Source organism: Polypterus senegalus, chromosome 10 (genome assembly GCF_016835505.1).
Source record: "Polypterus senegalus isolate Bchr_013 chromosome 10, ASM1683550v1, whole genome shotgun sequence".
Classification (NCBI taxonomy): domain Eukaryota; kingdom Metazoa; phylum Chordata; class Cladistia; order Polypteriformes; family Polypteridae; genus Polypterus; species Polypterus senegalus.
The window spans coordinates 162,355,180-162,496,042 of NC_053163.1; the positions used below are offsets into that span (position 1 = coordinate 162,355,180).

Consider the following 140,863-nt stretch of genomic DNA (forward strand, 5'->3'; position numbering starts at 1 on the left):
CGATTAGATGGGACGCGCCAGTTGACTGCCATCTCCCGGTCTCTCCACACGTCTTCAATATGCCCTTTGGCAGAGCCACTCCACTAGGACACTTGTCCCCAGGCCACTCATTGCTGTCTTGGCCGTATGCTTTGGGCCATTGAACTGGTGGGGTGCACTCTAGACAAGGTGTGCCCACAGCCTGCTGCTGCCACCACAATGGGGATGACATCAGGTCCTTGGGGTTCTGCTCAAAGACTTCCATTTTTTGTCACATCAGATCAGAGAATCGGTTCCCTGTGCCCTTTAAGTGCCATCATAAGCCTTTCACTCAAGAGCAGCTTCCATCTTTGCCACTTTAGCATACGCACCCGCATGATGGAGTGCAGCTGAGATGGTGGTCCTCATATCTCAGCAGGGGACTTGTGAAGCTCCCTTAGAGTCAGTTACTCCAGGAAGAGCCCTGGTGGTCCCAGACGTCTTCCACTTGACAGTCGTGGAGACCACTTGGGAGGCTCGTCTTCACTGATGTCCCTCACCACAATTTGACAGTGGAGGCCGGGGGTCTACAGAGAGGTTTCTGTGAATTGTGGGACCTTCAAAGCGAGTGTTGGATCGGAAGTAGAATATCGACTTGTGTGTTGATGCCAGGTGTCGGACCCCAGTACCAAGTAGCGCACAACTCTATTGGCCAGCCTCCCTGACGACTCCCGATCGTGTCCGAGGGTCTTCTTTCACTTAGTGACGTCTATGAGGTGAGTGCTGAGGGATCGAGGTGGCGTTTGCTTCCGATCCTGACAACCCTAAAATGCCAGTGCTGTGCCAGTCTGGCAGTGCTGGTCTACACACAGGTACAGACAATTCCATTGACTCCTGTCAAGTTCTAGAAACATCTAAAGGAGAATTCAAGCAGAGGGTGAGGGTCCGAATACGTTTAGGATTTTTCTGTCGTCACTTTGTCATGAAGGGTCCCACCGAGTGTGCAGGGAGTGTTGGGGTCTCGGCGCACTTCTTATCTAGAACTTTCTTTTTTGTTTTCTTTGCTGCTGCTTTCCTCTTTCCACGCCGTTGATCCCCTGCGGAGCCCAGGTGTGTGCGGGGGTCCCACCCTGATGATGATGTTTGTGATGGACACACCTGCACATTTCACTTTTTTAGGCTGCCACCCTCCTCACTGGTCACCTCCATTTAGCACTTTGCCCGCTGGGCACACGCTGGCCGGTTCCTTTTCGTTTTGGACTCCTGGGTTGAGTGTTTCATGTTGAGATCCTGCCCTTCGCTGTCTTGTCACTCGTCCCACGGCTCCACTTGTGTCGACAGGCCGGGCACATGGACACCTGAGGCCACATGTCACACTAGAGGGGCATCAACAAGAACAACATCATTTATTTCTAGAGGACATCTTCATCCAAACAATTCGACTCAAAGTGCTTCACAAGATGAAATAAAATGGAAGTTAATATAAAACAGAAACACTCCAACTTATAAACTGTGTATGGAAATAGAAAACATCATCGTACTCCACTGCAGGAAACAAAGGAAAAAGTGACATCAGGTGACATCACGAGGACAGAAAAAATAAACAAAAGAAAACTCCAGTTAGGCCGGAGAACAAAACCATCGAGGCGCTAAACACGCATGAAGTCTGCCTGGCGATGCCAGCCTCGTGACGCGACAGAAAAACAGAAGGACAGACGCAGACTGAGCCCCTCGGAGTGTCAGGCGCTTGCCATGCGGCGAGGCCTCCTGTGCCGTTTAAAGGCGGCGGTCTCGTCAAGTCGGACCCTCATGCTTCACACTTCCTCCTGGTTTTTTGGGTTGCTGTGCTGCTCCACACTGGGGTGGCACAAACTGGTTTTTGGCCCAGTCAGCCTTGAACGTACCACTGAGTGCTCTACTTTGGTCTGCAGACCCCATAGGGGCCTGGGGGGGTCAGGTCGTCCTGCTTGAAGACAGACTGCTGGCTGAACTTTGGTGCTCTGTGACTGGGGGACCACAGCGGTCAATACGTATAGAATGAGCTAGCTGGGCTCTTAAGGGGGCCCACATGACTCCTCCTCTTCACCCCCCCCCATTTGTACCCCTGGGTCCACTCTGGAGGGCTTTTTATTAACGACTGTGTGGCACCCCCCTCAGAAGTAAAGGTGCCAAAGTGGCTCTGCAGGCCATCCGACCCTTTGTTGGTTTATCTCTGAGAACCAATCTGTGAAGTCCCTCTGGCTTCCTGCTTTTTCAAAGACCCTCGCTGCCCTCGCTGTCGCCTACTGGACTTTAAAGATTCAAAGGCACTTTGGCTCTTCGTCAAGCGGTGGCTCTCCAAGTCCGAGTCAGGAGTTGATAGGGGGTCTGACACATCACGCCTGCCCACCACCAGCTGTCCCTCTCTGCAACGGCGTATGACAGCCAGGGCATCTGAGCCACCTGTCGGCAGGGAAACAACTGGCCCAAGACCTCGGACTTTCCAGGGGTCTCACTTTGCGTGGATTTCAGTGGGAAAACACCGAAGAACAGGAAAACGAGTGCAGGAGTGTGCGGACAGCCCTACACCAATGGGACTTTAGAAACGCCGTACATGGGCTATGCTAATGAGCCTCATGCATATGCAATCACGGCAGATGTGCGCTCAGAGTTGTGACTGCGCGTCACATGTGAGTGCAGCACAAAGTCACCCAGAATTGGGTCTGCTGGGCAGGTGGCACCCGATGGCCGACCGGGACTGGCTAGAAAAGCTTTGATGAGTGACAGTGACAGTTGTCACTTATATAAAAACAAATAAATAAATAATAAATGAAGAAGTAAAGAAATAAACACCCAAAGAAATAAGCAGCAAAAGCACACCCCATGGTCCTCGTAGTTACTGACGTCCTCGTGTCACGTAATGTCACATTTCACAGTCCATCGGATGTTCCTCCGCTTGCATTGTGGCTCATTTTGGAGCAGAGGGTGAGCAGAAATCCTTTTGCCCAAATCTGAGGGGGCAGAGCAGTTCGGCCGAGGGTGGTGGGGGGCACTGGGCAAGCGATTTTGTGTCCCAGGTGACACATGAACTCTGCAAGCCCCCTTCTCTGAAGTGCATTCCTTACTGTGCCCGCCTCTTCTTGTGGCGCTGGGCATGGTTAAAAGTAAACAAGTTCTGAACAGTCGCCAAGCACAAAAGACTCGTGAGCCACAGATGGGTCGTAACGGGGGGGTCCATGTTGGGGGATGTTGGGTGTGTAAAGGGATGCCTGAATGCCACGACTCTACTCCACCAAGTGCTCTGGAATGGCATCAGAACTACAAGTGCTCTGGTACGGCCCGGGTCAGGCCTGGTCACCTGTCATTGAAACTTGTTTTTTTTTTTTTAATATTTTGTAATATTGTCGTCGATTCTTTTTTCATTTCTCGTCTGTCTGTTTAAAACTCTTTTATGTTAATATTGATTCTTAATGGTTATGTGCCCTTAATAAAAGGATAAGTGCCTGCGTGTCCGTCCGCTCTGCAATGTCTCTGTCATTCCAACAGATGGCGCATCACACATCTTAACACCGCTTTAACAAATCCCATACCAAACAGTATAAAAGAGAGACCTGTGCATTGTGATGCTCCACCTGTTGGAATGGCAAACACAAGCACTTTCAGTAATGCCAGCTGTTACTGGGATGCACTACAAACACATCCCAACAGATGGCGCTGCGGCGCCAGTGTTGACGCGGAGGTCCATGTTGGCAGCACATACTGTATAAACACACAGAGACCCGCCCAGGCTGCTGTGACGTCGTCACACTAGAATTAGGACTGGGGGCTGCGGGCCGTCTCGTCTCGTCTCGTCTTGCTTTCGTGTCTTTTTGACTCCATTTTTACTTTTCTCTTTGGTTCTTTTTTTGACTATTTTGTTCTTAATCTTTAAGATGTGAAGACTTGTTGGGGTTTTCCGATGGGTCCTCCCCTCCCTTGCCCGTCTATGCTGGGTCTGAAGATGCCGTTTGGGTGGGAGGTCCGCCACTCTCGGTCCGATAGGTTGGTACTGTAAAGACGCCGCAGGGGATCGTCACTTCTTCGGTGTCATTGAGACGTCACAGGGGACACCCCACACTGAATGCTCCGAGAGGGAAGCCGCGGGTTGGCACAATGCACTTGTTAGCCACGGAGTTGTGCCACACATTAGGGGTTCGGTGTTATCTGGCATTGTGGTGCCAGCGCTGGGCTCCGAGAGCACCAATCCGACACAAGTCTGGGGGCTATTGTGAGAATTAGGGTGACAAAGGCAGGCGAAGCAGGAACTGGAGAATCGGACCAGAAACGAGGACCAGAAGGGTCAACACAGAAGCAGCGAGCCAGCAGTGGTGACGATTTGTGACACCCAGAGGACCACCAGGGGGTAACGCCTGCTGTGACCGATTAACAGCGTCCCCCTCGCGATGTCAAAGCAGGCAGACGGCCCCAGAAATTCAGAGTGAGGATCAGGAGGAAGAACAGAGTCCAGGGGACAAGGAAAAGGACAAAGCCGGGAGAGAAAAGGAGAGAGACGTCCGAGCCGAATCGCTGACCAGAGCTTCAGTTGCAGGTCACGGAGGTTTGGTCCAAAATGGCAGTCGACACGAACTTTCAGCTCTGCACTGATGGACCCCAATGGGCTGACCCTACAGGCCACGCCCCTAGCAACCACACCATGACGTCCGAATCTGCGAGATGGCAGCACCCGTCGTCAATAAAGTGGCATCTGAAAAGGTGCAAAACAGAAGTCATCTGCAGTCAAGGAGAAAGGACCCGTGGAGCTCGAGAAGAAATGAAGACGAGGATCCAACTAACGCCTTCACGTGCCGCGTCTCACCTAACAAAGAAAAACGAGACGGGCACCGAAACCAAACTCCTTCAGAACGGCTCAAACCGCACAAAAGGGCGCCGGGCCCTAGTGAGGCATCAAGGCCGGGCAGACGTATTGGGCACCGGAATGAAAGGCTGCCCGCTGCCTGCCGTCGCTGCCTCTGCCCACAGACTCCACAAGGTGGGCTGAGCAGCCGCCATAAAACACCCAGTGATGGGTCAGGCTTTACACGCCAAGAAGACGCGCGTCACGCCAGGGGCCACTGGTGTTTGCAGAGCGGTGACGCCATTACAGGCAACTAAAGGCTTTGGTAAAGTGCACCTCGGGTTCTGTGGACTCCACGGGTGGGCAGTGCGTGTAGTGGGGGGGCTTTGCTGGTCTCCATGTGTGTTCCTCATTCTGGACGAGAAGAGACCATCGAGCCCAGCACAGCTGGCCAGTCGTCAAGCCCTGCCTGGTCACTCATTCCATCGGTCTGTGGCTCTCTCCCTCATCGGGGGTCCAGCTGTGTCCCCGTGACTCTGGGCTCACCCCCATCTTGTGTCCTCGTCCTGGTCGCCCTTCTCCCCTCTTGATGTGGTCTTTGAGTCTCGGTGTTTCGGAGGTGGCAGTGACAGTTCTGAGATGAGGCCCACTCCTGTCCTGTCCTGTCCTGTCCCTTTTGTCACCACCTGCTGCACGTCCAGTGTCCCTGGAAGGGGGTCAACGCTTTGAACTGCCCTTCCCAAGATGTCTTCCTTTTGGAGAGTCTTTGCCTGTTGTCTTATTAGAGACTCACATAAACAGCCCACTGAGGTATTCTTTGTGTCATTTTGTAATGTTGTTGCGTTGGACTTCGAGCCCTGAGGCTGTGGGTTCAAATCCCACCACTGACCCTGAGCGAGTCACCTCACCTGCCTGTGCCCTCCCGATTGTGTGTCGGTGTGCCGAGTCACCCTGGCTAAAGAGCTCAGTCAGATAATAATACGTTAGGACCATCTGGGCGACGACAGGCCATTCAGCTCACCAGCCCTGTCCACGCAACTCCTCCAAAGTGACATCAAGTCGAGATTTGAAGGACCCCAATATCAGTTAGTAGAAAGTAAAACTCTCCGTCTCACTCCAACACAGAATATTAAAGACCTGCCAGATGGTCCACCACTTGGGCAAAAACACCACAACTGTCCCCTCGGTGATGTATGACACCTAAAAGAAGAAGGCACACAATCTAAAAATGGAGAATGACGTGGCACCCTGGCACAGCACCCTTCTTTCTGGCTTGTGTGCGCAGGCGAGCTCGAGTGACCCGGTCCGACCCGCAGCGAGGCCTAAGTGAAGCTGGAGCGATTAAACATACCAGCCTATAAGGAGACATACATGTCCAGAGCGGAGTATGAAGTGCGCGTGCGCGTGCGCTCACCTACTCTTATTAGTAAGAATCTGACCGTCGACACGTAAACGGCTCTAAGTAAGCATTTCAGATTTTAACTGCGGGTTGAACCCTTCCGCTCATATTATTATTATTATTATTATTATTATTAAATCGGATTTTATTGGTTATTGTAAGCAGCACAAAACGAGGCAGTCGCACGACAATCCGTGAAGTTCGGCGCAGGACCCCCATTCGACTGAGAGACCCCGTGTTAAACGGTCCTACACGGTGCCCGGCCGCCGGTGCCTATCGTGTGGCTCTTTCCCTGCGGCCACCGGGTGGCGCTCGCGCTCCTTCTCGGGACGAGGGCTCCAAGTAAACATGTTTTCGACTTAAGGAACGAGGAAGTGCTCGTCGGCGGAGCTCCGTGTTCTGCTGTTGCCGTCTCTCCTTTTTTTTTTTTGTTGTTTAATCCCCCGAGGCGGCGGTAAGCCGGCTGATAAATGTCCTATTTGCACAAGCCCGGCGCTGCGCCCCACATTCGGAGCGTGCCGAGGCGGGATGGCCACTTCAATTTACCAGGTTACTGCTGTCCCTGTTTATCGTGTGCCGTGTGTGTTGAGTCTTTGTACGTGTGTGCGTGTGTGTGATGTGATGTCCCCGTGTGTCCCTTTCTTCTTATAGTTCCTCGAGTCCAGTCTGACAAGTTTAAGTCACAGTTTGTCCATTGCGCACGCGCACTGGACTTGTTTTGCTCACTTCTCTGCTCATCAACGAGCCCCACCAAGGCAACTCGAGCTTGTCGGCGATTGGCTGTTCAGGCCCCGTGCCATCATTCCGTGGTCTGCGATTGGTCGAGAGTTTTGTTGCCACGCCTACCATTCGAAGGTGTTAAAGGCGCCCGCAGTGGTGGCCACGAGAAGTTTGAGTTGGGATAGCGAAAGGCTAGCGAGCGCTTCCACTGACAAAACAGCATGTTGTTCGAGCAGCTTAAGAAGTTCCGCATCGTCCTAGACAGCTCCGAGGACGGCACCCCGCCGGTGTTCAGCAGCGGAGACGTGCTCTCCGGCCGGGTCTTACTGGAGCTGAGCAGAACTTCCCGGGTGACGTCCCTGAAGCTGCACGCCGTGGGTTACGCGAAGGTCCACTGGACCGAGTCCCGCAGCGCCGGCTCCAGCTCGGCGTACACCCAGAACTACAGCGACGAGGTGGACTTTCTGAACCACCGGGAGACGCTGCTGCAAGCAGGTGAGACCGGGCTGGGCTCGCTTGGGTTCGCCGTGTGCCCCGAGACCCCGACGGCGGGCGGCCGGCTGGCTGGCGAGCCGCGTGAAGTCCGCTCGGGCGCCTTTCGGGAGTCTCGGCGGCTCTTGAGGTGCCTCCCTGGCTTTAGTGCTGACTTGGCGTTTCGTCCGAGCTGAGCGCAGCTTTTTACCTCCTTATCTCTGCCATGTAATTCTCGACCTTCTTCCTTGTGGACTTGGAGCCCGTGCAGCCGTCGAAGTGAAGCTGTGGTCCTGACTCGATCTTGACGGCCCGACTCTCTTCTTTTTGTTTTTCAGAGGACAATAATGAGCCCAAAGTGCTGCAGGCAGGGAGACACGAGTTCCCCTTCAGCTTCCAGCTGCCAGAAGAGTAAGTAACAGGATGTGAGTGAGAGAGAGAGAGAGAAAGAAAGAAAGAGTGACCGTCACCCCCAGTCTGCCTGAATGACCTGCACACTGACTGCTGGGAAATGAAGAAGAGGAGGATGAGGACGATGATTGGATATTGAATTGGTGTGTCAGGGATTTGGGATATGAATGACTGTACTGGGATATGGACTGACTGGTGTTGCCATCTTTGTTTAGCATTGAGGGCACTTTAAGGGGATTTAGTTACACTTTGTTGTGTGATTTGGATTTTTTTTTTTCCTGCAGCACCCTGGTGACTTCCTTTGAAGGCAAACATGGAAGCATCCGGTATGCAGTGAAGGTGAAATTGCATCGGCCCTGGTGTACCGTGAAAAAGATCAAACAAGAATTTACCGTAATTGAGCCAATCGATATCAACACCCGACACTGCTGGTAAGTAAGAGCCCCCCGTGTTCAGCGTCACCCGTCAGTGTTTGCGTTGCCCGCATGTGTCATACATGAGAACAGGCCATTCAGCCCAACAAGGTTGCCAGTCTGAATTCCTCCAAATAACATCTTGTTGATTTTTTTTTGGGGGTGTCCCTAAAGTCCTGCTGTCCCCCACACTACTCAGTCGCTTATTATTCCAGAAGTCTGTAGTTCTCTGCGTGAAGAGAGTCTTCATCCCGAGTGTTTGTCCCTGTGTCCTCATTTTAACACCACGTGCCTTAAAGTGGTCAGACGTGACCAGCATGTGCCCAAGTGGGTGAGACGGGTCTGCTTTTTCAGTTTAAGTGGCCCTCACCCTCCTGGACTTGTCCTTGAACACACGTCCCCATCACCCGTCTTGCCCATTTTCTGGGTTCTCCATTCTATTTAGGTCTAACCCTGTCCCACACTCACTCCTGCCTTGTGCCCCCCGCTCTCCGGGATCATCTCCTGTGGTCCTTGGGGAATGGGTGAACATTTGCATGGAGTCCTCTGTGTGGGACCCCAAACCCCAGGAAGCTGTGCCCACCCTTTGTGTGAATCCCAGAGTCCTCCACAAACGAGTGTGATGTTTTCTTCATTTTTTTAGGCACCCCAGGCTGGCGCCAAAGAGAAGATGGCACGTCTACTGTACCGCAATATTGGACAGGTGTCTCTGACTGCCAAGATTGACAGGAAAGGCTACACTCCAGGTAGGAGGCAGACCCCAGGAAGACGACGCCGGCCCCCCGTTCAGATGTGAACCTAGCATTGACCCCCCGTGTGCCTTTCTTGCACTTTCAGGTGAAGTGATCCCCATCTTTGCTGAATTTTACAACTCCACCTACCGCAGTGTTGTCCCCAAGGCTTTCATTACCCAGACACAGACTTTTATTGCCCGGGGGACAATGAAGCAGAAGAAGTCTGTGGTGGCCACCTTGAACGGCGACGCCATCAGTGCCAAAAAGCGAGATACCTGGCACGGCCGGGCAATCAAAATCCCTCCAGTGGGCCCATCCATCCTGCAGTGCCGCATTATCAGGGTGGAGTACAACCTGCGGGTGAGTAACTGCATCGCTGAGGGTCTCGAGTGGAGCGTGCGGCGGCGGCAGGGCACAGGATGGCATTTGACATTGCATTGTGTTTTTGCAGGTGTGTGTTCATATTCCTGGCACTTCCAAGCTTTCTCTGGAGCTGCCCCTGGTCATTGGCACCATCCCCCTTCACCCCTTCGGGAGCCGGACCTCCAGTGTCAGTAGTCAGTACAGCGTCAACCTGGAGTGGCTCCGCATGGCCATCCCCGAGCAGCCTGAGCGTAAGTTTGCAGCTCAATGTCCAGTAATTAGAAACTTGAGGGTCTTTTGTGCCCCTAATATTTGTGTGGGGTCTTTGCAGCTCCACCAGATTACAGCGCCATTGTGTCTGATGAAGAGGCGGAGCAGCACATGACCCCCCCTCAGATCGAGGAGGACATCACGGGGGTCCTGGAGCGGCCCTACTTCGCTTATGTGCAGGAATTCCGATATCGGCCTCCCCCCGTCTATTCAGAGGTAAGAAGCCAGTCGAGACCCCAAAGTACCCTCACGCGTGGCGAGGCTTGTTTTTGCACTGATGACCAGCTGATTATTTGCCCCCTATGAATATTCACCACTGCTAGGTGCCCCCCTAGTGAAGTTTACAAGGTGGTCTGCTCTCGAGGGAGGGTGACCCACTTGTCACCGTCTGCCGTCACCCATCAGATTGCTGCGGTGCAGGAAGTGAGGTCAGCATATGGCTGCTACAGAATTGCACAAGTGTGCAGCACGCGGGCACAGGATTGATTTCACCCCAGTAAACATGGTGGCTAGAGTGGTGTGGAGCTCATCTCTGTGGCAGTGCCCAACGTTTTTAATGGTTGTCAGACCTGAAGTCACAAGCAGCGCGATGTCACAAAATCAAAGGCTGCGGTGTTTTGGTTGGCCAATGCCAAGTTATTCATCCACTTGTTCCCACTTACTTGGCACTTTGTTTATCGTGCTGCCATGTTGCATGTTGGTTGGACATGCAGGTTAGAAAGTCACTGCGCTCTGAACCCAGAATGGGGGGCTGCTAGTGTCGGAGAGAGTGGGCACTGCAGGGTGTTGGTGCCCCATGTGTAAGAAAGTGGAATGTCAGAGTGGCACGGCGCCTGTTTAACACCATAATAGGGACCCCCGCCCACTGTGGGGCCGCAATTTGCAAGTCCCCAAGATCTCTTGGGTGTGCCCATCCCAGCCAACAGTACTTAGTCCCACTCCAAGTGACCAGCCTGTCGGGGGTTCCTCACCTGCTGTTTTTATGCCCAAGACCCCCTCACCCTTTTGTTTAGCTGGCAGTGCCCTTGTTGTAGCACTTGAATGGCCCACCCTGTGCAGACCCCCAGTGATGTACTCTTCTCTTTTCTTTGTTGGCAGGTTGACCCCAACCCTCAGGGCTCCGCCATCAGACGCCGCTGCATGACCTGCTGAGCGCCCAGTCGGAGGCCGCGGGTAGCGGCGCCAGTCAGAACTTCTTCCTTTGAGGAGAGGTGCAATTGTGCACCCACTTGAACTCGGATGCAGGGGCGGACGTCCTGTGTGGGCACGGGCGGTGCCCCCTGTGCTGTGACTGAAGCAGACTGCTAGACGCTTCTGCGATTCTGTCCTTAAAAAGTTGGTACCTGAACCGACAATTTGCCAAATGAAACCTGGGAGTGGAGGACGAGAGGAGAAAGCCATGCCAGGGCGGGTGCGACGCAGCACTTGGTCTTCACAACTTGCCTTTCCCCCACCCCACCAGGCTACCTGGCATCTTCGACCGAGGGTGGCACAACCCTGGTGTTGTATTCTGTTTCTGCTTGAAGCTCTGGTGCTGTGGGACAGCAGAAATTCTGCCCAGAGGGGACGGGTGGCTGTTCTTGGTGATGGCACCACGTTGGTCTTTACCTCAAGTGCCAATTATAGGGCTACACTTGCTTCAGGGATCCTATGCCAGCTTAATAGTTGTAATTGTTGGCAGTGGCACAATTCACTGGGTTGCCTACACAACGTATGAAGTGCAGCAGGCTTTGGAGAAGAGGGCATTGCCAGGCTGCTGTGCAGGATGTGGGTGCCAGTCTGTTCCTGGCTTCTCCCAGGGGTGATGCCCTAATTTCAGTGCCATGTCGGAGGACTTGTGGATCTTTTGCATTTCTTGAGGTGCCTTTCACTTGACACATTCCAGCTTGTTGGCAGTCAGGCTGCGACTGGGAGCCCCTCAGGGTGGCACGCAGCTCGGACCCCATGCCTTATTTATGTTCTTTACATGAACACCAAAGGACTCGTTGTTGTTGACACTTTGTGGTTTTTGTCTTTTTGTAAACATTTTTAATAAAGCCAAAGATCAGTGTGCCCGCTTCTGTCTGTGTGTTGTGGCGCATGTGCCAGGTGTGATTCACTCCTCCCATTCACCCATGTTCTCAAATGGCAGAAGGGGAACCTGCAGTTGGCATGATGGCAGATGGGTGACCACCCACTGATGGGCTCAGGCAGAGAAGGCCCCTCTGTTGGCTCTCCCTTACCCTTTGAAGATGCTGCAGAGCCTGGCTCGGCCTTTTGGGGGTGCAGTGTTTTAGCTGCAGGTTGGCATTCCTGTTCCATTTACATGGGCTTCTCGTATATGGGTGTGCCATTGATGCACTGGCATTGGTCTGCCTTGTGGCCCATTCTGCCCCAGCTTTGAAAGCACTAAACAAGTACCCGCTGAAAGTTTGGATGGGCACTGGCGACCGAGGGGTCTCTGATGCACTTGGCTGTGCCCTGACCATCTGCCCATGCCAAGCTCTTGAGTTGCAGCATGTGCCATGCCTACTGTCCCAGGTGTCTTGGCCACCTTAGGTGCCCTTGTCCTCCATTAGCCATGTGCACGCCTTGTGACGAGACTTCTGGTGACGTTGGGGACGGCGAGGCCCTGCCCCCGGTGTGAGGCGCTGTGCTGGTCCTTATCGGGCTGTGCCTTGAGGCTAAGAATAGAGTGGCACAAGAAAAACAAGCTGGCGCTGGGCGGCTTCTGAGAACTTGGCTGGCTGGAGGGCCAGGTGTCTGCCTTTCTGGAAGGAGCTGGATGGGGTGCCGTGGTAAACAGTCGGCTAATGAAGGCCGTGCCAGCTGTCGGGGGGGTGTCTGGGCACCATACACTGAGACATCAGAGCGGATATTGGCATGAGGCCACACGCACCAGCCGGGCCCTGACCCTGTCACCTGCCACCATCTCTTGTTTACAAGACTCTGTGCTCCGCTGAGTGGTCCTCTGAACTGCAATGCTTAAGCCCCCTTTATAGACCCCCCAAGATCAAGTGTGGTACACCATGTTACATGGACTGAAGCCTGGCACTTGGGCATCACTCGCCCAGCCCAGCCTTGTGTGTGTCTGTGTGCCCCGTCATAGACTCTGCAAATGTCTGGATGGACCAGGGGGCCGGGGGCAGTGAGAGCAGAGGGGCCTGATGTGGGCATCGGTTGAAACTGGACATACAGCTTTGTGGGGAACCTCTGACCAGTGATGCAGGCCACTTTATGAGGAGTCACATCCACGGCTGGTCATCTTCACGGGTCCCCCCTGCTTTGAGCCGGCGGCCCATCAAGTGTGGTGAAAGGCGCTATACTGCGTATATTAATGGCTCCCCCAAAGCCTTCAGTATAGCGCTTCTCCAGTGGGTGTGGGCGGCTGCCATTTAAAACGAGCCGAGCAGGAATGTGGCACTCTGAGGACACGAGTGGCACGTAGGACTTGGGTGGCACCACCTTCTGCTGCTGTGAGGTGACTGACGAGGTCAGGGCAGGTGACACGCCCAGGTCACTGGTAGCCTTGGGCATGAGGGTCCAGTGCCTGGCGTCACAGAGCCGGAGGTTCTCCTGCCACGTGACTTCCCCAATTTGGAGCAACTGGGCAGCAAGACAGGAAGCCCCCTGATGGGAGGCCCGTCGTCATCCAAAGTGGTCAGTTTAGAGTCGTCCGTTAACCAAAGCGCCTAAAGACACAGGTGGGCCCTCTGCAATTAGAACACGTGACACGGGGGCCACTCCGACCGCGTGCCAGGACAGCGCCGGACCGTCCGCTCCCGCTTTGGCGTTCGTGTTAATTGTGAGGGTGGGAGCTGTGAGAGGTGCCATGTGCTACCTTATCGTCAGGGCTGCCCGACCGATGCCTTCGCCCCTTATGCCGTGCGTGTGACGCGCTCCCTTGTTTGTCGCCTTGTGCCACTCAGCCCCGCCTCCACATCTTTATAGCGCCGTTTCGTGCTCTGAAAGTCAGGAGACAAAAAAACAAAACGCCAGCGAAACCGCCGCGGGGCCCGAGTGCTTTGCTGATGATCGGCTGTTGCGCAACGGCGGCCGTCTGAGTCATCCCGGCGGGGACGGGGCAGCCCGCACGCGCGCGCGCGCTCCCGCCTTGTGTAACTTGTTGACTCGCCTTGCGCGCGTCCCCGCCTTGCGCGCCGCCTCCGCTGGCCTCCGTCCCAGAATTCCGCGAAGCTTCCTGGAAAGGACAGCCGCACTTCTCGTGTGGTCGCCACCCCAGGGTGTTTGGCGACACGTCGGTCCCTTGCGGAGAACTTGCGAAGGAAGAAGAGGAGGAGGAGGAGGCCGAAAATAAAATGGGCGCACCGGACAAACAACAGGTGCGTCCCGCTAAATGTGTGTGCGGCTCAGGACAGACCCCGCGACCCCCATTACTGGACTGAGCCGGACCACCCCCTCATGCCATGGGAAGGATGGCAAAAGTAATGGTTGGGGAAGGGGGCTTGGGGGCGTCATGTTGGCTTTATATGGCGCCCTTCCGGGAAACTTGAAACGACCGCCATTAGTGGATAATGATGGGATTGTATAGCGCCTTTCCGTGGACCACCGTGACAGGCTGGTGGTCCTCAGCCCACTGATACTGGCCTCAAACTCGGTGCCAAATGTGCCTGGCACACCCTGCTCTGGCATGTCTGGGCAAAGGCGGTGGCATTGAAGGGGCTCTTCAGCTTGACAGCAACTACGTGAGGGGGTCTGCGGTTTGAATTCTGTGTGCCTTTGGGGTCTTTGTCACAACTTCTATATAGCGCCTTTTCATTACTGTGCCCACACACATTGGCCTGCTTTGGGCACCCGCTGCTGCTGCTGCTCTGTTTTCCTGAATTTACAGACGACCCTGGGCGGACCGCCTGGCGGATCTTTGAGAAGACACAACAGGCGATAAAGAGCAGCAGACGGGCGGGGAGAGCGAGCGAGACCCCCTCCAGCGGCCATTGGTGGAGGCTTTGGGGCATCTGTAAAATGGGGAGGTGGGCATGAAGTTGGCAGCACAGTCTCCCTGATGGCCTTGATATGGCGCCTTGTGGGCTGCACCACCATGCCGGCTACGCTCTTCTATATAGCGCCTTGTAGGTTACATTATAAGACCCCTCCTCTTCTATTTGGCACCTTATTGGCGCCTTGCCAATCCCTGTTCCTCAGCAGCGTATCCTTTCAAACTGGCAGTGTGGCCACTGGGCCGGGCGTCATGCCCATGCAGGTTCAAACAAGTGGTCATTCTGCCCATGCAGAGGGTGCTGTTTGTCACTAAAGGTGCTTCATAAAAACAGCTTAGACGTGCAGTCGTGTGGCTTGTGACCGGTGACAATCGCTCCGTGAAACAAGCGTCCCCATGTCCACCTCCTCCCACCTGAGTGCCCTGCACAGGAGCCGACAGCCTGATGGGCATCAAGCTCTGCCCCAACAAAACTGTGCCACCCACCCAGGCTGCCCTGAACAACGGACCAGCTTTGTTATGGAGTGAAAGGCGCTGAGACCTGCGAGTCCCTCGTCCTCGGCTAGCATGACAACATGAAGGAGTCCGAGTCATCTGATTGGCCTCGCTGACCCTCGGAGTCGTGAGACCACCAGGTCAACCACTGTGCCAGGCAGCAGTAACCAGAAAGTGCAATGTGGACCCAGGTGACTGCCATGCGGACCCAGGTGACTGCCATGCGATGCGATGGCGTGACAAGTTCAGCGGGTACACAGTCTCCTCGAAGCTCCTTCTGCTCACCACGTCGGTGGTCTGTGTGAGGCCAAGCACAGTGGGACCCCCCCCCAAATACCCCAGGCCCATGCCAGCCCCCCATGTCCTGCTATGGCTCTTGGACTGCAGTTGTTTGAACTGGCATCCCCGGGGTGCCCAGTCCGGTGCCCTGCTCACAAAGCCCCACATGACCGCCGTCTCTTGACTGCACCAAGGGGTCGGTGGGTTTTCTTCGGGAAGCTTCCAGCCCCTTGCTGATGACGTGCCAGGCTGGGCGAGGCGAGCACGCCAGCGCTGATTCAGAGCTGCCGCCGGGTATTTTTAGCTTGTTTTTTAAGGATCACGTAACCTGCCCGGGTTAAAATTGGCAGCCTGACGGCCCTCTAAGGACGCGTGTCGCACCCCCGTAATGCTGACTAATGTGCAGACCCTCTTGCTGAGCAGGACAGGCCAGTCAGGACCGGTCAGGACTGGTGGGGCATGTGCCCGGGGGGCTAGAAGACTGGGGGTCCTTGGAGCAAAGGGGGTCATTCTAGACTGGCAGGACATGGCATGCAGCAGGACACTGGCACATTCATTAAAGCGGGCGGGCGACTGCTGCTTTCATAGGTGGTACAGAGAGAGTCTTTATATAGCGCCTTTCACAGCTGCACCCACATCAGACGGACCCTCCATGCTGACCTTTAGAGACAACCACACCCTGCACTTTCTGTGTGCCAGGGTGGCACATGATGCTGGCATCAATAGTGATGGCACTTGGGGTGAAGAGGGCCACGCAGGACTCAGTCACAAAACAGAGCCCACAGCCTGCAGCCATGGCATGGAGAACAGTGCCAAGGGTACGGGAAGTGCTGACAGTGTGTAGGTGAAAGGTCGAGGTGCCCGCCAACCCAACACAAAAGGATGGCAGACTTGCAGTCACAGACTGAGCTCTAATTCAGTTGGCATGCGGCCAGTGCCCTCTATTAAAGTCACTCAAGGACCTGACGTGCAATGCCAAGTGGTTTGTGGGCATTGAGCCACATGAGGGCCTAAATGGCCAAAACTGAATGGGCAGATGCAGGTGGCACATTAGGGTGGATTTACACCTCTAGGGGGTGCTGCTCACGTTAGGCAGGGACTTGCAGGAGGAAACTCACTGAACACGTAAAGGGATTGGGGGGCATGAAGGGCATCAATGAGGCTTCAGCCGGGCATTTGCCTGCCAGTGGGTTTCAGGATTCACACTGAAAATTGGGGTCCAAACCCCCAGACTGGCAGGGACACAAATTGATGACACAGGCCAACACGGTCAGTCAGACGGGTACACGAGGGGCACAGAGCACTCATGGGAAAGAGGCAAAGATGCCCAGGCAAGAAGTGACCACTGGTTTCATGAGTGGTCCTCCTGGCCATCTCTGCCAGCCTGTGGTGGGCAGTACCTTCAAGACCATCTGAACACGAGGTTAGGCCCAGTGGTGCCCACATGACAAACCTGGAGTGGAAGAGATGGAGGAAGGCCAGGAAAAGCAAAAAGGTTTCAGCAGGGGTCTTCGGTAGAATTGGCACCACCACTGGCACCCAGCACATGTTGACATCGTGCCTGGGGGGTCAGAAGTGTACCGCTGCACACGGTCACTGGAGCCACCAGGTTTAGGACCACTCACTGAGCACTGAGGGTTTCCTGTGCCACTCTCAGCTTGTCTGCCCGCCGCCCACTCTGCCTGGCGCCTCACCCCAGGAAGTCGTGCGGTTTTCACTGAAGCCCTCAAGATCGCTCTGCTCTCATTGGCCAGCTTGTTGCCAGGCTTTGCCGCGAGGATCTGCTAATCACACGCTTGGTTTTTGTTTTGTGATGACATCATTAGCATTGACACCAATTTGACACTTGGTAGAGGAAGTGCGTGCCCAGCTGTGTGCCATTTGTCACGTCGTCCCCAGCTGTCAGTCTTTATTTATATAGCGCCTTTCACTACCATCCACATTGAGACACTCCAGGAAATCCAACATGACAGGACAGCAGAACAGCAGAGGTGAGGTGCCAGTCAGTGCCAGGTGGCGAGCCGAGGGGCTCACCATGTGGGGTCCCAGCATGAGGGTCCGCCCCCTCCAGCTCCTCACTCCTTCCATTTTAAACAGCCCACCCTACAGGGGGCGCCAGTCAGTCACCGTGTGAACAGTCCCACTTAGGCCTCTGGATGTCTGTGCCACACCCCTCCTTGGTGCCCCCATCTGTTCCCAGGGAAACCAGTCCGTGGGCCTTTGAAGCTGCACCATGAAGCACGGGGCACAAACGTGGAGGTTTTATAGCGCCTTTCATAGGCACAGAAGACAACGGGCACAGCCTGAGGGCACCACGGAAGTGGGGGATAGGGGATGAACTTCTCATGCTGGAGGTCCACCATCTTCCCTTTATTGTGGTGTCACCACTGGACTTTGGGGGGCTTTGGGGACTGTCATCATTTCAGCTTCAGGCAGATGTTCTCCACTGTCTACCTTTCACACGACCAGAGGTGGCGCTGTCCCTGCCACTCCTTGTCACAATATGCCTGCTCACCTGTCTTGGATTGCCCACCTGATGATTTAAAGGCAAAATGTGGCGAGACGACATCTCCGTGGGGCACAGCGTAGCAGGCAGGACTCAAGTCAAGCCAAAGGGGGCTTCACTGTCACCACCAGGAGGGGTTACCTGGGAGTCCTAACGATGCTGCCCAGGATGAGGAGCTCTATATAAGGCAATGACTGCTAAAAGGGGTGTGGCGATGAAGGACAAACGGGTGGTCCGCAGAGGGGTCAGCAGAGTGCCCAAGGTTGCTCCAGGGAGAGAATGGATGCATAAAGACTGGCGCTGCTTGTATAGGTTATGAAAGGCGCTATATCCAGAGCGGCATGCCCTCGATTCCGGATTGTGGGCAAGGGCCACTCATCTGCCCAGTGGTCCATCCATCTGGCCACATCATCTTTCATTTTTCAACCACCAGTCCCCCCCACTGAAGCCATTTTATCCTCTTGCCTGACTTTTGTTGACATGAACGCTGGCTGACGACCCTCAAATGTCCCCTCCTCGCCCCCATAACTCATCAGAATCGTGAGCTAACGGTTTTTGGTTTGGATGCTATTAGCTTACAAGGCGCTATATAAAATCAAGATGGCTACTGGATCCGCATGAGCCCCCTAAACGCTTCAGGTCGCACTGTTGTCACCTCTAACAGTAAATGAATGTCCCCGTGCCAGATTTGTGGGACACAAATGTCACTGTCAATTGTCACCGCTCTTCACCTCTCACTTCTTTAGGACACCGTATGCCGACAGGGGGCGCCGTTACATTTTTATACCATTCGAGAGTCGTTGGGAGGACAAAAAGGGGTCTTGCCTTTCAGATTGGGTGTCTAATCTGCGGTGTCGCCATTCACAGGCTCGGGCTGGCGGACTCCATCCTGGGACAGCCGAAGTCAGCGGCTTCTTCTTGGACGTCACGTGTATTCTTCTCAAATGTGTGACGAGAAGACCGTCACGCGTACTAAATATAGCGCCTTCCCGGGGATGACACGCACGGCGCTCCAGGCTGCCGTAAACGTGCACACGGCGGGACTTTCCCGGCCGACAAAGAAAGCGAAAGCAGCCGGCGGAGGGGGAATTCCAGGCCGGCCGGACGCCTCCCGCCCCTCCGGCGCTCCGCAGCGAATCCGGGGACTCAAAGGTGGCCTTCGGTGTTCGTCGTCCCTCCTTTCTTCTCCTTTTCTTGTTTTGTTTCTACCCAAATACATCCACTGCATCCACTGAGCAGGATCATCTCCAGACAGAGGAGCAGCTTCGGCGACAGACTGCTGTCACCGTCCTGCTCCACTGACAGACTGAGGAGACCCCGCACTATGCGACTCTTCAATTCCACCTTAAACGCTAACATTATTCAAAAGTTATTGTTAGCACTCTTTAATTTAATATTGTTTTTTATCAGTATGCTGCTGCTGGATCATGTGAATTTCCCATCGGGATTAAAGAAAGTGTCTGTCTATCTATCTATTATATAGTGCCTTTCACTTTATCTATCTATTATATAGTGCCTTTCACTTTATCTATCTATCTATCTATCTGTCTATCAAATGAATCAACGCGCCTGCGTGGCCATGAGGCAGCGTCATCGGCTAAAGACGCTATATAACAAGGTGTAAGGCACTCAGTCTAAGGAGTGGCTGTTGGGCGACACAGGGGTTGGGTGATGTCGACAAGATGGGCAAGTTGATTCTGGGCACCCAGTGCCACTTAGAGGGCCACCACCTTTGACAGCTCCCCGTAGCCCAACGCGGTCTTTGAATTGCAAGTGGGAACAGCTGATTGATGAGCAAACGCGCTATAAACAGGCAGGGGATTCTTCATTGGGAACTACGAGAACGAAACCGCTCGAGAACGGAAGGGACACGCAGCACTTTGAAAGTGACAAAAGAAACCGGAAGGACTCCATCCTGTGACAGGGCAGCAGGACTCCGAGGGTGACTTGAAAGGGAAAACGCAGGCACGAGAGCGCGCGGGGAGTCACGACGTGAAAGAAGGGGTGCGCGCGCCCGTACAGGCTGGCTCGATGTGGCACGAGGAACGTGTGCGGGCACAGACCTGGGCACAGGCTGGGCTGTGTGTCTGTGTGCGCGCAGTCATTCTGAACGCGGGCACGCGCAGCCCACCAGCTGATTAACGGACGGATGTTTCTGGGTGTCCATTTTCGTCTTTGTCTTCTGTGTCTTTTAATTCGGCGTTTAGTAATTCGTTCAACCTACACGTGCATTTTACCCAAGAACTTATCACGGCGCACAGCTCCCTCACTCACTGAAAGGCGCTATACGAAAAGAATTAAAAAGGTCACCGCGAACGTGTGCGCGCTCAGGCTGGTTTGCGGAGGGTCACTGGGATTGTGTGAACGCGCAGGCCGAGCCCGTGACTGTAATCAATGCGCGCGTACGTGGATTGGGCCAGCATGTCTGTGCCACTCGAAGTGTGTGCACGCGCAAACAGGGTCAGCGAGTGCCACTGCGTGGGCGATTAGATTGTAAGAATGGCCAGGCAGGAGGACCACCGTCTCCTGCACCTCTGAACGAGCCCCTTGGGCCCGCACTCCCGAGCCAGAGTCTGCGACAACAGTAACAGTAATGTCACCGGCGGCCTCGGGCGCCCAGTATGGCGATGACAGAAGAGCAAAAAAAACAAAAAGTGGGCCAAAGGTGAGCGCGCAGCCCGCAGAGCGTCAAGCGAGGTAAAGCGGCAGCGGGAGCGCGCCTCCGCTTCTGCTCTGCCAGCCTTCATTTTGTTGTCCTCCTTCTCCGTCTGGGGTGCCCCAAGTGACCAGTGCGGTGTCCCCATCACGACCGCTAACGTGGAGGAATTAGAGGACTGCTGGTCAAAAGTTAGGGGATTGCTCGAACTTAGTCGAGTGGCTTCGCAAGCAGCCTGGCAAAAGCACCCCTTCCCCTCCCCATGACCCGGGCACACTGGCATTGCCACCTTTGTCCACAGTGAGATTTTCTTGCCGTTTGTTTGGCACCAGGTACGTGCGCCGGTCAGCTCCGCCTTCGTCTCGGTTTTTAAGGGTGGCATCAGGTTCAAGAAGTGAACTGTAAAGCTACTTGAGTCGGTGCTGGGGCAGAAAGGCGCTATATCACCGACCATTGACTCTCCAGCTGTAACAACGGTGACGCGCACTGATGGTGCGCTATATTCACTAGGATGGAGGGGCACCTTCCACCACCTGCCTCGTGGGTCACCTGGCCGAGCCCCTGCACGTCGCTTTCTTGCCGTTGTGGCGTGTCGGTGAGTGGTGCCGTTAAGTTTGTCCACTTGCCCGGGGCGCCCGAGCATTTCTAGCGACTCCCTCAAGAACACGGGTGAGGCGCTATATATCCGTGTCGATTATGGGATTGGCCGTTCTTTGTGACCGAATTCAAACTCCAGGCGACCGCTGCGCTGCGCTGTGCGCGGCACTCCGGTGGAGCTACGGGGCCCTCTAGTGGCCGAGCGCGGCACGACTGTCATGCGGATGACTAGTGCGCGGCTCCTGCGGCTGGGGCGCTCGGAGTGGTCCCGGAAGGCCTCAGGGGTCTGCTCATTTCTTGAGTGATTTGCCAGTGCCCACTCCGCTCCTCACTCTTCCCACTGCCAGCCTCCGTGACTGGGCGACACTGTAGCTTTCATGTGGCAGCAGATGGTGGGCAGCCGTCTCTCCAGCACTCTTCCCCTCTCGGCCCAGACCCTTGTAGCTTCTCTACTCAAGAAGCCCACCCTTGAGCCATGCCATCTCCCTTCCTTCTACACCACAGACTGCTCGGCCCTAAGACGTCAGGCATCAAGAGGGGGCCACCCCACCGAGAGTACCCTCCTCTTCAGTGTCACCTGTGCTCTCACCCTGCCACCCTCTCTGCCATTGGCAGCACTGGCACTGCCCTCAGGTGGTCAGAGCCCTGGCCTGGTGGGCAGATCCTCCCATGGATGCCAAGGGTGCTCCAGACAACCACAGGGGGGCAGCGGCGGTCCTCTCCTCTACTGTTTGTACACCACCTCCAGTTTACGTTATGTGCCACTCTGCCACCCTACGGTACTTCCATGGTTTTTGTTGTCAGTGTTCAGTTGACGAGGGTCTGCTCTACCTGGCCTGACTTCATGGAACACAAACTCTGCTCTGGGTCCTGCCAGTCTCACCCATACTGCAGCCTGGCTGTGGAGACGCTCCCCTAAGACGGACCTCCTGGTGGTGCCAGCTCTGTTCAGCTCGGCCCGCCGGGGCGGTAGACAGGCTTGTGCTGGTGGTCTCTTGTCTTGGTGACACAACACCTGGGCCAGCCTCTGGTCTTGGCACAGCTGAACTGGCATTGTGCCACCAAGCCCCTGCAGCACATCTGGTGCTCATTCTGCCAAGGTGGGCACACGTCCCTCCTCTCTTCAGGTCACTACATTGCAGTGACACTCAAATCCTCAACACTGGCTGGCAGTGCAATCAATGGCTCAGCGCCACTCGGGTCTGCTGATGAATGGCGTCTGGCCAGACTCGTCACCTGTGGCACAAGGCTGAGTGGACAAGCTGCCCACCTCCCTGTGAATGTCAGCGTCCATCTGCTTTGCTAAATAAATGGAAATGCACTGTAAAAATGAATGGCATTTGAGCAAGGTGGCATGGTGGCACATCTGCTCATGCCCATAGATGGGCAGCACAATTTCACATTAACCAGAAATTCTGAACTGGTAGAAGCGGGGGTGGGCCCCAGCACTGCTGGGAGAGGCCGGAGACCTTAAACTGGAATGAATGGGTTTGCAGTGATTCAATGGGCACACCAGTGTGGGCACAGCCGTTACAGATAGTGCCTTTCACTTCAACTGCAGTCTCACTACACTGCCCAAGTCCCACCCCGTGTGGCTCCACCCCCTTTGGCACCAGGACCCTGCGGCAGCATGAAGGGCACATGTACCCCGAAGCTCCTTCGATCATTGGGGGTACAGTCCTCCGTTACTAAAGGCAGGTTCAGATGCCAAGGGTAGCCCGGTGGGCCTTCTCTCTCTGGTCAGTCCCATCCATACGTTTGAAGGACTCTGCCAGTGTGCGACTCACTTTGGATGGGCCCAGGGCACACCTGGTGAGATTGGACTGGCAGTGCCTACTGGGCCATGGTGCCAGCTGCTACCCCTGTTGGAGTCTGGGGTGAAGCAGAGGGTGGTTCTGGTTAGTAGAAAGCATGCAACACCACTAGGGGGCAGTACCGCCACCTTTTACATAGCCCACGAAGGGCTTGTGTACCCCAGCACTCCATACCCGAGGGTTTGTGCCGGTGACCGAGGGGGAGGGGGTCTTCCTCATTTGTTGTAGGCCTTGAGGGGGCCGGCTGGTGCATACACGGGACGCTTTGGCAGGACAAGGCTGGATGGGCAACAGGAATAAAAACAAATAAAACAAACCAGACGACGCAACACAAAACCTCCAGCGGGCATCGGCTCGGGCTCAGGGGACACAGAGACCCTGCAAGGCGCCAAGGGGGCAACCAGCGTCCATAGAAGTCGACGGAGATCCCCAGCGAGACCTGCACTCATCAGGAGGTCACCAGGCGTCACCTGAATCGTCAAACTGCCTGAAGGGGGCGAGTGGGCAGGTGGGGGGCTAGAGAGGGTGAGCGGCGACCCCCAAAGGCGCTATATCAAAGGACGCTCACCCAAAGTCGCTTCATTGCACAGACGCTCCTTTATTCGGGGGACTCAGTTGAAGGGCAGCCGCTCGGCGTCCGTCGATCCCGAGCGGCCCACCGCCGTGGCGGTCTTCTTGCCCTCGGCGAGCGCCTTGAAGTGCTGCGAGTTCTTGAACTCGGCGTAGAGCGTGAAGAGCACGTGCAGCGACTGGACGCGGCTCTTGTACACGGGGACGTCCAGGGCGGCGCACACCACGTCCACGTACTCGGCCAGGCCGCACTTGAGCTCGGCGGTGGGCAGGCCCACCCGGCCCAGCAGCCGCTCCACCTCGGGGGGCCACTCCTGCATCAGCGTGCCCACGTCGGGCATGGGCCGGCTGTAGTGCACGGTGGCGGGGGGCTTGGCGCGGTGCAGTTTGCTCATGTTCTCCACCCAGCTGTCGATGGCCTTGCCGCTCTTCTCGACGTTCTCCAGGCTCTTGACCTTCACCCGCATGACGTTGTGCTGCATCGAGTTCTCCATGAGCCACAGGGACAGCACGGTGGGCTCCGACTGCTTGGTGCACGGCTCGTCCAGCACCAGGAGGCCCAGCTTGTCGGTCTTGGCGTCGGGGCACGGCACCTTCAGGAAGGGGTCGATGTCGCCCACGGCCGGGATGAAGTCGGGGATGAAGGGCCTGAGCTTGAGCTCCAAGTCGACGGCCTGCGGCGCGAAGCGCCCGATGTACTGGAAGAGCTCCTTGATCTCGGCCGACGCCTGCAGCTGGCTGAACTCGGCGGGGTCGTAGGCGCCCTCGGGGGACACGCCGCACTCGTCCGACTCCTCGTCATTGTCCTCATCCTCCTCTTCCTCCTCCTCCTCTGTCTCGCTGGCCACCTCCTCCGAGTCGTTCACCTCCAGGCTCTCGTCGTACGGCTGGTTCTCCACCAGCTTGGTCAGCTGCTGCTGCTGTTGGCAGCACCCGTCGGTCTCTGTCATGGACCCGGACGGCGAGCGGGCAGAGGCTCGACTAAGGGAGGAGCGAGAGAAGAAGCTGAAGAAACCCTGAGCCTGCACTGGCATCCGGGTGGGCATCATAATAAGAGTCTGCCAGCCTGTGGCGGCCCACACATGCTGGGCAGCAACAGAGGGCTTCTATTCTAACACGTGGCATTACCTGTGGAAGGGGGCGGGGCCATCATGCTGTGCTGCCACAGACTGGCCAACTGGCAGCTAACCACAGGTAAGGCAGTCGGCCTCAGTGTTCAGTAATCCCTTGGCACTGCCACCTTTTACACCGGCAGCAAGGTCTGACAATACAAATTGTCTCAGTAGGGGGCAGCACGGCCATCTTTGATGTCTTGAGAACTGCTTGTGGGACCCAACAGTGCCAGCCAAGTGTGATTTAGAAGAGGGATGGCACTGCCTTGGCACAGCCATACGCCAAGGAAGCAAAGCCAACTGAAGGTTCAATCCAAGTGTATGTCGCTCGAGAGCGGTAACCACCTGGCACTGCCATCTTAACCTGTGGTCCGCCACGCTACACCTGGCATTCATTGCCCACTGGACATGCCAACCTAATCACAGCAGGGTACACAAACAGTAGAACCTGAAATCCACTTGACTGAGCGTGGTGTGCCCACCTGGCACCGGAGCGATTCGGCACCATCTGCCAGTCTGGGCCAGGCAACGGGCGAGCCAATGGCGACTTTTCCATTTTCATTAAAATTTATTTTGCTCTTTTAAATCATTTACAAAGTTACAAAGACACCGAACGGCCGACACCAGCGAGCAGGACAGGAGGGCAGAACGGCGGCGAGAGGGACGGCACGAGAGGTAGCTCCACAGGCGCGACGGCGCCATCCAAAGGACAAGGCGATGAGGTAACTGAATGTGTGCCGCCCGCCCTCGGCGACACCCAAAGGCACAGCAGAAAAGCGGGGAAACGCCACCTGGTGCCAGGGCACACATGGCTCAGAAGTCTCCACGCGCCCCCCCGCGTCCCACCTGCTGACTAAAGTCATAGAGAGAGTAAGGAGAGTGGCACGGGGACAGGGGGTCAGCCAGGGCGGTGGTCAGTAGGAGGTACAAGCTGGGCTCCTGGCCACCTCGGGCACTGGGCACACCCCACAACCCAGTAAGCATTCACAGTAATGGCCACAAGGGCAGGAATGTGGAAACGGAGTCAGCGAGGACAGGAGAGGGGACAGCGGCGCCCTCGGGGGGTCCAAACTCGGCAGAGACGCCACGAGGCACAAAAGGAATGAGTGAGGGAGCCGGCCTGGGCGCCGCTGCCACTGCTGACGGGCTCCAGTCCGGCCGCCCCGCTGGCATCTCAGATATTCCAGGAAACGATCAAAGACAAAACAGACGGGAGGGGACGGGGGAAGCGGCCAAGTCCAAAGCCCGCCCAGGCCGCTCCTGCGGCGTCCAATCATCACCGGGAATGTGGGAGGGCGCAGGCGAGCGCCCCCTGGAGGCGGGTGGCAGTACAGGTTCTGGATTTAGTTACGATTCTCTAAGTGCACTGTGTCGGGGCGGGGGGTCCCTCTGGGGTCCGCCTCAGTCTCGCTGATGGCACTGGATTTCCTCCTCCGCGCTGGCCAGGATGTCCAGCATCTCCTGAAGGATGGCCTGTAGGGCGCGGCCCAGCTCCTCGCCACTGTAGGGCTTGCCCAGCGGGGGCACGTGGATGAAGGCCGAGCGGCCGTGGCTCAGGTAGAGCGAGGTGTAGTAGGTGAAATCGCACAGGTACCTGCGGGGAGAAGGAACGAGAGAAATCAAAAGGGGGCGCCAGCAGACCACCGGAGGGGGCAGGTTAGCTGATCAATCCGACTACAGGAGGGGGGCGTGACCTGAACAAGCAGAATACAGGGGGCCGGGGTCCAGGGGCCGACGAGAGCGTGAGAGGCGATAGAGCGCACAAGTCAGGCCGAGAACGGTGGGCCGTTTACAGAAAAGAGAAAGTCCAGCGGAGAAGGAGGGGGGCGGCTGGTCATGGAGGGACTGGCGAGGCTAAATCTCCATTCGTTGGCATAATCCTAGTGGGTGAGGGGGGCTCCAATGACCTGCAGTGTGCCCAGCGACTCGCCACAAAAAAACAACGGCGGGCCTGACGGGGTCTCAAGTCACAGGGGCGGCTTGTGTGTGCGGCACAGCAGAGACCCCAGGAAGTATGATGTGCGACTGTCGGCCATTTGGCCCAACAAGCTCGTCCACCCTCGTCTGTCCCTGAAGCCCACCACACCACAGCCACTGCACTCCATCGGGTGGTCTCCTCAAAGGTGCTCCTCTGCAGACTTTCTCTTTTTTGTAACGCAGAGAGGGGGCTTCACTGGTGAGTCATGTGACCTCCCCCCCCACACACACATCAGGGCGCCACATAAGCTGACATTCTGTTTGCCTTCTGCTGTGGTGAGTGTTTCGTTTCAGAGCCCCCCGCCCTCCCATTTCTCTTTACATTAATTCCACCGTCCATAAATTTGCCCACCCGTGTGCCGCTCTAACAATTCTCCATTATCTGGACCTCATCTGGCATCAACCTGCCAATGGGCCCTGCTGACCCCTGCTGCTTTTACCACCACTCACAGTAACCCTTTTGCTTCCCATGTTTGTGCCCCCCTACAAGTTGAGGACCCTGAATTCCCACTTCCTGTTTCACGACATTCTGAAGACACAGATCAGTCACGTCTCGGGCGCGTTTGTGGTCGTCTGCTTTTGGTGAAGCCGGAGCCCCCCCATTACTGACATGTGCTGCCCCCTCTTGCCCTCCTGTGATGCCCGTTGAGCTCAGTGGCCCGTCGTTTCCCTGATCTGCGGTCCTCCAGTCTTTAGCGATGCCCCCCGCTCCCCCCACGGCTGGCTTTCTATTACGCGCTTTGAGGACGGTCACCTCGGCCTGCTGCTTTGTTGGATTTCAGCCACTTTAATCCTCTCTGCTCTTCTCGCTCGACAATTTCCAGGCCAGGCAGCTCCGCCATTTTACTTTTGGGAGGTCACCGACTTCTTCACACGCTTGTGTCAACTTCAATGACGCGCACACTGACTGCACTTGTCACTTCACCGTCTGCCTGTTCTCGCGCCCCTTTGCTGTTCCCTGGTGCACTTTACGTCCTCCTCCTCCTCCTCAGCTCTTCTTTTGCGAGTGAAATGGCGACTTTGGTGCGTCTCTCGCCGTGTGTGTGTGTGTGATATTGAGGGTCCGCGGCTGAGCGACTGCAGATCGTTTTTTTAAGACGTTGGCTAATAGCCAGCTCGATCTCCACGGGTGTGTGTGCCCGCACAGCTGTGTGGAGTTGGTGGAGCTGCCGAGACGGGGCGCACCCGCACAGGAGGGCGAGGGTCGTAATTGGTGGCTTCGTGTGGATTGAGTTTGAGGCGCTGCGCCCACACAGGCACTTAAAGGGGTGTCAGCGAGAGGACGGGTGCTGCGGTCGAGTTACCTGTAAGGGGTGCGGCGTGGATGCCTCCCGTCCCAGCTTTGCTTTTTCCTTTGATTTTTAAATCATTTATTGCTTTAGACGAATGCCAGTCGCTTATTAATTGAATGTGTCCATTTATGTGTCAGTGGGGCACTGTGAACTGCCGACTGTGTGTGGCCTCACTTGGCGCCCGGTGGTACCGTCGTCGTCCCGCACTGCAGCAGGCTGCCCCCTTCGCCCCGTGGTTTCCTACGCCATCTTCGCCCGTTTTTTTCGTGTTCTAACTTCCTTTTTAGCTCCGTCTTTACCCGCGTCGGACTTCTCTCAGATTTCTTACTTTGGGACGAGCCACCTGACCGTCTCCACAGTTACCCCAAGCCATCCGACTCCAGCACGTTTACACGCCTGTCACTTCGATGGGGGTCCCTGACCCCGATTGTTAGGTCTACTCAACTCCGGCCCCCCACTGTGCTGGCGTGCTACTTTGAGCTCCGTTAATACCTGGGCCCCCTCGCGTCTTTAATGTCTGTCGACACGTTAAATCAACCGTAAGCATCGAGCAAACTCACCGTTACGTTACAGGTGGGCTCTCTTTGTGAGGACCAACGTCAGACTCAATGACTTCACGTCTAATCCCTGCGCCTGTCAGTAGAGAAGAGCAAACGACGGCACAGATGGCACCGACGTCTGGTGAGGGAGCGGAGCTCATCGCCGAGTTGGACTCGGACTTTTCGGACTGCGAGTGACCTGGAGATCAAAACAGGACAGCGAGGAACCGCCGTCAACTGATCGGACCCCAATACCCAGACAGCGATCTGCGGGAGGAGAGCTGGCTACCGGACCTCTCAAGATGGCACGGCTTGCTGGGGGACTCGACGGGTTACCAGCCGCTGGACTACTTCAGGCTGCCCTGTCGGACCAGACAAGCGGGTACGCCAAGCAATGTTTGGGTCCCCGTGCTGAACTGGCACCACATGCAAAGTGGAAGCCCACGACGAGACGAGGGCCCAGATGGCATTGCCAATAGAGAGGGGACTGGACTGGCACAATAACTTCAGGGAGCAGTGGTCCGAACGCACTCTGGTGCCGTGGTGGCTTTGGACAGGTTGTGTTGCATACCAGGTAAGAAAAGAAAGATCAGACTTGGGGGTCACGAAAACGTCAATTAGGATCAACTGTGTGGAGATTAAAAGAGAGAGCGGCCATCTTAAAGAAGTAGCAAAGGCTTCAAAGACGATGACAGAAACCTGCTCGGGCATCTCAGGAAACGAGAGGACAGCAAACGGCACCGAGAGAAGACTAAGAGACACTTCAAGGGGGGCTACGAAGGGCCAGAAGGCGTCAAAGTAGACTTTCATTTTAGAGAATCACTTGGGGGTCAACCAGCCAATCGACTGACCGACGCTCTGTGGAAGTGCAGTCTCAAAATAATCCAGCGCCCGCTTTTCACGGGTTTATTTCGAGAATTTGCTTGAACATTCCAGTTGATTTTGTGATTTCTCTCACCGCACTAAGACTCAGAGTTCACCAGCGCTCCCGATTTATTTGTGGTAATCTGATTGGGGGGCAGCGTGACGTCAGGAGTGTGGATGGGGTCCTCCTCACTCACATGCCAGCCTGCGTTTGAGTCGCTCTACCTGTCGCCACGTGTTGGAGCGCATTAGCTGTTTGCTCGGCAGACGTTATCATCTGGAGATTTTTAAGGAGTAACGCTTGACGTTTTTGAGAGCGAGAGAGCAGAGCTCCGTGTGTTTCAGAGGGTACACATCAATGCCACGTGCTCTTCTCCCCACGATCAGTGCCAACATTTGACGTCAGAGTGTACCTGCCTTCTGCTTGGCCAGAGATGCCTTGCCAACTTTTTACATTTTTGGCAAAGAGATCACAGCGACATTCTCGGCCCCGATAGCAAAACCAGAAATACTGGATGCCAAGAGGCCCTCGAATACGAACGTTATGGACAGAAATTCTCCTCAATCCACTTTTACACGTCGTACATTTTGATTGATTTTTAAAGTTTGTCCCGTGGGGGACAGCTAGTCGTTTACAAAATGAAGGCCGAGACCACACAGGTGGCACAGTGGGAGCCCTGCTGCTCTGCAGTTCAGAGGGTTCTCTTCAGAGGACTGCGAGTAGTGAGGAAGGCGCTATATAAATGTAAGCACTCGCCATCCATTCTGATCGTGCCAGCCCTGCTCAAGCATTAGCGAGTGACGCAGATGGCCATGACGAGCTTCTCTTGTGCCCGATTACCGACCAAAGGTTACCAGACTTGCCTCGTTAGAGGAGACTTTTAATACTGGGGGGGCTCGGCCCCCATGTGGGCGTCAGATGTGCCGCGTGTGACCGATCCACTGCCTGGCTTCTGTCTTTCCTATTCAAGTTTTGAGGAATGAAATGTTGGGAATGTTGTAAGGAAGGCGGGCGTTAGGAGCACTGAAACAAAAGAGGGCGTGTTGGTGGGTTGTCAGCCATACCAGGTGGTCTACACCACTCTCTCCAAACCCCTTTTCAAGGACCCAAAATGGCCACCTACCTGCCAGCATCCTTAGACACGGAGACGGCTACGCCCAGGCCAGAGGCTGCCATCCTCTTGCACACCGAGTCCATGTCGATGACCGATTCGATGCAGTGCGGACCCCCATCGACACAGCAGTGGCTGTCGGGACAGAAGCCGCAATTGTCCAGGCCTTTGTAGCCCTCGTTGTGCCCACACTTCTCCAGCGTCACTGTTGTCGCCATTCCAGAGAGGCCGACGTGTACCACCAGCTGCAACAGAGGGGTCAGTGATTCCGTTAGCGCCCTCATTGTTTTGTGAAGGTCACCTGTCAGCCTTCAATTTAATGGCACAACCCCAGGCGTGTCACCTGCTCACCTTCATGTGGGTCACACCTGTCACTCCTGCCCTCCGTGGTCCTAAATCTGCCCGGCTGCTTAGTCTTTATTTTTACAATATGGAGACCCCCATCGCCACACTGTCATCACACGCTGCGACCTGTACTCCACACATCAAGGCACTATATGACACCACAGCCTGTTAGCCTCCTTGGGCACAATACCCGGAGGAGGACACTGACCAGGCAGACAAAGTGACAGACGGAGGTGAGCCGCTTCACTCCGGCGCCAAACAAGGCAAAGAGGTTGCAGCGGCCCACCTGTGAGCACTCAAGTGGCCAGCCTCTGTCCCCCGGGCGAGTACCCACCCGCACCATGTGCCCGGTGCGTGTTGTCCTCTCTCAGACTCCATATGGATCAACAGATTAAAAATGACAAACTCGGAGCATCTCTGCCTGGGCGATGCCCCCCACAGTGGATGAGATGGTCTGGTGCAAGTCATAAGGGCAACGACAACAGACCAGCGTCGCCACAGCCTGCCAGCACTGCCACTACCCAGCAATGGTGAGGAACCCCTTATTTTAATTCTGTGTGTCACTCGGCACTCAGGCTCAGCTTTTGTTGCGTTTGCTTATTTGGATGGGAAAGTCGTGTTTAGTTTTGACAGCCATCTTGGATGACCCCTAAAGGCTCTCTGCTTCTGAGACCCCCGACATTGTGACATCATCACAGCCACCATACGTCCCTTAAAAGCACCGAGTTCAGGCGTTCTATTAAATCAGCACAGAGTCGTGTGATCTCCCCTGGCAGTGGAACGGGTCGCACTGCAGAGCTCAGGGACTTTAAATGTGGCGTTGTCACCTCTGCCACTTGTCATCGTGTGTGAAATTTCAGCTTTGCTACATCTGCCCCCCGTCAACTGCCAAAGTGCCACTGTTGTGAAGTGAAAGCGTCGAGGAGCAACAAGAGCTCAGCCGTCAAGCGGTAGACCACACAAAATCACAGAGCGGGACCACCGAGTGTGATGTCACTCGCAGCAGAATGTCAAGGCACCTCTGGAAGCATCAGCAGCGGTGGAGCCGCGTTATGGGGGCTTCAGGGAGTGGAGGGCCGGGATACAGTTGGCGCTACACGACTCGCACACTTGTGGCTGCCACACACTCTGCCAGGTGAGAAAACGACATCCAGTTTCACCGTGTTGTGAGCTGAAGGAAGAAAGATGGTGAAGATAAAAAAAGACGCCAACAGTGACACAGAAGGTGGCACGTGAGACCTTTAAATGTATTGTGTCGTTACAATGGGGGATACGAGAAACAGATGGGAAAAAAAAACCCAAAACTGCATCCTTCTGTAAGTGGGCATTTCAATGTGACGAGGTGCGTCGCCGTATCGGACCACCCATCGTTCACTCAGCCCTCTGACAGTAAATGACAAAGCGGACCTCGTGTACCAAACGTTCAACGCACGGCCCACAACTCGCTCACGTGATGCGTTTCATTTAATTTCTGATGACGAGAGAACATGCTGGGAATGTGTGCCCGCCATGATGCACGTGTGTGTGTGTCAGCGCTCTCCTGGCCATTCAAGCAGCGGGCACAAGGCCAGGCTTCGGCCCGAGTGGTGAAACGCACCCAAAGGAGTACAAACGTGGAGCGATGAACCACAATCTGGAAGTCTGATGTTTCAACCTGTGGTTGACAGATGCCAGGTGAACCCTAACCTTTCAGAATGCCTAGTGCCAACTGTAACGTTTGGTGGAGGAGGGATAAGGGCAGGGCTCAAACTTTGCCCTTTGGTTCCAGCAGACTAAGACATTGTCACCCATGGTTCACTTGTCTGCTCCAGAATGACTGTGCCCCCCGTGGCCTGACACCTGCTGAAGAAGGTCACTTGTGAGCCTGGTGCTCTCCTCCAACATCAGGTACCTGACCAGCACATGCGGGCACAAACCCCAACTCCTGTGGAAGGAGGAGTGGAGGCTGAATCAGGGTTATTAACTCCCTTGGATTTGGAATGGGACGTCCGACAAGCTCGTGTAGGTGTGACGGTCAGAGGTCCACAAACACTGAATGTGACATTTTGAGAAAAGAACGTCAAAGAGTTGGCAGCGTAAGCGGCGCTCCATATTACTGCCCACGGGCGTCCAAGAAGCTCACACAGATGGGATGTTAAGGGGTCCACAAACCTTGGGCCAAGTCGTGTATGTAAAGACGGAGCCTCTGCTTATCCTCCTTGTGGGATTCTCAAGATGGGCCGCGTCTGCTCGGGTTTTCTTAGGTTGGCGCTTTATGTTTAGTTGGCTTGGCTGCCCTGCCCAAAGGTCTGCTTGGTTTGCGGATCTTGCTGGCTTTACTGGTTTTGACCCTGTCCGCTTCTCCCTCCGTTTAGCCCCTCAGTCCCCGTTATCTCACATTATCCACAGTTACCTCGACACAGACTCTGGCCGATGAGCCACCCCACCACTCCATTCAAATGTCCTTCCCAGGAGGTGCCACCCCTCCACTAGGCATCATGTGCCGTCGGCCATCAAGAACAGGACAGAGGTGACCCACACAGAGACTGACCTGCGGCTTGTAGCGTTTCCACAAGGTGGGGACGATGCGCTGGACTGCCTGGTACTCCACAGGGACCTCAAGTACGTGCAGGTCCACGTCGTTACCCAGGCCAAGCTTCTTCAACTCCTAAAGGGGAGGGAAAGGAAGACAAACGGTCAGCATTCCCACTCGGCACAGGGGCGGCTGGGGATATGAAGTGGGCACACGTGATGACGCCAAGCTCTACTCAGTGGCACTATCACGCACCACACCAAGACTGGCGCAGGTCCTGAGGCAGCGTCACACACAAACACCTCAAGCCACCCGCTTGTCTGCCCTCGAGGTGAAAGCAGCTGGTGGAAAAAGTCAACTGAAAACATGGCAGGGAGGAGGAGGAGGAGAAGAGGAGGCAGCAGCAGCCTCTCCAGCCGAGATATGCCATGTGTACAGTGGACATTGGGGGGGCGACGTACTCAAAGACAATGAGTGCTGCAGCAGGGGTCACAATGGAAGCCATGCCACTGCCACCCTCTCATCAACAAACCCAAGAAGAAAACACAGAAGCGGGCAGACTGGCACACGTCACTTATTTACCTTTTGAGTCTCCCCCAATGAGTAACAAGCGGCCGAGCAGCCGGCCAGCGCAGTTCCCAGGCCTCAGGATGCCCACCTTATAAATATGGAAGAGGGACCGTCTGCCCGGCTGGCTCCTTGACCTTTGAACAATGGCACCTTTGTTTGGGTTTAATATCCTTATCAATCCCGTCTAGACATCTTAACCCAAACCCCCCTCGGCTCAGGCACAGAGGAGAACAAGAGGGGGACACAGACGAGGGCGGCGCTCATCACACACGAGTGGGCGGACGCCAGCCATTACTGGCCATGGGAACATCGTGGCTCCGCACACCTCGCTGGTTTCCATGGGCGACTCCGAGTGGACTAAATCAATAAACGGGAAACAAAGGCGCAGGGTGATTAATGGAGTGTGCGGGCAGGGCAGCCAAACGTGCGCCAGTCACATCCGGCCCATCGATTTGTGATGATCAGGCTGGTGGCGCTGTAGGCACCAAAGAAGTGGAGGGTGGCACTCACTATGAGGGGGCACCCAGAGCCCCCTGACTTGACCAGGCAGGCCCAAACAGAAGCTGCTTTTATGGTCCAATTCTGACACCCTTTAGGTCTGAGGGGACACAAATGGCCGCTGGGCGCGTCTTCAAAGGGTTCTGTTGACAACAGCAGTGAAATATCCAAATGCCCTAAATTCATGCCAATGACACGGATGTGCCACACACATCAGAGCTGAGAACAAGCAGGCGGCACTGGGCCCTTTAGTCTCCTCACTACCCTTGCTTGCCTCTTCTTCTGGTGGTCTTCTCCATTTATGTCTCCTCCTCCTCCATTTCTATTCTCTGCATTTTTTTCTTGAATTTCCGTTGCAGCCAAACTGTCCATTTCTAAATCTGGAGGTAAAGTAGTCTTGGGGGCATCACTGGGATTTCACCTCTTGCTTGTTTTTGGAGTGAATCAATTTACCACAAACAAACAAGTGGAGCGCTGAATAGGACCACCCCACATGTGCAGAGACCCCACGGCTCCAAATGTCCTCAATAACCCTACCTACAGGGCAGTGCCTGCCATTTTCTCAAGTGGTTACATTTGCCAGGCATGTGGTGGCATCGGCCGACTCCAGAGCTAAAGGTGTTCAGATCTTAACATCCAGAGGGAGCTCTCAAACTTACAAGAACCCTCTATGGACCTGGGAATAGCGGTGGGGGGGGTTTGGACACAGCAGCGATGAAGAAGAAGAAGGTTAAAAGAACGGGAGGTCATACAGCGTCTTCATGTGTGGAGTACAAGTCCAGAATCCTCAGCCGTTTGGCCGTCAGACCCTTCTAGGTGCGGAGGATGTTCTCATCTCTGGGCTCCACAGAGTCCACTCAGCATCTCAGTCAGGACCACCATCTTCGACTTCTCCAGCACTTTTAACACCACTCTGCCTCATCAACTCGGAGAAAGGCCCCCCACAATCCCCTGGATCTTGTGCTACCTGACCAACAGATAGAAGTTAGTGAGGCCGAGGGACCGACTGTGAGTGTCAGAAATAGTGGGGTGTCCTACTGGAGCGTCTCTGGGGGTCTTTTCTGCCCACTACTATAAGGCTACTCAGGGCTTCAAGTCATTAAGTTCATTTTGGCATGTCAGCACAATATACGCGTATCGATTGACTGATTGACCGACACGTATTTATCGATCGATTGACTGATTGACTGGCTGTAATTATTATTTGTCCTGCGTGTCCATCTCCTTCTTCTGTTTCCCCACAGGATTAGTAAAGTTTATCTAACCTACCAAAGTCAAAGGAGGCCCGGCCACCCTTCAGCCACGTCAGTCGCTAGCGAGGCCTCGCGCTCCGTGACGCTTGTACACGTGAAGAAGTCGATGACCTCTGGCAGTAAGCGGGACCACCGAGGGGGTCCTCGGTGACCTGCAGGCTGCAGCTGGGATTAGAAAGGCTAAACCCTCATGACTAACTCCTCATTGCCCGGAGAGCCAAACGACACGCGGGACTCCAGCCGAGGCCTCACCAGTGGGGTATAAAGCTTCAGCAGACCCTCCTGGGACTTGAAGTGCACACGTCAAGGCGCTATATGACCTAACATTCTTGGAGCCTTCCTAATGGCACATGAAACATAAAAGCGGTGGCCGACACATCGCGGGGCTTTGGCTCAATGCTGGCACATGGAGTTGGCCACACTTCACGTACCTCACAGCGTAACATGCACAACAGCAAACCCCACTGACGCCGCTGTAGACGTCTCAACGTACGAGACACTGCGACGCCACTGAGAGCGCCGATGGGATGTCGGGATACACGCTACGGTCGGTCGTCAGAGTCGCAGGGCAAAGCCGAAGGTCCGGCTCACCGTAGACTTCAGAATTCTGAGCGTTTCAGGAGAGCTGGTTGAATGAACTCGATTGGACTCGTCTGACAGAAATGTGATTTGTAAAAAGCGTTCGATTGCCTCGTTGGCACGCTGGCACACCTCGTACCTGTCAAGCGCTTGTTAACACTCCATTACTAAGGCGAGGCAGCAGGTATTCCCCTTCCTCGAATCGTGAAGTTCAGATTGTTGTTTCGTCTTTTCACCCAAAAAACACGTTTGGCAACTCACTGGTGGTGTTGCTGCCGCCACTTAAAACCCGCGGGTGCTTCACTCGTTTCCTTTGGCACTGACCGCACTGCACTCTGGGTAATTCTGTTAACCTCCATAAAGTTATTTATGTGCACCCCTTGAGTGGAGACGGAGCCAAGAACAATTTATATAAAAATGTTAAGACGTAACAGAAACCTGCAAATAGCAGAACGTCACCGCAAACACAGCAGGACGGGGCGTCCCGAGTCCACCGCTGCCATGTTGTCGCCAACACTTCACCAGTCTCGCTCACACACCTTCTACTATGTTATCCGCTGCTTGGGCATGAGATGGCACAGTGTTGGTACCTGATCTGCACAGTCGGTGTGCCCCTTGTCTTATTGTTAAGGCCACACTGTGATCAGAGCCTCAGGGCCCGACAGCTGATCACAGATACTTTGCCTTTTTATGTCAAGCAGCTACTGCCTCTCCAGGGTGACCGAATTCAGTGGGCACTTCATTCCAGTTCGGTGGCACAGTGCCATAGCACGCATCGGTGTCACGTCAGATGATCGGTTCACATCGACACCACGATCGCTGTAACTATTTGAGCCTTGGTTCCGACTCCGTTTGCTCTAAAACTGCCTTTATGGCTTTTTGTTTTAAGCCCCACCCCCTCATGAATATTGATGAGGGACCATAAAGGGGCACCTGTCTGTTGTGCAGCACGATGTTAATTCATCCACTAGATGGCAGCACAATTCAGTCCTGAGTGTTACTTGGGCCATCACATGACACCCCGAGTGCACTTCCTAGAATGCCCAGAGGGGACTGGGTGGTCCCGTGGCCTGGTACCCCTGCAGATTTTATTTTTTTTCTCCTGCCGTCTGGAGTTTTTTTCTTTTTTTTTGGTTTGTTTTTTCTGTCCTCCCTGGCCATCGGACCACCTTACTCTTTTTCTATGTTAACTAATGTTGTCTGATGTTAGCTTCTTATTTTGTCTTTTATTTTTCTTTTCTTCATTATGTAAAGCACTTTGAGCTTCTTTGTGTATGAAAATGTGCGACAGAAATAAATGTTGTTGTCGTCGTGCACAAGAGGACTTTCGGGAGACGCGAGTGGACTTTAGAGCATACCGCTGCGTCCCCACCATGCGGATCACGTGACGAGGGTCACCGCAGGCAGCTCGCCGACCTTTAGGTCGGTCAGTCAGTCATCCTCTAACCCGCTATACCCTAACACAGGGTCGCGGGGGTCTGCTGTGCGTTTGCCATTCTTAAAAGGTGGGCCTCGTTCAGACCTGTTCTATCAGGGATTCTGTGCCTTCAACACCTGACAACGCGAGTTAGTCGGCCATCACTACAGACACACACACACAAGAGGGCACAGTATTCCCTTACGCTGCTTGGCATGAAGCCCACACATCTCACGCACTCAGAATTTCAAGTAAATACAGTTGAGCCCGAGGGTCTCTCAGTTAGGGTCTTTTGGGTATTCTGCTGCCATCTAGTGGAAGACACACCACGCTGCAAAAAAACTCCTAAACATGTCTGTGCACTGGGCCAGGCTGTGGCAACTAATTAATATTCATGAGTAGGGCGGAGCCTTCAACCAAAACACACAATGGCATGTGCCAGTTTTAGAACAAACTGAAATGAGGACGATGAGAATCGGTCACCAGACGCTGACACGGAGAGCGTCCCACCGGTGTGACATGCCTGGTGACTCGACTCCAGTCGGGTGCAGGAGCTGCGGGACAAAATGGCAAAACAAGTGCGACCAAGAGGATGAACAAGAAAGACGTCAGCCCCCCTAAGCACAGTGCAGCCACTGTGACACTTTGTGTCGGGGGGGGTGTGACAGTTGTACTGCGGTAGCCCAGAACACCACCTCGTGGCACGCCAACCGTGCAGATCTACACACTCCTGCACAAGCAAACAGACAAAATGAGAATCACTTATGACGTCGGGCTGTGCGCTGGTGACTTTCAGACGTGTCACACAGAGGACGGGCACGAAATCTGCCTCAGTACAGCAGTGGACATTCGACAGCCTTCCCTACTGGCGACGTCCGAGGATTTTCATGGATCTGTCACAGGTAACGTTTCTTACAGTCAAAAAAAAAAACTCAACATAACTCCCTGGGGGTTAAGGGGGGCAGCAGTCAGGATCAGAAAGAGTGGGACACTGAAGTCACAGCACAGCAGGGGACACCAACTCCAAGGACAACATACCTGAACAGCCACCCAGCTGGCGTTGACCGTGTGCTCTCCAAAAGGCCCAAAACCTGAAGAGAGAAAGAAGGAAAGAAGACCACAGTGAGTGGGGCACACGAGAGGGCAAGCCAAAGGGGCAGTGCCAACCTCTGATAACAAAAACACAAAGATGACAGGACAAGGAACACCAAGTGCGTGGAGCTGGTGAGGCCGTGGATACAGCAAAGGTCCAGAAGGGCACAACCATCACCAGCACGCCAGAGCAGCGGAACACAAGCGGGTCACCAAAGTCCTCGGAGGCGTCGAGTCGGCCTTGTGACCGCCGTGTTCAACGACACCAAGTGGCGACTCGAGACTGAAACCACAGCAGAGACCCAGCTGGACAAACATCAGCCAATCAAACGGGCAGCGTATCAGCTGAGCAGGCTCTGCCCGCTCCCCGGGTGACCATGACTGTGCCCACAGAGACCAGCTGGATATGCCACTTTGAGTGGGTCCTCTCCATCTGGGCTTTACTCTTATTCGTCTGCACCAGCCACCAGGGTGGTCCGCGTGGGCATGCGAGACGGACAGCCTCCTCACCTCCTGACAGGCAGACTAGACGTCCAGAGTGACGATGTGACTGCCTAGGTGCCCGCTGCCACCCACATAACGCCTGGCACGTGTAAGGGTGCTTTCATTTTCCTGACCCCTATGTTATTAATTAGGCAGGACGTGATCGTTGCTCCATTTATGTATTTTGTTCATCGTGATACGTTTGTACTTCCTCCTCCGCCCCCGAGGTATGGGGCGGAGACTTGTGGAGGCCCCGCCCCCTGTCTACATATCACAGGCCGGGGCTCCGACTCGACAGTAAGGGGCCACCTCAGGGAGCCACAAAACTAAGATGGCCTCCATGGTCACCTCTGCCAACACCTGATGTTGGTGGTGTTCTGGCTTCACTCTCCTCAGAGCATCACTGGCACTCGACACCAGCACAGAGGCAGAAGTGAACTTTAGAGAAGGGGCACAGCCCCACGCCTCAGAGGACCCCTGTGCCCGCCAGCATCCTCTTTGATCTGCTTTAGGCGAGTCTCTGAGCAGAACAGGCAGCTGAGCCACTGAGGTTAATCCAGAGAGTGGCACCAGTGTCATGCCAGTGTGTTGATCTCATGCCAGCTCCCTCACTCATGAACCTAAAAGAGAACCGAGAATACCGAGCGAGGTGCCATGGGGGTCTGACCTGGAGCACAGAACGAAGGGCACACTGAGGAGAGCAGAGCTACCAGGCTAACGGGCAAAACACAAGTCACTGAGGAGGACGTGAAGAGACAGCGGGGTCCAAGAACGACACTCAGCCGCACAGAATGCCCACCGCCAGGCTGGACTCCAGTGTGAGGATGGGCAGCACGGCACCTCAAGCACACTTACTCGACAGATGGCAGCACCAGGCTGATAAGGACAATTCCAATTTGGTGTGAGCACCCAAACCCACGTGGTGTCCAACTGGTGGGTGATCAGCCAGAGACCATCTTCATACGTGGCATGGAATTCCGACTCAATTCACTCCCGAAGGTCAGGTTTTCACCCAAGGCAGGAGGTTGCTTGGTTACACCAGTTGTGTACATCATGTGACACGTTAACAATCATGGCGGACAATGTAAACGGTCAGCGAGTGTCCAAAATGAGGTCACAACACAGCGCCAAACGCACACTGCGAGCACCACCACCGTGGACTGCTTCACCAACTCCAGCCTGGGCATCCAGACCTGGCAGTAGGACTTCCATAAACTGCTAGTGACAACACACACCGTCAGACTTTAGAGATGACGAGGCTGGGGGCCCAGCTGGCTACCACCTGCCTGGGCATCTTACTGTGGTGGACACTGAAAAAGCCGTTCAAGCAGAGCCCCCTCTGACCACCTCAGTGATCACCCAATGCCTCAAATCACCCCTCATCTGGTGGGGCTGCACGTGTGGCACTCATTGAGAAGTGGGCTTTCTAAATTGTACCCATGAGACAGAGGGGTGAATTAGACAGACAGATGGACGGCCAACTCCAAGCATGTCCACTGTGCTCTGCTGAAGACCCTCAAGTCTCCTTCCCAGATCAGCCAACGCTCCATCTCGCTCTCCTTGGGCCACCACATGGGTGCCACTCCCAGCTGACCGGTCACTTCACGGCTCCCTCTGAGAACACACAAGTCAGACGTCTTCATCGGACCCCACAAGAGGTTGACCCTGGCACTAACGAGTGGCTTTGTATTGTCCTGAAAGAGCAGCGGAGCTGGCCAGCTTGGTTTGAATCCTACCTGACAGGGAGAAAATTCTTTGTTAGTTGTGGGAATTACAACTCGAAGACCCCTGATATCCAATATGGTGGTCCACAAGGCTCTATCCTGGTCCGCTGCTCTTCTCAATCTACATGCTGCCGTTAGGTCAGATTATCTCGGGGCACAACGTGAGCTACCACAGCTACACTGATGACACACAGCTGTACTTATCAATAGCACCTGATGACCCCGACTCTCTCAATTCACTGACCCCCAATGTCTGACTTGTATCTCAGAATGGATGAATAGTAAGTTTCTCAAGTTAAATAAAGAGAAAACTGAAATCTTAGTGATCAGCAATAATGGATACAATGAGGCTATTAGAAATAAACTGGATACATTAGGATTAAAAGTCAAGATGGAGGTAAAAAGCTTAGGGGTGATTGTTGACTGTAATCTGAATTTTAAATCACATATTAATCAGATCATTAGGACAGCATTTTTTCACTTAAGAAACATAAGTAAAGTTAGACGTCTTATAACACTGAAAGATGCTGAGAAATGAGTTCACGCGTTTGTTTTCAGTCGACTAGATTACTGTAACGCACTCCTCTCAGGACCACCCAAAAAAGACAGAAATCGACTGCAACGAGTGCAGAATGGAGCTGCTAGAATCCTAACTAGGAAAAGAAAATCCGAGCACATCTCTCCAGTTTTGATGTCACTACACTGGTTACCTGTGTCATTCAGAATTGACTTTAAAATACTGCTTATGGTTTATAAAGCCTTAAATAATCTGCTCCATCTTATATATCGGAATGTCTGACACCTTATATTCCAAATCATAACCTCAGATCTTCAAATGAGTGTCTCCTTAGAATTCCAAGAATAAAACTTAAAAGAAGTGGTGAGGCGGGCAGGCGGCCTTCTGCTGTTATGAACCTAAAATCTGGAATAGCCTGCCAGTAGGAATTCACCAGGCTGATACAGTAGAGCAGTTTAAAACACGGCTGAAAACACATTACTGTAACATGGCCTTCTCATAACTTCACTTTAACTTAATCCTGATACTCTGTATGTTCAATTCTTTATAATTACTATTCATGGTGGCTCTAAAATCTGTACTGACCCCTACTCTCTCTTCTGTTTCTTTTTCCTGCGCCACCTCCACCCACTCAAAGCATCATGATGCTCCAACAATGATGGATGGATTTAAAGGCAGAAGTCTACGTGACCATCATCATCAAGCCCTTCCGTGAGAACCCTAAATCCAAAGAGGACTGTTTGACTTATGTGAGGTAGAATGTCCAGAGGGGACTGGTCAGGGGGTCTCATGGTCTGAATCCCTACTGATTTTATTTTTCCTCCAGCCGTCTGGAGTTTTTTTGTTTTTTCTGTCCCCCCAGGCCATTGAACCTTACTCTTATTCGATGTTAATGTTGATTTATTTTGTTTTCTTATTGTGTCTTTCATTTTTCTATTCTTTAATATGTAAAGCACTTTGAGCTTCTGTTTGTATGAAAATGTGCTCTAGAAATAAATGTTGTTGTTGTTGTTGGCCAGCTTGATCGAGTTAAATGAAAGACAGAACTCCTGCAAGAAAATGGACAACGCCATCGGCTTGGCCAAACAGCAGCAAAGGGTGGACATCTTGTGACTTCTTAAATGGCAAAGAGGTGAAAGCAAAGGCTGGCACAGCTCAAGGGTCTCAGTGTACAGAAGGCCACTGCCCGGAGCACAAAGCACACGAGACAGCACGGGGCGAGAGGAGAGTGGACAGGAAATGACGTGGACACGACACGGAGACACCCCCGGGACCTGGACAAAGCCTCACACCTCACCATCTTCTAAAATGGACCACACACCAGGGTGGGCGCCCTGCAAAATGACAGAACAGCAGATTTGATTTGCGCCCACCAAACAGCTGGTGAGGTGTGCTGCTCAACCTGCTCCAGTAGGGTAAGGACAGCAGGTCATGCAGGGAGTCTGGCAGAGTGACCCGGCTGAAACTGGCTCAAAGCTGTGGGCAGGAAGACAGTGTAAGTTGGCACCAAATGACTGTAACAACTTCAGAGTTTTTTTTTCCCCACCAGGACTCTGAGAAGCCCATCTTAAGACAGTGAGCTACGAGGAGGAGGAGGAGGAGTGGACCCCCACCATGCAGATGTTCAATGCCCACCCTTGTTTTAAGTGCATCTTTCATGGCTACCTGGGCAGATGGTGGGCACTGAACCTTGTTTTAAGGGCATTTTCCATGGTAGTGAACTCTTAAGGATGATCTCCTCACACTTCCACGGGTGCACTTAACAACGCTGAGTCGCTTCACAATTAAGGACCCGAGAAGTTGGCACACATGGCCTCGCCTTGGCGGCAGGAGTTCATTTCCAATGCCGGGCTGCATCGCCAATGGGCACTCCGGGAAGGCACAACCCCCACTTGCCAGGCGGGCGGGCAGGATTAAGCCATTGAAGTGTCTGAAGCTTTGTTAGCAGCCGGCGGAGACGACAAGGAATCAGAAGGGGAAGCAGACGAGTCACGTCGACGGGCGAATGAGCTCAACTCCAAGTCTCGCAAACCAAAGTTAACGAGTCCCGAGTCCCACGAACGTCTCCACTTAACACGGGGGTGGAAGGAGCGGACGCACCGGGCCCGGTCACTCTTCTACACGAGTCCTCAGGCGCCGAAGAACAAAAACGTCGAGCGCCGCGGGCCTTCAGACGGACACCCGCAAACTCCCCCATTCTTTGGAGTAGGGGCGGGGGGGCTGGCCGGGTCTGCAGCTGCTGTCGGGGGTCTCTTTTGTGTCTCCCGTCTGTTTCCCAGGCATTCTGTGCCTTACAAACACAACCCCCCAAACCCCCCCGGCTTTGTCGCGTGTGTCTCACAGGGCTCGACGGCTGGACTGCGTCTGTTTGCGGGCTGAGGGACTCGAGCGGATTGCGAGCTGAACTTTTGCCGAGTGTGATGATTCAGCAGAAACTGCGAAAACGCCGAAGCGACGTGCGGGACGACGACACCCGACGAGCTCCTGTTGCGCCTAACCGAGCCGACACAATGGCACGGAGCAAGCGAGCGAGAACGCCCGGCTCCTCAACTGTATCGGTCGCCAGCGGGCCCTCTCGACAAGCCGCGGACGCCAAGAAGTTCGAGCCGCTCACTCGAGGCAGCAACCCCTACGGCCCATCCCCTTCGCCGCCTCGCTGCCCCCCGGTTCCGGCAACGAAAGATGCTCGCGCTGCACCGAAGTTGCCGGTGTTACTGCCTGAGAGTCCCTTGTTCCGCACCCGGGCCTGCTTACCTGTCACCACCACGTTCCTCTTCATGTTATCCATGTCGCCGAAGCTCCTCTGTGGCCAAAGTCCGATCCTTTGTGAAGCCGACAGCTGCCGAGCGACTTCCAGTCCAAATTCACCTCTCCGGCTGCTTCACTCCTCCCAGTCTGACTGTAGCCGTCGAGTCCGCCGGCCCCCCGGCCAGTGACGTCACATACAGCTGACCGCCGATCGGGCTGTAAAATGTCGATGGTGCGCTGGGCGGACATCTTGAGTGGGTGGCGGAAGGTAGCCGCGCCAGGCGGCCATCTTGAGTGAGTGCAGAAAAGTTAGGTGCGTGCGTTGTGGCGAAGACGTCCTTATCAGGGCCCAATCTGCCCTGTAAAGCCATCATCGCTGATGAGCTGACGAGCTATTTAGAATCTGTAAGGCAAGTGCCAAGGGTCCGTAATTCAGAAAGCCTGTCTGTGCGGACGGCGGCCCCCTGGAGTTTAGAGGGCGGAATCTAGTGATATTGAAATAGCGCCACTAGGGGGCATTCTAACCCTGAATACAAATATCAAAAAGTCACAAAGCTGCGGATCTGTGTGGGATGTGAGGCAGGAAGACTAATGAATAAAGGTACAAGAAACAAAGAGCGCCCATCCCTGAGGCCCAGTGCACCCCGTCCACTCTCCTGTTCCCTCTGGTCGTCTCTAGGCTGACATAGTGGCAGCCCGAGGGGCAGGCATCCCTAGGACATGGTGCCCCCTAGCTGCGATTTGAGTTTAGTAAGTCATGGCACTGTTGCACATCCTCCCACAGTGCTTTTAAAGGTCGCTTTTCTCAGGACCCTACTGTCCCCACCACGTCGGGCATTCAGTGGACACATCTGGCGGCTCACACTAAAATGGCATACAGCAGAAACGCCTGATTGTCAGAGGTGTCTGCCTTATTATGTCTGTCCCATCCCCTCTTTAGACAGTGACAAGTGGTGGATCGCTGTAAGGGGACTCCAGCACCAGACATCCACGGCATGACGGACAGTGGAGAAAATGGGCGCTCAGAAACCCCATCAGAGCAGAACATGGTGGCTGAGCACACAGGACATTGTTGGTGCACCAGTGTGACAGTCAGGCTCTTGACCAGGGACCCGCATCGACTGTGTAGACAATTCAGCAGACATCCATCCTGTTGTGTAAGGAAAGGTGACACTGGGCAAACCATGCCAGCTGTAAGGCTCCAAACTCAGAGACCACCATCAAATGAGCAGCACAGACCAGTCCTGGTCCTCATTGACTAAGGTGGGCTCTGCTTGTGTGGCTATGAAATGTTGCTGGCGACTCCCTGGACTCAAATGGACAGGATGGCATCTTCATTCCAGATTGTAATTCGGCTTCAGAATTTTTATAGATACTTTGAGTAAGTCGAGTGTAATTGTGGAAAACCATTTAGATCAGCTGACATCACATTATAATGCGACCTTGAGAGATGCTCTGGACGAGGTGGTGCCCCTTAAAACAAAAGCGATCAAAGCACATAGAAAGTCCATCCATCCATTATTCAATCCTCTATATCCTAACTACAGGGTCACGGGGGTCTGCTGGAGCCAATCCGAGCCAACAGAGGGCACAAGGCAGGAAACAAACCCCGGGCAGGGCGCCAGCCCACTGCAGACATAGAAACTCTCTGGTTTAATAAAAACACTCGGGCTCTTAAATTAGAGAGTCGAAAACTGGAGAACAACAAAGCTACATGTGTTTCAAATCGCATGGACAGAGAGTGTTAATAAATAGAAAAGAGCTCTCTTTAAAGCTCGCTCAGAGTACTATTCTACAATAATAGATAGCAATGATAAAAATCCTCAGTACTGTTTAGAACAGTCGCTAAATTAACAAATGGGAATTCTGATCAACAGTGCAAAACACCAACAGACATTAGCAGGACAGACTTTATGAACTTCTTCAATGAGAAGATTAAAAATAGAAGATCCCAGCATCACAGTACAAACCGCACACTAGCTTAGCAGACCCTGACGCACATCACATTCAGCACTTTAGTCATTTTAATCCTGTAACTGAGCAGGACGTCTGAACTTTAATTTCTAAAATGAAGCCCACTACTTGTTCCCTGATCCAGTGCCAACAAAACCAGTAAAAAGTCCAATGGATGTTCTTGCAGCGACTCCTCTAAACATTATCAGTAGTTCATTACTGTATGGCACCGTACCTGATACACTAAAAGTGTCCGTCATGAAACCATTTCTTTAAAATGTCAGACCTACACTCACACATACTAAATAATTAAAGGCCTGTTTCAAATTTACTGTTTCTCTCTAAAATACTAGAGAAAGTAGTCGCCAGTCATCTTCAGTCACACCTCACGCATTACAATTTATTTGAGAAATTCCAGTCTGGCTTCAGCACTGGTCAGAGTACAGAAACGGCACTAACACGGGTTGTAAACGACATTCTGATATCCTCGGATGAAGGAAACTCCACTGTGATGATGCTGTTGGACTGAAGCGCAGCGTTTGACACCAGTGACCACTCGATTTGACTGCACAGGCTAGAAGATGACGTTGGGCTTACAGGCAGTGACTGAGCTCTCTTGGTTTAGTTCTCATTCATCAAATCGACTCCAATACGTACAGAAATGTGCTGACGGGACTCCATCATGACACACACAAGTGACATATGGTGTCCTGCAGGGCTCAGTACTGGGACTGTCACTGTTGTCACTTCACAGGCGTCCACTGGGATCTCTCATTAGGACACATCACTCGTATGCAGATGACACTCAGTTCTACCTTTCATTCAAATCAAATGAAGTTCCTCCGATGTTGTCTTTAATTAGTTGTGTTAGTGAATTAAAGGAGTGGATGGATGAGAACGACGCGTCTTTAAACACAACGATAAGACAGAGATGTGAATTGTTGGAGGGAGTGACGCTGATCACCACAATATTCTGTCATCGTTTAACTCAGTTGGAGTCTCCATTAATTTCACTGAATCAGCCCACAATCTCAGAGTTCTCTTTGACTCTAGCAGGTCATTTAAAGCTCACCTCACACAGTCGTCCAAATCAGGTTTCTTCCATCTTAAAAATGTTAGGAAATTCAGGCGCTTTCTAAATAAACAGGATTCGGAGAAATTAATTCCTGCGTTTATCTCTAGTAGGATTGACGACTGCAATGCGGAGTTCACTGGATGTTCAAACTGTTCTTTATTCAGCCTCCAGTTAATCCAAAATGCTGCTGTAAGAATTATTACAAGAACAAGAAAACACGAACACGTAACTCCAGTCCTTGAATCCTCACACTGGCGCTCAGTTAAGTTTAGGGCAGATTTCAAAATCCTCCTTTTAACATATAAAGCATTAAATGGCGGAGGTCCGGCTTACTTGTCTGAACTTCTCATGACTTACAAACCTGAGCGCACACTAAGATCTCAAGATGCTGGTCTGCTTAGGATTCCAAGGATTAATAAAATAACAACGGGAGGTCGAGCTTTTAGTTACAGGACCCCTAAACTGTGGGGTGGTCTGCCTGCCACTATAAGAGATGCCCCTTCGGTCTCAGGCTGAAGACTCACCACTTCAGTGTAGCCCACCCTGACTAGAGCTGCTCATTAACTGTCCAGACTCCATCTCTGTTGTTGGTCATCAGCACTAAAACATCAGTGACATGACAGTTACAATTTGTTACTCACCCTCACCTCTTCTGTTTCTTTTCTGGGCACTCAAATGTGCCACTCGGTGCCACGGGCCACCTGCCTGCCTAAGGTAAAGTCATCCCTGATGGAGGATCGCAGGAATTGTCGGGTAGAGGGGTCCTTTCATCGGATTGGCTGGCCCAGCGCTGTTTCAGCTGTTGAATGGCCAATGGGGGGAGGCAGCTTGATAGATGAGGCCTCCAGGACTCTAAACAAATCCAAATCCTATTATGGGATATCATCGACTGTTAAGTTCTGCTCCATACTTCTAAGACTTTTATTTTTATACTGTATTGAGGATTTGTTCTGTTCTGTGTATTGTGTTGTGTTGTATTGACCCCATTTTCTTTTTGACACCCACTGCATGCCCACCTTACCTGGAAAGGGGTCTCTTTTTGAACTTCCTTTTCTGAGGTTTCTTCCATTTTTTTTTACCCTACCAGGGTCTTTTCTTGTCTTCTTAGAGAGTCGAGGCTGGGGGGCTGTCAAGAGGCAGGGTCTGTTAAAGCCCATTGCGGCACTTCTTGTGTGATTGTGGGCTATACAACAATAAATGGTGTTGTATTCTGACCCTCAAACACCTTAGCATCTTTAACACAAATGTGCCCTCGAAATGGAGAGACTGACTGGAGGGACTTTATTTGCCACGGGGTCCTTAGTGTCCTAATAGACACATTGTGGATGGTGGACATCGGGTGCCCCCTTCAGGTTGTGCTGCTCTGGTCCACACACGCTGGGCGTCCGCTCTATGGGTCCACCTGTCCATCTGTCATAATGGGACAGCAGTACTGCTTAGCCGTTGATCACCAGTCAGAGGGACGATGGACATGATGGATGGTCAGCAGGGGGCGCCAGACAGGATACTGAGTGTGCACACGTGTGGTCATCAGCATGACTGGATAAAGACAGAGGGCGGTCCTAAAGTAGTGACATCAGGCTGGCCCCGCCTCTTGCAGTCCCACCCACAAAATCCAAGGAATGTCCTCAGGCAACAGCAGACATACTGTAAGAAGGCTAGGGGTCGCTGTGGCCCCATTACACCCAACAGACGGCCATGCAGACACAGGCTAAAAGCACTAAGAAGACATTTAATCTTTAAATTGTGCTCCTCCAGCAGCACAGCCACCAATAAACCCAATAAATCACCAAGCACGATAATACACAATATTCTTCACCTCCCAGCAAGCTGTGTCCTATTCCTCCTGACTCCGGCTCACTTGCTGAGTTCCCATCAGTCCTTTAAACAGTCTTTGACCCGGAAGTGCTTCTGTCCTTCCAACCATGTGACTGGCTGCCACTTCTGATTTTCTCACAGCCGGACCTGTTTGTCCTCCTAGGATTTCTCTTCAGCGCATGGAGGGCCTGCTCAGTTGGATTTAGATTGGGTGACTGACTCATCCATTCAAGAATTTTCCAGCTTGTCGCTTTGAAGACCTCCTCGGTTGCTTCAGCAGGATGTTAGGGGTCCTGGTCGTGCTGTAGAATGAAGCGCCTTCGTCCAGTCCAGTGCTCCAGATGAGATGTCTCCGTACACTTGAGAATTCCCTGAGCTGTGGCCTCGAGCGGTTCAATCATCAGTGACGAGCAGTGAGCCCGTAGTGTAGCTGTAGCAGCCACAGCCGTCCCAGTGCCAGGTTTGACAGACTGCTTGGCATCTCCTGCTTGTGGTCTCCACACTTTGCTCTTGCCCTCACTCTGATTCAGTCCACAAGACCTTTTTGCAGAATTCCGCAGGCCCTTTTAAGTGCTTTTTGGTAATTTGTTACCTTGTCGTCCCTTTCCTGTGGCTAGCTAGTGGTCACCATCTTGCAGTGCAGCCTTTCTGTCCATGAAGTCTTCTGCAGATGGTCATCTCTGACATATCCACATCTGCCTCCGGAGGGCAGGCGTCTGGGGATTTTCCTTCATTATGGTGAGTGGTCTTCCTGGGCTGATTTTCCACACAGTTGATATTTGTAATCCCAAGTTTGGCCGATGTGTCCTACTGTTTCATTCTTGCTTTTCAGCCTCAAAATGGCTTCTTTGACTTTCATTGCCACAACAAGGATGACCAGAAGCTTAGAGGACAGACTAGAGCCTGATAGCTCTCTGGAAATGAAGCAATGAAATCACAAATACCTGCCAGGCATGACAGTGGCCTGAAATGGGGAGTCTGTGCATAAAAAGGTCCACCAGATGAACCAACATCCCTACATATTAAAGGCTGAGGGTTGTGCCCATTGTCACTTGTGAACCACTGGGGCTAGAACCTCCATCTTGATCTTAATCGAAAGCTTTTGACGAGATACACACTAGTGAGGCAAAACCCCAGGCTGCTGACAACCTCCATGAAGTTATTGGGGTTTGCGCTTTACTTACAACAAACTGCACAGGCAAACTGGTCGAGAAAGCGACATGGCAGAAAGAAAAAGAAGAGCAGCGACATCTGCCGAGCACAAGGCAAATTGCAGAAGCAGAAGAATAACAGCTCCGGTGTCCACTGCAAGTCACGCACACACGCACCGTGGTGACCTGTTGGTACTCACAGACTGTGCGGCTTAAACCTTCATTTCGGGAGGGCCGGTGGTCCACGTGTTTCCTAAGACCCTTTCATAAAATCAGAGAATGAGCACTTTAATCACTTGGAATTGCTGGAGTAAAACTGTGGAGCACAGGGGCAAATTGAGGAAACAAAACGCGTCTTTGTCCCAAACACTATGGAGGGAACTGCAATGAGCTCTCAGGCAGAACGCAGGGTGCCAACCCACCGCAGGACACACACAAACACACACTAGGGCCAGTTTAGAATCGCCAATCCACCTAACCAGCATGTCTTTGGACTTGGGAGGAAACCCACGCTGACACGGGGAGAACATGCAAACTCCACGCAGGGAGGACCCGGGAAGCAAACCCTTAAGGGTCTCCTAACTGCGAGGCAGCAGTGCTACCCACTGCGCCACCGTGCCGCCCCTAAGATTGGTGTTTTTGTTTCAAATTGTATTTTAAAGTAACAGCTGAGCTCCACCGAATGAATTGCCTTCGTAATTTCAAACATGTCAGTCGTGTCACCTCATAATCACACTCAGTATTCTTACTTATGACGTAAAGACTTTGGGGACCAAGCCATCTCCAGGGTGTCAGACTCGGATCGTGGAGGGCCGCACTGGCAGTAGCTTCATAAATCATCAATGGCTGTGGCTAACAGAACACATCGTTATGTGAATTTGAATGAATTCGGGACTCCACATTGTTTAGCAGACAGCCAAGAGGCGTCTTCAACTCATTTGGTCTCCAACCACTTTCTTAATCGGAAGCCAGTTTTGTTTTATTCAGTGGCTTCTTGCTGCTAACATGCCAGATATCCCCCAAACTGTTGCACCATCCAAAGAGCACATCACAGTTCCTCAGGCCTTTTTCTTTTTACATTTTATTGACAAAGGTCGTGGACGCTGGACCCACAGGTTCAAATGGGATCAGGCCAGTTGGTCATCCTTTGGCTTCCTCTGCATGTCATTACTGCTAAGCTGCTGGCTAAAAAAGAATGAAACATATTAAAAAGTAAGTCAGGTTGAAACAAGACAAACGTTTTCCGTTTAAGAATTAAGAAGTATTTGTAAATTCACAAAGTGAGGGCAACACGATCAGAGTTCGACATCCTCACCAGCCATGATAATAAAGACAGCATAGCCAAACGTCTCGGCGATTCTCTATACACCCTGACTTAATGATGAGGTCCGAAATGATTAACTCATTTTGAACAAAAAGGAACATGCGACATAACGAAAGGGCAAAATAAAAATCATCATCAGCTCATCTCACGGCCTTTGAAAGAATCACAAACCCCAAAGATAACTATAAAGTATTCACACACTAAGGACCACACTAAGTTGTGGCCCAGCTATCCAACATAACGATATTCAGTCCGTGAGTTGTGCAGTGGCGGGTCGCCATGGTCCATGGACTTGAACATTATGAACGAAACGCGTTTCACCCTCCCGTTTCATTCATTCACACTTGGGCGTCAATCCGTCTCGGCCACCGTACACGTGTCGGTGCAAATACGTTGATCCAATCACCACTCGATATCGTGCAACCTACCCCCGATCGCCCGCCTTGTGCTTATTTGATTGGCTTATTGGCAGCGCTAGCTGAATGTGATTGGTACGTCCAGCGCGGCAGTTCCTCGTGTTAGGCTGTACCGCGTTTTACTGAGCGGGATAAACTTCGACGGTGAAAATGGTGAGTAGGAATTGATTTAAATTGTAGAGGCGAGTTCTGTACACGCGATAGGACCAAGTGACCTCGACGAATGAAATAGAAGTGATTTCAGGTGTGATTAAATTGTTATAAATGTGTCCATGAAAGGGAGAGACGTACGGAAAGACAGCGGAGTTAGTTCTCTTTAGGTCGGACAATGCAGGGGCGTCTTTCGAGATTTTACAAAAAACTTCCAGCTTGTAAGTGAAAAGCCATTTGACCAGTGCGAGATTTGGGACCGCTCAGTTTGGGAAAACGTGACGTAATTAGTAATAGTAATTAAAATTAAACTTAATTGGAAGCGCGCTGGAATCAGCCGGTATAAGCAGTCGTCATGGGGTCGGTAGGAAGGCTTTAAATGATTTTAACTCGAGCAGAAAAGGAAGCTGATGCGAGCGGCGGGACCGACACCTGCGCGAGGAGATGGCCGCTTACCGACCGAGAACTGACGGGGCTCGAGACCACCTGCTTGTTTAAAGGAGATGGGCGGAAGAATCTCCGGCAAAGCCTCGCTAACTCCAATGTAATTCGATTTGTAAAAACTCGCAAAGTTGACGGTGGACCCCTCGGGGTTTATCTTCCCCTCTCATGTGTTTGAGCAAATCTGACTTTATAGGTTCTAATTCGGTGTTTAGTCAGCTGTAGTGTTTACACTTTCATTTTACCTGATAAGTTGGCATTGCCCTCTGCACCGGCTCTCGGGGAGGTGGGCGATACAAACGTAAACTGAATTACATGTCAACAGATACGCTCAACATGAGGACCCCGGTAATCATTCCTCAGACACGTGTTCGTTTGACTGACCATTCTGAATTGTCCTCGCGTTGGATTGGCACCCAGTGGCCCGTGAGAGCCCTGCCACCCTCCACTCGGATTGAGCTGGCTGGTGAATGTTACGCTGTTCAGTTCATGTCTCCCCGCCCCGTCCTGTGGGTAAGCTCTGCTGGTTAGGCCTCAGACCGTGTACCACGTGATATGAGGGTGATGGGACACAAACGATCTTTTTAGCACCATATGCTTCAGTCTCCATAGTTGGTAGATGGCTGCCAATGGTTTTAGGAGAAGGGCCTCGCTTCTGAAGTTGTTTAAAGATGATGTCATGTTGCGCTACTTGTAGTCATTGGGTATGTCAGACTTGCCGATTGTACACAGGACCCTGCAGGTGTACACAAGTGAAAAATCACTGGACATGTCGCACGAAGTGATAGCTGGCAGAACCTCCAGTATAGTTTCCACCGGTAAGTCCCGTCTTTCTGAAGTCGGTGCTGTAGCGAGGGGTTATGACAAACGTGGAGAGTTCAGTTGCAGTATTGTCCCTTTTTTCATTCTGTTGTTGTATATAAAACATGAGAATATCGGACTATGAGCTTCTCTTCTGTTTGTGAGGTTCAAAAGAGCCGCGTTCCTTATTCCTCATAGCTGTTTTACATGCATTGTACTCCAAGATGAGCACTTGTTGGTTTTTGGCTCTTTTGCACATAAAACCCATCACTTTGACTTTAGACAAAATCAGACGTTGTCAGAGCAGGTCACATTGTGTGACCGCCGACTGTCTCCAACTCGCTAAGATTATACAAACGAAAATAACTGAGAGGAGTCGGGTAATGTGACGTGACCTTAGCTGTTTTACACAGTAGAGCCTCTGGGAAGCGCTTTCTGACTATAAGACCACCCCTGCCAAAGGGTTACAAGTGGCTGTTCTTCACCCCCTTTGCAGACTCTTTTGTCTTCTGTATAACTTGGCTTGCAGTTTGAATTCCAGACTCTTGATGATTTGAGTTAAGCCCTCACAGGAGTGTTGTCTGCAGTCCTTCATGTGCAACAAATAAGAGAATTTTGAAAAGATCCAACTTGTCGGAGAAACTGCCCTTTGGGTGAGGGGATCCACCAGATTAAAGGGAATATCTGAAGAGACACGGACAGTCTGTGATGTCCGTCTTGACTGGTGGTTCAGAACTCTACATAGAGAACAAAATAGAGAACCTTTTTATTGAACAAATTTTGCAAACCAGATAAACTATAATTTTGACAACCAATTGTCAACCATCCAAAGAAGCATTTAGACTTTGTAAAATATCCAGAGGTGCTTGTCACTGAACACGTCTCAGAAAAGGAATAAAGAGTGAATATGTTTTGTCAACCAACTACACTTTCTGTTAATCTTAACAATCTCTGTCCACTGACACGTTAAAGTAAACCATCATTAATCTGCAGCATATTTAAACTAATAAATAATAACAATAAAATAAATAATAGTGTAATAATACTATTAGTTCAAGCCCAGGTGCATTACACAGTATTCACCAAATAAAATAAACTTGACTGGTGGTTCAGAAGTCTACAGAGTGAGAATTGTGTCAGATGTAGAGCCGTAGTTGATGAAGACGCTCCATTGAAGGCTGTCTGTACTGAAGAATTGTGGATGCTTGTGTTCTTACTGTTTCAGTTCATTCTTTGAACCCTACACTCTCTCGGCCTTTGTGTTTTCGGTTGTGCCATAGACTATCCCATCATAAGATGCTTTACCTTGCTAATGGGGATATGTGCCAAGGTCCAGAGTACAGGAGCAGACAAACTGCAGTTCTAGGCTCAAGTGTCCATAAGTAAAGAAGAGCTGAGCAGCACAGAGAAGGGCATGAAATAATAAGAGAGAGAGGATTAGATTAGTAAATTGTAACAGAAGAATTAAACACACAGGCTGGCACGAGTCAAGTTGCTTTAAATACAACAAACAAGTGGTGGCCCTTAAAGTGATGTGTGTGTGTCCACTGATAAATACACCCAGGGAAGGAGACCCCTAAAGCCCAATGAGGTGGCAGTACAGGCCTTTGGAACTGTGAGAAGGCTGGCATCGGAGGATCTTGGTGCTTTGTCAGGCTGGTAGAATACCAAGTAACAGTGATGGGCAGTCTGAGGTGTCGGATCGAGCAGCTGTGCTTGTGATGTCACACCACAAAGTCGCCGTAGTGAAGTCAGGTGAGCCGACTCAGAACTCTGGAGCAGCACTGGGAACAGGCAGTTGGCACTTGGAAGTGGAAGATCACAGAGGGAGTTTCACTAAACTTCCCTTTCTTAAGTGTGTCCATCAACCTGCAGCTTTCTTTACTTTCCAAACCAGACTTTCTCATCTTTTAATGTACAAGTTCTAGCCGTTCTTTTGACTGTGATACTAATTTTATGTCTCTATTAGTTACTCTATTATAAAACTCCTTCCTAAAACCTATCCACCTACCTCGGGGCCTTTCTGGGAGCTCCTCCATGATGTGTTAGGATGAACTGCTTGGGACAGCAGAATGATAAAGATGGAGTAAGGGGCCCATATCATCGTGTGACTCCTTTGCAGGATGACTTGTGCAAATGGCTGCATGTACTGTGTGCTCATACCATAGTTTTTACTACTGCTGGGCGGTACACCGGTTCATACTAAAAAACGTTTTTTATTGTTGTTATGATATGGATTTTTCTTGTACCGGAACACCGGTTCAAATTGCCTAAGCGACGTTCGGAACGTGGCGCAGCGGGAAACTGTTTAAGGGGGGACCTTTTTCACTGCTGCACCGCTAAACACACATCCAATGGAGTACATGCGTTAGTGGCGGTATTGAGCGTTGAAAATGGACAGAGAACATTCCGGAACTGAAGCTGTAGCAGGCGATAAAGTTCAACATGATGACACAGAAGGACTTTTGATGAAAAAAGGTGCCGTGTCTGCTGTCTGGAGATACTTTGGTTTTAAAAGGTCGGATGTGGACCGTTCTGTTCAAATGTGTCAATACTGTTTCTGTACTACTGGCTAATACTGCAAGCCATGTTGTACTTGTTTTATTGTTGTGTTCAATACTGTGTAATAGTGTGACGATGCCGGTGCCCTACAGACTCCCTCTTCCCACATGGAGTCTGTTGAACTAACACCATCGATAGTTATGACCGAGGTGAGCTGAGAAATCTCATTGAAGTCAGAGGATGGTGGAAAGTGCTCAAGTGCTTCTGTTAAAAACGGTCAAAAGTAAAAATCAAGTGTCCATTGTGCAGTGTTCAGAAAAATACATAAATAGCAAATCCATAAAACCAGTGAAACGTGGGGATAAAATCCATAATAAAAAAATCTGTTAAAATAGAGGTTAGAATGCAGTCTCTGTCCTCGCCCGATCGCTGCCCACCACCTTCTGTCTTCACGGCGGACCCTTTGCAGTACGAACTGCTTTCTGCCACCCCGTCTTGGCTGCCACCACACTGCACAGCCAGACCGTCCGAGGTTGGCACACCTCCCGTCTTCCTTGGCGCTCACTCAGTCACTCCTCATATCCATTGGGTGGTCTTACATTTCACTCGCCCCACCTTACACACCTGGTCAGCCTTTCGATCGCCTCATCCTGCGCTCCCTCACGGAGCCCCAGCTTGATCCAGACACCAGGAAGGTGAAGGCAGCACATCTCCCATGACTGCCTTTTCCCTTCAGCCTCCTTGTGTTCTAACTAGAGCTGGGCGGTATGACCACAATTCTATATCGCGGTATTTTTCTAAATTGTACCCGTTTTGTGGTATTCAACTGTGTTTTTTTTCCCATGCATGCGTTGATGTTAACCACATTTTCCACTGCGATTACCGCAGTAGACTGGCTAAGAGTAACCTACTCCACTGTCAGGAGAATCGTACAAAAAACATTTTAATGTGCACACGAGTATTCACACATGGCACCATAAAGTGATCGTTTTCAAGGGGGTGGCACTAATGGAGAGAAGGAATCACATTGCGTGACAGTTGCAGTCAAAATAGAGAACCTTTTTATTGAACAAATTTTGCAAAAACTTAAATTATAATTTTTTCAACATATTTTAAACCATCCAAAGAGGCATTTAGACTTTGTAAAATATCCAGAGGTGCTTGTCACTGAACACGTCTCAGAAAAGGAATAAAGAGTGAATATGTTTTGTCAACCAACTACACTTTCTGTTAATCTTAACAATCTCTGTCCACTGACACGTTAAAGTAAACCATCATTAATCTGCAGCATATTTAAACTAATAAATAAGAACAATAAAATAAATAATAGTGTAATAATACTATTACTTCAAGGCTTCAAGCCCAGGTTCATTACACAGTATTCACCAAATAAAATAAAATAAAACAAGTGCAACTTGGTGAGACATCTTTACCAACTGAGCCATCATTAAGGTATATTGATATGGACTTTGCGTCAAGCTACGCGCTATATACATAAATAATAAAACTGCAACTCGCACTTCTAATGCTATTTGTGGTAGAGCCTTACATTATCGTATTAGGGAAACGGTGAAAAAAACAAACCATATGTTGAGAATAAAGTCGACAGGTTAACTTTATTCTTGACATTTCCACTTTAATTTTAATGCTGATGTTGAGAGTAAAGTCAACATTTCCACTTTATTCTCCTAGTTTATCTTCTAATTAAAGTAGAATGTCGTAATCTGAACTTCATCCTAAAATCAGTGTTTAATTTACTAGATTTTCTCACCCCATCATAAGTTAATGCAGCGTGTTAAGTGCTCCCTGACCCAGTTGTTAATCGCTACGCTTCTTGAACTGACTTCCTCCACACTAAGAGGTGCTGCCGGCAGTGATCGCCGCACAGAATCCGTTCACTTCATGATATTCCTGCTCTCTGAACATGTAGAATGCTAACATAAGTACAGTACTTGATATCATTTTCATCATGAAATGCATTAAAGCAGGTATTAAACATGCACACTAGTGAGGCGGTAGTGCTGCTCCATCGCAGTAAGGGGTCCCCAGGTCTACGTTCAGTGCAGAGAACTTTATTGGCAGGTGTGACAAGGCTCCAAAAAACTGGATGTATGAATGGGTATCGCTCAGGTTTATCTCAAATATTGTGTAAATGTTGGGTTTGTGATCTGGTGGTCGGAGACACAAACAAACACAGAATTCAATGGATGTTCTTCGGAGCGGACTTTCTTTATTGCATGTGTGCCGTCTGTCTGACGTACCAAACCCTCAGTTCCTATCCTTCCTGTTTCTTTCTCCACATAACCAATCACCATATGATAAACGTCTTTGTGAAATTAAAACTAGTTATAAACTTGAGTGTTTAGAACTTTAAAAAAAATCTTCATTTTACATGTTTAATTATACCATCCATTCAGGATTGCGGCCATCCTAGCAAGCATTGTGTGCGAGGCAGGAGCAAATCCTGAATGAGGCGTCAGCACATCGCAGGGTGAATACGAGCAACACACACACTAGCAGGGTCAATATAGCAGAACAAAACCCGACATCCTACATGACTTGGAAAGGAAACCGAAGCACGTCAAGTAAACCCACCAGAAAAACATGCAAATTCAAGGCTGGAAACACCCGAGACCCCCTTACTGCGAGGCAGCAGTGCAACCTCCACACCACGGTGCCCCCACATGATTAATACCCACTTTAACGCATTTCATCATGAAAATGACATCAAGTACTTATGTTAGCACTCTAAATGTTCAGGGCGCAGGAATATCATGAAGTGAATGGATTCTGTGCGGCGATCGCTGCCGGCGCCTCCTCTTCGTGTAGAGGACGTCAGTTTAAGAAGCAGGTACTGAATTAACATGGCTCGGGGGACACTTAACACAAAGCATTTAATGTGCTATATAACTTGCTAGCAAAACACCGGAGAAGAAGTGTGTTGAAGTAGTTATGAAGAAGAAAAGGAAACATTTTAAAAATAACGTAACATTTGCTTTCTATTCGTTTACATAAGCACAGTCCTTCATCAGCAGTTATTTAATGTTAGCTCAGACCAGGCACTTAAAGTTTCTCTCACACTTTTGCTGAGTTTGTGCCAAACACCTCCCTGACCATCTCATCTTCGTTTGCATGAACAAGTCCTTCACCAGCAAGTTTAACTCCGTTACAAAGTGATCAGAAGTCTCAATTATACCCTGCGTCTTCTCAGTAAACTTGTGTCTTGTGAATATCGTATTAATCTTAGGCATGACAAACGCCAGCAGCAGCCTGTCTATGAACTTAATTTAAACTTACAGTGTACACCGTGCTTTGTTTCCGCAGTAGCTGCACTTATGAATATGTTTGTATGCGTCACTCGCTTCATATTCTTTTGCTGCCTTCTCAATTGTGTAATGCGTGTTTTGTTCAGCGCTCTTTGGAGCTCCTCCTTGTTCTCTACATACTGCGTTCACAGTCAGTTCACGTGAGCCACTTGGAGTACACGTATCGAAGGTCCTCAGCTGTGCTGTCTCGTGTGATGTCCACGGCTTTATTTAATGTTAGCTAAGCCCCGACACTTAAAAGTTTCTCTTGCAGTTTCGCTGAGTTTGTGCCAAACACCACCCTGACCATCTCATCTTCGTCTGCATAAGCACAGTCCTTCACCCGTGAATATTTAGCGGCAGTGTTTCTATTGGATTGCCGCTGATGGATGGACGGCCTTATATGGCAGGCACTCAGTTACGCGGGAGGCGTGACGATGAGGGACGCAACTCCGCCTCACACGGTGACCGAGCTGCAGGCTATGGCCGTATATATGTACGTAAGTAGGATTCAGTTATGACCGTTACACGTAGAATTTCGAAATGAAACCTGCTTAACTTTTGTAAGTAAGCTGTAAGGAATGAGCCTACGAAATGTCAGCCTTCTACCTACACAGGAAGTTGGAGAATTAGTGACGAGTCTGTCAGTCAGTGAGGGCTTTGCCTTTTATTAGTAGAGAAAATCTAGTAAATATTCATTTTACGATGAAGTTTAGTTTACAATGTTCTACTTTAATGACAAATTACGAGAATAAAGCCAACATGTCCTCACACTAAAACACAATGCCCAGGTACATTACACTGTATTGAAAACAACAATAAAACCAGTACAACTTGGCTTGCAGTATTATCCAGTAGTATAGAAACAGTATTCACACATTTGAACATAACGTCCACATCCGACCTTTTAAAACCAAAGTATCTCCAGGCAATGGATGTGACTTGTCAGAGTTCTTCTGTGTCATCATGTTCAACTTTATCGTCAGCTTCAGTTTTGGAATGTTTGCTGTCAATTTTTACCGCGCAATACCTACACTACTGCATGGACTCTGCTGCATGCCTATTTAGCGGTGTAGCAGTGATAAAGGTCCCCCCTTGAACAGTTTCTCGCTGTGCCACGTTCCGAACGTCATTTAGGCAATTTAAACCAGTGTTTCGGTATAAGAAAAAATCCATATCGTAACAAAAATAAAAAACGGTTTTCAGTATGAACCGGTATACCGCCCAGCACTAGTTCTAGCTTTTCTTTTTTTCCTTCCCCGTATCCTGTTGGCCCATAAATGTATGTCTCCGTGGGCGCAGCGCCTTATTCACACGCCGCAGTAAGCCGATGAAGCCATTGAGAACGATTGGGTGCGACTCGCCCAGTAACCTCATCAACTCCCCTATGGTCATGCAGTCACCCCCACGGAGACGGACACGGTGAACTGAATTTAAAAATGGCCGTGGACCCACTATACCACAAAGAGCAGAAGTGCGAAGTGTGAGTTGCAGTTTTATTATTTATGTATATAGCGCGTAGCTTGAAGCAAAGTCCATATCAATGCAATATGTCTTAATGACGGTTCAGTTGGTAAAGATGTCATCACCAAGTTGCACTTGTTTTATTTTATTTTAATTTGGTGAATACTGTGTAATGCACCTGGGCTTGAAGTCTTGAAGTAATAGTATCATTACTGGAAGTTGCACTATTATTTATTTTATTGTTATTATTTATTAGTTTAAATATGCTGCAGATTAATGATGGTTTACTTTAACGTGTCCGTGGACAGAGATTGTTAAGATTAACAGAAAGTGTAGTTGGTTGACAAAACATATTCACTCTTTCTTCCTTTTCTGAGACGTGTTCAGTGACAAGCACCTCTGGATATTTTACAAAGTCTAAATGCCTCTTTGGATGGTTTAAAATATGTTGAAAAAATTATAATTTAGGTTTTTGCAAAATTTGTTCAATAAAAAGGTTCTCTATTTTGACTGCAACTGTCACGCAATGTGATTCCTTCTCTCCATTAGTGCCACCCCCTTGAAAACGATCACTTTATGGTGCCATGTGTTAATACTCGTTGTGCACATTAAAATGTTTTTTGTACGATTCTCCTGACAGTGGAGTAGGTTACTCTTAGCCAGTCTACTGCGGTAATCGCAGTGGAAAATGTGGTTAACATCAACGCATGCATGGGAAAAAAACACCAGTTGAATACCACAAAACGGGTACAATTTAGAAAAATACCGCGATATAGAATTGTGGTCATCCCGCTCAGCTCTAGTTTTTACTAGAATGCTCCGTCTCTTTGTGATGCTCTTAACTTCTCATTCCAAACACACACTATGCCAGTGCGTCCACGTACACCAAGTTAACCACGTAGGCTTGGCGTTTCTGAAGGTGGAAGTGCAGGCCAACCAGACAAGTAAAGGTGAGAAGGACTTCACCTCGGTGCTTGTTTATTCAGTGGGTCCTGTGGAAATGGCCGGCGCCTGCTGCTTTGCTGGTCAGGGACGTCGTGAAGCTCTGCCACTGCATGTGCGTGTAAGTTAAAGCCATTATGTTGTAATGTTGCGTACATCTGAACGTGGCCAGTTACTGGTATCACGAGTTAGACTTCACAGCTGTAATGGTAACTTTGATATGGAGGTTGATTTGTCAAACGAGAGAGATGGAGGTCGTGATCCCATCTGCACCTTCTCTTTGGTGGTCGTTTAGCTGACTTTCAGTTGTTTCTGAAATGAACACAACAACCTGGAGAGCACATTTAATAATCGTAGTTCATTATGTTTTTATAGTGCCTTTCTCACTACTCAAAGCAGAAAGCTCTAAATGCTTTACCAGAATTGACAGAGAATTACAAAATAAAACGGGTAATACAAAAAAATAAAAACAGGAAAATAGACTTGGAAAAAGGAGCTAAAGGAGCCAAGCAGAACTTGTAATTCCATCAGTAGTTCTAATGGTGAAAGACGGAGTGCAGCTCAGCACCGGTCACGTGACTGGGGAGGAGATGCTGGAGACAATACGCCCCTGCCCGGGTTCAAGGCCAAAAGGTCAACACCCTTGGACTCGGATGCTTGCCTGTGACTTTGCAGCGTGAACAGAGAACACGGTAAGAACCTCCCAAACTGTGAGGTCATGGCACTTACCGCTGTGCTGCTCCAGGGCTGGCAAACCGTTGGCCTGGTGGGTTTTCTACAAGCCTTCCTTCTTGTGTGTGAGACGTTGGCCTGGTCAGTGCTACGTTTGTGCTGGTGGGAGTGCATCTCTGTTGGTTTCTTTTCCTCCACAAAGTGTCACAGCAGCATTGGTGGCCTTTTTCAGTTTATCGCTTTCTGCAGCCCTCCTTGTGATTCAGTGGTTGGTGAACATCAAAGTTGCTCTGAAGTCTTGTGGTTGTCGCCTTCCTGCTTTTTGTTTTCCCAGTTAGCTTGTCTTTGTGTTTGACTTCACTGTATAAATTGGTGGTCTGCATGTGTTGTTCATAAACATGTTAGTGGAGCACATGAGCTCCTACTTCTATTACGTCCTTCAGTGAATTTGTTGATGCAGTGCTGCGGTTACCGAGATTTGGTTTTTGGCATTTACTTGGTCTGCAGATGGCAACATACGTCTGGCTGAGCCCTCCTTGGTGGCCATAGCTTTACAAAAATACAGCTGATTTTCAGAGCACCGCCTTCCTCCTCTACAACTGGGAGCGTATTCAGTCGGCTCCAGTCAGGTGGTTTTAAGGCCGATGCCCAGCACAGATTTCATGGTACTTGGTTGGCCAATTCTGAGAGAGAGAGAGAGAGAGAGAGAGATAGATATACACCGTATGTACTCGCAGATAAGTCGGGGCTTCATTTTTAAATTATAATTTCCAGTATTTTATAATGTTGGTCATGCAAGTTGATGGTGGAAAACTTGTGCTATCGGTCCAAGAGACTACGATATGTTAACGATCGCCCACCTGTGAGAGAAACCACGCAGCACACGGCCTTTCTCTGTGTGTGTTGGGCCTACGTGACCACACGGTAACACCCAAACTATTCTGAAGCGACGTTTGCACTGATTTGTGTATCTCACACCCTCCTATACCTTTATAATAAGAGCATCTTATCTATGGTGGAGCTTTCAATTAGAAGAAAATATGAAGCTGGTTTTAAATTAAATGTCGTCAAAGTGGCAAAAGAAATTGGTGACTGCGCTGCTGCAGCAAAATTCTGGTGAGAGACAAGAAGATGTCAAAAAAACAAATCGGCGTTATAGTTTTGAACAGGCGTTTAAGTCGAGCTCTGAGCTTATTTGATTTTTTACGAGTTTCAAGATCCGACTTCTACACAAGTGTATATATTTATTTATTTATTTTTTCATTGCCGCTTTGAAAAAACTTTTTATACTAAACTCCTGCATAACCAGGTGCATGGAAGTGTCGTCGTATCCTATATTCGTCTTAACTTTGCTGTTTTTATAATTAAACTATGGACCGCAGGTGTTAGCATTTTTCCTTATTAACAAAATTAAATTCTGTAGGCTTATTGTTCAGTGACCATTAAGTACTAACATAGATAAACTTCCCTTCCAGTACATACTTTTACCTAATAACGTGTGTGTGTGTATAGATGTATACTACAGAATATATGCTTCTCATAATTACAAGCTGTCCTATTGTTTCAAATTTTCTGTAATCAACTTCTCTGAAATAGTTTAAAAAAAAAAAAAAAGTACTTTTCACCATTTCTGTGAAAAAAAACCCCAAATATTCTCAGCCAATCAATTGTTATTGGCCATTAAACACGGCTTGATTGTAAATATACAGGCACTTGTAGGTTTGAACCATTTAAAATCATGAATTACTCTTAATAATAAATATATAATATGTATTTATACAAGTGGTTTCTTCTCCAGTGTGTCAGCCAGACATTTGTAATTCTTGAGGTCTAATTGTAACTTATGGGTTGCTGTTTTTATTATGTGGTGCTTGTTTCTTACCCAGACGTACGTAACAAATAACACAGACAGTACGAATGTTGATAAAAGCCACTTGTTTACTAAGCAGTAATCTGCGATTCTTGGGAATCTCTTTGGTTTTCAGTTGTAGCAGTAGGGTGATGTACCCTGTTAGCCATTATGGAGGTGCTGAGAAGCGAAGTCAAAGCTGCTGCACTTACGACAAGCTCGCTGTGTCCGTTTTAACAGGGCAAGGTGAACAGGTCTGAATCCATTAACGTAGCTCATTTCTTGACGCTTGTCTAATTGAGCATTACAACTTCTCTCATTTCAGTTTTCACTTTCTTGATTGTCAAAGCTAATATAAAATTCACCCTCAATGGAGTCTCCTCTCACTTGTTTACACTGCAGAAAGTTTGCTGCAAAACAAACTAAATAAGAGCCTGGCAGCACCTGGACAACCGTAGTATCTTGTATAAAGGAGCATCCTTCTGTATAAAAGCGGTCGGGATTGTCCTTCTGTCCCGTGAGTGCTACGCAGGCGCGGAGTTTCACACTCGCCCCGTCCATTTTGCAATGCACGATGGGATTTGTAGTTTCTATGTTAATTAATGTTGACTTATTTTATTTTCTTACTGTGTCTCTTATTTTTCTATTCTTCATTATGTAAAGCACTTTGAGCTACTGTTTGTATGAAAATGTGCTATATAAATAAATGTTGTTGTAGTTTCGTTTTTCCAGGTAAAAGATGATTTTCTACTCCAGACTGTGCGAGATCATCTTCTTCTTCTCTTACTATATAAAAGCGGTCGGGATTGTCCTGCCGTCCCGTGAGTGGAAATTCCGCTTATCACAGACTTACTACTTGCAGCTTGCGGTACGAAGCGACGCGATGTGAGCAGAGTTCTGGTGCTCCCATCGTTCCCTTGCTTTTGTGCGCGATGCGCTGGAAAAATAGACAAAATGATGTCTCTGGAAATAATTAAATGTTGATGGAGTACAAATGCCTCACCGCGTAGTAAATATCAGGGGGGTTCAAAAGGGCGACCTCAATAGAGAAAAAAAGTTTCAATTTCATCACAAAAATAACAAACTACGAGTATTAAAGTAATCCCGCTCAAATGCAGTATAGCCAAATGAATGAGTTTGTCTAAAATATCACATTGATCTACATATTGAATTGCCTTAAGAGGTGGTCAACTTAAAAGGCGGTCGCCTCGTTACAACTAAATTATTGTAAAGCTTAGAGCGGCAGGGGTTGGAGATCTTGTCTTTGTGATCAGCCAGTTTACCAGTCGCCGCTTGAGGTTTTATTTTTGAAGTGAAATTGGCCAATTTAGATCTGCAGCTGATCAATCCGAGTACCCCATCAGCTCCTAACGTCTTTTAAAAACCTCCTGAACTTCACTTCAAATCTCTCCAGAGCCGGCAGGCTGCCTGATGTGCTGCTCTCTGGCTGGCCATTGAAATCCCTCGTGATGCTGCGTCTTTAAGGGTTTCCTTTCCTTCAGCCTCAGATTTATTGTGAATGAGGTTTTGTTTTTTTTGTTTTGTTTTTTCCTCCCCGTCTTTAACACCTCCAGTGTGGTGACGCTCCTGTAAATGATGAGTTGTGACTTTACACCTTGCCTGCTGTTTCCTAGAATATCGCAGTTGCAAAACAGGCTTTTCTCTGATGTCGCGTGAAGCTAAAAGCGTCTGTCTAGGATGTTTTTCTGGTTCTGCTCGCTCACTTAAAGATGGGGGGGGGGATAAATAAATGTGGGCTGATTTAAATCTGAAACCTGACTGTGTTAATACTGTGACTTTATTAACTCCCTGTAAAATCTGAACACGTTTGGCCAGCGAATACAATTGTAATCTTGAGGGTCTGAAACAAAGGCAAAGGAAAACTGGAAGATGAAAGTGTCCCATCGTCAGATTCAGGGCGCTTGTGGATTCGTCTGTCTTGCATTTTAAGGTCAAGCCTGAGCAAAACACTCTGCTTTCTGAAGCAAATATTTCTATTACAGTTGAGTACCATTAAGGCAAACATGAAGGGTGTGCCGATCCATCACACGTACCCCCTACACCCACTTACTCACTCGCCACCACCTTTAATCAAAGCGCCAGTGCCAGGCAGCTCTACCCTCAGGAGTAGAAGCCACAATACAGCACTGACGAGCTTTCCATTTTAAGTGCATTGCACTCCAGTGTATGAAGGCAACACCCATGAAGCTCAGTGCACTGGATGAGGGGCCGACTGGACAGGAAGTGGCGGCACACCTGCTGCTGCTGATTGTGTTACCTGGCAGGCTGCAGAGGATCCTCTCGGGAGTCGACCCTTTTAAATGAAACCGAATGGTGGCGTGAGCATCACATGCATAAAGCCCCCGAATATAACATGCAGAATATATCACTAAAAGTTGACTAAACATTTATCAGTGCATAAAGAGTTGGCTAATTTTGTTTTTTCTATAATGGCACCAATTTTCAATCGAATAATTCAAGGCATGTTTGAGATTTTGAGGTAGGGTTGATGTATCGGAGTTCTTAGCAGGTGCCTGTCGCCAGAGAGATTCAGTTCAGCCAAATTTCAGCTTTTTTACTAAATATTTTTGTAAATGAATGAGTGAGTCAGTAAACTTTACATCTTATATACCGTGTGTGTGTGTGTGTGTAATGGATCCATCCATCCATCCATTATCTAACCCCCTATATCCTAACTACAGGGTCACGGGGGTCTGCAGGAGCTAATCTCCGCCAACATGTGTGGGCACAAGGCAGGAACAAATCCCGGGCAGGGCGCCAGCCCACCGCAGGGCACACACTAGGGACCATTTAGGATCTCCAGTACACCTAACCTGACACACACACACTCACACGCACACACATATATACAGTATACACACACACGAGGGGGTACCCAAAAGTAACTGGGGGAAAAAAATGATTTTAATAATTGTTACTTTAGTCTTCTTCAAAGTCCTCTGCTTATGAATGAATGAACCATCCCAACAGTTTTCCCACTGGTAGAAACATTTTTGGAATTGCCAAAGAGGAATGTCGTCCAAGGCCTGTAGCGATTTTTCTTTGACTTCCTCCACGGTACAAAAACGCTTTCCTTTGAGTTCATTTTTTTCATCTGCGGGAACAAGAAACATTTGCACGGAGCAAAGATCAAGTGACTTCCCACTCATAGACGTGTGTTTTACTTGAGGCTTCCTCACTGAAAGCGCCTTCAAGCCTCGCTACACTTTCAGCTGCTGTCCCCCCAAGAGAAAACAAAATTGAATGCAGACTTGCTGTTCTTTATCATCATCCATCACAAAAATCGCAGAACACGTTTAATAAACACCAAGAAAAGCCAACATGGAATGGCGTATCAACAACACAGAGCAACGCCACTTGGCAGACTGGCACAGAATACTGTAAGTATGCCACACCTAGTGGTGAAATTTGCAGCAAAGTCGAGATTGTGCACCAGGTACAGAGTCTGGTTATATTTGGGTCCCCCAACTTATTTATATATAATACACACACACACACACACAAATATAAATACAAGTACTTACACATCAATGGCATGCTGGACTGCTCTCATGCCACAGAGGAGGGCAGCGCAGACCTTTTTTTTTGTTCTTTTTCTTAATAGACTGCGTCCCTCTAATGTGGGAAGTGATCTGTTGCTCATCTTCCACAACTCGGAGATCTGTGCTGCTGTTTTTCTACACTGCTGTGTGCTTGGATGGCAAGATCACTTCAATAGTTGCCCACCAAATCAACAAGCTGATTAAAAGGACGCATTCAGTTATGCGACACACTCTGGACCCCCTGGAGATGGTAGAGGAGGAGAGAATGAAGACAAAATTGAGTGCCGTTATGAACAACGCTGCACATCCTCTCTGTGACACGCTAATATGGAGGACTTTCTGCCAATGAGTTATTGAGCAGACGTGTGCTTTGTGCTGTGCTGCTATGGGGCTCCTCTCTACCATCTGCAGTGTGCCCGCATATCACCTCCCTGGATGTGAGACTGGAAAGTCCAAAGGTGTTGGTTTTATTTTTGTATTCCTTTTTAGTCATTCTGTGGTGTGTGTGTGTGTGTGTGTGTAGTACCCAGCAGCTTTAGACTTTGGCTTTGTGTGAATGTTTTGGATTTTTAGTTCCTAATTTGCAGGAGGTCTCCACTCACGACGGTTCCTGTGAACAGTAATGTGCTTACCTCGGGAGAAAATGGTGCAAACAATTAGAGATGAAGTTTACTTTCAGTTTCCTTTGTCGTCCTTAACATACTGCACCTCTGAAATGAGGAAGTTGCCATTTCTGAATCCAAACCTGTGCTGCTTCAATGTGAGGATCCATCCATCCATCCATCCATCCATTTTCCTAAACCGCCTTATCCCGAGGCATTGTGCACAAGGCAGGAGCAATCCCTGGACGTGACACCAATGTGCTGTAAGGGTACACACACACACACGCACGCGCGCCCCCCTGAGCGCCTGACCTGCCTGTCTTTGGACTGCGGGAGGAACACATTCAGTCAGCTTTAGGGCTTTGGAGTTCATGTTTGCAGCCGCTCTGCACAGACCCCGTATCTCTCTGGTAGGACTGTCTGTACTTCGAATGACGATGACCTCGCTGGGGACTGGCACCACCACGACTGTAATATTGAGCCACTTCATGAGCCGTCGGCACTGTCGGCACTCCATTGTACTTCTGCTTTCACCTTGTACTGTATTTTATAGAGCATTAGTTTAGTATATCGAACCTCATCGTACCATACAAGCGCAATGAAGGAGAGCGCCTCGTATTTACAGATGACGACGACTGGCTTTTAAGTCGATTTGGATTTCAAAGAGCCATCTCCTTGGCGCTGTGTGCTGTTGGAATGCTAGGATGTACACTTGATATCATTTTTATGATGAAATGCATTAAAGTGTGCATATTACACATTACTCAAAGTTGCTGTCTGTTTTTACACTCCTTTTTATTCCTCTTTAATATTGTTTTTTGTATCGGTATACTTCTGCTGGATTATGTGAATTTCCCCTTGGGGTTAATAAAGTATCTATCTATTATATTTTTACAGATAAATTGTTAACCGTGTACCTTCTTTAAATGAAGTTCATAATTCAACATGTGGGGCCACTGTGGTGCAGCAGTAGTGATGAGCTGGCACTATAATGGGCATTATACATGACGAGGCCCTTAGTGTGTGGGCTTGACACCTGGAGGCTGTGGGTTCAAATCCCGCTACTGACGCTGTGTCACCCTGAGCAGGTCACTTCACCTGCCCGAGCTCCAACTGGAGAGCCAATCGTATCTTAAATGGTGTAAGTCACCTTGGACAAAGGCGTCCTCTAAATCGGTCAATGTGAGCCCACTCCTTTAAAAATACTACTCTGGGTGACATGACGGGTAGAAGTCGCGTCGGGTACTGCGTTTGCTTGGCATCAGTGGCAGAAGGGAGGGCATGAGAGCAGCTGCCCTCCTATGAGTTTGAGAGGTTGGTACTCGCAGTCGAGTCTGTCTGAGTAGCGGAGCGTTTAGTCGTGTCTCTTATCCGCCGTTCATTGTTGGTTCCCGTGATCCTTACACGAATCATTGAAGCTCGTATTGATCTTGGCATATAGCAGTGTGCACTAAAACTGTTGAGTTGATATTTTTTAGCGTGATGTCTTTTTGCTTTTCCCCTCCTTGTTCTCTCTGCAGTTTCCAGATATCCTTTGCACAGTGAAGCTCGGCTCACAATCACTCCGATACTAGTGTTAACACAATGGGATTCCAGAGTCTTTATCTTCTACTTGAAGTTCTCTCCAGCTTGGTTTCCACCAGACAGGCTGTGTGCCGCCTTTTTTGCTGCCAGCCTGCAGCTTGCTGACGTGCAGATGGCGGGCCCCTCCGAGTGGACTTAATGGGGCTTTGCCTTTTCCTCCTCGGCTCAATTCACAGTCTTGACTCTCAGACATTTTTTCGAATTGAATTTGAACTCTTATTGCCAGTTTCTCTTGGTGTTGCCTCCGTTCACATAACCAGGTACTGTAAATACAGAAGAGCAGCACAGCAAACCATGCTAGGCAGCTTCTCGACGCTAGTGGTCGTAGGGACTTGAAGAACTCCAGTTAAGACCATAAGGTAACGCAGAACTGCACTCCCACCCAGTACTGCATCAAGTAAGTCAATATAAACTGACAATGAAATAAAAGCATACAGTAGATTGGATGGAGGAGTTTAGAAATCCACAAGGTGAACCTGAGCCTCTTGTTTGACCAGAGATGACCGGCCAGACCTTCTGGCCTCTACTGACCGCTAGCATGATAATCGCCCAGGTGAGCGTAGTCTTGGATTATCTCCGGCACGTTTCCTGAGCCAAGACGTGAACAGGACCTCGGTGGAGTTTACGTTCAGGCCTACGGTTTGTTTTGAGTGACTGAATGTCCTGAAGCGAGTGAGGATGCCGTCAGTGATCGTCCCGTAAAGCTGGACCAGCACAGTTTGGGACGAAGGAAGAATATCCACCCTTTTAACAAGAGCAGTTCAGACAGTGATAGAAGTTGTCAAGAAATCTAAATAGTGACACCATTTATAACTAGACTCCTGAAATCCACACTCATTTCCAGCATCTTTGGGGAATTTGGGTTAAGATGGTTGTGTCTGCACAAACTGGCCAGCCAGTCCACCTCCCTCCTCAGGTCTGTGATGAGACCAGTCAGGGTGGTGTCACTGGGGGCGAGGAGTCTGAGGTCACCCTGAGGACCCTGGCTGATATTTGCTCATCTTCACCGTCTGTCTTGTGCTGATCCTGGGCCCTGCGTTGTAGCCCACATTCATCCTGAGAGGTCTGCTGTGGAGAAGCTCTGGTATGATTGAAAATCCCAGCGTAAGCAGCAGAGACGCCCAAAAGCTGTCAGATGTCTGCTTACTGCATCCTCGGCCATCTTGTTGGCACGGTGAGCAAATAGTAGAGGCTCAAGGTCAAGAATCGGACGTTCAAATTACATCCTTATTCGTGAGGTCAGGGCCACTGACCACAACCTCCCTCAAGTCACTAAGGTGTTAAGTCATCCCCCGGCTGTGCTGTCGCGTTGTGTTTGCACTGACATCGTTGGCTCTCCTTGTCTTAGTCGTTTATTTGGGTCTTGGAGGTTTTTGTTAGTAAATGCAGACGTGGGAGATCAGGTATACAGTATCTGCCTTTTGTTCCCATATGGACTGGGATTTGTAATTATTGGGATGTGCGTCTAAATAAACAAGTAAAGAAAACTGAAAAGAAACGGAAGAATGGAATCTGCAAGGTGAGCCTTCTATAATGGACTAGCCGTGGTGCGTCCGTTTGGTTAGGCTGTCGCACTTCTGGTGTGTTTGGGCAGAGTGGCCTAATTCTAACCTCTCTCTTTGTTTTTGCAGCTTCCCTTATCGTTGCTGAAGACTGCGCAGAATCATCCAATGGTAAGCTGGACCTTAATGTGAGTGTTGGCTGATGGGTGCACTTTGGTCGCTCGGAGTCATGTTGTCTGCAGGATGTCGTTTAGCTAATGCGTCTGACGGACTCCACTCGTTAAAGAGTAGGACAGGGCGGGCAGTGTGGTGGACAGTAGTGGGTAAGGCTTTGGGGCTCAGACCCTGACACGGTGTGACCCTGAGCGAGACCCTTCACCTGCCTGTGCTCCAATTGAAAAGACAGAAAAAGAAATGTGACCCATTGTATCATAAACCTTAGATAAACGCGTCCGCCAAACAAGTCAAAGAGCGAGTGTGCCACGGCACGTGTAATGGCCATGAAGTGTGAGCGGTCAGAATAGACACCATTTAAATAAGCAGCAGTGTAAACAGTCGAGGGCAAACGTCCCTCTCCGGTAAACCATTTTCCTCCGAGATTGACACCCCACAATACATGAGCGACTTAAGTGCTGTTGTGATTGCCACCGTTTTTCTCTTTCTCACTTGACTTGTCTTCAAACTCGGTCGTCCTTCATCCATCTCTGCACTGGCCTCTCTCAAGTTCTCATAAATGTCCGCCTGGAGAGCCCACCTCTGGCCACTGGGGTCCTTCAGTTCCATGCGGCTGCTGACGTGCGCCACTTTGGCCGCATCACTGCTGCCAGGCTGCCTGCTCTTCTCCTGGGCTCGGGGTTAGTAATGATGATGAGGAGGATTGGCCGAATGAAATGCAAGTCGGCACCACTGCGTTTGAGTTTTAGTCATCCATCCATTATCCAACCTGCTATATCCTAACTACAGGGTCACGGGGGGCTGCTGGAGCCAATCCCAGCCAACACAGGGCGCAAGGCAGGAAACAAACCCCGGGCAGGGTGCCAGCCCACCACAGGAGTTTTAGTAAAATACTTGAAAAGTAACACAGTTGTGCTAGCGAGTGAGCTGTAGGTGGGCCGCTGGATCTTTGGACTTGAGCAATTCATTCTTCTTCTGAAACACTTGGAGTGCCACGGAATTGACGTGCTGTGTATGTTTTGACTTCTCGAGTCTCTCTGCTGCTTAATTTGTAGTTTTATTAGTAAGAAAGAAAATGGAATCTATCGCCACATCTAACTCGCATTCTTTTATTTCATTAATGAGTCCCCATACGTCGCTGTACCGATTCTGGTAAATTTTAAATATTAATTTCTAGTTTTTTTTTCCAAAATTTGCCTGTTTTGTTTAGAAAATGCTCCTGAGTTTCAGCCAGCTGGGTTAAAAATTGCCCCCCAGTGAAGAAGGAGGAAAATAAAATCCCTGAATGCTGGCATCGTAACTGGAGCACGTTTGGGTTGGCCCTGGGGAGAGACGGAAAATGAACTGGACAACAATCGGAATGAAATGGCCTGTCTGTGCGGAATCAGAAAAGCACGACGGGGTGCCAATGACTTCATGGAATGTAACTCGGGTCTGCCAGGGAGAGATGCCACCTCTCTCTGTACTGCGACTCCCTCAAAGTGTTTAAGAAACAATCGAAGACCCCATTTGTTCTGTGAATATCTGGCTAATCGATTAGAGGGAAAAAAAGCCAAACTTTGTGATCTTTCATGTTGTTGGTTGATTTGTCCCATTAGTTGAATTGCTTTATTAATTGTTCATATTTGTGAATGTATTAGTTATTACTTCTGTTTCACTTGACGTTTGTTACCTGCTGAAGAAGCAGCTCCGAGTCTGATGTCCGTCGATTAGGTTCACTTCTTTTGTAAGTCGCTTTGGAGAAGAGTGTCTGCCTGTATCTCGTGTGTGTGTGTGGTTTGAGTGGAATTCTTGTAGCCGCCGGTGTTTATATTCTCTTCTTGTATTCTTTCATTTGGACATTTTTCTCATTCGCTTTGTTTACTGAAATTTGCATTGAAACAGCAGTTTAACTGTGACTAAGTCTTCCTGTAATTCTCCATCCGTCATTGTGTAGGCAGCGCGGGGGCTTTATGATGGCAGGGCATGCTGACTGTCAGCTAAAACTCCGTTTTTTGTGGTTTGTTTAAATGTGGGAACTGAAACCAGTTTGAGCTCCGATTACAAAGCCAGTTTGAGAACACTTCCTCGAATGCAGTGTCATGTCGTGTTCACAGCGTCAGCAGTGCTCTGTGCGCACACACCTTTTGTTTGATTGTTTGCGAGAGACGTGTCGTATGTGACCTGCGCGCATACGTAGGAAATGGTACTCGCCGTTCAGACCCATTCGCTGAACAGAACACGGCAGGCGGCCCCCTGTTGTTTTGGTGACATGACAAATCTTTCCAGCTGTGATCTTGTACGTTAAACTGACATGGAAAGTTTTCTTTCTAAGCTCTTCTAGATGTGGTATTGTGTTTGTTTGAATGTTTTTGCTACATGCAGACAAGGAAAAATGGCATCATCCTAGAAAACTGCACCTTGTTTACTCTGTGTGTGTGTGTGTGTGTGTGTGTGTACTCGCCGTCTACTGACGAGTCCTTCACAGTGCTGTGGGCTTCGGCTTGATTGCACTGCAATGCAGAATGCAGAGTTGATGTTTGGTAAGGCATTTCAGTGCACTCAGTAACTCGCTTAACGTTTTTATTTATTTATATATATATACAATACACACACACACACACACACACACTAGGGGGCTTCTCTCGCCAACCCACCACCCACCTGCACTACGTGCCAGCCACTTTGCATCTCTGCTGCTCTTGTTATGAAGACCCCCTCTTAAACGGTGATACCTCCTCTTTGCTCGATCGGCTGCTGCTGCCGTGCTGTGTGATCTGCTTCTCGCTCGCCGCACTTCTGTCATATCGCCTTTGTCCATTTATTTGTTCTCTTTTCAGTTTTACCTTTTCATCAAGATTTGATTCCATGTTTGGAATGACATTCTGACAACACAATCTATAACTAACTGCCTGTGAGTGAGTATCGTTTCTTTCTCTCTACAAGAAATGTGTCTGACAATAGCATTCACACGAATGAGAAATGATTTCTCTTGTCAAATTTCACTTTCAACAAACAAATCTTTTAATTCTCACGGATACGCCTCTTCATTGGGAAGAAACGCTACTTTTCCCTGATGGCAACACGAATTAGACGATCTACAAGTCTCCGAGTTAAAGTTTAAATCCTAACAGTATGTTTGATCTCTTTTCGCTATTCTGTTATTTCACTGAGTAATAATTTCTATTTGTTCGCATTAATGCGATCTTTACTGTCAGTTTTTCGCACTTTTGAATTTTCGTACTCTAATTATCTCTAACCTGCTCTGCATGTGTACTGCGCCAACATTTTTGAACCTTGTTATGATGTTTTACTTTGTCTTCTACTCTTTCTTTTATTTCTGCGGTTAAATCTCATGGCACAAAGTCTTGTCTCACGGGACATGAAAATGTCTCTTTGAAAAAGTCTTCTCTCCTTCCAAACTTCCAAGACTTATTTTTTATAATAGAGAGATGTGTAATCTTCATCTTCTTATGTAATACGCTACTGTAGCTGTTCGTTTGTCTGTCCAGGATTTAAAATCTCGTGTAGTTTGCTAACTGTTTGAGCTGTTGACCTGAAATTTGGTACACATATACTACGGGATGTTTACTATTCGCTTTCAGGTTGATGATTTTTATTCCTCTTTTTATTTTATTGCTAAATCAACTCTCGGCAGCAGGCGTGCAGTGCATGTGTACATGCGCTGTTCTCATCCCTACCACCTTCACCGTCACTTCCCCTAACTCTTCATTTCTTAAATCATTCTTAAGTCTTCAATCTGCCTCAAGTGCCAGCTTAAGTGAAAAATGAAAACGTCGTAAGTGATTGCAACACAAACACTGACTTTATCAGTTTTAACGTGAAAAGATGGCAATGGAAGAAGAGAAGAAGCGGGCCGCTAGGGTGGAGAAAAGAAGAGCAAGCACATCAATCTCCCTCCGAGCAAACGAATGGTAAACGCATGGAGAAAGAGGAGGAAAGCTAGGAATGTCGAGTCAAGTGGATTAACTACACGTTATCGTTACAGCAGTGCGGCGTTATTGGTGTGTGTGTGTGTGTATATATATATATATATATATAATTACTGTGTTTATCTGCTGTTTCCCCGAAAATAAGACATACTCTAAAATTAAGCCCTAGTCAAGATCATCAGCTAAAAAGTAAGGTGCCTAAGGCCAGGTTTATACTTCACGAGATGTGACGCATGTGCCTGAAACATCCGAGGACACCTTGCCACAATATCTCTGAAAAAGATGTTTAATGATTACATCCATCAATTCGGGGATGCGCCCATTCCAGCAGCATCGGCGCAAGACAGAAACAAAATCCCTGGACGGGGCATCGGCTCATTGCAAGGTAAGCACACGCATACACTGGCGTCGTTGTAGCTTCACCAAATCCCCAAACCTTCATGTCTTTGGATGGAAAACTGAGCCCACTGTGGAAACCCACCAGGAAAACATGAAAACTCCAGGCAGGGATCACAAGGGACGTGACTCCCTGAGAGACAGCAGCGCTGCAACCGTGCCCCCCATATGTGTAACTATTAACAGCATTCATTATTTAAACAAAGTTTATCTGTAAAATGCAGCACACATATTAATGCACTTCAACATGAAAGTGATATCAAGTATAAATCTAAGAATTCTAAATGTGCAGAGAGCTGGAATATCGTCAATGTAATGTGTTCTGTGGGGCGATGCTGCTGTCATTTCAGGAGGAATATTTAGAAGTGCATAGCGATTTAACAACTGGGTTGGTTTTAAGGTGACGTTTACGACCGTCTGCTTTAATGATAAAGTAAACTACAAGGTTAAAGCCAAAACTTTCACTTTAATCACAAAATAGACATTTTCATTATGTTCCTATTTTTTTTTCTCTGTGGCTCAAATAAGCCACCATACATTCTGATGGTATATTGTAAAGGTGCAAAAAAAAAAAGACGGCACAGAAGATGGTATGTGAGACTTTTAAAAATGTATCGTGTCATTACTTTGGGGAATATGCGACTCTTGAATATAAAAGCACCACAAATGCATTTATTTGTATGTCGGCATTTTGCTTCACCACATCGAACCATTCATCAAACTCGCAACGATCCTGGAGGATCCTAAAAGCGGCTGGAGTAGCAAGAAATTCTGGCTGAAATTCAGGGTTTCAGTGTGGAGAGTTATGACGATATTCCAGATTAAGATGACATGACTGTATTTGGATAAATGTATATTTTTGTACATGAATAAATATAAGACATCCCCAGAAAATAAGCCCTAGTGCATCTTTTGGAGCAAAAATGAATACAAGACCCTGTCTTATTTTCAGGGAAACACAGTGTGTGTGTGTATGTATGTATATATGTACACACACTCTTCTGCCTCCAGGACCGTCGGCAGTGAAACCACCACCACCAGCAGCAGCTGATGTAACTCTAATGTAAAGTGCCTTGTAATGACTTGAGTTCTGCCAAGATGGCTGGTTCACGTTCTTTTCTCAATGCCTATGGCTTTTATAACCTGAATGGTGCTGAATGCAGGCATACGTTAAACGGATTTGGATGCTACTCTTCTTTTCCTGCCGTGATTAACTCTGGGCCTCGCCATTGCCTGCATGCAGTTCTCACATTCTCTCTTTGTGTGTCTGTGTCTTTGTGGTTTTAGGGCACAACATTTTAGGACAACCATAGCTTCAGTAAAGGTTTGTTATGCTGGTTGGTGATTCTAAATATATGTTAGGTGTGAGTGAGGGTGACCTGTGATGGATGGATGCGTTTTGCTCCTGTAGTACATTTCAGACCCTTGCAGCTTTATCTTGGAATAAGCAAGTGTGAGGAATGAATGAATGACTCTAGTGTAGTGTAGTGTACTGGACAAACAAGTTTACTTACAAGTGTGTGTGCTGTTGTGTTTCAGCTTGTGGAGCTCAAGAATGGGGAGACCTACAATGGACACTTGGTGAGCTGTGACAACTGGATGAACATCAACCTGCGCGAAGTCATCTGTACGTCCAGGGTAAGCGGCCGACCTGTTTGGTCTACAGCATGTGAAGTGCAGTGTGTTGTGTATGCAGCGGTACAGTCCAATTCCTCTTTAATTCCATAGACTACTTTGTACAGTTCCAGCAGCTGACCACCTCCTGCGCTACTTGACCAAAAGTACTACTGACTGCTGGCATTACAGCCACACCCATTTTCACAGGTGCATAAAATCGAGCATACGGCCGTGCAGTCACCATTGACGAGCAATGGGACGTACTGAGGAGCTGATGTTGGCTGTCTCTTGTCCCTGTCATTGTGAAGTGGACGTGTTGAGGAGCAGTGGCAGCTCATCCTCAAAGTGGTAGACCACAGGAGCTGTTAGAGCAGGGCCGTTGAGTGCTGTTCTCCTGTGGCATCATTTAGAGTTCCAGATTACCTCTTGAAGCCGCACCAGCACAAGGGCTGTGTGTTGGGAGCTTTGTGAGATTGGAGAAGCTTCTTGGCCATGAAAATTCAAGCCACAATGCGCAATGCCAAGCATTGGCTTTGTTGTAATGCGTGCCACCATTGGACTATAAGGCAGTGTAACGTGTTCTCTAGAGTCGGCCCCTTGGTGCTAATGAATGGTACAGTTGGTGCTACAGCAGACAAACAACAACAACATTTATTTATTTAGCACATTTTCATACAAACAAATGTAGCTCAAAGTGCTTTACAAAATGAAGAATAGAAAAATAGAAAACACAATAAAAAATAAACATAAGTCAACATTAATTAACATAGAATAAGTAAGGTCCGATGGCCAGGGTGGACAGAAAAAACAAAAAAAAAAAAACTCCAGATGGCTGGAGAAAAAAAAAATCTGTAGGAATTCCAGACCAAGAGACCACCTGACCAGTCCCCTCTGGGCATTCTACCTAACATAAATGAAACAGTCCTCTTTGGATTTAGGGTTCTCACGGAAGGACTTGATGATGATGATGGTCACGTAGACTTCTGGCTTTCAGTCCATCAATGTTACAGCATCATGATGCTTTGAGTAGGTGGTAGTGGCGCAGGCTGCCACCACAAAAAAAACAGAAAAAGAAACAGAAGAGAGAGTAAGGGTCAGTACGGATTTTAGAGCCACCATGAATAGTTATGATGAATTGAACATACAGAGTACCAGGATTAAGTTAAAGTTCTTAATTCAATTTTTCTTTTTGTGAAAACTTGATTGCTTTGTATGGATTGTAATAAAATTAATAATAAAAAAAAAAAGTGAAGTTATGAGAAGGCCATGTTAAAGTAATGTGTTTTCAGCACATTCCAGATTTTAGGTGCATAACAGCAGAAGGCCGCCCGCCTCACCACTTCTTTTAAGTTTAGCTTTAGGGAATTCTAAGGAGACACTCATTTGAGGATCTAAGGTTACGATTTGGAATATAAGGTGTCAGACATTCCAATATATAAGATGGCGCAGATTATTTAAGGCTTTATCAACCATAAGTAGAATTTTAAAGTCAATCCTGAATGACACAGGTAACCAGTGTAGTGACATCAGAACTGGAGACAAAGACATTTCAGACAATTGTGCACGTGCAGCTTGGTGGCAGCAGTTTGGGGAAGGCCATTTTCTGTTCTAGCATGACTGCGTCCCTGTGCACAAAGCCAGGTCCAACTCCGCTGGCATGCACAAAGTCCTGACCTCAACCCTGTTGATCACGTCTGCTGTGAATTGGGATGCTGATGGCTTCATATTAATGTCCATTATTATGGAATGGGATGTCCAATGAGCTCCTAGAGGTGTGATGGTATATATACATATATAAAATCCAAAGTGTCTATCTGCTGTTCATGACAGGACTACTTCACGGATTTACATTCGTTTTTTTTTTCTTTCTATAATTTAATTGAATGTTCTGGTTGATTTTGAGACTTCTCTCATCACAGTACGTTTGCAGGAGTGATATATTGAGGCTTGCAGGAGTGATGTATTGACGCTAATCCGAAATGAAGGCTGCAGGTCGAGGGGAGGGGGAAGCGTGACATCAGGAGTGGGGAGCCACGCAGGACCCTCCTCACTCACACTTAGCTAGTGGTACCTGTCAGTTTACTGATCTTTTTAAAGTTTATTGTGTTTCACTACCACGTGGGCGAAGCTGCAGGGGATGGCTGGTATGAAATATACAAAAGAGAATCACAGTGTCGTCAGTACAAATGACTTTTGAGTAATCTTATTACCACTTGATAAAAGCTCCAAATACGTTGAGGCTGCTCCTGTACTGTTAGCCAGATCAGATTAGGGAGAAGAGCAACTGTGTAGGATGGCGCAGGTCTGTGAGGATACTGTAACAGGATGGCGTTGGGTGCCTTCATTCTGTGCAGTCTGTAGTGGCTCTGGACTGAACAGGTGCCCCATATCCTCGGTGTGCCTTTTACAAATTGGGGAGCACAGATGTGGACATGTCTGCAGCAGTAAAGTACTCGGCGAGCCTTTGTGTCTTTTTCACAGCATCTGTGACGGTTACTTCATGAAAATGAAAGCTGCTGATTTTCTCCACAACACCTACTCTGATGTGGCCCGAGGTCTGTGAGCAGCTTGTGCTGATGATTCTGCTTTTGATGGTGGTGTCCTGATCTAATTGTAAATGTGGAGTTGGACTCGGGTTTGGTCAGACACTAATAGGTGAACACGGAGTGCTCCTTGTAGTACTGGGTGTGGAGGAGGTAATGGTTTCACTGCAGGTGTCTTTGATTGGAGTGCAACTCATCCAAACGGGTCCTCCAAGTCTGGTGGAGCAGGCGGCCTACTGCTAGTATGTGAGGTTAGTAACCCTTTACGTCAGTTCTGCTTCAGTCTCCAGCAACAGTTCCTACGTTCTTGGGATGTACACATTCATGAGAACACAAGAGGAGACCCTTCACTCCGCCAAGCTGAATTGTTTGGCACGGGGTAGGCGATGTCGGTCCTGGAGAGCCGCAGTGGCTGCATGTTTTTATTCCATCACAGTTTCTTAATGAGCAGTTAGTTATTGCTGATGATGAAGCCCTTATTGCTTAAGTAATAGTTTGATGCTTCATTTTCGTGGTCTCGCTTGTTAAGTTTCCCTTCCCTTAATTGCTTATATCAATCTTGAACAGCTGCATTCAGTGTGTTAACACTAGAATTACCAGAGCCTATGAAAAAACTCATAAATTCGTCCCACCTTAAATCCCTTTGCACCTCTCCGTCTGCGTCTTTTGTCCTGTAAATGTGCCAATAAGCAGCAAGCAGCCAGCTATGCGCACAGTTTTCTCAGCTCAAGTCTGTTTACCTGCGTGTCAGTTGCTTAGAGTTGTGTAGAGTGAGAAGCCAAGCAAAATGTCACCTTTTATAAATACTAGATCGTTATTTGGAACACTTGCATTTTGTGTGTGTTCCGTGTCTACAGCGATCTATGACGCACATCGTTAAATAAGAAACATTTTTTATGTTTTAGTAATAATTGACAACATGTAGACATGAAGTGTATAATGTGTGAAGCCCGAAGTCCAAATAAGAAAGAAACACTTTCACAAAAGTTACACATACAACCGAACAAATGCGCTTTTATCCAAAAATATAACTGCAGAAAAACCACACGTAAGGGTGTGACATTGACACTCTTTCACTACGACTGCTTCTGTGGCGCTTGACTGGTAATCAAAACTTCACAGGTTCGATCCCTGACGAGTCCGTTTTGAGAAGGCAGCTGCTTTTATTCTTACTATTTTAGATTAAAAACATACATTTGATTTCATTCTTTAACGGCCGCTGTAAATGTATGATACTTGTAAAGGTTAGTTTTTTTTTTTTTTTTTTTTTTCTTTTTCATTTTCTCAGTTGTGTTCTCGATCCTACCCTACCCGAATCTGACCAGGGCTGTGGAGTCGGTAGATAAATCTTCCGACTCCGACTCCCCGACTCCTCTGTATGTATATACTATGCTAATGTATTTTCTACATCCATTGAAGGAAAGGAAGGCAACATACATGTCATTTCACCACAGAACTACTGGCTAGGAAGCCAACACTCTACTATAATGCCAGATTAAAGACAAACACAATTGATTGGCGGCCGCAGATTGCGGTGTCCACATGGACGGCAGACCCAGCTTGCCGAAAATCTCGACTACCGCCCCCATCCAAAGTAATGTGATGCCTCTGTCTGCTGCAGTGGCTGTCTCCTCTGTCAGCCAGCCGGAAGTTTAGTGCATTGTGTCACTCACCGGCCAGCTGATCAGCAGAACAAGCCTCTGCTGGAGACAGGTAGGGAGATCTGCGTTCTCGGCTCCTTCGGCCCCTTCACTAGCGCATAGCGAAGCGGAGCCGACGGAGCTGAGAACACACCAGATGATTTTTCAGGCGTTTGACGCGTGATGACTCGGTGCATCTGTAAATGTATGGGGGGCTTTAGGCTAGTGTTTCCTGCAGAGGCATTAGCTCTCTTGGAAATGTGTTCTTTTAATATTGTGGCTTATTAAATAATTAAACAATATCATAATATACCAGAAAAGGCGATATCCCTCCCGTAGTGATTACGGCGGTACAAGAATCACATGAGACAAAATATCTTTTAGCTTACATTTACTGACGTTTTACGCAGTTACAGACGGGGAGGCATATGGACAGACTTTTTCCAGGTGGGAATCTGGATCAACACAGTCAGCCATTTTTTCCGTCCCTACGCTGGGAGGGTTTCCAACACCTATTGTTGGCACAGCCTCGAAGGGTCTGGCCACTGTCCAGACCTTTTATATGGTTCTTGCTTCATCTGCTGGTCTTCTCCGTCTCCGAACAAGGGCTGAATTCCTCTCCCACAAAATACAGAAATATCATAGTGCTTACATGTCGATTCTCATTCTCCCAAGAAGGAAAGAAGGTTTGTGCTGATAGAGGACAGAAATACCCTAACCTGTGTTTAAGCTGACTATACAAGCCTCCAGTTGTCTTTGGCTATCTAATCCAATGCTTGGTCAGCAATTCTAACTGCTGAGCCTCTGTGTGCCACAGTTAACATGCACATGTGAATAAAACTCATAACAGTACTGTCCAGATACAGTGACATAAAGAAACATGTAGTATTACAGCTAGGTTCACAGTTCTCTGTAACAGTAGAACACGACACAATGGAAAGTGGTGCCGCACCTTAGCTGTGCATTACATCCCATATAGTGACGCATACAGTCAATGAAAAGCATGCATTATGGTTACTTGACATGTTCGTTTTGTGGTAACATTATGCACTGCATGCATTGGGCTTTATTCTTACAGCAGAGAAGTAGTTCATTATGACTGTTTGTGAATTGGGACATTTCAACTTACTTTTTTAACTCCCATTTAAATTTAGTAGGAGTCAGAGTCGGTTAACTTTTTGCCGACTCCGACTCCAGGTACCCAAAATTGTCTCCGACTCCTCGACTCCGACTCCACAGCCCTGAATCTGACACTACTGTTTTCAAATAAAGATGCGCTGTAGCGATTTAATGTGGGACTGATCTATAAGTTTTTTTGCAGGCTCTGGTAATTCTAGTGTTAATGGCTCCTTATAAGATGTAAATAACAAAGCGACTAGCAGTTCTACATCAAGCTTGTTTCCATGTGTGTTCATCATGCACTTTTTGATTTAATAAAACACTTAATAGAAAATTTGTCAGACTGAAAATGATTTGGATGATACCCTTGGAAAGGAATAAATCTACAAAGTAAGAACCTAACATTGTAGACTAACAAGCCTTAAAATTAAATGAAGTCTAAGATTGGCAATCATTGGTTTCTAATGAAGCCACTGGGTTGGAACAAAAACCTGAAGCCACTGCGGCCCTCAAGGACTGACTGCCTGCCTGCCTACCCCTGGTTTAGCTGATAGCTGAGCCGTGTCAATGTCTCATCCAGATCCTTCTTGAAGGTTGTCAGGGCTGCTTCTTCAACTGCATGGCTCGATTGTTTTTGAAATTCCAAGCGCCTCCTGTCTTCAGTCCTAATTTCTTGTTCCACAGTGGTGATGTGCAGACTGGTCAGTGCAGTGCTGGTGTTGAGCCTCCCTCAGATAGTGATGGTGATAGAGGTGGTGTTTGAATTCTCGAGCATCAGAGCTCCACACGCCGTCTTACCAGACTCCTGATGACTCCTTGTACGTGTTACCGTGTGTGAGGGCTCTTGGGTGGGAGTGTTTTCATTGCAGCCCCTTTGCACTGCTGTCCTGATTTATCTCCTTGGTCATTATCCATATATCTCAACCTATTGGTTGGTGGGGTTTTTTTTTTCTGTGTGGATTTCTTTTTTATGGCGGCTGACAATCCATTCCTGATTAGAGCTTTAAAATCAATTGGTGGTCGGGGGATGATTGATCTGTAGTATAAGATGATGTGTGTGTGGATTTTTTTTTTTTGGTATTGTAGTCAGAATGTCCTTTTGTAAAATATGGTGGATCATGAGGCTGTTTCAAAAGCTGTCTGTCGAGGATGACTTCCCTGCATCCAGACCTCCTCCAGAGCCTGCCTTGAACCTGTGCATTTGCCGTAGAGAATCGCCTGTTGAATAATGGAGTTCTTGCATATGCAATGTCAACTAGATGACAACTATTCTAGTGATTTTCAGTTGTCGCCTTCATTTAGATAACCTTAGCAAGTTGTCTGGTGGTGGTGGTGCGCTGCTGTCGTCTATTCTGACATACCCAGCTAGTCCACGACTCGCCCGTCAAACAGGTTTGATTGTTGTCTTTGGTTGGATTGGTGGGTTCTGTGCGACAACCAGAGTGTTCTCTGTAGATTGGTAGTTAGACAGATGGGCAGAGGCGTATTTATCCTTTAACAGACGCACACACCAGAAGGACTAAAAGAGAGTGAGAGAAGTTAGGAGCCTGTGTTCTGATACAGCGCACTGCCGCACCCACCACGTGACAAACCAACTCGGGATCCCAGATTAGGACCCGAGTGCAGCCATACAATGGGTGGCATCTCGGCACCAGACGAGTTCAGATGGAATGGAACAGTGGGAGGCTTTATATGGTGGCAGGGGTGCCAGTTCTGAAGGTTTTGAGGGCCTACTTGTGGGTTTGGACGCAGATTAACGTCCTACCCAGGATGAAGCAAGTGCAGGTTAAGGGCCTTGCTCAGGGGCCCAGCAGAGAAGAATCACTTGGGGTGTTTATGGGATGTGAAATGGCATCCTTCCAATTACCAGTGCAGATCCCTACCTCAGGGTCACCACTCCACTCCGTATGACTAAAAAGGGAAAAAGAGAACATTTCTGACTTGGCAATCTCAATCCCAGTGAGGAGCTGTACAGACATATTGCTGTTGATATACACCCATTGGCTGAAAGTGGTCGGTGTCGGAGAGAGGATGTGCAGCATTGTTCACAATGGCGTTCCATTTTATTTTCATTCTCCCCTTCGCTAGGACCTCCAGGTGGTCCAGAGTGCATCCCATAACTGAACGTTCCTTTTTCATTCATTTGCTGATTCTCCGAGCCTTTCCTGAAGTGGTGTTACTGGCCCAGCACACCACACTGGCCAACGCAGATCTGTAGAAGATGTAAGTGGCGTCCGTGCCCACCCACATTGAGGTAAAGGAGTCTGCTCTGCCCTTTCTTCTGTAGTTCCTGTTTGCTATGAGACGAGACCAGCCTGTCACTGATGTGGACCCTCGAGTACTCGTCGTGGTGCTTATGCTGTTTGCTGACTGCCTTCAGTGATACAGACTGGCTAAGCCCAAGTTGAAGATGCGCACACACACTGTTACTGTACGGTCTTACACATTATTTGGGTTTGGGAGAAGGGCATGGATTGTAGCTTTCTTTCTTTTTCTCCTAATTTGTCCTAATAGATACTTTATTAATCTCAAGTGGAAATTCACATACTCCAGCAGCATACTAATAAAGAACAATATTAAAGAAAGATGACAATGCAGGTAAAACGGACAATACCTTTGTATAAGGTTTCCTCAGAGTATCATTTATACACACCGAAGGCAGACATATTCAAACTCCAGGAAGTCTGACATTTTCCTGGCATAAGGAATGTAGTACTTGGCTGACTTTTCAGTCCGTTCACATTCTACGGCTCTTCCTGCTAGTCCTGCATGGCAACACCCTGTCACGCTTGTGGTGTGACCAAGAGGAGGAATATCTGTGTTAGTGGGAGTGTGCCTCGGCAGAGCTGCTCCATTTTGGTTCACGTACTTGTGTGAAGTGAAGACCAGGAAATCCCACCTCCTAGATGGCGTAAATGCTGTGGTTGTCTGAAAGAACCTTTTCAGGTGCGGGATTGCCGACAGATACAACACTTAAATGACTGGACAAACGGACTGAACATTTCATGTAGCCCTCTTGCAATGTAAGCTACATTTAAAAACAAACTTCTAAATAGATTTGATATTAAGTGGGCTAAAATTAGAAAAATAAACTTGGTATTGCGTGCGAGCGTGTGTGTGTATATATTTTCACCCCCTGCTCGCTTCACTTGCCAACCCCCCGGTCTGCGCTACCCACCAGCCAGCCTCTTCATGTCTCTGCTACTTGTGTATGTGGATTTCACTTTCACCAAATAACAAATCTTTTAATTCTCCTTCATTAGGAGGCAACACTATTTTTCACTGATGGCAACATGAATTAGATGATCTACAAGTCTCCGACTTAAAGTTTAAATCTGAACATTATCTACACACTTCTGTCATATCACCTATTTCCATATATTCAATCTCTTTTTGCTGTTCTGTTATTTCACGGAGTAATAATTTCCGTTTCTTAGCGTTAATGTGATCGTCACTGTCAGTTTTTTGAGACTTTCTAACCTGCTCTGCATGTGTATCACGCCAGCGTTTTTGAATTTTTTGGCGTTCTACTTTGTCTTCTACTCTTTGTCTTTTATTGCCGAGCGAGCAGGAGCTGTGTCTGACCATAGCATTCACGCGAATGAGAAGTGATTGGACCGAGGGTGTGGTTGTAAATGTTTGAGAGGAGGGTGGAACCTGAAATGATCTCGTGGGAGTTGAAATTATCTCTGAGAGAGTCTCGTCCCAGGATTTCCTTTTATACTATATATATATATATATATATATATATATATATATATATATATATATATATATATATATATATATATATATATATATTATATATATATATATATATTTATATATATATATATATATATTTATATATATATATATATATATATATATATATATATATATATATATATATATATATATATTTATATATATATATATATATTATATATATATATTTTTATATATATATATTTTTATTAGTGGTAAATTGACATCCCATTGTAAATTGTGCCCTCCATGTTTGGGACAAGGTCACATTTTTCCTTTATTTTAAAGTTCCAAATCAGACAATTCCAACCTGACTAAAGTGTACTTTACTGACTTTCGTTTAGGGTGATTTACACATTTCGGTCACAACACATAGAAATGACAACACCTTTTCCACAAGGGATGGCAGAAAATATTTACATTCACTTATTAATATAAATTACAGTATGAAAACAACTTAAAATTGAAAGCTAAAAAATGTTTTGTAAAATTGAGTTCAGCACCCAGAGATAACCAGGAATAATGAAACCTGTTTATTGAGTGCACACCAATCAGCCACAACCTTAAAACTGCTGCCAGGTGATGTAAATATCTCATCACGATGACACACCTCACCTAAGTTTTTAATGATCTTTTAATTGCTGCTGATGCAGGCAGGTGCTCTGTACTTATACTGTTAGATCTTACCGCAGCTTTTGATACGGTAGACCATCAGATCTTAATTAATAGATTAGAGCTGTTAGGTGTCTCTGTCTCTGCTTTGGACTGGTTCTCCTCTTATTTGACAAATAGGAGTTTCTCAGTCGGTCTGGCTGGTTTTTCATCTGACTCTGCTCCTTTGACATGTGGAGTGCCACAGGGATCGGTTCTTGGACCTGTACTTTTCTCTTTATATATTCTTCCCTTATCACAGATTCTTAACTCTTTCAAAGACATCTCGTATCATCTGTATGCAGATGATATACAGCTCTATTTTTCATTTAAGCCTAACCAAATTAATACTTTGGTCACTTTAGTTGATTGTCTGTCTGAGGTTAACAACTGGCTCAGTAGTAATTACCTGCAGTTGAATTCAGGAAAAACTGAGGTACTAATTGTTGCTCCTCCTGTTCTTCATTCTGAGATCAGTTTAAAATTATCTTCTGTCTCTCCTGTTATTAAGTCGAGTCTACGTAACCTTGGGGTTATTTTTGACCAGTCCCTGACACTTGATGAGTATGTACGGTCAGTCAGCCGCTCGTGTTTCTTTCATTTAAGAAATCTTTCAAAACTAAGAAATGTTGTTTCTAAATCAGAATTGGAGATGCTTATTCATTCTGTTATCTCTTCACGGCTTGATTACTGTAATGCTCTCTTTACAGGTCTGAGCAAGTCCTCTCTGTCACGCCTTCAGTTAGTTCAAAATGCAGCTGCCAGGCTCCTAACTCGTGCTGGCCAGGATGATCACATCACTCCCATTCTGCACACACTGCACTGGCTCCCAGTGTTTTATAGAATTCATTTTAAAATTTTGGTACTCACTTTCAGAGCTTTGCATGGACAGGCCCCTGAGTACCTAACCAGCCTGCTCCAACGCCATACAGTTTGCCGGACTCTAAGATCTGGTCAACAGGGCCTTTTAGTTGACCCACGCACTCGGCTAAAAACCCGTGGGGATCGTGCCTTTCAGTCTGTGGCACCAAGACTATGGAACAGCTTGCCTTGTTGTCTGCGTGGAGTCGAGTCTGTCGATTCTTTTAAAAAACAACTAAAAACATTTCTTTTTAAACAAGCTTTTAATTAGTGCTAAATAGTTCCAGTTTGTTTATTTATTTGTATTTTGTGTTTGTATTTATTCTGTATTTGCTGTTCAGCGCTCTGTGACCTCTTGTCTGTGAAGGGCGCTATATAAATAAACTACTACTACTACTACTACACCTGCCCAGGGTGGCATATAGTAGGCAGCGAGTGTGCCGCCAGTACTTGAAGGTGATGTGTTGGCCAGAGGACTGGCTCAGAACATCTCCCCAATGGCAGGTCTTGAGCAGTATGGGGGGGACAGGGTCAACGACCGGATCACAGGCTTGCATCAGGTTCAGTGATGCAGGTAGGGAGCTAAGGGCGTGACAGGGAGGACCTTCTGGTCCGATCCCACCGAAGGAGCTACTGTGGCTCACATGGCTGAAGATCTTAATGCTGGCCGTGACAGGGAGGTATCCGAACACACGGTGCGTCACAGCTTGCTGCATGGCTGCTGTTTGGTCAGAGTGCCCAGGCCAACCCCTGTTTACTATTGAAAGCCAATATAATGGGCATGTGAGCCTCAGAACTGAACCATGGAGCAGTTGAAGAAGGTGGCCTGGTCTGTTGAATCGCATGATTTTTTTTAGGTCATTTTAGAAGAATGAAGATTGAAGCAGGATGCACTATGGGAAGAAGGCTTGCAGAGACCGTGTGATGCTCTGAGCAGCGTTGGGTCCTGGATGTCACTTTGACACCTACCTAAAGATTGTTGTAGACCATGTACACACCTTCATGGTAATGACCTCTTTCAGCAGAATAATGCACTCTGCCCCATTACACAGAGTGTTTAGGAGTGATTTGAGGAACATGACCCCAAAAAAAAAAAAAAAAAAGATCAAGGTGTTGACTCGGCCTTTAGAATCCCCAGATCTCAACCCGAGTGAGCAGCTGTGGGATCAGCTGGAAAAGCAAGTCTGGTCCACTGATGCCAAACCTCACAGTCTGCAGGACTTGACAGGATCTGCTGCGAACATGTTGGTGCAGATGGCTCTGACCCGCTGAAGGTGTCCTGTGGTGTTTTCTTGGCACTTGGGGGACCTACACAGTATTAGGCAGGTGACCTGTATTGTGGATATAAAACTGAAAGTTGGTTAATTTTTAACCCTTTGTCTGGGTTTTTGTTCTGACAACACTTTTGTGTTTGTGTCTCTCTCTGTAGGATGGCGATAAGTTCTGGAGGATGCCGGAGTGTTACATTCGAGGAAGCACCATTAAGTACCTGCGTATTCCAGACGAAATCATTGATATGGTGAAAGAGGAGGTTGTGTCGAAAGGCCGTGGCCGCGGCGGTATGCAGCCTAACAAAATGCAGCAGAAGGGTCGTGGAGGTGGAGTAGCTGGACGAGGTGAGAACCCCCCTGTTTAGGTTGGCAACTCTGTTCTACTACTGTAAAGTACTGCATGAGTCCAACATCCAACACCAGAGCAGTTTAGACGAGGACAGTCCTGGGAGCCGAGCAAGTTCTCATTTCTCAAATATTCTCTCAAGCTTTCAAGTTCTCCTAAGTCTTCAGCACATGACTTGGCCATTTCTTCTGTGGTTCTCTGTGTGAAGAAAATCTCTCTGTTTGTGTAGAATGCAGCAGTTGAGGAGCCTCGCATCTCATTTCATGCAATACACTCATCATGGAAAAGCTTTATCAGGCTGTCGTCCCTTATTATCAAATCCATCTATCCATTATCCAACCCGCTATATCCTAACACTGGGTCATGGGGGGTCTGCTGGAGCCAATCCCAGCCAACACAGGCGCAAGGCAGGAAAAAAAACATTTCTGAAAATGGAAAACCAAAATTTGGATATTAAGAAGTTGTTTCCTATTGTTTTAAATGTGGGGAAAAATAATAAATGAGTTTCTGGGCCATCAGAAAACCCACAACCAGTTTCCCCGAATATCACTTTTGTATTGCTATATAAACCCGCAGGCCTCCATTTGTATGTAATGTGCGACGCCTCTTTCATCTGTTACTTAACTAGGAAGTTCTTAATACAGAAAGGCCGCTAATGGTAGCCCGTTCGATTAGATTACACTTTTAACCCCAATGCCAGATTCCCTTTATTTTATCTACAGGAGGCCCATATTTATGTATATGACGTTTCACAGGCTGTAGCGTTTAAAACTGCTGTGCAAAAAGTTTTGAAAATGGCATCACAATGTAGCCTGAGAATGTGATGACCGGACACTGATGATCTGTGGTGGCAGCAAGATGGGGCACCGCCACACTACGCCAAGCCAGTGTACCAGTGGTTGAACAAAACATTCCTTCAACACTGGATTGGCTGACGTGGGCCTGTGGAATGGCCAGCTTGGTCTCCCGATTTGACTCCACCATGGCAAAGCGTGTCAATGTGGCTGAGCTACGTGCAGAGGATACCAGTACAGATGTGCCAAGCCGCCTGAGACAACGTTGCTCCTCATCTTCAGGCGTATATGGATCAGGATGGCGCATTGGTTCTTAATGTTCGTGTTCCATTATGTTACTTGATCACGACATTGGTGGATTCCTGACAGTAATGCCTTTTCAATCATATACATAAATATGGGCCCCCCCTGTATCTTCCGTATTCACCAATCCCTCCCTACAAATTTACAGAAGCTCACAAAAAAAGACCCCAAGTACGCACACACGACTTCTGACTTGGGTAACCTGGAGCTGCTGTCGTCAATAGCAGGCTTGTAGGTGGCAGTAAGATGAGGTACATTTGGGGTCTGACAGGACACACCAGGCCTTCACCCTTCTTGTACAGAGTGAACTCTCACCTGCCAAGCCGTCCAACATGGCAGACTCCTCCTACAGCAACATGTAGTTAAGAAATGTACATATAAACTTGTGCTACTTCTCCAGTTACCTTGACTTTGTCCACCAGTTATGGAGCCGTTTAAGTTTGCTCAAATACGTAGTGATAAATTCAGTCACTGCACAGCAAAGCAAAGAAGGATGCAAGACTGGCAGGATGTGACTTGGAGCAGCTGGATGTTTGTAGGGCTGTAACAGCTAATCGCTCTTGTCAGATAGTGAATCACTTTGATTGATTAGTTGGTTATGTCATTAGGCAGAATACGTTGTGGCGCACAGTTTGCATCACTAATTCATTTAGCTGGCAACACATTTGAATATTGGCATACGGGGAGAACACAGGAAAAACGAAACATTCGAGATGTGAGGGTCTGCACAACGCTAACACACAAACTTTTGAAAAGGAGAAGGTAGACTCGATGTCAGCCTGTCAGCATCATGTGATACAGATCTGCGAAGACAGAGTTTGCATGGCTAGGCATGACGACTGTCGGTTTGAAGTAAGGAGTCAAACTGCAAATGCAAAAGAATTTCATGATAGGCGACTAAAATGGGTGTCGTTAGCCATTCAGAATGTCACTAGTATTTTTTTGACACAGTTACTCTTGTGAATTGTGGTGCTTGCAAACACGTGTAATGTTGGCGTGTGTCTGATTACAAAGAAGTTGGCAGAACATAAGAAATTTGACAAACAAGACGAGACCATTCAGTCCAACAAGCCTGTTTGCTCCACTAATAGCTAAGCCCCCTAAGATCTCATCCAGATGTTTCTTCTTCAACGCCGTGTCCCAGTAGTTTGTTACAGAGTCCCACAACTCTGTGTACAGAAGTGCTTCCTGTCTTCATTTTAAATGCCTTAATTTCCATTGATGTCCTTGAGTCACCTTTAAGATGAAAGAACGTCACTGGGCCAACTTTATCCAAGCCTTTGAGGATTTTAAAGACCTGGGTGAGGTCCACACGCAGTCTCCTCTGCTCAGACTAAAGCATCTGTCACTGTAGGGCATGTCCTCAAGTCCTGGGGTGGTCCTGGCTGGTGGTCTCTGCACAGCTTCAAGTGCTGCTATGTCTGTCTTGTACCGTGGTGAACACAACTGTACACAGCACTCCAGATGTGGACCCTTGACATACGACCGGCCTGACATGCGAACAACTTGATTTACGACCAACATCTTGCGTTACGACCCGAATGCGGTCACGTGTATCCGCTTGTGCGATTGTAAACAAACAGCCGAGAGCGTTCGTAAGCGTCAGTCGGAGCCCAGATACATGTGTTTGTGGACGTAGGTTTGGTCAGTGCAGTGATTATCTATATATATATAATTCACTAAGACCATGGCAAGCAAGACGCATAATTGCTGAGGAAGGAAGAGAAGGTAACGAAGGTAAAGAAAGCGATTGTTAAGGGATGGTCGCTGGCAGGCTGGCGTGGCACATGATGATGTCATCAGGCTAAGTCAGCACCGGCTTGCTTTGGAGTCTATTATTACAGCAGTTCACAACACGGCCAGCTTTGAACTGCGTGCTCGACTACTGTCATTATTAACATGAGAAACCGCGATCACAATCGAAACGAAGAAGGACATTGTGCGGAAATATGAGAGTGGCGTTCATGACTGATCTCGCTAATATGTACAGTATGTCGAAATCCACCATCTCGACAATTTTACAAAGAAAAGATTTGCATAAAGAGGCTCCTTCTAAACAATAACCACCTTCCGTTTCATTCTCCTCCTCATCCCTTCCTGCAGCTCAAAGATGTCAAAAATAAATGGCGAGTACAGAATGAAATTGTTGTTTCTGGTAGGCTAGGCACTTTTTATAACTTTTTTGTTAGTACATTAGAAAAATTATTGGTGTTTTGGTAAATTAGGCGCATTATACAACCCTTTTTTATTATGAAAAGGTTAAGTAAGTGTTGCTGTGGGAGGTTTGGAGCGCATTATGGGTATTTCCATTATTTCTTATGGGAAAAATAGTCTTGACTTACAAGCAGCCCTTGCGAACAAATTGAATTCGTAAGTCAAGGGTCCACTGTATAGTTTGAGCACAACGGCCCTTGTCTTAAATTCATCAGTTTTCGTGATGTAACTTAAGATTTGATTTATAACCTAACATTAGTGAAGAAACAAAAGTCCCTGTCTGAGTGGGAAAACTGACCGCAGTTTGCTATTGGACTTCAGCTAACTCTGCCAGTTTTACACAATCGGGAGAAAGACGTGATGACGAGCAAGCCTGGCTTAGCAGATGAGAGGTTTTGTGTCGGGACCTCACAGTACCTAACGTGACCAATCTGAACCGCACACTCCCAGCAGCAAATGACATGCAGCACACCAGGATGGTGAGTGCGCTGCAAGAAAATGTGCTAAAGACTGAGGCGGTAAAAGGTTTGGCAGACATGCACACAAAAAAGAACCATCAGCCAAAAAGATACGGACTGTCAGTGAAATTAGACCCCGAATATCACATAGGAAAGGAAGGCCGGAGGGCCACACAAATGAAGCTCTTGTTGTAGTGCGGACACTTCAGCCGACGACAGTGAAGTTCGTTGTGCAGAACTCATTTCAGACGTTGCTGCTGATATTTACGTGAAGCCTTTGCCAGTAAACCGTCTCTTATCGTAGACTTCACTTTAATGCTGAATACGTAAGCCACACTGTGAGTGTACTTCATTCTTGGAAATGTTCTCTTCAGTGTGTTATTTGTTGATAATAAATCATACTTTAGAGCAGGGGTCGCAAACTCCAGTCCTGGGGGGCCACAATGGCTGCAGGTTTTCATTCAAACCCTTTTCTTAATGAGTGACCTGTTTTTTTTACTGTTAATTAACTTCTTCTGAATTGACTTTAAATGAGTTTTTTTTTTTTTTTATAAGATTGTTCATCTGAGTTGATGCATTTCTTTCCTTAAATGGCACCCAAACAAAAATGAAACGTGATCTGAGTGAGCCAAGAGAAGACCACCTAAGTCAGGGCCTCAAACACCAACTATTTTCACTCCAAGCAGTTCCTTCTTGTTGTTCATTAAACTTGTTCTTTAGTCCCATGGCTTGTCGCTGCTCTCATTGTGCCATAGCAGACATTTCTGAAATGATTGATTAGCACGTCCGCAGTCCTGAGACCCTCACCTTTCTTTATTTTCAGATATTTTGTGATGGTCACAGTTTGCTGCTCCTGTTTTAGCTCATTTTGTGTCTCATTCCTGCTTGACTGCTAATTTAAGGGAAAAGAAACCGTGAAGGGCTCTGAGTCTTCAAGAGCAAATCAATTCAAAAGAATTCAAAAGAAGTGAATTAGCAGCAAAAAGAGGTCACTGCTTAAGAAAAGGGTGAGACTGAAAACCTGCGGCCCCCAGGAGCGGAGTTTGAGACCCCTGCTTTAGAGTGTAGCAAGTTTCTTGTCTATTCCATCTGTAACACTGGGCTAGGTAATCTTTAAAGTGAGTGAAACCCTAATCTGAACCTCACTGTTGTGATAAACGTGGCGATACTGGTGGGTCAGAGTTTTATTTATCGACCGCCACACGTCACCCGGCTCTGTAATGAACAGAAGTTTGGAGAGCAACACTCAGAGATGACTTCACATGGTGATTCTGCCTTGAGTTTCTCTGTGGAGGGTTGTAGTTATTTGTCTGTCCGTGCTGAAGCATGCAGTGCTATGAGAAGAGCGCGTCAACACGATAACGTTAGCGCGAGTGCAGAACGTCTTACGTTTAAGTGTTAGTGTTGTTAATAAATGTTTTATAAAAACCTGTATTATGTTTAAAATAGCCACAAGTAGTTCAGTTTTTTTAATACTTTCTGCAAATTTTATACAAAACTTGTGTTTTTTGGAGAAATGTTCCATTTTATGCATGTTGTGTTTTAATTAAAATAAATCTTTGAACATTTTTTTTTATAATTATTTAACAGTCCAGCTAATTGATTAGTCTACAAAATCGACAGCTCATTCAGTTATCAAACTGGTCTTTAGTTGCAGCCGTGGACCCCTGTTTCACTCCCAGCACACTTAATGTGACGTATTATGTGAACACAATAATCTGGTTAATGAGTGTGTGTTAATAACAGAGTCCAAACCGTGGAATGAGGAAGAAGAAGAGCTGCTGACGTGAGTGGCGGTACGCTAACTCTGACTGACTGACCTGCTGCTGTCACCCACCAGTCCACCTGAAGGTTCATTTGACTTCAACGGTGCCCATACCTCACTGTGTAATGAATGCTACGGAGTTCAAAAGGCTCAGAATTGCAATAGCGGATACACACGATCAGTTGACATAGCGTCAATAAATGTGTAAAGTATAAAATCGCACAGACGTGGATTGAGCAAGTGACCTTCAGAGTGCCAGGCGGTCAGTCACGATAAGTAGGCAGTGTGGCTTCTTAAGCCAGTGTCACATTACACGACTTCTAGTCATGGGGAAGGTCACATTTACCACCTGCAGTTGCTGACCTTGCATGTCAGTTTTAATGACTAAAAATTGCTGGCCATGTCACATTTAGCAATTGTGTGCCAGCCTTCCAGCACAGCCCGCCTTCGCCCCATTTTCTGATGCCTAATAACGTGCTGCTTGACGGAGCCCATGCTATATGGGGGTTCAGAGGTGATTTCAGGCCTTCCAAACCCATTCAATTGTGGCGAGACTTCTCTCGTTTGCGTGAGGTGCAGATCACTAATGTTTCCTATTTCCTCACTGCCGCATTGTACTTCCAGATGAGCTTTCATTGGCTGTCCAGTCTCGAGCACACACAGTCTGACCCTGGAGCGAGTCGCTGGGCCTGACGTGTTACACGCCTGGCTGCTTCATGGGAGTGCGCTACCCACTGAGATCATGTAAAATCGCTGCCAGCGTCATCAGATGTGACATGGCCTGTACATAGTGGAGTCTTGACCACAGACCAAGCAGAGGACCGTATGGGATGGCTGAGGGGCTGTTCTTGGGGTGTGTGGGGTCCGAGCCGATGGAAAGGCCTTTCTTCAGTTTTCTCGTGTCGTGATGGATGATAAACAGAACCAAAGTGTTCTATTTTAACCGCACACCTCGGCGCTTTGTGATCTGTCATTATGAGCCTGTCTGCTCTCCACTGGGACTTCCTGTTGAGCCCACCTCAAGCTGGTGGCGCATTACAGGACTTCTAGTCAGAGGCCTTGAAGATGTCAGATCCCATGACTAGAAATTGCAGGAGGTGAAAGACGCCCAAAGGCGCTGGCACCTCTACGCAGGCCTCATAGGAATGGCGAGCTCTCAAAGCTTTTTCTTTTCCACTTCTATTGTGATGTACGACAAGCCCAAGACTTCAGACAGACGAGCAAGTCTTCTAAAACACGTGAGCTCCTTCTATTGTTAGGACCGCATTGCACTTCCAGGCTCTGCCCGAGTCGACCTGCACGGCTGGCAGTAATGACCGCCCCAGACTCCCTAAGATTATGTGAATGAAATCAGTATAAAGTCTTACAGTGTGATGTTTCAAGTTCATGAGACCACGAGAGATCCTCAGTGATGTGCACTCCTCTAAGGGGTTAAAGGATCTCACCCCCTGAATTCCCTCCAAGTGACCTCCTTTGTTTCACAGATAATAAAGGACCCATTGTTGTCATTGTAAGTGACAAACGACGAGCTGGGCATTCAGGGTCTTGGAGTGTGAAACCTCCGCACGCAAGATGGCCTTAATCTGGCATGTCTGGTGTAGTGAAACTCTAGCAGGTTTTCTCATTTTTGCTTCTCTGTTTTCCCCACAGGTGTTTTTGGGGGCCGCGGCAGAGGCGTCCCCGGGACAGGAAGAGGAGGACAGCAAGAGAAAAAGCCTGGCAAGCCGGCGGGGGTCAAGAATCAGCACTGAGCCCCAGCCTGGCGCGTGGCGGTTTGTGTGCTGCAGCAGATGCTTGGCGTCTTCCCAGTTTGGACTGCTTGTTGAGGGAGCGCCGCTCGACTTGTGCTCCTTCTCATTGTGTGCATTGAGACTTTCTATGGAGGTTTTAGACTTGAAAGGAAAGCGTTGGCATTGTAAGCCCTGAGTTTCTTTGTGTTTTTACCTTGGTGTCAGACGTGTTTAGTTTGATGGCAGTGCCACTACTTTAGGAAAGTTGTGCTCTTTAATTTTTTGCTGGTTAAATACAGTTGTGCATTGCAAAGAGACGGCAAGAAGACGGCTCTGCTGTGGTCTCGACAAGAAAGACCTGGCAGGGCAAGTGTAGCCTCCTTTATGTGAATTTGAGTCCGACATTTGCAAGGAAATGTTTGTTAAAATCTTGTATAATAAAAAAAGTCTAAAATCAGAGTGTTTGCTAGCAGAGTGGAGTAAATGAGCTGGTGGGCTGCGGTGGTCCGTACAGCCGAGCCTGAGCTCTGTCGGGGTTGTCCATGTTAGCACGCCTGTCAGTCGGTGCCGCGTGAGGTCTGCCACACGCTCTGCTGTTCGCTTTACTGTGCGCGCGACTAAGAAGTTGGCAGATCACCCAGTGGTGAGGAGACCCTCGGGCGTCCTCTGGCACACGGTACGGTGACGGCAGCTTTTTGTGACGTTCAAAATAAGTGCAAGACATAAGTCATTTGGGTGATCTTCATGTCCACAGACTGAGGTACTGAACTGCCGACGTGACGTCCGTTCTTGTATCTCTGCGACTCTTGTCAATGTGTTGGCACTTTTACTCCTGCAAGTGCTTGTGTGCCCCTTGCTGCCAGTCCTTGCATTGGCTTGTTGCTTTTTATGCCACCCTCGTCTTCACGTACTTCTATCAGGGTGGCCGTCTAAACCGATGAGGGGCTTGTCGTCCAGCCGACCGGTGGTGGGCGCTTGTGCAGGGCTTCACGCTTTGGAAGTGGAGGCCTTGATTGGCAGAAGGCAGCGCTGTGGGCTGAGAGTTTGGCTTGAACCTCCCATGAGGGTTTGTACTGCTGCCTTCCCACAGATGAGTCAGGTGGGTGAACGTGGGCTGCTTGTCTGCCCTTTGAGATCCTGGAGTGAGTGTCGTTATAGATGGCATAGCTGCCACCTCAGCAGAATAAGACCACTGGGGTATTCCTCGAAGCACGCTTGCCAAATTGAGATGTCTGGCTCGAGTAAGCCTCGTTCTTCTAATGGAGCGCCAGCCAGTCACAGTCACGGTAGATGGCCGGCTTTGAAGTATTCGGCAGAAGTTGGGCCACCTGTGCAAATTGTTTGCTTCTCCTTGCAAGGCTTCATTGACTTGAGTTGCTGCAGAACATCTGTAGGTTGTAACCTGTGAGTTGTAAATTCCCTGTTTATTTCCGTCTCTGCTCACCTTTAACTTTACATTTAAAGCTCTGGTCACCTTTTCACCGTTTTGAGGTCGTGTATAATTAATTACACAAACGGTAAATGTGTCCGCTGTTAAGAAAGCGACAGGGGCTGCATGGCAATCCGTGGCATTGCTAATTAAATGTTAATGACGTTACTCAAGTGTCAGACGTGAGCCACTGAAAACCTTCGCTAGGGTGAGTGGTGTGGCTGGCAGCCTGGCCAGGCCTTACCCATGCACTGTGTTACCAAAAAGATCCAATTTACTCAGAAGTGTTTTAATATGCTACTCATCAACACCTACGGCCATTAAATGAGGGCGAAGCTCGAGTCTTGCGTTAGTTTGCTGTTCCGCATTGAGCCTCAGAGACCCCCTCTGTCTTGCTTTGGTTATTTTTCTCTTTCAAACTTCCGATTGGTCAACTCACCTCCCCTTTTGTAAAACGATTCTCAACACTCGTTATGTTATGAGTGGCGCGGGCAGCACACGTCATGACACGTCACTCATGTCCCCGTGACACAGGTTTACTAAGCAAATGTCTCGAGGAAGTCAACGGTGCATTAAGAGTGGGCCCGCTTTCAAAGCTGGCCACCCAATCCCGAGTGGAACGCCGGGTGTCCATCTTGTAACTTGTTGGGCCTCAATTCCAATGAGCAGACAAGCAAACAAACTTGCTTTTGTCATTTAAATATGCCAAACCTACCCTAATGTTTGTGACGCCGTACCTTTAGATTAAGAACCGCGTAGGATTTTCAACTTGATGTAAATATGTGGCAGTGTGCCACCCAAACCAAAATGTCCAACTCGGCCCATTCTTGAAGCAGCCAAGTGTTTTCAGGTGTGCTTGGCCGTGTGTGAAGGTGACCACGACCCCTCTCACAATTACTAGAATGTTCTTTTCTGTGTAGCTGGCACATTGAGCAGCCCACTCGTCATGGCTGACCTCCTGGTGTGTTGATGATTCTCTCAATGACTTGCATTTGACACATTGGGCCTCTGATGAGCTTGGCGTGACTGCGGTCTGCTGCTCCTGTAATGTTTAGGACGCCTAAATAACGCATTTCAGTGTCAAAGACTTCCTCCCCACAAATCCCCTCAGAAGACCCTCCAAGTGGATGTTAAGCTTCATCTTCACACTGATAGATGACGCCAACGAAGTGCCTCTGTCACCAAGTGTGACTTGCCCTGCAATCCTCGTTGGTGGGACCAAACCCAGCTGACATATGCCTGGCGGAATACAAACCCAAAATGGCTGATGTACAGAGGAGACCAGGAGCCACAGGCAGGAGGAGGCGTTTGCTAGGGCATTGTTGGTAATCTTTATATAGCGCCTTTCAGCAGGGGCACAGTTGTTGTTGACCCGTTGTCCTAACCCGCAGGCTCAGAGTTTTGGAGGTGGCACAGTTAAAGATGCTAAGATCTGCTATTGCGTGTGATGAGGATGGACAGGGTTAGGAGGAGGACATTAGAGGGTCAGCTCCGAGTCAGAGAGGTGAGATGGCGTTGGATGGACGTGTGCAGAGGAGAGGTGAGGGGTACTAAGGATTGAGCTGCCAGGCAAGAGGAAGGTCTAAGAGAAGGCTTATGGATGTGGTGAGAGGAGGACATGCAGGTGATGGGGGTGACAGGGCAAGGTGACAAGGACAGGAAGATATGGAAGAAGATGAGCCGCTGATTGAAGTAGTAGCAGTAGTTTGGTGCAGTTCTTGCAGCCTGTGTTTGCCGCCTTCAGAATCTCTGCATGGTGACCCTCCAGCTGGGTGCTACCCAATTCTGCTAGGCTCTGGTTGGTGTGGTGGGACTGGTCAGGTGTGTCTGTAAGGTGCACATCTCTAAAGTTTGGTAAGGGGGCACCACTGCTGCTCAGTGGGTCTGAAGGATGTGGCATTTGGCACTTATCCAGGTGCATTGTGGGATTCTTGACCCCTTGATTTGAGTTTGTTCCCCCAGCCCTCCCCACTCCTGAATGTTCTATAATGCCAGCAGGCACTCCTTTCACTCTAGGGTTTGCCACACTTGCTTATTGGGCACCCCTTAGTGGTGTAGTTTTGGCTGTGCCACCGGGCACTGTGAGGGGACGTCCCTTTACTATTCAGTGGGCCCACGGTGTTTTGTTTTGTAAGCGCTGGCTGCTCTGATCTCATTGCAATTCTCAGCGTGTTGTCTGAGAGGCCTGAACGCCCACGGCCGTGCCCACCCCCCACAAGTGGCATACCTGTTCCTGCGTCAGAGGATGTCATTGTTGCCATGGAAACAGATGGCAGCCTTTCTCTTGCCTGCTGCGCGTCACCAGTGCCCCGGGGAAGGCGGCTCTTTTCTATATTTGTTTCTTCTGTTTAGTGTGTTGTGACGATCGGCGCCCGTCTTCCTGTTTCTCATGCCGTCATCGTCTCTGCTTCTACTTTTTGTAACTCTTAAGAGCTTCATTGGGATCTAGTGGCCACTTACAGTGTTAAGTGGAAGTGGTCATCGGGTGCCATCCATGTGGGTGCAGGTCCGGGCATTGCCAGCTTGTCATGGGCCCTGGCGTAGTGGTCCTGCTTCATCCTAACTGCTGCATGCCAGAAGGAGCTCCAGTCAGCAGCTGATGTGGGCAGAATAAAAGGACAGTGGCTGGGACTTTTAGGTTATGCCAGTCTGACCCTCATTTACCACCAGGGGTGATAAAGACAGGGTAGAAATTCAAGAACATGCTGGCTTGGGGGGCACTCACTAAGGGACCCTAGTGTTTGGTGGCACCTATATATTCACTTCCGGCTATGGCACAGCAAAGGCAGCAGTTGGAGATTGAGGTGCCCCTAGTAAGATGGCAGATTCTGGAAGGTCCCACAGTGGCTGATGCCCCCTGCAGTCTCATGAGACTGCATTGTACTGTGCCACCCTTTTCATCTTTGACAATATTGTCCTCCATTTCTGGGGCAACACCAGAGGGTGGTACTGTGGTAGTACATGGTAAGGCTAACTGGCAAGCACTTTGCAATTTCAGGTGTCCACTGTGGCCAAACGGGTGGGTCCTGCACCTCTGTGCTGCTGCTGGTGCCACGCTGTTGTCCCTTTTGTTCCTCCAAGTTTGGTCTGCGTGTCTCTGACACTTTATTGGTGACGCATCTGAATGTTCTGCCAACTGTGTGCATGGATGTGTGTGCCAGCTATGGTCTTTGGCAGCATGCCTCTTACTCTGCAGATAGCGTTGATTCACCTGGCATAGCTCACTGGGCACATCAGAGGGTTTTACGGTTAGGTAGTAAGACTTGTGCCCATCTGTGCTGCTATGAAAGGCACTAAATATAACCAGAGAGGACTGGCAGAAAGGCAACCTGTGCCAGCGACTTGTGGGACTGCATTTTAAAGCAGTGGAAATGGCAGAGCAGCACAGACTGTGCCAGGTGGGGCCTGCTAGTGGTGGTACAGTGGGCACTCTCTGTCGGGCTGATATCTTTGTGTGTGTGCATGCGCTGGCATTAGGGGCGCAGTGGTGCACCCCAGTAGGGTGCTTCATTACGCTGCTTTGTCTCTCAAGAAGGATGTGGGTGGCTGGCTGAGCGATTAGGGAACCTCCATGACTTGCTGCTTGCCGAGATGTGTGCGCCACGCTGCTGTTCTCCCACGTCCTCGTGGTAGGGACTCCCCGTGGTGAGACGTGTGGAAAGTCGCCCACTTGCTCAAACTGCGTCATGGTGGCTTGGGCGGGGCACCAGAATGGCTGGCAGGTGGCCTGGTGCTCTCTCTGCTCCAGCGTCACCCAGCAGCCTTGGGGACATTGAGGTCTGGATCAGTCAGGTGACGAGACTGCGCTGTTCTGCCAGGGATGGGCGCCTGTGTTACCCAAGCCACACGGCTGTCGCCATCCAGCCATAGTGCTTCTCTTTTGTCACATGCCTGGCACCAGCTTGTGTGACACAGATGCGCGGAGCCCAACATCAAGTCAGGACATCCGTGAGCTTTGATTAGAGGGGTACAGTCCGTATGTGTGTTATTGGCGCCCCCTGCAGGCGAGGTTAGGCACAGCAAGTCAGTGCAAATGTCAAGTGCCTGAGGTGCAATGAGACTTGTCAGTGCCATGATGATGCCACACAATGTGCTCTCTGAAAACTGGCTGTCACAAAAGGCAGCAGGTACAGCGAAGCCAAAGTCTTGGTGTTAGGGTGTGCATGGGGGGGGATTTACTGGACTGACCAACAGAAAAGGTAGTGAACCTGGCAGCGTGCCCATCCCCTCAAAATCGGAGTGTCGTGTGCCAGGAAATGTGTGTGTTAAACATGGCAGATGGGCAAAGAGACGTCCATTTCTGCCAGCTGTAGCCTAGCAACTCGATCAGCCAGAGCAGGATGGTGACCTGTCCACATTTATGAAGGTCACCGTTAACTTTGAATTGCCCGGGTGACGGGCATGAGGTGCTGCCTTTGCTGTCATTTCAGTTGTCATTGAGCAGTTGGTGACATTGGCACCTCATTACTCCATTTCACAATTTCGTGTCATGATGGGCAGTCATAGAGTCTCCTGTCCCTCAAGTGGAGGAGTGCAGGCTGGTGCCAGGACCTCAGGCGGGCAGACAAAACATTGGCACACAAACTTGTATAACAAAATGCCACTCCAAAAAAGCTGCACATGGTTGGGTCAGAGCTGTCTTTGCATTGTTTGGGTAGCGGGTGCACAGGGCAGAGGTACCTGTTTACAGCCACGGGCATCATCTGAGGTCTTGCAAAGTAGAGGTCTTCCTCCACCAGCAGGGGGCTCTACTGTGTAAGGTGGAGAATGAGGGACAAGTCAGGGCAGCATTGTGTGACAGAGGGTCACCCAGGGCGGTGGCTGAGCTTGTGCTTTACATCCTCTGAGGACAGATCAGTGGTTTGCTCGAGATGCCATGCCTCACATCAGCCTACCTGGCCTCCTCCTCCATGCCAGCTGCTCATTTTATTTCCTGATTTGTTCATTTCGTGTTCCTTTGTTTCCCTTTCTCTCCAGTCCCACCGTGATCGGCAGTCTGAGGCAGGAAAGAAGTTTGGTTGGCACACCAGGCTGTTTTGAGGCTAGCTTGGAGCTGCCTGGTAACCCAAGCTAAATATCTTTGGGAGGTGGAAGGGCACTGGACTGCACTGTGGACTGGCAGGACTTTGGGTTCCTGGAGTTGCGAGGTAGTGATGCCAACCTCTGTGCCCCTCCTCATGAGTGCACTTATTTCTCAGAAATGACCGCTTTGCTCATATGGTCTTGGCATTCGTGTAATTAGCGGCCCACACACCCGGAGTGAGTGGATTTCATTTTACATGGCACCCTCCTCTTATACTGGAGTGTGAGTTACTGTTTCATATGGTGGCACATCTGTGCCAGAGTGAGTGGAGAACTGGCAGCCCACTTCGTCTTGAGGTGGTCGAACAGATGCTGGAGCCCATCTCATCAGGCACTAGATAGGGTGCTAGTCCATCACTGGGTGAACACACACAGGCCACCTTAACAGTGCCAATCCACCAAGGCTGCCACCCGTCTTTGGACTGTGGGTGGAACACCACAAGCACCCTTGGAGGTCTTCGGCAGTGACCTATGGCACCAGTGTATACTGACCACCTTAGAGGTACAGTGCGAACCCCAGCCCGTGGACTGAGTCCGAGTCACGTTATATAGCACCTTGTATCGCAAACACCCTGCCCAGGTGTGACTGTCTCTGCACTATATGGTCTTCATTAAGTCAGTGCGTATAGCGCCTTTCCATATTGAACAACGTTCCAGAGTACAGGCCAGTGGTTTCCATCAGTTTACTGTCTACACTCCGTTAGATTGGGGTCACACTGGCAGGACCAGTCACCCTTGGCATGATGTGTGGCCAACAGCAGCTCTGAGGGCCACCCGCCGTTAGTGGTGTGGATTAACATTATGCTTTGCTATCTCTTCTTGAACCCGGGGCCGATCGAGAAACCTGAACCGAGATGTGCTTACCGGAAGTAGGTGACCACGGTGGGTGTGACGTAGGCAGAGATGTGCGTGGAGACCCCGGTAAAGCCCGGGCTTCGCCCGATAAACGGAGAAATCGTTATCGCTACGCGAATGCGGCCGCGCATTAAAGGCGTACAAATATTAAATACTGAGGAGCATCAGGAGCCGGTGTAAAAGGAATCGGCTATTTAGGGGGGCACCGGTGGGCCGCGGTGCTGCTTAATAACGACCCCCATTTCCTGTGGCCACTCATGAGTGCGCGGAGGGTCTCTCTCTCTCTCTCTCTCTCTCTCCTCTCCCTCTCTCTCTCTCTCCTTTTTAGCGCTGTCTGCTGCCTCCGCATTCGCATGACGTCACTGCACTCCCCGCCCCCGCAGACGTGTAGAGCTGCGCACCTGTGACGCACGCCGCGCTGCTTAACTCTTTCGACTCCATAGCACAGCATTAGGCGCTCATTGAGAAGTTGTCGGGCTGCCGTTCGTTTTCATTTATGCCGTCGATTGGTTGAAAATGAGAACGGACGACGTATATATTCAGGTGAAGCCATCACTCGTGACGAGATGAGCGACCCAATAAGGTCAGCGCTGGGAAATGAACTGGCAGGGGGATGGCATGGTGACAGAGTGCTAAGTGCTGCTGCCTTCCAGGAAGGAGGCTGGGGTTCAAGTCCTGCATTCTCTGTGCATGCCAAAGACATACAAGCTGCGTGGATTGGCTATGCCATCTTGTCCCATGTGTTCACCACCTGTCTTGTGCCCAATCCTTGCTGGGTTTGGCTCCAGGCACCCTGTGTCCCTGCTCAGTTGGGCTTGGACGAGGCAAGGATGGACGTCTGGTGAATAAAAGCGTAACCACCCAAGTCTTTAATATGAGGACAGGGTGAGGTGGCGCAGGTGTTAGGGCAACTTCTCTTGTGCTCCTTCCACATTCCCAAAGAGGTTGGATTGGCACTCACTCTGTGACTGATTCCTGCCTTGTGCCCCCTGAGACTTTTGTAATACCCTCTGGCCCCCTGTGACCCTGAATTCACCAAAGCAGATTTAGGAATGTGACATTCTGTGAAAATAACACAATGGTGGGCAGTTCAGAGACACTCAGCAGCGGTGACTGTGTCGCCCAAGCTGTGAGAGAGGTTCAGTTTAAGGGGCCTCGTGTGGAAGGGTCTCGGCCCCCATCTTTAAAGAAGCAGAGAATAGCGAGTGGGCGGAGCTCAGGCTGGGGGGTTCAGGTGATATTCGGTGGCTCTGAGGTTAGGGATCTGCACTGGCAATCGGAAGGTTGCCGGTTCAAATCCTGTAAATGCCAAAAAGGGACTCTGCTCTGTTGGGCCCTTGAGTACGGCGGCCCTTAGCCTGCAATTACTGAGCGCTTTGAGTAGTGAGAAAAGTGCTGTAGAAATGCAAAGAATTATTATTATTATTATTCTTATTATTAAAGGTGACAAGAAATAATGAGGGAATTAAGCAGGGTGCACATAAAATAAAACCTCCAACATGGACACAAGAGGGCACCAATCCATGGGAGTTAAGGGTCTCTGTCACATGTGACCACCTATGACGAGTGATTGTTCTGTGGGGCCCACCACGTCTGGCTGTCCCACCCACGTCATGCGCTTGTTTCAGCTCAGTGCCCACCCTGAGTTGTGGGCTCCTCCTCCTGCTGCCCACTGAGCACTGCAGACCGGGAAGGCAGCGTGAGGGCTTGTGGACCCTGCAGTGACATGGGTGCCACATAGCAGTCAGCTGGAGACACACAAGTCATACCCATGCCACTCGGTCGACTACGTACGCCAGCTCATGAGATCCCAGTCTTTTAATAACGTGGGGGGCTTGGGGCCAAAGGCTTTGGGATGAGCAAGTGCCAGGTGAACCCTAACCCTGGTGTCCGTCAAACACCTTATGTGACAAAGGGAGCCACTTACCGCCCCCTGAAGGATGCTCTGGCCCCGAGCTGGTCACTTTATATTAAGTCTTTACACAATGTCACTGAGGGCCCTGCAAGGCAAAGTACCGGCCAAGTGACACGTGAGCACAAAAGGGTAGAAAAACAGGATCCACACGTGCGGTCACAAATGTCACCAGCTGGCAGCCAGTGAAGGCTCTGCAGGGTGGACTGAGGATGGCACCCTGGAGGTCTCACCCTCACCCACAGAGGCTCCACGTGTGAAGACCACGGCTCAGCAGGTCAAAGCCATTGATGTCCATGTTATCTTAAGAGAAAGGTGACCGATGCCAGTTTAAATCAAGCCCAGCACAGATGGCGATGATGAGCAGCCACTTCTCACACCCATCAGGTGCTGGCGATGCGATGCCCCATCACGTCCTTCTCGTCTTCTCTTGTGCTGCTCTCGCTCCCTCCTGCTGACATCCATGGCCACCACCAACATCTTTCTAAGGTGACGTGTGACCAACAACTCCATGACATGTGATGTTGGCACATTCTGAGCGTGCATTGCCCGGGTCTCCAAAGGGCTCTGACATGAGGCCCTCTAGTGGCAGACCTTGGAATAGCAAACATACATAGGCAGCCCCTGGACCCCTGATTCTGGGGGCACCACGGTGGTTAGCTCTGCTACCTCACACCTCTCATGGCACTGTTGCCCACTGTCTGGCTGGATTTCCCTCCTTACGATTTCTGTTTTTTCCACTGGCACTGTGATGGCCTGGCACCCTCTTTTAAGGGTGGCCCCTGACTTGCACCCGATTGTCAAGTCTTCCTCATCTGTGTCTACTTGTTGTCCTCCGTGGGCTGGCGGTCCCCTTTCCAAACTCGTTTTCTGTCATTTGCCTGTGTGGTGATGCATCAGACCGAGGACAGCTGGCCTTGGCACACGTGGCGTGGCATGGCGAGAGCCTCTTTGTGTTTAAATGTCACACTCTGGGCTGCCTTTCTTCATCTGTAATTATCACGGAGCACACGTAACAAGATGAATAGAGCTGGAGATGTGGAGGGCGGCTCAAGTGACTCACCGAGGGTCACATCAGGACTCGGCGGTGGGAAGCCAGCCTAGCCTGCAGGTACTTTCAATGCCTACTTGTTTCTGTGCTGCTACGCGGGCAGATGATGAAGCGATGGCACAGCTGGCACCACACTCGGGAGCAGGTCCTTGGATTTCCTGCCTCACTGCTTGGGAACAAGCTAGGGGTCTCCTGTACCACTGACCACCTGACAGCACGGGGGCACCTCAGGGGTCCGTCCAGTCTCCCTTCCTGTTCACCGTCCACAACATGGATTTCCAGTGTAATCCCAGCCCTTGCCTTCTACAGCCATTCTCATGGGACTCCTCTGTGACAGGTGGCATTAATAGTGGAGACCACCTGTAACTCGGCATCAGCAAGACAAAAGGGTCGTGTCAAGGAGCCCCCCAAGAGCGAGGAGGGGATGTGCAGAGCTACAGTGCCTTGAGCCTGGGAAAGGCGCTATATAAATAAAATGTATTGGCAGAAGTGCCGGGGGGTCCACATGAAGAACAAGCGGCGCTGCACAAGATGGGCCAGAGCAGGCCGGACTTCAGACGAGACTCTCCTGGATGTGCGCAGCTGATAATGGGGGCAACGCCTGAACAAAGCTGGGTGACAAGGCGCTGACCCCGGACACACGGGAGGGTGGGCTGGAACCGAGGATGGGGACGGAATGGGACGCCACCACGAATGACTCTGCCCGTCCCGCTAGGGGATTCTCTTGCAGCTCTTTCAGCTACAGGCTCATTTGGCAGTGGTGTACTAAGCAGCCTCTGGGGGTCTTTTCAGACTGCGGCCATCGGGGATTGCAATGCTCCCTCCAGCTGTCCTGTCCTTCACTCCTTCCAGCAGCCATAAGGAGATGGCCCAGACAGACTCCATCTGCTGAAGAAGTTAGAAACCCCCATCCTGATGTCTCGCTACGCCAGGCGTCCAGCTTTTTGGGGTCCCTCATATGTCTGGAGTGATAAACCCTAAAACTCCTCATTTTTTGGACCATAGTTTGTGCAGAACATTACAGCCTGATGATAAACCAACTGGTGTCTTCAGCAAAACTGAGCAGGAGGACTTGAAGTTGTGCAGGTGACATCAACCTCCCCCCTTAATGGGATACGGGGGTCAAAGTTACTCCTTTTCAGCATATGGGGTGTCGTTATCCGCTCTCTCGAGGTTACTCATCACCAATATGAACCTATTCTTGATCTTTGAATCTTGGGGGCCAGGACCACCTGTAAAAAGTCAAAGTCAGGGAGGTGATTTTCGACTCTTTACTGTCCCTCCATCAGGCGGTGACAAATGACACATTCCTGTTACGGTCGGGGACATTTAGACACTGAAGCCCACGTTTGAGGATCGCAAATGCCTGACGCAGCTCTTCTTTCCCATTCTGTGCTTCCAGCTCCTGAAGTCAAGCCTTACATTTCTGTCCAATTAGGGGGCTTACGCTAATGCAGCCTTTTTTGTATTTCGAATCGCCATCTGGGCACGCGCTCGATGCCAACCTCAGCCGCCGCCTCACTCCTCTTTCAGCTCCAGCTGCCCGTTCGCCCGTCTCCGAACTCCGCCGCCCACCATTTCGCTCCGTAGGCGCTCGTCCATAAATAAATGTGACGCGAGATGTGCCGACGCGTGCGCGCTTCTCACAATACCACGTGTTTTGCCCTCCGTCCCACCCCGCCACTCCCAGTCCCGCCCCTTACTCCGCCCTCCTCCCCCCATCCGCTCGGGCCGCGTTTCTTATGACATCAACCCACAATGCCCCGCGCTGTTTGCAGTTTACCCGGCTTCTCCATGGCGATGGGCCTAAGCCCCGCCCCGAATGCTAATTGCACAGGAAGAGCACGTCATTTCTGTCCAATCTGCGGCCTTTCAAGTGACATAATGGAATTTGGGAGGCTAGAAAAGAAGGCGCTGGGGCGGCCGCCTCGTAGAGTCGGCAAGACGGGGAATTGGAGCGGCGTTTTATAAGGCGCTTCGGCCTAACGAAAAAGAAAAAAAAAAACCAAAAAACAAAAGCCAAATCAAAACAAACACACGGCCGACCTGGCCGGGACGGGACGGGACGCCGCTTCTAACGGACCTCCGTGATTAGCTTGTTAAGCCGATCGCGCGCGCACACCCGCCAGCACGCTGGGGCCGCCCTAAACTCGTCTGGCGACCCGCTCGGCGGGCGGATGATGGACACTGCCTTCTACCACGACGACGACCACGAAGATGTGCTGATCGGCTCTCCTGCCCAGCGCGCCCCCTCGTACCACCACCACTACCACCACCACCACAGCAGCAGCAGCATGATGAAGAAGGAGCTGAGCCTGAACCTGAACGAGCCCACCTCCGCCACCATGAAGCCGCCGCCACACCTCCGCGGCGACGCCGATGGCATTCTCCACTCGCCCGACCTCGGCCTCTTCAAGCTGGCCTCCCCCGAGCTCGAGCGCCTCATCATCCAGTCCAACGGCATGGTGACCACCACCCCCAGCGCGCAGTTCCTCTTTCCCAAGTCCGGCAGTGACGAGCAGGACTTCGCCGAGGGCTTCGTCAAGGCGCTGGAGGACCTGCACAAGCAGAACCAACTGGGCACGCAGAGTGGCGGCGGCGGCGGAGGAGGAGGAGTAGCTGCGGGAGGAGGAGCAGCAGGACTGGAACTGAACGGCAACCCGCCGGCCCCGGTCAGCCTGCACTCCGGCGAGCTGCCGCCCGTCTACACCAACCTGAGCAGCTTCGGCGCCGCCGCCGTCACCACCACCACGGTCAACTACTCGACGGACACGGTGCCCTTCCCGCCGCCACCCCCTGGCCACCTGCGCCTGCAGGCGCTCAAGGACGAGCCGCAGACGGTGCCCGACGTGCAGAGCTTCGGCGAGAGCCCGCCGCTGTCGCCCATCGACATGGACACGCAGGAGCGCATCAAGGCCGAGCGGAAGAAGCTGCGGAACCGCATCGCCGCCTCCAAGTGCCGCAAGAGGAAGCTGGAGCGCATCTCCCGGCTGGAGGACAAGGTGAAGTCCCTCAAGAACCAGAACACGGAGCTGGCGTCCACGGCGAGCCTGCTGCGGGAGCAGGTGGCGCAGCTCAAGCAGAAGGTCCTCAACCACGTGAACAGCGGCTGCCAGCTCCTGCCACAGCAGGTCCAGGCGTACTGAGGACCCCCGACTTACGGGGGTTGTGGGGAGAGGACGATCGCGACAAGCTCGATGGCCCGGGGAATGGTTGTGTGTGTGGGGGTCTCCGGGCCGGCCGGGCGCATGCCCCTTGGACTCGATCCTGCCTTAACTGTTTACACGCACTCGGGAGGTGACCCGAGAGGTGACACGAGGCGACGAGAGACGGCCGTCTGTTTTCTAGAAGGCGACCACCTTTGTACAGGACAATGTTGATGTTTCGTGTCGTTCCCCTTCGCTGCTCCACGGTCTGTCTGTCTGTTTGTCTGTCTGTCAGTTTTTAATGTTGCACTGAACCTTTTTGTCGGTTTCACATTCCAGCTTTATATTTTTTATCTTAAACGATGCCATGCAATGTTCAATAAATGCCTTGTTTTAAATATGCCAGTCCTTCAGTGTCCTGCTACTGCCGGCTCTTGCCAGGTGGCACACCTCCTTGAGTTTTTTCTTTAATGCGGAGGTCGCTCTTGAGATAGAAGTGGGCACTGTGCCACCCTGGGTGCCCGAGGGGCTCTGGTGTATCAGGTAGCTGACTTTGTGTGTTCTCCCTGTGTCTTTGTGCATTTTAAATTTCAAAGATGGGGTGCCTTTTGGTTTGACGGGCAGCTCTCAATGGGGCCTGGCGTGGGACTGTGTGTGTGTGCCTGGCATCCCGGCCAGGGTTTGGCTCGGCCCGGTTACTCTGGTGGAATGAAAAGGACAGAACAGGCCGGGCAAAGCTTGGCACCTACAGCTCAGAGGACTGTTGTGCCATACATCCGAGTGTGGGTCACTGAGTGCCAGGCTGTCCCACCTGTGTGAGTGTAGTGTAGTGCCATTGATTATGTGATGTTTTGGTGCCAGCAGTTGTGCTCTGTGCCCGCTGTTGAATTACACATTCGTTTTATATGTATAGTGCCTCTCGAGTTCTTTTAGCTTTACGTCAGTCAGTCATTTTCTTACCCCCTTAGTCCTGAGCCTCTCCCAGCTGGCACAGGGCACAAGGCAGGCTGTACGTGTCCTTCACATTTAGCGCCTTTCGCTTAAGCCCCTCCGGTTGCACAGCACATTACTAGTTTAATGTATATAGCGCCTTTCATGACCTCACATTCCTTACAGTATACCAGTGCTCCCACTTTCTCTCAGAGTTCATTTGCTATAGCGCCTTTCAGGGTAAAGCGCCTGTAGCAGGGAAGGGGCCCCTGTCTGTCCATCCAGTGGGCACAGCGCCCGCACATTCATTCATTAAGCGGTGCCACCTCATATTCCAGCACTAGTGGCTCTCTGGGATGTTTTGGGGGTCTTCACCGGTGACCCCCTCATGAAGATGAGCTCATTGTGGCAGGTGATGCTGTCTTGCTAGTGGCACCTGAGATGGGCATGCCGGAGTCCAGAGAGGTGGTGGTGGAGCAGGCCACTTTGGCTGTCTGTGTGTATGCGAGGTGGGCAGTGGGCTGTTGTGGGGGATGAGGCTGACTGGTGGCCTACGATTTTGCCAGGTGTTGTTGCTGTCTTGCTGGTGCCACCTGAGACTGGCAGGTCAAGTTCCGTGCAGCTGTGGGTGAGGATGCGAGGGGCTCCCTCCTGACACTATAATAGGAGAAAAGTGTCTCGTCACCCTACAAAGTGTCTAGTTGGTTAAATGGGCCAGCAGGGGGCACACAGAGGTGGTTTGACTGGTAGGGGGCAGCAGTGAGTGCTAAGGTTTGGGCCTTCACGACGGTCAGTTGGTCATTTGTAAAATTCATGAGGGGCAGTGGGGTGTTGGTACCAGTCAGAGATGGGAGGGCAGGTCATGGCTGACACGCTGGAGTCCCCAAACAGACACACGCCTGAGGTGACCCCAAATCTCTAGATGATGAGGACATGGAGCTGAAGACCACCACATACTAGGTGGGCTTTACAGGTGTGCCCCCTTTTATCTTCCTCTCCTCATTAAACATCAGGGGAAGAACCCACCCTGGTGAGCCACCTACTGCGTCTTCTTCACTGGGCATGGACTGGCAGGAACGGTACCAGAATTTGTGGTTTGAGTGGGCAGGGTTGGCACAGCCACATGAGGAGGAGGAGGAGAAAACACAACAACATGGCAGGACTTCGTCACCACCCTGACCGCTGTGGCCCTCCAGTCCCAGCCATTGTCACCCCTGCCAGTGTCCTCTGCAGAGCACAAGTGACATGCAGATTGACGGCTGGACTACTGTGAGGGTGTGGACCCCCAGATAAGAGCTTGGCCTCGGGTGCTGAGTGGCAGCTTGACATTAGTGGTCCCAGTAACAACTGGACGCCAAGCCCCGTTGACCAACCATCAAGGTCAGTGCCCTTGATGGCCACCACTGGCTTAGTTATGTCATCTTTCAGTGATGAGAAGATCTGATGGATTGGCATGAAAAACACTTAAATGGCTGCCCACTCTGCCAGGGTCCACAGGCTTTAAGTGGTCAGGTTGTGTTTGTCCGAGTGAATGGCCATCCAGATGAGGCCCTCCTGTCCTACTGTCACTTCTCGTCTGTCACAAGGTTGTCACTTCATATAGTGCCTTGCATCTTTTCACAGAGCGGTCTGAGAGCCATGTGACCCCCGGGTGGACTTTAACGAGAAGTGAAACCCGTGCCTTCCTCCATCACGTGGTCACCATCTGAAAACGAGAAGCGCAGACACGGACAGCGGCCGTCTCCTCCGTGGTGGTGGTCTGTGCCCGAGCTGCCCACCTTTGTCATATCAAGCCTGCAAATCTTCTCTTAAGATTCTTGATGGCCGCAGTGCGCCTCGGTAGTTAATGTAATTGCGACATGGGGGCCCCCTAGCGGCCGCACTGCTGGACTGTTAGACCACACTGGACTGAGAGCAGCCGAGGACTGGAAAGGCGCTATATGAGCAGCAAAGGCTTGAGACTCCCGCGGGCGCCATGTGGCATAGGCGCTGTGTGGCACCGACATACTGGGTACGCTGCTCTGTAGGGCTTTGGCACTGGCGGAGCGCCATCTTGTGGTTCTTTTGTGTCGTCACGTGCCTCTGTCCGGCAAGCGGCTCCAGTTCAGAAGTCAATCAAAAGGGCGACAAGAAGTGACAAAGGCCACCCGTGTAGTCCTGACGGGAGCCCATCGACAAGACGGCGGGGGAGGGGGAATCGCTAGAGGAAAGGCACGCCGGGAATATGAAAGTGTGACGTCATCAGCCTGAAGTCGGGCCTGCGTAAAAGGCGGTTTAGGACTGTGGACCCCGTTCTGTAGCCAACTGACTGAGGGGCTCAACTCGACCACCAAAGCCACCTGATGTGCTGCAATTATGAAGTGTAATGGGTGGGGGGAGCACCTAAAGGACAGTAAAAACGAAACCACCTGAGGGGCATGTGCCAACTTGTAGACCACTGGATGACCCCCAGACACGCAAGATGAATGCCATGGGTTACACTAGAATTGGCAACACTGAAATAAAATTATGAGTTGGAGGGGACAGTGCAGCAGGTGAAATAGCACGGGGGGTCACAGTGCTTAGCATGGAGGGGTCTACCTGGCTGGGCCTGATCCCCCCCAGTCTGTGTGCTCATTGCAGCTTCTGTCTGTGTCTGCACTGACGTCCCTTTGGGTGCTTTAAAAGCTACGAACCTGACCTGACAAGTGAACGGGTTATATAGCGCCTTTCACGTCTGTCTGTCTGTTATATAGCGCCTTTCACGCTATGTATCGGCCTGTTATATAGCGCCTTTCACATCTGTCTGTCCATTATATAGCGCCTTTCACTTCTGTCTGTCTGTTATATAGCGCCTTTCACGTCTGTATGTCTGTTATATAGCGCCTTTCACTTCTGTCTCTGTTATATAGCACCTTTCACATCTGTCTGCCTGTTATATGGCGCCTTTCAGTGTTTTCCAGTCTTGTGCTCTTCCCAATGTGGTTTACCCTCTCTGTTTATCTCCCACAGCTCCTCCATTGTCCCGTGTGCTATCACTGTGTTATATAGCGCCTTTCCTATTGCTCTGATGATCATCTAGCGTCTTCCGCATTCAACTCTTCATCTCTCTGGCTTTGCCTCCGATGCTCCCTCGTCTTCTGTGTGGACTTTGCATGTTCTCCCTGTGGCCGTGTGGCTCTCCCTTGGACTTTCGCCCCTAATGGTGCGTTGATTTAGTTGGACATTCCAAGTTCACTGATGCCCACCCTACAGTGGCTGAGGTGGGCTTGAGATGGCTGTTGCTCAGGTGGGGTGATGGGTGCTGCTGGACCACCTGGGTGAGGGTGTCTGATGTAGGAAGTCTTGAAGCCCCCAATGACCCCAATGCTGATGATGTGGATGCATCTCAGGATCGTTCTGTAGGCACACACACTGACCAGACACCACTGCCAGGTGATGTGAGTAACGATGATGATCTCATTCCAGTGGCACCCATTAATGGTGGCATATAATGGGCAGCCAGTGAACAATCAGGTCTTGAAGGTGATAAGTTGGCCAAGCGTGAGGCTCTGAGTGTCTTTGACAAGGGTTACACCAAGACAGCTGGACCACGGGGTCAGAACATCTCCAAATTGGCAGGTCTTATGCAGTGGTCAATACCCACTAAAAGTGGCAAGTGGGCCCATGGGCATCTGGTTACTATGGCTCATTGGTGCCTGACTGGTCAGATTTCACAGAAAAGCTTAAAGAGCGCAAACTTCATGCTGGCCATTAGAGGGCTATGTCTGGTCAGAGTGCCCATGTTGACCAAAGTCCATTGCCGAAAGCACCTGGCGTGGGCATGTGAGTGTCAGAAGTGGACCCTGCAGAGGTCAAAGAAGGTGACCTGGTCTGCTGAATGATATTAGGCCATGTGCCAGGCCAGGTAGGTGGGCATCATTCACCCTGGGAGGGATGGCAGCAGGATGCACTGTGGGAAAAGGGCAGGGCAGCAGCGCCAGTGTGATGATCTTCTGAGAATCCTCAGATCCTGGTATTCATGTGGACCACCTACCTAAAGATTGTTGCAGACCATGTGCACACCTTCATGCCAGGTATTCCCCGATGGCAGTGCCACCACACTGCACAGATACGACAAGGAGCTCCTGGCACTGACTTGACCTCCACCTTCTGCAGGCCTGAGTCCTGTGGAGCATCAGAGGAATGAGTCCATCCATGGAGGTCCTGCCTGGCAACTTCCGTCTACCACTTTAGTGCCACAGGGCACACTGAGGGGCACGATATCCGTTGTCATGGCTCACCGGTGTGTGCAGAAGTTTGGAGTCTTCTGCTGTTTGGGAGAAATCCATGCTTTGGTTGTGAGTGTGTGTGTGTGTGTTTGAAGGTGCCATTTGGTTCATGTAAATCAACAGCCCGCCCGGACCCCCTGGTGGTCCTACGAGGAGAACGCAGTACCCTTTGCCAGTTGTCTTCTGTCTGATGCCCGTGTGTCCTTCTGTGTTTTTGCCTTTTCTTTTTATTTGCTTGTGTCACACGTGGCATCTTCTTTCAAGGTCTGTGTCCCTCGGTGGTCTTTTCTCTGCTGCAGGTGGTGCTGGCATTTGGTGCCAACTGAGGACCCGTGAGCCACTGCCTCCTCACATTGCTCACTCTGATGTCCTCTCCTCCTCTTCTTCTTCCTTCTTCTCTTGGGACAGTGGCAGACCCCCATCAAATCGTCCATTTCATGTCACATGGCGTCGCCTTCATCTTGAACCTCGAGACCCACGTGAAGAGAATGTCAGGTGTCAGCGGTGGCCATGCAGTGACAAAGACTCCTCTAATAACCAGTCTGATGAAGGACGAGCTCAGGGGGCTCTTCAGTGGGACACCGCAGGGGGACATCGCAGGAATGGCTGCACACTCTGGGGACGTCTTGGCCGTGTTAAATATTAAATGTGCGCATTTACTTCATCGAAAGGTTTTTCTGCCTCGACTTTTAACTGAAGAAAGTAGAAAAGGATTTTAATGAACACATCGATGTGGAAACTGACACTTTTAGCAAATGTTTTACTTATCTGTTAAATTCAGTAGGATTTTATCAGATCGTCGAAGGTCCAACTCATAATCATAATTAGATTTAATTATAACTTATAAAGTTGAAGTTCTAAATTGAAATATTACTCCACTAAATGAAGTTATTTCTGATCACCACTTAATTACATTTGATTTAGTTCTGCCCAAGCCAACGCACTCACAGATTAAAACAAAGACAGTGCGACATCGAGATTGTAATTCGGCTTCAGAATTTTTATAGATACTTTGAGTAAGTCGAGTGTAATTGTGGAAAACCATTGAGCTCAGCTGACATCACATTATAATGCGACCTCGAGAGATGCTCTGGACGAGGTGGCGCCCCTTAAAACAAAAGAGATCAAAGCACATAGAAAGTCCGTCCATCCATTATCCAATCCTCTATATCCTAACTACAGGGTCACGGGGGTCTGCTGGAGCCAATCCCAGCCAACAGAGGGCACAAGGCAGGAAACAAACCCCGGGCAGGGCGCCAGCCCACTGCAGACATAGAAACTCTCTGGTTTAATGAAAACACTCGGGCTCTTAAATTAGAGAGTCGAAAACTGGAGAACAACAAAGCTACATGTGTTTCAAATCGCATGGACAGAGAGTGTTAATAAATAGAAAAGAGCTCTCTTTAAAGCTCGCTCAGAGTACTATTCTACAATAATAGATAGCAATGATAAAAATCCTCAGTACTGTTTAGAACAGTCGCTAAATTAACAAATGGGAATTCTGATCAACAGTGCAAAACACCAACAGACATTAGCAGGACAGACTTTATGAACTTCTTCAATGAGAAGATTAAAAACAGAAGATCCCAGCATCACAGTACAAACCGCACACTAGCTTAGCAGACCCTGACGCACATCACATTCAGCACTTTAGTCATTTTAATCCTGTAACTGAGCAGGACGTCTGAACTTTAATTTCTAAAATGAAGCCCACTACTTGTTCCCTGATCCAGTGCCAACTAAACCAGTAAAAAGTCCAATGGATGTTCTTGCAGCGACTCCTCTAAACATTATCAGTAGTTCATTACTGTATGGCACCGTACCTGATACACTAAAAGTGTCCGTCATGAAACCATTTCTTTAAAATGTCAGACCTACACTCACACATACTAAATAATTAAAGGCCTGTTTCAAATTTACTGTTTCTCTCTAAAATACTAGAGAAAGTAGTCGCCAGTCATCTTCAGTCACACCTCACGCATTACAATTTATTTGAGAAATTCCAGTCTGGCTTCAGCACTGGTCAGAGTACAGAAACGGCACTAACACGGGTTGTAAACGACATTCTGATATCCTCGGATGAAGGAAACTCCACTGTGATGATGCTGTTGGACTGAAGCGCAGCGTTTGACACCAGTGACCACTCGATTTGACTGCACAGGCTAGAAGATGACGTTGGGCTTACAGGCAGTGACTGAGCTCGCTTGGTTTAGTTCTCATTCATCAAATCGACTCCAATACGTGCAGAAATGTGCTGACGGGACTCCATCATGACACACACAAGTGACATATGGTGTCCTGCAGGGCTCAGTACTGGGACTGTCACTGTTGTCACTTCACAGGCGTCCACTGGGATCTCTCATTAGGACACATCACTCGTATGCAGATGACACTCAGTTCTACCTTTCATTCAAATCAAATGAAGTTCCTCCGATGTTGTCTTTAATTAGTTGTGTTAGTGAATTAAAGGAGTGGATGGATGAGAACGACGCGTCTTTAAACACACGATAAGACAGAGATGTGAATTGTTGGAGGGAGTGACGCTGATCACCACAATATTCTGTCATCGTTTAACTCAGTTGGAGTCTCCATTAATTTTACTGAATCAGCCCACAATCTCAGAGTTCTCTTTGACTCTAGCAGGTCATTTAAAGCTCACCTCACACAGTCGTCCAAATCAGGTTTCTTCCATCTTAAAAATGTTAGGAAATTCAGGCGCTTTCTAAATAAACAGGATTCGGAGAAATTAATTCCTGCGTTTATTTCTAGTAGGATTGACGACTGCAATGCGGTGTTCACTGGCTGTTCAGACTGTTCTTTATTCAGCCTCCAGTTAATCCAAAATGCTGCTGTAAAAATTATTACAAGAACAAGAAAACACGAACACGTAACTCCAGTCCTTGAATCCTCACACTGGCGCTCAGTTAAGTTTAGGGCAGATTTCAAAATCCTCCTTTTAACATATAAAGCATTAAATGGCGGAGGTCCGGCTTACTTGTCTGAACTTCTCATGACTTACAAACCTGAGCGCACATTAAGATCTCAAGATGTTGGTCTGCTTAGGATTCCAAGGATTAATAAAATAACAGTGGGAGGTCGAGCTTTTAGTTACAGGACCCCTAAACTGTGTGGTGGTCTGCCTGCCACTATAAGAGATGCCCCTTCGGTCTCAGGCTGAAGACTCACCACTTCAGTGTAGCCCACCCTGACTAGAGCTGCTCATTAACTGTCCAGACTCCATCTCTGTTGTTGGTCATCAGCACTAAAACATCAGTGACATGACAGTTACAATTTGTTACTCACCCTCACCTATTCGGTTTCTCTTCTCAGTACTCAAATGTGCCACTTGGTGCCACGGCCCACCTGCCAACTTGTTCTGCCTGCCTAAGGTAAGTCAACCCTGATGGAGGATCACAGGAATCATAGGAATGAGGGGTCCTTTCATCAGATTGGCTGGTTCATCTGTGGAATGGCCAATAGGGGGAGGCAGCTTGAAGGCCGAGGTCTCCAGGACTCTAAATTTATCCAAATCCTATTATGGGATATCATCGGCTGTTAAATTCTGCTCCGTACTTCTAAACTTTTTATTTTTATGCTGTATTGAGGGTTTGCTCTGTTCTGTGTATTCTATTGTCTTGTGTTGACCCCCTTCTTTTGTTTGTGACACCCACTGCACGCCAAACCTACCTGGACGGGGGTCTCTCTTTGAAGTGCCTTTCCTGAGGTTTCTTCCAGTTTTCCCTACAAGGTTTTTTTGGGAGTTTTTTCTTTGTCTTCTTAGAGAGTCGAGGCTGGGGGGCCGTCGATAGGCAGGGGCTGTTAAAGCCCATTGTGGCCCTCCTTGTGTGATTTTGGGCTACACAACAATAAATTGTATTGTATTGTAAAAAGCTCAACATCTTACACAGCTGGACCCCAACGGTTTGTGGTGGTCTTGTGGTCCCAGTCAGTCAGGAGGCCTGAAGCGATTTCAAAGTGTCCAGAAGTCATTCTTAGGAAGGTCATAATCATCGTCATCATCATCATAATGCAGCCTTTAATTTACATAGCGCTGATTAATGATGCGCTGGGGTGCCAGTGGGGTGCCAGTGGGGTGCCAGTGTTCAACAGTCTGGAGTCCAAATCCCCCCACTGTCACCGTGTGTCCCTGCACAGGTCACTCCAACAGATGAGGAGCCAATGAGGGAGCCGACGGTATCTCAATGTGTAAGTCGCTTTGGATAAAGTCATTGGCCAAATAAGTAAATGTAAGCTGTGAATGTCTGACACCCCTTAACACATTTGAGGGGGCGCACGTTCGTCGTGTTGAGAGGGGCTGACGTGTCTATCCTGGGGGGACTCAGGCAGCCCTGAAGTTACAACTGCTGTTCCTGTGAAACTGAAAATCCCACAAAGGAAAACGAATGGGCGCTAATGGGCACTGATGGGCACTGATCGTCGTCCTTTTGAACCTCTGGTCACCCCGTTATAAAAATTCGTTTGCTGTTTCTTTTGTTTTCTGTTCACTCAACTATTCGCCTTGTCAACCCGTTCAGTTTTCTTCCACACCGACAGAAGGGACCCCGCGTGGTGCTGGCTGTGACACACTCAGTGTGGCAGCACAGGTGACGTCATCTGATTAAAGGGCGGGGCGAACAGCCCGGATGAAGCAGGAGACCGCGCCTGTCACGTGACACGAGATTCGGCCAAAACGGACTGCGAATGGAGCGCCTGCCGCTACCAGCAGAGGAACTTTTATGTCTCTGTTTTGGAAAGTGTCTGTCATAGTCGTCCATCTTTGTATTATATAGCGCCTTTCACAGCTCTCTGTTTATCAGCCCATTATAAGGTGCCTGTCGACTGAACAGAGGAGGAGCAGAACACACCGCTGACGGACCCCCAGAGTCAACTGGGACAAACGCAGAGGGTCTCCCTCCACTCTGCACAGCACTCACAGTACCAGTGGACAGGCCGGCCATGATATCCAGCAACCTCGAGGGGATCCTGCGGACCCTCAGGATGTCTCACAGGGCCACAGCTCGATCAGTTGAGTTTGTGCTCCATGAGAACCCTCAGTGCCAGGATGCGGTCGCTGGTAGGTGAGCAGGTGATCACAGATCCTATTGAGGACGACCCTAGCAAGGACCTTACCTGGCACCGAGAGCCGTGTTAACCCCCTGTACTCACCACAATCCAGGCGATGACCCTTCACTTTCCAGATACGGATGACAAGTCCCGTCTTCCAGTCAGTTAGGATGAAGCCAGTCTCCCAAATGGGAGCAAAGACTGCTTGCAATGCCAGGAGGACAGCCTTACCACCAGCCTGGAGAAGTTCACCCCGGATACCACAGATCAGCCTTCCTATGGGGGGCTACAGCAGAGTTACACCTGCGGAGATCAGAAAGGAGACCCGCCTGGCATCTCGGAGCTGCGTGAAGTTTTATTATGGTGGCTGGAGTGCCAATCCAATTGCAGGGACAGATGAAGTTTAACGTCATGCCCTGTCGATCACTCTGTTATATAGCGCCTTTCATATCTAACTCTGATATTAACTCAGCCACAGGGGATGAACAAACCAGTGTGTTTCTTCATGCCAGTCCCAAGTCCGGATAAATGGGAGGGTTACGTCAGGAAGGGCATCCGGTGTCAAATTTTGCCAAATCAACATACGGACAACAATACAGTACTGTTAGCCAACAGGGGGCAGGGGGAAATTGGGGAAAGTGGAGTTAAGCAGCACAGGATGGTGGTCTGTAGGATGATGTTGGAGATGAAGAAGAGGAAGAGAGTGAGGGCAGAGCCAAGGATCAAATGGTGGAAGTTGAAAAAGGAAGACTGCAAGGTTGAGTTTAGGGAGGAGGTGAGACGGGCACTGGGTGGCAGTGAAGAGTCACCAGACAGTTGGGCAACTACAGCAGATGTAGTAAGGGTGACAGCAAGAAGGGGGCTTGGTGTGACATCTGGACAGAGGAAGGAGGAAAAGGAAACCTGGTGGTGGAATGAGGAAGTACAGGAGAGTATACAGAGGAAGAGGATGGTGAAGAAGAAGTGGAATAGTCAGAGAGATGTAGAAAGTAGAGAAGAGTACAAGGAGATAAGGTGCAAGGTGAAGAGAGAGATGATGAAGGCTAAAGAAAAGGCGTATGATGAGCTGTATGAGAGGTTGGACACTAAGGAGGGAGAAAAGGACCGGTGGGCTACAGAGAGGGGCTGAGCTGGGAAAGATGAGGAACAGGTTAGGGTGATAAAGGATGAAGATGTGAACGTACTCACAAGTGAGGAAGAGTGTGATGAGAAGATGGAAAGAGGACTGTGAGAGGCTGATGAATAAAGAGAACGAGAGAGAGAAGAGGTTGAATGATGTGGAGATAGTGAATCAGGAAGTGCAACGGATTAGCAAGGAGGAAGTCAGGACAGCGATGAAGAGGATGAAGAATGGAAAGGCCGTTGGTCCAGATGACATACCTGTAGAAACATGGAGGTGTTTAGGAGAGATGGCAGTGGAGTTTGTAACCAGATTGTTTAATAGAATCTTGGAAAGTGAGAGGATGATGAGGAGTGGAGAAGAAGTGGACTGGTGGGCCGATATTTAAGAATAATGGGGATGTACAGGACTGCAGTAACTACAGGGGGATGAAACTGATGAGCCACAGCATGAAGTTATGGGAAAGAGTAGTGGAAGGTCAGTTAAGAAGTGAGGTGATGATTAGTGAGCAGCAGGATGGTTTCATGTCAGGAAAGAGCACCACAGATGAGATGTTTGCTCTGAGGATGATGATGGAGAAGTAGAGAGAAGAACAGAACGAGTTGCATTGTGTCTTTGTGAACCTGAAGAGAGCAAATGACAGGGTGAGTGAGAGGAGCTGTGGTATTGTATGAGGAAGTCGGGAGTGGCAGAGAAGTACGTAAGAGTGGCACAGGATATGAACGAGGGGAGTGTGACTGTGGTGAGGTCTGTGGTGGGAGTGACGGAGGTGGGATTACATCAGGGATCGACTCTGAGCCAATGGTGATGGACAGGCTGACAGACGAGATTAGACAGGAGTCTCCATGGACTGTGATGTCTGCTGATGACATTGTGATCTGCAGGTGGAGGAGACCTTGGAGAGGAATGAAGGTCAGTAGGACCACCAAGACAGAATACATGTGTGTGAATGAGAGGGAGGTCAGTGGAGTGGTGAGGATGAGGGGAGGAGAGTTGATGAAGGTGGAGGAGTTTAAATACTTGGGGTCAACAGTACAGAGTAACGGGGAGTGTGGAAAAGAAGTGAAGAAGAGAGTGCAGGCATGAAGAGTGTCAGGAGTGATTTGTGACAGACGGGTATCAGCAAGAGTGACAGTGAAGGTCTATAGGATGGTAGTGAGACCAGCTCTGTTATATGGGCTGGAGACGGTGGCACAGGAGACAGAGCTGGAGGTGGCAGAGTTAAAGTTGCTAAGATTTGCTTTGGGTGTGACGAGGATGGACAGGATGAGAAATGAGGACATGAGATGGTCAGCTCAGGTGGGATGGTTAGGAGACAAAGTCAGAGAGGCGAGATGGCCATGGTTTGGACATTCAGAGGAGAGATGAGGGGTATACTGTACTGAGAGAAGGGTGTTAAGGATGGAGCTGCCAGGGAAGAGGAGAAGAGGAAGGCCTAAGAGAAGGTTTATGGATGTGGTGAGAGAGGACATGCAGGTGACGGGGGTGACAGAGCAAGATGACGAGGACAGAGAGATATGGAAGAAGATGATCCGCTGTGGTGACCAGTAATGGGAGCAGCTGAAAGAAGAAGAAGAAGAAGAAGATATCTAACTCTGATATCGTTTTTGTCATATCTCTTTACTTCACAACTGTCTCTCTGTTATATAGCGCCTTTCACATCACATCTATCTTTCTATTATATAGCGCCTTTCATGCCTCTCTGTCTTTGGTGGAATTCTCATGGGCCATGGGGTAATAATGGGGGATTCAGGGTCATCTGTTCAGCTGTAGGCTTTGGGGGGCACATCAGAGTCAGTCACGGGGGTCGTAGCTCTCACAAGGTGTTGTTTGTCACTTCTAATGCCCCCAGCATTCCAGTAGCGTTTGAGTCTGGTTAATCCAGTCTTACATGTAATTATATAGCGCCATTCCGCTGACACTCCCGCTCGTGACTGTCTTCCTCTGCTGTCCTTGTTGTTCATGTGACAGTGACAGGCACAGACGTCTTCACCACCCCGATTTATTCCAGAACTTCCTGACCAGATGGCCGCTCACGAGCTGCTGACCCGTCCGCCTTGACCCGAACTCTCCGTTCTTTCAGCGTACCGTCAGAACGAGTAAAGAATCCCAAAGACCCGAAAAAAAACGAACAGCAAATGAGCACAAACGACCCTGAGGGTGGCGGGCGCAACGCCCAATGCCAGTGCCATGCTGTGACCAGCGCCTTTATAAGCCACCCTGAACCATCGAATTACACCTGCCAGGAATGCAATGCCCGCGCGGGCACGGACTCTTTTTGGACCCCTCGGACTTTTATGCGCGCTTCGGAAGCCCCGCCCACAGAAAGTCCAGAGCCCCGCCCCTCCCCGTGTTTGTTGTGGTCCTCGTTTCATTCTTGAGTGACTTGTAAAGCACTAAGCCCATAAAAGGCGCTATAAAGCGTGCAGACTAGCCAGCGCATTAATTCGCCATTCTTAAATCAGGGCCGTAACAGTGACCAGCATCTTAGCGACTGAACCATCGCGTGAATCTGAGACCCCCCGGCCTGTCAGCGGGGCGGAGGTCTCAGGTAATCCGAGGGTTTCTTTAAAAAAAAAAATGCAAACCAACAAAAGCCACCAAAGTGAGCGGAGCGGCGAGGCGAGCGGCCCGAGACCCGCGTGTGTCGGAGTTTAGAAAGCAAAGCGAGAGCGGCGCGGGAGGCGGTGAACACACCCCGCCGGACCGACCGACCGACCGCCCGCCCACTCGCCCGCCATCGGGCCGCACATCCTGTTACACTCAAGGATGTCTCTTTACGTGTCGAGGAAGCAGTTGCGCTGCGCCCGCCGAGCTCGAGACACGCGTCCTCCTGTCGCTGTCGCCGCTGTACTCGCCATGGCGCCGTCTCGGATGGCGCTGCTTCTCATCTTCCTCGGCGTCGGATCGGCTCTCGGTCAAGGTGAGTGGGGACCGAATTCACGTGCCCGGGGTTCAAAAACCGTAAAAAAACACAAATAGACGAGGCGCGCGCGCCCGCCCGTACAAACACCTGTCGCTGATCGCCTCTCCGGCGGCACGCTTCACCTGGCCGGGTGGGCTCACCAGACATTCCAGGACACGGCGGGCTGTAAGCGAAACGCCGGATGGGAGGGCGCGCTGTTGAATTTCAAGTGGTCCCGAAATCCTCGGATAGCGCCATGTGAGCTTTGCCAACCCCCCCCCACCCCCGGTGATCTGCCAGGGCGGGACGAACCTCGAGCAGCCCTCGTCGGAAGTGGTCGCGTGGCCGGGCTCCGCTGTGCCCAGTCCTCCCATTACGGTGCCCACAAATCTGGGTGGGTGAGTTTTGATTTGTTATCAGTGGCATCTACAGCGGGCACTCCTCTCTCACTTTACAAGTCAAATCCAGGAAGAAAACACAAAGTTTGGGCGATGGCGTCGCAGCTTCGGTCTCCCCCTAGAGGCCGCGAAGAAAATCGGAGAATCGGAGCAGGACACGGCAGGGGGTTCAAGTCAGGCGCTATATAAAACCGGGCCCCCTGTGTGCTGACGTGCTTGTCCACATTAGAGGTACCGCTGGTCCCAGTTGTGTTGGGTTTTTAGTGAAGTGACTTCCCGGTGGGCACACAGTGACAGCCTTTGGCTTTGCAGTCCATCCACTCTCCTGATCTGCTTCATCTTGGCAGGCTGCAGCATCGGGCACCAGGCAATACCATAGGAAGGCGCTATATAAAATCACAAGCATCTTACAATGTGGTTACATTGTAGAAGGTGGGCAGCACCTGTTCACAGGTATGCCACCTTAGGAAATGTGTCACTAGACATAGAGGACCTCTTCTGGTGCGGAAGTGGCTGTGTCACATCTCCGGTCTCACTGATGTCATCAAAGCCTTCAGGTGATGTCCGTAATGTGGCTAAAGGTCTGGTCAGGTGGCACTTGTGACCTCGTTCTTCTACTCAGAGAGCTGAGGTTCCTGGAGGGGTCGTGCGAAAAGGCACACTTGGCACAGGCTGCCACATTGGACTCGGCCACTGTGTCCTCGCCCTACTGCTCCAAGTGCTGTTCACTGTGTGCCACGCCCAGCTCTTGACATTTGGGCCCACGCTTTTTGCTGCCAGGCTTGGTTGTTCAGGTCGCCATGGGGCGAGGGCACCTCGCAGGGTCAGCCTCACGCGGTGTCTTCAGGGTGGGTCCACTGGCCTCGGCCGCTGGCTTTCTGGTTTGTGATGGTGAGCTTATGGGGGCAGAGCGGTGGGTGCAGCAGCCAGACTGACCTGCCAGAGGCCACCACAGCCCACCCAGCCCTAATGACTCGTTAGCATGGCCCTCCGCTGCCCTGTTTCCTGCCAAGACTGCCCGCAGGCCACCTAATCTCCATTGTTGACCCAAGGCCTGTTTGCATTTCCTTAATTAGTGCAAACACAAAGCTGCTCTGCAAACGTGGAGCCGAGCCGCCTGCGCGGGACTCGAGCGCCTTCACCTGGAGCTGCCGGACCCCCAAGAAAGAGAAGAGAAAGGACACCTGGGGACACCTGAGGCTCTGTCAGGAATAACGAGGGCAGCTAGTGTGCCCCTCAGGGCCCGAGGTCTCTTCACTTTGTGTGCCACAAGAAATAGGTACCCAGGGGTGAAAGTCAAAGGCTGTGGGGCTTCCCCGCTGTTGTCCCGAAATGTGCCAGCGCTCACTGTGGTAAAGCAATCACACAGCCTGTGTGAACTGCCTTGGCATAGCCACTTTAATGAAAGCAGGGGCTGGCAGTGTGGACCCCTAATGGCTGAACTAATGGGCTGGAGAGCGAGGGACCCTCCAAGAGTGTGAAGCGCCTTGAGGTGCTGCTGTCTAGAGGCAGTAAGAGGTGGGTCCTTGGGTGGCACGCTGCAGCACGGGTGGCACTGCGGCCTCGCAGTAAGAGGCCTGGGGTCCGTGTTCACTGCAGGCCTTCAATCCAGAGCCATGGCAGTTAGATGGATTGGCCCTAGCGTGCGTGCGTGCGTGCGTTTGTGTGCGTTTCACCCTGGCACCCTGTCCAGCTCTTCTTCCTGCCTTGTGCCCTGTGCTTGCTGGGATAGGTGCCACACTGCTGCCCCATTCAAGCGGGTAAAGAACATGGATGGATGGATGTGCCCTCCTGTCAGGCTCCTGTGCCATGCTCTGAGAGTCAGTCTGCCTGCCTGCACCAGTGACTTGTACATCACCAGTACAACTGGGGTGGCAAGGTTGTGGGCATCTGCTGGCTCTGCCCACCTTCAGCCATGTGCTTGTCCTGCTGGTGTCCGCTTGGGTGTCCACTCCACTCCTTTGTGCGGCCTGCTTGGCCTATAAATTCCTCCTCCTCCTTCCCCTAAATTGAGGGGGCCAGAAGAATGGCCACCCATCATACCAACCTTATTTAAAAAACACGACCATTAAAGGTCTTCGTAATGGTAAAGACCGGCAGGCAGTGGGGCGTAGTGGTGAAGGCTTCGGAGGCCGTGGGTTCAAATCCTGTGACAGACCCCATGTGACCCTGAGCAAGTAAGTAATAAACTGTGGGCCGACAGGCGAAGTTTCAATGCCAAGGCGCTATATGCAAGCGTTTACTGTTGGAACACCCCAAGCCTAGGAGTGTGCCCCTCATACCCACAGTGCCAAGCTGCAGCAGCCCACCTTTTAAGATTTCTTTGGGCACCTTAAAGAAGGTCCTCTGCCAGGCTCTCCTCATTGCTGAGCTGGCTGGGTGCGGTGCCGCCCTAAATCTGCAGTTTGCCTCCGAGACTTGGCTGTGCCCATGTGAAAAATGAGGGAAGCCGGCTGCTCCCTGCTGTACTCTTGGCATCTTTGAAAAGGAGAAGAACAATTGAGGGCGTAGTTGGTGAGAAACAGGCCAAAGAGCTCTCGTTCTAGCGCCCGGGGGCACCAGCGCCATCGCTCTTTCTAATGCCAGCTCGAATGTGCGCGGATGGACAGCGTGAGCGTCCGGGCGGTGGCGCTCGTCCGGCTCGTTGTTGGACTTGAAGCGTCGCCCTCGTTCGCCTCGGGCTGCCTCGCCCGTAGTGACGTCAGCCGGCCCCCGCCCTTGGGGTCAGGTGCGCGGGGCAGAGGGAGGAGCCGAGAGCGCGGGGGCGGAAAGTCGAAGCATCTTAAATTAGGGGCCTCGGCAGTGCGCCCGCGTGCGCGCGCATTGCTAAATGCTCTGTACCCCCCCCTCTCCGCCCCCCATGTAATCTCACACGCATACCTGTTGTTGTAAAAATCGGTAACGCACGAACACACGTGGTCAAAGCCGCCGGCCATCACGACGGGCCAGTTGAGCTCCGCTCAGCTCACCTGAACCTTCCAGAATTCCGACATTCCAAACTGAAGTGTGAGAGCAGCGGAGCCGCCAACTCCGAGGCTGCGATCGGCACGGGGACGCCCTGCTTTTACGCCACTTGAACCCCGTGATCTCCGCCGTGATCTCCGCCCTGCCTCGCGTTTGTGCGCCACGTACAGAAGTACAGTAGACTCGGCCGGGATGAGGTTTGATTGAGCGCATGCGCTTTACGGTTAGAGTGACGTGTCCACAGCTCCCGACTGGACAGCTGAAGGACAGACAGCTGCCTGCCTGAAGGTGGCCTCCATGTGACTGGGCCAGCCCCTCTAATTATTAAGGGGGTGACAGTGGATGTTTAGACAGAACTTTAGTTGAAAGGGCACCAAGATGGGCACACAGCTTACTGGCGGGCAGTTGGCATTACAAAAAAACCAAAACAAAACTAACACCTTGCTGATGGTCAGGGAGGTCACTTCTCACCTAATCCTAAATTTCCTTCATCATCCACTCACCCTAAACCTAAAGAAATAAGGACAATGCCCAGGATGGTGACCTGCCCACCACTAGACCTGAACATTGAGACCCCTATACCAGACTGAGGTGGTCCTGTGATGCCAGCAGGGGTTACAATTAACTGACAGCTCGTGTGTGCTTATTGTCTACAGATCTGACCCCGTCGGCCATCTCCATTACAAGTGAGAAGAGCTCAGCCAGCAGCACCACAACCACCCTGGCGCCACCCATCAGCATGGCATCAAATGACACAAACAGCAGCACATCAGTGTCCACAACCAGCTCTACAGTGACTACCAGCTCCGTGCCAAATGCCACCACAGTGGCCACCACCAGCTCTACAGTGACTGCCAACTCATCGCCAAATGCCACCACCAGCTCTACAGTGACAGCCAACTCATTGCCAAATGCCACCACAGTGGCCACCACCAGCTCTCCAGTGACTGCCAACTCATCGCCAAATGCCACCACAGTGACCACCACCAGCTCTACATCAAATGCCACCACAGTGGTCACCATCAGCTCTGCAGTGACTATCACCTTAGAGGTCACAACCAACAACAGGCAGAGCAGCAGTCCAATGCCCACAAACAGCAGTGCCACCCCAACAAGCACCAAGAATGGCACCACCCTGAGTGTCTCCACAGTCTCTACAAACTACAGCTCCACTGGGGGATCGGTGCCCACCAAGCCTGAAGCAAATACTACCAGCTCAACTCAGCCCACAACCTCAGTGCCCACGGGAGTCAATGGCACCAACACAACGAGCACAACCAGTCCTACCGGTATGTGTTAGGAAGGTGCGCCACTCGCCTTTTTACTCCAGTGCCTTTGAAGTGCCTGCTGGCACCATTCCAGCTGTTCACTGGCTGTGCCCAGCTGAGATTGGGTGGGGTGTCGATGTTACCTCCTCAAGGAGGGGTTCAGGTGCAATATCGAAGGAGAGACGAGGCGAGGATGGGGGACGTGTTAGGCACAGGGTGGCAGCCTGGCATACTGAGAAGGGGTGATGTGCCAGTAAGGGAGGGCACAGCTGGGCAACTCAGCAGAGCCTTTAGTGGATTTAGTGGCTTGTGGTATGAGAGGCACAATGTAGGGGACAGAGAAGTGTGGAAGGTGCTGTGAACAGACGGGTAGGAAAGGCACTAAGTGATAGAGGAGTAGATCTGAAAGGCGCTATATAACAGGCGGACATGTAAGGCACTATACAATAGACACACAGATAGAGACTGAATGATATTAGGGGCACTGCATAATGAAGAAGACAGAAACAACTGGAACCGTTGAAAGACAGATGAGAAAGGCGCTATATTGAGAAAATCGAGGCATATATATAAATATGAAAGGCGCTATATAATACATAGATGTGAAAGGAACTGTGGAATAGAGAGAGAGAGAGAGATGTGAAAGGCGCTGTATAATAGATAATCCGGTGTGAAAGGCGCTATATCTTAGATAGACAGATCAATAAGAGACGTGGATATGCAGCTTATAAGAGTCACTATGGACATGGGTATCAAAGGCACTATATAATAACTCTAATCGAGTGCCCTTCCCAAGGGCCTGGCACCCACAAAGTTCCACTAAATCAGACCTGTGACCGTGTAAGGCGCCATATAGCACGACCGAAGCCACACTGCCTCACTTTGCTTTGTCCTTTTCCTTTTCAGCCGCGGGGATGTCGGTGAGTGACATGACGAAGAACCCGGGGCTGGTGGCCGTGCTGTGTATCTTCGCCATTGTGGTGGTCCTCGCTCTGGTGGTGGTCATCGCCAAGGCATGTAAACCCCACAAGCCGCAGTTTGAGCGCCTGGAGGACATGCAGATGGTGGGTACTGAAGGCTCTTGCTGCTGTTTGTGGCCATGTGGACTTTAGGGGTCTCGGTGCTCCTAATCCTAATCCTCTGGCTGGACCAATTGGCACATGTGGGTCAGGACTGCAGGATACTGTCCATCACTTCTGTCCTTTGGCCCCTGCCGGCACTTTCTGGGTTTGTTTCTTGCCCTGCCTGACCTGTGGCCTTGATATCACATGACCTTACCAGGCCCACCCCTCATGATAGGATGTCATGATTGGCTCAGTACGTGGCAGGGTTGCCCAGTGGCTGAGGTCCTGGACCGCCCCCTGTACGGCTGGTAGTTGAATACCAGGCATGTTAACAATTGCTCAGAATGCCCCTGTAGTGGGCTGCTCATAAAATCGGTGGCCCTTTTAACGCTTGTGTTTTCTCTTCATTTTCAGAACAACGTCAACGAGGAGTCGCCCTTTGCACACTACACCCCTAAGTGACCTCCGACCCCAGTGGGCACCCTTGACCAGCGCCTCTTCACTGCCAAAGCAGGCTGCTGCGGCAAGAGGACATTTGGACATTTGGTGTGTCTGCTTGCACCTTTCAGTAGGGCCCATTATTACCGAGCAAATCACGAGACACGACTAACAAATAAAAGAGTGCCCAAGAGCGGAGGTGCCCAGTCTTTCTCCAAGACTCCAAGAGAGCAGGTGACGGTCACGGGCACTGTGGGCAAGGGGTGGGTGGTGGAATACAGCATGATGGGTGGCATGATTCTCAGATTTCTAGTTCCTTGAACTGCCTTTTAAGTGTGCTAAACAGCCTCCTCTTGGCATCACTTCCGGATGTGCCCACCAACGGGCACTTTCAGCACTGAAACCAAAAGTGCCCATCTCAGCAGTTGGTTTTCGTAGTGGAGCGAGAGGCTGAACCGCCCAGCTGACCATCACCACTGAGTTCTCACTGTGTGGCTGCAGAGCAGGAATTCCAGACACTCCATTTTATATAGCGCCTTTCACAACAACAAGCTTCATGCCAAGGAGTGTTCTGAAGAATGTAATAGCGGTGTGGGCATGCTGGCCAATATAACTCTTGAAGCAAAAAGGTCATTGAGTGCTACCACTTGGCAGTGGGGTCACAGCGTCCGCGCCTTGAGTGCCCATGTATGCTGGCAGGGGAATAGAATGAGCTGACCTGGCATCCAGTGCCAATGCTGATCCTCATACTGTGACAACTTTGTGAGCCTAGGGTGGCACGTCACACCCAGCACGTAGTGTGTTGTCCCCTGGGCCTTGTGGACCCCCTCAGGCATGTCATAATGAACTCCTTTGGACACTGGCACTATATATCAACTTGCCTGAACCCAAAAGGTGCCACCAGATGGTGCTTATTATAGAAAGGCGCTACATAAAGCAACAACGATCATTCCTCAAGAGTCTCGACTCCCTGACTGTATGTCTCTGTGTGACCCTCACTGAAGCTGCTTAGCCTCATATGGGGTGGGAGCCCATGCCCGTCCGGGCACCATTGGGTAAAAGAGTGCCCTCACAGTGATGCCAATTTGAGCAAAGTGAGAAGGGACCACAGCTTCTCACCTCTCTGCTCAAGGCGGTATATCCCAGTGTGGCCCATAGGCCCTTTGCAGGCTGAGGCTGAGATGATCGCCAAGCTGCTCACATTGATGGTGCTCAGAGGATGGGCATGAAAGGCACTATATAACTCCCTCCCTGCCCAGTGGTTTGTCCTGGGTGGTTGGTACACCCCCTGACTGCAGTGTCCAGTATGAATGACCACTGGCTCGTTTGATGCCCACTGTGGAATCCATCCAGCCTGACATCAGCTGTTCATCAGTCTGACCGCTCAGCTGTGGTCAGTGTGTATGGTGGGCACTCCTCAGTCCCCCAAACCACTGCCTAGATGTTTGGAGCCTGAGTCTGTGCATCTCAGTGTTTCCATGTTCTTGTCCTCTTGTCCCCTGCTGTGTAGATCCTGGCTGATTTTAGAAGAGCCACTGGTCAAGTGTGCCAGGCCACACTGGACTCATCAGGACCCTCCTGGCATGACCCACATGGCCTTAAGTCACCTCAGTGGCCCTGATGGCATTTGGCAGAGGAGCCAAGTGAGGTGACGCTTGATGGTGGATGAGTTGGACAGACGCTGGCATGATTCTCACCTCGGGCAGCTCAGTTCAATGCCACATGGGGCAGAAATAGAAGGAACATGACGACAATATTAGAATCTGATGACGTTGGCTTCGGTGTCGGGTATAAATGTGGTGAGGCCAATCAGGGAGCCTAAACAGGCTTATAAAATGGGTGGCATGGTGGCACAGTGGCTGGCGCAGTCACCTTCAGGCTCATGTTTTCAATCCCAATTACACAAAAAGTGACTCTAAATTGGTAAATGTAGACGTGTGCGCAACAAGTGCCCTGTTGTTTGATGCCCAAGGATAGGATCTGCTGCCCCTCTCAATGGGTAAGGAGGGCTGGTGATGGGCTAGCGTCCCCATGAGGCTGAGACGCTCTGCTGCACCCTTCACTCACTTTCCCTAAAAGACCAAAATCTCAAAAGTCACCAGAAAAGGTCGAGTGAGGGCACAATCAGGGGAACATGCGGGCACAGCTGCCAATGCTCCCAGACACCTGAATTCTTCATTGTGTAATCAAGTTGCTGCCCCCTTTAAATGTGTGTTTTGATGCCTGCCCCCCAAAGTCTACAACCCCCCGATGATCCAAATTCTCAGACCAGGCCCAGTTCCAGGGGTCATTCAGCTTGGCAAAGACCCCGCAGATATCGTGGTGAGCCCCCCAGATGCTATCCACTGCACTGCTACGGTACATGTTGGATTTCTTGGCTTTATGACACTACACCCTGTAGATGCCCCCCTGGCTGATGCTGGACCTCCTGAGGGTGACAGTGGCGACCATATTAAAAAAAAATGTCAGGAAGAACGTCAGTCGTGTCACTCGTGTGCCACCTGCAGGTGAGTCGTGGGACAACCACGGAAATTTAGACAGCAGGGGCCAAGTGAGGACCCCAGACCAGGGGTCCTCCATCACAGTCCTGGAGGGCCGCAGTGGCTGCAGGTTTTTGTTCCAACTTGTTCTGCTTGATTAGAAAGCCATTCTTGCCAATAATTTAATTTCATTGCCTATTAGTGCTTTAACTCTGCTGTGGCAGGTGATTCTCATATCCTATATTTTCTAAGGATTTCATCCAAATGATCTGAAGGCTAAAATGGATCAGAAGTAAATCTAAGCCAGTAATGCTGCATGATAAACACACAGAGGTGTAAGCGGTAACAAGCGAAATGGAGAAATGCTGCTCTCTTTTGTCGTCGTCTGCATGTTATTGGTAATTGGGTGTAATTAAAAACCAAACCCCAGCCAGTGACGACTCAAATAAGTGATAAGGGGTTCAAAATCTTAACGAGCAAGACAAGTAAAGTGAAGCCCAAGTGTCACTTGAGCAATAAGAGCTTCTTACTAAGCAACTGGGTTGGAGCAAAAACCTGCAGCCACTGCGGCTCCCCAGGACCGTGATGGAGGACCCCTGCCCCAGACTCACTCACTCCCTCCATCGGGGGTATCTGACGGGGTCGCGTGACATCACTGACAGCTGCCATGGCGTTAGACGTGACAGTGTAGGGACACCTTGGCATTCACCAAGATGAGGGTACAATGGCGGGTGAAACTTCCGGACCGCAGTGTTTAATACGACACAAGATAGTGCAGAGTCACACAAATGTCCCACAAAGTTTCTCGGAGTCACACAAGTGTAACAACAACACGGCCAATGTGCCAGTCGCGTGGCCCCACATCATGTGGTAATGCCACAGCCCGGACCTCGCGTGTCTCTGAGCCTGAGGCTTCACGTACTCCAAGCCTGCGTCCCCTCGATGGGACGGCCACCACCATCATTTCCAGCACAGCCTCCAGGGTGCTCGGGATCAACCCTGGCATGAAGATGGCTTTTCTCAGTTGCTTCCCCAGGAGACCACAGCATAGGACCCCAGGGTACCCTTCCGCAGTCGGCTTTGACCTTTTCTTATAAGGGTTGGCATTCTGTTTCCAATTGGCTCTGCACCATCTCCACAATGTACTGACTGGCCTCGGGGTCTCCTTGACCTTCAGGTGTCCCTCCGCACCACAAGACGAAGTCCTCCATGGCCTCCTGTACTATTATTAATGCAGCCTTTGATGGAGGAGGCAGCTGAGAACTTCTGTAGATGGCAAGCGCTGATATGGTACTGGTGGTCCATTGTGTGGAAGGTGAACAGGAGGGGAGAGCAGATGGCATTCTGGGGTACCCTGGCGTTGCACTCCACCGTCATTGGCACACTGCCCCTGAGCCTTACAAACTGCCGTCTGTTGGTCACGTAGTCCTTCTGTCATCCAGAAGATTGTGAGGGCATCATGTCTTTGGAATTGGGGAGAGCCTGAGACACAGAGCCTGGCACTCCTTACTGTGCCACCATGCCAACCTAATCCCGTTCAGCTCAATCTGGAGGAATTCAGTTTAGTTTTGAATAGCACTCTGCCAATCAAAGAGACTGTGGCGAGTTCTCGGGTGCCTAACTGTGTCCTTAAAGCCAGTGTTGGCCCTGGCATTCCTAGTGCCCTGCTGTGTTTGTGTTCCCAACACGCAGGTCTTCTGTGGGCCCCTCCGCTGTCTGACTGTTGAAGGTGACAGCCAATAGGAGAGCAGCATGATGTAGTGGGTAGAGCTTTGGATCTCCAATCCTGAGGCAGTGCCTTGAAATGCCACTGATGGCACCACAGTGTCACCCTGAGTGGGTCACTTCACCTGCCTGGCCTCCAACTGGAAAAACTAAAGGAAAGCAAAGCACACAGTAAAAGTCACCGAATCATCAAATGTGACAGGGTGACAGCGCAGGGGTGGCCCTCTACTTTGGGCGCTGGCTGGCCATGAACTCCAGACAGTGACATCGTGAAGTCACCGAGAGGCTGCCATTACACCGAGAGAACTTCCGCCGACCTGCAGTCGATGGGCTTCTTCAGCCAATTTGTCAAGGACAGTCCGTTCAGTGCCAGGGAGACTTGGCACATTTACAAGATGCCGGGCGTTCGTGAGATTCAACGCACACCGCCATCTCGCTCTCAAGAAGATTTCCATTTTCGTTTGGATGTCACACTGTCCTCTCTGAGGTCCTCGTTCTTTCTGTGTCTCCACTGGAGGGCAGGCAGGTGAAGTGACGCGGTTTGAGGGGACCCTGTTGTCATCCTCTGACGTGGCCAACGACACGTTTTGACTCGGGAGGGGCGCCGCCCTTTGACGATTAAGTGTAACTAAACAGTAAACGATGACAAGCGACGTCTTCCTGACCTGTCGCGGCTTGAGCGGAGCGCGCGTACGGAGGTGCCGGAAAGCGCGCGCCGGGGGGTCAGCGCGTGTCCGAGCTCAATGACGCCGTCGGTCCCACGGTGCGCGGCCCGGGCCAGGGCAGAGAGGACGCGCTGTCAGGACCCTCCTGCTGTAAAGCTGCGTTTTATTTTGTTGACAAGGGTGACATCTCCTCGATTTTAAGGGAACAACATCGACACTTGTCACCCGCTGACCGTAGAGCCCAAGTGAAAGATCAAAACTCCAAAATGACCTGACATTCACAAAATAGTCCAAAGCCACAAACACACACGCACTTTATTTGTTTATATCTGCGATTTGCCATTCGAACTTTCTGGAGTGTCTCTTAGAGGGCGACGACCACCGGTAAGAATCAAATATCAAGAATATGATCAGCAGCCTCGCTCGACCAGCACAAGACGACACTCCAAGTGCCCCCATTTTATACGTTTTATGACCCCTCGTATCCCATTAGGCGACCCCTTGGGCCACCTCAGGTTCTCCTGACCGTTTTTGCTGAAGACACCTGTTGTTTCTTTTTTTTGTTTCCTTTATCACAGGGGTGTCAATTTCAGCACTGAATGTGGTCCAAAATGGGGGGAGTTGGGGCCCCACAACGAGCACACAACGTCGAAACTCCTCGGTATTTTAACGAAAAGGACGAACAGTCGCGTTTTTCTGTCTTTGAATAGCGAAGACCACCCCTTCAAGTGGGCGCTTTGAAACAATCGCGAAAGAAAAGAGCGCAGCGGTGACGTCACTGCTTCAGTACCCGAACTCAAAATCCCATAATCCAACGCGGCGGCTAGAGCGACGAGCAGACCATGCGCACATTGGTCGCTCCGTCGGCCGTGTAAGTTCAGTGCTGTGTCGTGGCGCGGGGGTCCAGCCGATCTGTGGAGGGGCTCCGCGACCTTGATGGTCATGTAGTCAGCCGAGGCGAGATTCTCTGACAGTTCTGGGTGGGACATATCGAGCTGAAGGTCCACGGGCAGGCGGAGGTTCATGAAGTGCTTCACTGGCCAGACTGACAATGAAGGGCATAGCAGCCGGCGATCAGGGGGCAGCTGATACCAGTCTTTGCTCCAAGCCAGCTGAATATCGAGGTCTGACTGTGGGTTCAAGTGGCCCGGCCCATCCCGTCCCATCCAGATTTGATTCTGTCACTTGTTGAATTGATGCTGACTCTTGCAGGAAGTGAAGGTCCTCCATGTTGTGCTCTTCTGCATTTCTTTCTTCACAAAGACACAGAGACCACTGGGTGCCTGAGCTGCCACTGACGTGCTCTCAGATTCAGAATCACCCAGAAAGCTGCCAAGGCCCCCTGAGTCACTGCATGCTGCTGTCTCATCAAAGTTGGCCTTCTGTCCTCTCTGCTAAGCTCTTGATGTCCCCCTGAGTTGGCCGTCACTCCTCACAGCAGGCCTGCCCACTCCTTGTCTTCTGTTCTGGACACCCACCCACCCCAGCGCCCCCTAGTGTCTGCTGTAATCACTGAGACGAATGCCAACATGGCATTGACCAGGCAGAGACTTGATAAGAAGCCCACCTCCACGTGACGGGCATCTCCAGAGTAAAGGAGAAGGTGGTGGAAGGCAGGCCTGGGCACCAAATGCCAGCTGGAGTACCTGGCCTTCTTGGAGTCACTGGAGGGGTTCCTGGGAAGGGTCTCCATAGTTGCGCTGGGAGTCTTCAACGATGGAGACACCTGGAGAGGTGCGATTGGGCGGACCGGCCTGTCTCCCTGAGCCCAAGCCGACTTCTGTGCCTGGCAGGGTTGGTCCACCACGAGCACCATGTTGGGACATAAGGTGGTGACAGAGTTCCTTAGACCAAAGATCTGTGATTGACGAGAGGGGCAGAGCTGTCAACTGATCACCCCCTGGCTCAGATGGTGGGCTAGGCGCCTGGACACACCTGGAGAGCCCAAGCGAGTAGTGAGGGTGGGCTGGGGACATCTGGGAGAGGCCAACGTCCAGGACACTTTCAGCTCCAGCCTCTGAGAGAGCCTTTCTGCACCCTGGGGGAGGCTGGGGACATCGGCCTTGCTCAAGTGGCCTGAAGACCACCGCTGGCTCTCGAGGTGGTGGACGCCAGGGGTGAGGGGTGCCATCAGGCTGAGACAGGGGTCCTTCCGTGTCAAGTCAGCAGCAGAGGGCTACCGACAGGCCAGAAGGGCCGCGGCTTTGGTGGTCAGGGACGCTGGAGGAGTTCGGAGGGACCATGGAAGGGGTCCTGGCAAAGCATCAGGGGCTCAGAAGGGGAAGGTGGGGACTCAGTGGGCTGTGTGTTGTTGTCTGGCTTTAATAAGATTAATTATTTATGTAGCGCCTTTCCCATGCACCTGGCGCTATATGTGTATGCGCTTTGAGGGGTGTGGAGTAGTTGAAGCCCCTCGGGGTCTTCTTCACGAGCTCGATGGAAAGACTGGGGTGGTCGCTAAGCAGATCCACGGTGGGGAATGTGGTGCGGAGTCAGAAGGTGAAGCTCTCCATCTGCTGGGCATCCCTAATCTCGCCTGTGCCCATGAGCGTTGGGTGACGACATGGTGGGTTCAAGTGGCCCACAGGATACGGTGAGACATCGGAGCCAATTGAGCTGCTTCAGGCGTCGATACGGGGGTCTCGTGGACGCCACCCTGTCGAGGTTTTATGGTTGCGACCAGCTGGGAGGAGACCCCTGGGAAGACCCAGGGCTTGCTGGGAATGCCTTGGGGTCCCAGAGTATTAATTGGCAAGTGAGGCTGGTGACAGGGACACATGGGTCTCACTGCTAAGACTTTTGTCCCCACAACCCGTCTCCAGGTTTGTGGAGGAAGATGGATGAATGAACTTTTGTCATCTCACTGTCCCCGTAAAGCGCCTCATGATGGCCATGCTGGGTGGTGCTATAAGAGATAAACAAGGGACGAATAATTGATTGGTTGCCCATGTGCTGTCTGCCACACTCGACTAGAGGGCAGTTGTCTGGATTGGCCAACGGGGGGTCACCCTTGAGATGTCCAGAAGGATACACAGAGCGTGTGCTGACACCAAATACAAAGGACAAAGGCAACAGTCAGTGCCACACGGGCACTCCAGACAGAACACCGGCACCTTACTGGCCTGTGAGTGCCCACTGCACTTACCCACAATGCACCTTTTCCTCCTTCATCTCCCCAACTCCAGGCTCGCTGGCCTATAAGCACTTCTAGGGACACTTCAGTCCCCTTGGAGTGCCATCCTCACAAGTCCACTGAGTCCCCAAAACAATGTCACCTCAGTTACGGGGCAGGTGCCACACAGAATATGCAGTACATCTCCTCACCTTGCTGCTTTGTCTTCTGGTCACAATGGTGTCATGTCCAGATGTGGCCTTGTCCAAAGTCATCGAGCCCTCAGGTATTTGGAGGTCTGTTCTTCAGTCCAAACTGCCTGGGCACAGGTGATAGGTCAGCAATGACGATGAAGGTGACAAAGGCAATAGTGAAGGTGATGATTGTGATGATGGTGACAGTGATCATAATGATAATGGGGACTGCAGCAATCGAGGTGACAATGGCAATGATAATGTTGGCGACAGTGGTAATAATGATGGTGATAGTGATGTTGGTGACAATGGCGATGACAATCATGATGGTGACAATGGTCTTTATGATGAAGATAATAATGGTGACAGTGATGAGGTGACAAACACCTTGTTAGGTTCCCACTATAAGCCATACCATTTTGTCCTCTGTCACCTGCTTTGAGGTGTATGCCTGTGTTTGAGGGCAGCTTGGGGCCTCCAGGTAAAAGAGCCAAGTTCAGAGCCAACGTGTGCCCCCACCAAACACAGCAGGGCATAATAAAGTCCTCGCATTGTGAAGGAAATGAAATGAAGTCACACACATCTAGTGGGTGAAGATAACGACAGGCAGGGCTGTGTGCCAGGCGAATGGGTGAACAGACTGAGGTGCCCTCAGCTCTTCAGTTTCACAGCCAGGAGGAATGGCACTTCGGTGGGAGTTCTGCCACCGTCCTTCATCAGGGGATGACCCGCTTTTATGGCGTGTAGGGTGGAGGGGGCGGAGACTTCACCAGCGATTGTGGGCGGGGCTGTGTGGAGAGAGAAGAAATGGTTAGCGACAGCGCCCCCTCTTGTCCCAAGGTGGTATTGCTTACCTTCTCAGAGCGCAGAAGGTGGTCCCTGGGCACACATGTGTGACACTCTGCATGCCTAGACGTCCACAGCATTCTGGGGCTCACTCACATGCCATGATGCAAATCCACCCAGTGGATGTCGTCACAGATGGCACATCTGGGCAGAGAGTCTTGGCATCAGGTGGGCATCTCGCCGGCCCTTGACCAGGGACACCAGGAAGGACAGCTTCAGTGTGGAAATTGGAGTGGAGCCATGCAGAACATCAGAGTGGCGTGCAGGGGCCGGGGCGTCATGGCATTAGCATCTGAGGTCCTCAGTAAGTTTACACGACTTTAAACAAAAGGACGCCTTTGTTTAGTTTCCAGATAAATAAACGAGCGTCGGCCGTGGAAGGAAAGCGAAGAGGCGGAGAGAAAGCAGAGCCAGGAGGGCACCACCAAAGTCCTGATCTGGCTCGACTGGCACATGTGTAGTCCACTGGGGTCTGGCCATCCACCTGACCATGTGATCTGATCTGATGGGGCCACCCAAGCTGGTGATCAGGGGACAGGTGGGCAGACTGAGCCGCTTGTGTGCTGAGAGCCCCAGTTCAGCACCACGGCGGTCATCCTCACAATCAGCAGTCAGTAAGACCCCCACACTTGGGGTGGCCGCTGTCTCCGCTGTGCCCGAGGACAGCGCTGTCCACAATCACCCAGCATGCCACCCACTCTGCACCTGGCCAGCACTCCAATGGCACAATCAGGTCAGTCAACTGCTGACAAGATGTGCCAGTCAAGTGGTCACCGCATCTGTGCCCTCTTTGGGCACCCAGAAGACCCCGACAGCCATCCCTGGGATGACCCTGAGGTAAGAATGGCACTGCCCTCTGGGATTTGAGCCCAAGATCGGCTGTCCTGGAGGCCTGAGTTGCTCAGCTGCACATGGCATCACATCCCTGGCATTTGAATGAATCCAGGTTGAGGTGGGCCGCTGAGCGCAGGTTCAATGGAGGGTTTCATGAAGTGCACCACTGAAGGCCACCTGCTTACACGCTGGCCACTGGCCACTTGAGTGCTGGCCATTAAATGTTTAAAAACACAAAACAGAAAGGCCTTGGGTGACAAATCACAAGGGCAGAATTAGAAAGTGACGGGCACACGCAGAGCATCGAGTCCACTTTATTGCTGTATAGCGCCTTGGCACAGTCACAAACACAGAGTGACACCAAAATAACACGCAGCAAAGCACACAAAATACCCAACACAGAAGCCCCCACGAACC

The 140,863-nt window shown here is 50.1% G+C and overlaps 6 protein-coding genes across 6 annotated transcripts; 4 read left to right on the forward strand and 2 right to left on the reverse strand.

Moving 5' to 3' along the window:
- The first annotated feature begins 7,111 nt into the window (after nt 1-7,111).
- arrdc2 (arrestin domain containing 2) lies at nt 7,112-11,602 on the forward strand. The gene is given in 8 exon segments (XM_039767195.1): nt 7,112-7,385; nt 7,700-7,772; nt 8,057-8,207; nt 8,829-8,931; nt 9,023-9,279; nt 9,371-9,533; nt 9,614-9,768; nt 10,651-11,602. Coding segments are annotated over 8 exon segments (1,230 nt in total). The 3' UTR covers nt 10,705-11,602.
- An 11,844-nt stretch (nt 11,603-23,446) lies between these two features.
- LOC120538292 (intraflagellar transport protein 46 homolog) lies at nt 23,447-24,814 on the reverse strand. The gene has a single exon (XM_039767754.1). It carries the CDS (start codon nt 24,452-24,454, stop codon nt 23,447-23,449), a length of 1,008 nt encoding a protein of 335 aa, XP_039623688.1. The 5' UTR covers nt 24,455-24,814.
- Nucleotides 24,815-25,062: 248 nt separating this feature from the next.
- Nucleotides 25,063-44,223, reverse strand: pgpep1 (pyroglutamyl-peptidase I). Its single transcript, XM_039767196.1, has 5 exons — nt 44,046-44,223; nt 38,514-38,566; nt 33,177-33,293; nt 30,314-30,546; nt 25,063-26,111 (listed from the first exon to the last, which is right to left on the reverse strand). Exons 1-5 carry the CDS (start codon nt 44,077-44,079, stop codon nt 25,919-25,921), a joined length of 630 nt encoding a protein of 209 aa, XP_039623130.1. The 5' UTR covers nt 44,080-44,223; the 3' UTR covers nt 25,063-25,918.
- Nucleotides 44,224-51,830: 7,607 nt separating this feature from the next.
- On the forward strand, nt 51,831-97,173 carry lsm4 (LSM4 homolog, U6 small nuclear RNA and mRNA degradation associated). Its single transcript, XM_039767197.1, has 5 exons — nt 51,831-51,929; nt 71,283-71,324; nt 77,195-77,293; nt 89,263-89,449; nt 96,635-97,173. Exons 1-5 carry the CDS (start codon nt 51,927-51,929, stop codon nt 96,733-96,735), a joined length of 432 nt encoding a protein of 143 aa, XP_039623131.1. The 5' UTR covers nt 51,831-51,926; the 3' UTR covers nt 96,736-97,173.
- Nucleotides 97,174-108,966: 11,793 nt separating this feature from the next.
- On the forward strand, nt 108,967-110,589 carry jund (JunD proto-oncogene, AP-1 transcription factor subunit). The gene has a single exon (XM_039767198.1). The coding sequence runs from the start codon at nt 109,221-109,223 to the stop codon at nt 110,187-110,189; it is 969 nt and encodes a 322-aa protein (XP_039623132.1). The 5' UTR covers nt 108,967-109,220; the 3' UTR covers nt 110,190-110,589.
- A 13,718-nt stretch (nt 110,590-124,307) lies between these two features.
- Nucleotides 124,308-130,783, forward strand: LOC120537924 (cell wall integrity and stress response component 4-like). Its single transcript, XM_039767199.1, has 4 exons — nt 124,308-124,476; nt 128,477-129,109; nt 129,995-130,152; nt 130,567-130,783. The coding sequence occupies exons 1-4, from the start codon at nt 124,323-124,325 to the stop codon at nt 130,612-130,614; spliced, it is 993 nt and encodes a 330-aa protein (XP_039623133.1). The 5' UTR covers nt 124,308-124,322; the 3' UTR covers nt 130,615-130,783.
- Nucleotides 130,784-140,863: the final 10,080 nt, after the last annotated feature.

Coding starts and splice junctions, on each gene's coding strand:
- pgpep1 (XM_039767196.1), bottom strand. CDS start 44,079: ATGGATAACATGAAGAGGAACGTGGTGGTGACAG. Junction 30,547..33,176: donor GGAAACGCTACAAGCCGCAG/GTCAGTCTCTGT, acceptor CCTCTGTTGCAG/CTGGTGGTACACGTCGGCCT. Junction 26,112..30,313: donor GTGTCTAAGGATGCTGGCAG/GTAGGTGGCCAT, acceptor TTCTCCCCGCAG/GTACCTGTGCGATTTCACCT.
- jund (XM_039767198.1), top strand. CDS start 109,221: ATGATGGACACTGCCTTCTACCACGACGACGACCACGAAGATGTGCTG.
- LOC120538292 (XM_039767754.1), bottom strand. CDS start 24,454: ATGATGCCCACCCGGATGCCAGTGCAGGCTCAGGGTTTCTTCAGCTTC.
- lsm4 (XM_039767197.1), top strand. Junction 77,294..89,262: donor AAGTCATCTGTACGTCCAGG/GTAAGCGGCCGA, acceptor CTCTCTCTGTAG/GATGGCGATAAGTTCTGGAG. Junction 89,450..96,634: donor AGGTGGAGTAGCTGGACGAG/GTGAGAACCCCC, acceptor TTTTCCCCACAG/GTGTTTTTGGGGGCCGCGGC.
- LOC120537924 (XM_039767199.1), top strand. CDS start 124,323: ATGTCTCTTTACGTGTCGAGGAAGCAGTTGCGCTGCGCCCGCCGAGCT. Junction 124,477..128,476: donor CGGATCGGCTCTCGGTCAAG/GTGAGTGGGGAC, acceptor TATTGTCTACAG/ATCTGACCCCGTCGGCCATC. Junction 130,153..130,566: donor GCCTGGAGGACATGCAGATG/GTGGGTACTGAA, acceptor CTTCATTTTCAG/AACAACGTCAACGAGGAGTC.